Consider the following 144,179-nt stretch of genomic DNA (forward strand, 5'->3'; position numbering starts at 1 on the left):
ATTTTGATCTATTTTGTAATGAGTGTAATTAGAATTGGAAAACATACAAAATGCAATGATATATAAAGGTTAATTTTGAAAGCCATGAGGCGGGCAGGAAGTAAGTTGATAGGCTCTAAAGACCCAGGGAGGTGAAGTGGATAATGATTATGTGAATATATATTATTAAATGGAAAATAAATAAAAATTGGCCTGCAACAAGTTGGTTGCACCTCAACTCAAAATATGGCAGGCATCATGTCCTGTATTTCCCTCTTTCCCGAGGCCTTTTTCTTCCAGAGCAGTGGCGAAGAAAGTAGGGCATCTGCTGGTGATGGCAACATAAATAAAATATAGATGGGGGGTATCAGGTAATCAGCCCCCCTGCATAATCAATCATATGACAGGGCACACACACCATTTCAATTACCGTGCCCATCAATGGGGGGGGGGGGGGTGCAGTCGCATCAAATATTTTTTTTGGGGGGAGCGAAGACCCCTCACCCCTTAGGAGTCGCCTCCTCCGCCACCAGCCGCAGGACCATCTGGCCTCCCGCCGGCTTCGCGGGACACCTGGCGGCCCCTCCTGTTGCTGCTGCTGCTGTTGTCATGGCTCCTTCCCAGCAAGCAGCGCCCGCTCCGGCGGCGCCGAGATAGTTGCCTGGCCGGGAGCGGCTAGGAGAGCCGGGGCCGGGGGAGGAGTGCCGGGCCGGATTCACGGGCCGGGCGCGCGTTTCTCCGAGGGCGCAAAAGGAGCCGAAGGGGACCTCGCCCGGCAGAGAGAAAGCGGGTCTCTCTTGGCACCAGCCCCTCCCCGGAGACGGACAAAAGACGCGCCCCCTCCCCGAGACGCCCTCGGCTGAACTTCGGGAGGGCGAGGGTCACCCTCGGCCCAGCCGGGCTCGGGCCAGGCGGAGGGGCAGCTCATCAGGCCGGAGCGGCGGCGCAAGCTCCTCGCGCGACCCGCACTCGACCACCGGCGCTGCTGCTGTTGCAACAACTGTAAGGCGCTGCGCAAGCCCCTCCTTGGATCTCGCTCTTTCCTGTCTTTTGGGAAGCCCCCCCCCCCCCGGGAGCATCCCGGTTGGGTCGGCGGCGTTGAGGGGGGCGTTGCTGGCTTGGGGGGGTGGGGTGCGCGCCAGCCTCTCTCGCCCAGCCTCGTTTTTCCAGGGGGGTGGAGAGAAGGGGGTCGCGCGCGCCGCTGCGCCCGCGGAGGGCTCGGCCAGGCCTGGCCTGCGTGGGGCGGGGGGAGACCGGCTGGCGGAGCGAAGGCCGCCTGTTGCTTCTTGGGCAGGAGCTGCTCGGGCTGGCCCAGGTCCAGCAGCGGGACCTGCCGGGAGGGGGGAGGGGGAGGGGCGGGTCTCGGTCCGGGTCTTCACTCGGCGGCTGGACGAGCAGGAGGGATGCGGCGGGCCGGTTCTGCTTCAGCGTCTGCCGCGGGTAGGAGGAGGAGGAGGGATGGGGAGGCCCACCAAAGCGCGCCTTCCCCGGCCTGGCCTGCTGGGCTCCGTCTCCCCCCTCCCTTTCCTCTGGCGAGGGGTTTCCTGCGGTCACCCTCCCTGCTCGCCTTCCCAGGCAGCTCTGGTTCCTACTCTCTGGTCTCTCTCTCCGCCCCCCCCCCCCCCCGCTGCTCTGAAACACTCGGGGTTGGTCGTGCTGCGCAGTTAGATGCAACATCTTTGCTTTTTTTGGAGGGGGGGCGGACCGGGGAGCAAGCATCCTCTCCCCTCCCGTTAGGCGAACCGAGGAGCTACAAATGGAAAAAAACTTGCATTGTTGAGAAGGGGTTTTTTTTAGGGGGGTGGAGATGTGCTCCGTTTGCATGCGCGGTGGAGCGGGCTGGGGGGCGAAGGATGCCAAGGAAGCATCATCATCCCTAGTTGAAGGAGGTCTGGCTCGCTTCGCTTTTTCGCCCTCCTCCGTGGAAACAGCTGAAGAGGACGAAAGGGAGGCGAGAACTCCGCCTTCACCTGGGCTGGGCGTTGTTTAACAAGGCTGAGGTTCAGTTACAGATGGGTAGCCGTGTTGGTCTGCCATAGTCAAAACAAAAAAAATTCCTTGCAGTAGCACCTTAAAGACCAACTAAGTTAGTTCTTGGTATGAGCTTTCGTGTGCATGCACACTTCTTCAGATACACTCCTTGCAGTAGCACCTTAAAGACCAACTAAGTTAGTTCTTGGTATGAGCTTTCGTGTGCATGCACACTTCTTCAGATTCAGTGTATCTGAAGAAGTGTGCATGCACACGAAAGCTCATACCAAGGCTGAGGTTGTGTTGGAAGTACGGCGGAAAGATGAATATCGCCCGCTCTTTCGGGGCACGTTAATAGGTAGAGCTAGGTTTCTAACCTGTTGTAATAGCTGGGAGCACAGAGATAAGGAGTTGATAATTGCTTCAGATACAATTAGCGTGCAATAGAAGAGTTTATTGGTGTGCAGGCAGGAGTAAAGTGAGCAAAACCGTACAGACATCCTGCACGTGCTAATAAATCCACTCCTTTTATCTCGCAGTGAAAATGCCCGATAATCAGCTGATGATCAACGAGGGGGAATTAATAGCAACCCCTCTGTATTAAGGAATAACTGATGTGTCAAATGGTCCTGATCAAAACCAGTGTATGAGCATAGTCCTCACTGCTTATAATATTTGTATCATGATGTGCCCATTCTGCTGGAAATATGATTCGGCAACGCTTTCCCAGAGCAAGAAGGGGCCAGTCTATGCAAAACACTATTTCTGTGTTTTCAAAATAAATGCATGTCTGTAGTAAGCCCCAAAGCTCCAGTTCAGAGTTTAAGTGCACTTCAGTCCACTTAGCTCTCCCTTGCATTGCAACTATTGAGTTTTAGTGGTGCACTATCTATTTTAAATCATTAGCTTCCCTGAAAATCCCAACCACTGTAATCTCTGTGGTATTGTGTGGAGATTACCAGACTGCAGTGTCAGACACTTCGTAGGCTTACTTATATAAATTGACGTATTTGGCTATCTCTACAAGTGTCGATTCAGAATTATTTACAGTATTGCATACAATGGGTGAATTCTGTCCTCAACTAATTGTGCAGATCTGTATGTGTTTTTCTGTAATACACTTAGAATGAAGCTTCAAATGGTATGTGCTTTTTGTTTCTGATTGTGGCGGTTCTTAATTTAGTTTTTCTAAAGGCTTTTATGGACTAGTGAATAACTATAGTACAGTATAAACACTGCATGGCAGTACAGAGACTTTCTCTCTAGTGTTTTTACATATAGGAGGACAAGTGTCTTGGGTTCTGTGTATCATGACCCTGTCTGCAAAGATGTCTTGTATTTACTTGATAATATAGCACCTATTTTAAAGAAAGGCCCACATGACATTTTGGAGAACCGTGCTTGATTATTTATGGCAGTCTCCTCTCCAGTAAGCAGTTCAGTGCACTCCCTGAAATGAATGCCAGCATATTAATGGATCTTAGTGTGGTCTAGTAAGTTTTCTTTGCTTTGCCAATGACAAAACTACACTCTAAACCTAAGGAGGAAAGGTGGTAGGCAGCCTTTTCAATATGCAAGTTAGGCTGTTGTAGTTGACTTGAAGTCATTTTGTATCCCGCTGTTTATCCTGCTTTGCTACAGTGACATGTTTTGTTACATTGCACAGCACAGATGGCGGGCATTACAACCCATTGCAATTGACTTGTTGGGCCAGCAAACAGGTTTGAGCACAGAGTTGTAAGAAGCCCAGATTAAGGACAGATAATGGGTGTGTTCACATGTTACATTCAACACATGTACAATCTCTGTACCTGGATACACAAGCAGTTTAGGGGGTACATTTGTACAGTATTCACATGCAGAGTTCAGTGACTGTACAGTATATGTACTCTGGTGCAGAATTGTTGTACTCTTGTAGTTATTCACAGATCATACCCAACGGACGTAGTCTCCAGTTTATACTGCCAAGAAAAGAAAATTGCTTCAGTGACTTGATTTAAATACATTAAGTGAAACCATTCCCTTTTATTGGCAACAAGGCATGGCATGCGGAGACTGTTATACCTCCCAAAGCTGTTTCCTACCAATATTAATTAATTACATTTATATCCCACTTTTCCTCCAAGGACCGCAAGGTGGGGCATACAATTCTCGCCCTCCTCATTTTATTTTCATAACAACCCTGTGAAGGAGAAATGGCTGAAAGACTGTAAGTGACCCAAGGTAACCCTTTGGGATTCAAACTGGTCTCCCAGATCCTAGTCCAACACTCTTTTAAGTATTAGACTACACTGACTGCCTTTACATTAAGTAGAAAAAGTTGTGGCAGAAAGGGGAACATAGTTTTGTTATTTCCATTTTTTCCCTGCAGTATCTTCTATACTGTATATAACTAAAACACAAGCTTTTGAAATGAAAACACCAACTCCTGTAAGGACCATAATTATAGATATTAATATATTGCAGATAAAAAGTTATATCTGTTATTCCCAAGAATATTCATGGTTTTCTTTGATGTAGGCCTTTTACAGCATAATCCTATGCATGTTTACATTCCTTACAGTTCAATGGGGTGTACAGTAAGCCCACAACTTATACACATTCACTTTGTGCGTATTCAGGTTTAAGCGCTTGTCAATTAATAATAACAATAACAACAACAATAATAAGCAGATGGAAAGTAATTCCACCCTACATTGACCTCATTGTGTTTTGATTGAATGGGATTTTGGCTTTGGGTACAATCCCCAGATTGTAACCCTTTTGTTGTGTAATGGTTAGTGTGTTGGACTAGGACCTGGGAGACCAGGGTTTGAATTCCCACTCAGCCATGAAACTCACCAGGTGACCTTGGGCCAGTCACCATCTCCTAGTCTATCCTACCTCAAAGGGTTGTTTTGAGTGGGACTGTGAGATATATTGTCCAAAACCAGTTTGAAATCCATGTCGTGACATCAGTTTCACAATTTTAGACCTGGCAATGGATCACAAATCATATGCTTTTGTTTGTGTGCGCACTATGCAAAAAATCACAACGTGGGGAAAACTGTAAAGTCAGCTCATGCTTCTACATAGTTCCATCCTTATTTCAGACATTGTGATATATCACTATATGACGATGCTATATCACGATGCTTAGCTGGTAATATATTGTGATGTTGGAAACCAGGTATCGCCCAGCTGTAGCTGTGAGGAAGAAATGCGGAGGGGGAGAACCAATGCACCACCTTGAAACCCTTCTCAGATAAAGGTGCTCTATAAATGCAATAAATAAATTAAAATAAATTGTGGGTTTACAGTAAAGGTAAAGGTACCCCTGCCCATACGGGCCAGTCTTGACAGACTCTAGGGTTGTGCGCTCATCTCACTCTATAGGCCGGGAGCCAGCACTGTCCGCAGACACTTCCGGGTCACGTGGCCAGCGTGATGAAGCTGCTCTGGCGAGCCAGAGCCGCACACGGAAACACCATTTACCTTCCCGCTAGTAAGCAGTCCCTATTTATCTACTTGCACCCGGGGGTGCTTTCGAACTGCTAGGTTGGCAGGTGCTGGGACCGAGCAACGGGAGCGCACCCTGCTGCGGGGATTCAAACCGCCGACCATGCGATTGGCAAGTCCTAGGCGCTGAGGTTTTACCCACGGCGCCACCCGCGTCCCAGGGTTTACAGTATCCCTACACAGTACCCCTACACAAATATGCATAACATCAGCCCTAAATGTACCGAATGAAAATATTTTGAGGAAGAGGCAGCATCATGGTGGCCTAACATCCTAAAAATACTGGAAGCAGCCTTTTGACCTACATAGAGCCTTTTGACCTATATAGAGCCAGTGTGCTGTAGTGGTTAAGAACGGTGGACTCGTAATCTGGTGAACCAGGTTCGCTTCCCCGCCCCTCCACATGCAGCTGCTGGGTGACCTTGGGCTAGTCATACTTCTTTGAAGTCTCTCAGCCTCACTCACCTCACAGAGGGTTAGTTGTGGGGGAGGAAGGGAAAGGAGATTGTGAGCTGCTTTGAGACTCCTTAGCGTAGTGATAAAGTAGGATATCAAATCCAAACTCCTCCTCCTCTTCTTCTTCTTCTTCTTCTTCTTCTTCTTCAGGCATAGTTAATGCTATGCATGCATTCATCCACTAAAACAGATTTTTATCACTGCCTGTGGATCAAATCTTGCCCTGAGGCTCTCATAAGACCAAAACGTGAAAGATTCCTGGAAGTTGAAAGCAGCAGCAGAGCAAGCGGCCAGCTGCATAATTAGCAGGACAATTAATATCCCGTTAAAAAAATACCTGGTGCTTCAAAGAAAACACTCTGGCCGGCCAGGCAAACTGTTTTGGGGGCAGGGGTGCCAACTTGAATAAAATATTATTATGGGGGGAGGGGGCGCAGGTAAGCCCCAGCTCGCATAACCAATCCCAGGACAGGGCGCGCACACACACACAGCATCTGAATGGTTTTGCCCATTAACTTTTTGGGGGGAATGGGTCTGTCCTCCTCAAATATTTTATTGGGGGGGGGGAGAAGGTAATCTGGCCCCTAGATGATTGGGGAGGGGGTTCCATAGTTGAGGCTACCCACCTAATAGCGAAACGGGGCGCGGGGGGGGGGGGGAGAGAATGAAGAAACTTCTTAACACGTGTTGGAGAGGAGAGCCGGGCCGAATCCGACCCTCGCTTTCTCCCTCCCTCCCGCCGCCCGTTCGCTTCGTTCCTCCCAGAGCAGCCGCGGGGAAAATAGGGCAACTGCCGTAACAGGATTCAGGGTCCGGGGAGCCGGCGCGCGTTTCTCCGAGGGCGCAAAAGGAGCCGAAGGGGACCTCGCCCGGCAGAGAGAAAGCGGGTCTCTCTTGGCACCAGCCCCTCCCCGGAGACGGACAAAAGACGCGCCCCCTCCCCGCGACGCCCTCGGCTGAACTTCGGGAGGGCGAGGGTCACCCTCGGCCCAGCCGGGCTCGGGCCAGCTCATCAGGCCGGAGCGGCGGCGCAAGCTCCTCGCGCGACCCGCACTCGACCACCGGCGCTGCTGCTGTTGCAACAACTGTAAGGCGCTGCGCAAACTCCTCCTTGGATCTCGCTCTTTCCTGTCTTCTTGGGAACCTCCCCCCCCCCCCAAGGGAGCATCCCGGTTGGGTCGGCGGCGTTGAGGGGGGCGTTGCTGGCTTGGGGGTGGGGGTGGGGTGCGCGCCAGCCTCTCCCGTCCAGCCTCGTTTTTCCAGGGGGGTGGAGAGAAGGGGGTCGCGCGCCCCGCTGCGCCCGCGGAGGGCTCGGCCAGGCCTGGCCTGCGTGGGGCGGGGGGAGACCGGCTGGCGGAGCGAAGGCCGCCTGTTGCTTCTTGGGCAGGAGCTGCTCGGGCTGGCCCAGGTCCAGCAGCGGGACCTGCCGGGAGGGGGGAGGGGGAGGGGCGGGTCTCGGTCCGGGTCTTCACTCGGCGGCTGGACGAGCAGGAGGGATGCGGCGGGCCGGTTCTGCTTCAGCGTCTGCCGCGGGTAGGAGGAGGAGGAGGGATGGGGAGGCCCACCAAAGCGCGCCTTCCCCGGCCTGGCCTGCTGGGCTCCATCTCCCCACTCCCTTTCCTCTGGCGAGGAGTTTCCTGCGGTCACGCTCCCTGCTCGCCTTCCCTTCCTTCCCGCCGCTCTCCCAGCTTCCTTTACCGTCCAGAAACACTCGGTATCAATGCGACGCCTTTGCTCTTTTTTGGGGGGGGGGAGTGGGGGGGCACCGGGGAGCAGCGAGCATCCTCTCTTCTCCCCTTAGGCGAACCCAGGGAGTTCAAATGGAAAGGAACTTGCTTTGCTAAGAGGAGAAGATGCGGGGAGGGGGGAAAAGAGAGATGCGCTCCGTTTGCATGCGCAGTGGAGCGGGCAGGGAGCGAGGATGCCAAGGAGCCTCATCCTGAGCCGGAAAGAGCCAGACTTGTCGCTTTCACATTTTTGCCCTTCTCTGTGAAAGCAGCCGGAGAGAACTAAAGTAAGGTTACCAGACGTCCCCGTTTCCCGGGGACAGTCCCCGGATTTACAAATCAGTCGCCATACAGCATCCATTGAAGTTGAAAAGTGTCCCCGGATTCATTGAAAAAAAAATCTGGTAACCTTAAACTAAAGCGAGCCGAGAACTCCGCCTTTGCTCTTGTTGGGAGCGGAACAATGAGGGTTAGTTGTGGTCGCGGCTACACACTCAGGATCATTACCCTTGGCTAGGCATTGCTTAACAAGGCTTATTCCCACCCCCCTTGTGTTTAAAATGACTGGTTTAAAAAAAGTAGAGAAATGCACAATCCTCACACTTTTGGTGTGCTTGAATGGATAGGGTTTTAGTCTGCTGGGAGCACACAGTTAAGGACTTGATCATTACTCCACATTGAATTAGCCTGGAGCAGAAGAGTATTGGCTTTGTGTATATGCAGGAGCGAAGTAAGCAACTGGATATAGGTGTTATCCTGCACACCCAGCCGCTTTTACATCTCATGCTGAAAAGGCCCAAACATCAGTCGCTGCTCAACATATTAATTGTGCGGGAATTGATATAATCCCCTGTGTTAAAAGTACAACTAATGTGTAAAATGGTCCCGATCAAAGTCGGTGTATGAACATAGTAACCACTGCCCTTAATATTTGTGTGGCGTGTGCCTATTCTGCTGGACACATGTTGCAGCAACGCTTGCCCAAAGCAAGGGGGGGGGGGTCATTAGTAGTGTATGGAAAACACCATTTCAGTATTTTTGATGCAGTAAGCAAAGCCCCAGTTCAGAGCTGAAGTGCACTTCAGTTTACTTAACTCTCTTTCACATCGTGACTGTTAAGTTAAAGTGATGCACTATCTATCTTAATCATTAGCTCTTTCTTTCTTTCTTTCTTTCTTTCTTTCTTTCTTTCTTTCTTGCCAACTATCTCTGTGCTACTCTCTGGAGACCATGTGGCTATCTTTAAAGTGTGGATCTAGAATAATTCACAAGAGTGCAAATAAGGAGTGAATTCTTTCTTCAAGTAATCATGCAGATCTGTAGGTGTTTTGTGCAATACAATTAGAATCAAACTTCAAATGGTAGATGCTTTTTCTTTTTGTTTGTGGTGGTTCTTAATTTAGTTTTTCCAAAGGCTTTTATGGACTAGTGAATAACTATAGTACAGTATAAATACTGCATGGCAGTACCGAGACTTTCTCGCCAGCGTTTTTACAGATAGGAGGACAAGAGGCTTGAGTTCTGTATAGCATGACCCTGTCTGCAAAGATGTCTTGTATTTACTTGATAATATAGCACCCATTTTAAAGAAAGGCTCGCATGACATTTTGGAGAACTGTGCTTGATTATTTATGGCAGTCTCCTCTCCAGTAAGCAGTTCAGTGCACTCACTGAAATGAATGTCAGCATATTAATGGATCTTAGTGTGGTCTAGTAAGTTTTCTTTTCTTTGCCGATGGCAAAACTACACTCTAAACCTAAGGAGGAAAAGTGGTAGGCAGCCTTTTTGATAAACAAGTTAGGCTGTTGTAGTTGACTTGAAGTCATTTTGTATCTGGTTGTTTATTTTGCTTTGCTACAGTGACATGTTTTGTCACATTGCACAGATGGTGGGCGTTACAACCTATTTGCAATGACTTGTTGGGCCAGCAAACAGGTCTGAGAACTGAGTTGTAAGAAGTCCAGATTAAGGACAAATAGTGGTATGCCCTGTACAGGGACAAGCTCCATGCACTTAGAAGTTAAACAGGCACATGCGTGCAGATGGACCTGCCTTCAGTATTGTATTGAACAAAAATTTGTAGTAGCATGTTAGCTTTCTGCATGAGCTCCTGCATGAGCAAAGATCAGGATGATGTTATTTGTCCATAATACCAAGCCCCAATCCTAAACAGAATAAGCATGATTAACGCTTGAGCTCTGCAGTGTCTTTGCAAGCCAAAGGGGCAGTTTCGTGTGGCAAAATGATTGTGTGAATTGGCTCCCCTTCTAAGTCAGGTGCTTTTTACTATGGTAGTAGATAGTGAGGGAAAGTTCTGGGTTTTAGCATAATTGGCATGCAAACTGCTTTGAAAATTCCAGCAAACTTAGAATATGGCTGTGCTTTCATTTTAGTTATGATGCTGGAAAATGTGGGTTTGAATTGGGTTTTGTTGGGAAGAAAGGAAGGCTAAAATTAAGGAGGCCTAGTTTTAGTGAAATGTTTAGGACTTTTCCCTTGGTGTGTTTGATGAAATCATGAACTGAAGAAACCATTCTGTGTCAAAACAAAAACTTATGTTTTGTTAGATTGCTGTTGTTACCTGCGCTCTTTATAATTAACAGAGAAATAGACATTTACATTTATGAATGCCACTGAATTTGATGAATGCGTGCCCTAAACCTTCTATTGACATGCTTTCCCATAAAGAATTGATATACATTCTCCTTGTCTTGGGTTAAAATAGAAATCTGCATTAGGAGAGCCAAGGTCAATATCAGCTTTAGGAAAGTAGAAAAGCGCAGCTCTGAATGCTGGTATAGATAGCTTTTATCTCTTGTCTCCTCCCTATATATTTTTTGACATCTATAAGCATGAGAGCACTGAACCTTTTCTATGACAATTTAGTCTGAATGTTTAGTAGGTTAGTATCTTCTAATGCCCAGATTATACTTTAATCTTTAGATTTAGGTTTGACCAGGCCCAGTTTGCAGTAATAAAATTCAAATTCAAACACTTATGGCTTTCTAACAAGAGTATTCATGAGAATTCTAACATGGTATTCATGAAATCAATTGGATTATGTAAATCAGCTGCTTAAATATTTTTAATGTGAATTCTTTTGATGTTTCATTATTGCTTTCTGATCCTAGAGCTTCTAGCAACAGTGTGCTGTGTGGTTATTAGTTTGTATAAGAAAAATAACTTCACTTATTTTGAATTTATTTATTTATCTGAAATTTATATATGCGGCTTTCTTTTCTACCGTCAGAGGTGAATGGAGATGTTGACTGGTTAAATCATGATCAATATTTAAAGAAATGGTTTCTTTGAACAGTAGCAAAGACAGACTTACATTTATTACAGAACCCCACATTAACTGTTAGGAAACAAAGCTAGCACAAACAATTATTAATAACTGTAATGAATTTCTGCAAAAAAGAGTGTATGTCAGTGCTGTTATGTGATCAGCTTTATTTGCCAGGTAGTTAGAAGCAACAGGATACTTCACTTGCAAATTTTACTTCGGTGGCGGATTTTGTTTTATATTAAGCCAGATAAATAAATAAACAAACAAACAAACAGAGCAATAAAAAAGCAAAGGAGACAAGTTGGTTTTGTAATGCCATTATGTTTCTACATGGTATGCAGGAGTTTATTGGTGTGTATACCTAGACTTCACAAGGACTCGGGAGCAAGACTGCTCACTCCTTTGCTGTTTGATGATACCATTATGGACATGTTTTGCTTCATGGAATTTTTGCCAGATATTTTCAAATGCCCTGAATTATCAGTAGGTTGGATTGGATGATATGTGTTATTGAATCTTATTCAGATGCATGATTTGAAGTGAGTGTGTCACGCCCCCCTAAAACAGTTCTGACATTATGGGATAGACACTTGTGGGCATCATTTTTAAACAGAGCATATGGGTGAAAAATCCAGTGCTCTCACAAGCCAGTTCATGTGGTTGATGTCCCAGATACCAGAAAAAGGGCACCAAACAAAATATGAGACAGACTATACAAAATATGAGAATATTAAATGTCAGTGGTTATTTAATGAATAAATCCCAATGGATTTTTCTCTTACTAATCAAGGGAATCTATGTAGACACTTGTTTTGTTTTGTTTAGCTTTGCCTACTAAATAACTTTACAAGGCTTTTACCCTTTTCCTATGCCTTTTATATTTGATTGGGGAAATGGTCAATTTTTGCCCTCCAGAAATTTCACATCTTAAATAGCATTTTCCTGGTTTTGATAGATTTATAGTAATTGTATGAACTCTTTTATGTCATAGTTTAATTGTGTCTTTGTGGATATATGTTTAAGCAGATTTCCCCAGATGCAGATCAGTTAAATGCATTGATAAATATATTCTTTATATAAATACTGCACTTGTCACATTCCTGGTGTACTTTTTCCAAGTGCATATAAAAGTAGGAATAAATTGGGTGTATAATTTGAGTTTACAATAAAAACAAATTCCTATAACAATTAGAATGTTCTACAAGTATTGATAAAATAAGAAATAAAATAATAGTGATCATGTGTTTTATCTTTTATTTGTACTTTTGTCAGGCTTTTATTAATTAGCATTAACAGTTTTTAAAACCTTTTATAGTTCCTATCTTGTTTTAGCATCACCACCACTCTGTAAAACAATTCATACTCCCCTCCCCCACTTTTTAGGCAGTTGGGTTTCCAATATAGTGACTTGATTGAGGCAATTCATTTATCCATTAACTGTGATAAACTTTGGCTTATCACTGCATTTACTCTTGCATTGGTTTAACCTGTCCCAGCTTTGATAAGACCAGTGACCAAGTTGCATTGCTTGTTTAGAAACAAGATAGTGGGCTCAAAAATGCTAGTTATGAGCAGGATCTTGTGTGTGTTTAAAGAACATGTCATCACAAAAAATAGTGCCCCACGGTTGTGCGAGGAACAATCAGTTACAGTATTGAACAGGTAAAGTAGCAACCATATTTCATGGTTATTATATTATGCATCACAGTTTGAGAATAGATCATATTCTTGCATGTGCCTTAACTTTGGAGTTAAAATAGTCATCGTTTGATTAATTTCACCTGATGCAGCAAGGGGACCTATATGTCTAAACAAGTTTCCTTTTGAGTATCATCAGCTGAAGCCACAGATGGGAATGCTCATCTGAGCGTGGGTGGAGCATAACTAAAGCATGCTTTAAATAGTATGCACATCTTAATGTGTCTCCACATCCTGATGCAAATACTCATGCACAGAAAGGTTTCGAAAATGTGAGTCGAGCTGCGTGGGAGTGAGAATGAAAAAAGGAGGCTGTGAAAAACTTCTGAGATTTCAGTTGTGTTTAGAGTAGGGTTGTCATATCTTGAAGAGCAAAAAAAAGAGGACAGCCTGAACCATTGCCAGCCTGAGCTGGGGAAATAGGTACACAGGACTGCGGCGCCTGAGACCAAGTCTGAGCTTCTCTGTGTCTGCACCAAAAACCCCATAAATAAACAAACAAACAAACCCCCAAATCCTGAATATTTCCTTTGAAATGTAAAACATCACCTAGGATTGACCTGTTGCCCCCCCCCCCCCCCAAAAAAGAGGACAAGTCCAGGATTTCTTGGACATAAACCCTAGTTTAGAGAAACATCTGGTTTAACAGTACTGTCCTCGAGAATATGTATGGGTTTCAGCATAAAGGTTGGGGGAAGTGAGGGTGCTCTTTCTGGTCCCAAACTTACCTTGTGTCTCTGTTGGTGATGCAACAACATCCATGCGTTGGGGTTCTGTTCTGCTTATGGAGATCAAAATTCAGTATTGCATGGGCAGCCTCCATCTCCACATTGGGCCGGAAGCCTGCTGATCACACAGGGTTCCCATTCAAGGCAGAGAGCGTCGCACCTCGGCCACGGTGAGGTATGCCTGACCTGGCCTGACCTGGTAGCAGAGAGTAGGGGGAGAGTGAGCGGCAAAGCTGTCACCTGCTCTTCTTGGCCATGGCATGCCCCCATGTGCCCACCCCTGGCAGTGTGGGCATACACTCCGCTGCTGTGCATATGCATAGGGGTGGGGGTGGGGCTAGTGGCCTCAGGCCCAGCTCCACTCCCTCCTTCATGAAATGGTTAATCATGTTGATCAAAGACTTGAATGGGGCTTGATGGTGCCAACCCAAATATATTTACATGAAAGCATTTTACGCTACAAAAGAGTGATTGGCAAGGCAGACAAAATGTTTGTGTTGCTTTTTGGGCATCTCCCTGAAGGAAAGGCACGTTGATTCGCTTTCATATATAGTATGAATTCATTTGAACTCACGGTGAAGTGTTACTCACAGTGGGTTTAATTTATTTACAGTGGGTTGGGTCCAGAAATGTGTGAGCAGAGGTCTGTTCACAGAACGTTCCCCTGAATGGAAGGAAGAGGTGATTTGGGTCCATTTCCCCCCTCCCTGTGCAGTTTTGTTCATTCTCTGAAGTTCTGTTCTGGATCACCTGTGTGCTTTCTAGAACAGTTCTACCTTTGAACTTTAGATGTGCACAGTCATTCGTCTGTCTCCGGCTATTTAGCTCACCATCACTTATCTCTGTAGCTGAAGGGCTAGAGGCTTCCTCTAAAACAAAACAACAAAAGGTAGCAGAAACTTGTTGGATGACCAGATACAGTGGTGCCTCGCAAGACGAATGCCTCGCAAGACGAAAAACTCGCTAGACGAAAGGGTTTTTTGTTTTTTGAGCTGCATCGCAAGACGGAAACATCTTGCAAGTTTGTTTCCTTTTTCTTAACACTGTTAATACAGTTGTGACTTGACTTCGAGGAGCAACTCATAGAATGCGGTGTGGTAGCCTTTTTTGAGGTTTTTAAAGACTTTGGTGATTTTTGAAGCTTTTCCAAAACTTTCCCGACACCGTGCTTCGCAAGACGAAAAAAATCACAAGACGACAAAACTCGCGGAACAAATTAATTTCGTCTTGCGAGGCACCACTGTACCAAGTTTTGTGTTTGCATGGTGTGATCACAGATGCTAAATATACACACACTTCCCTAATATTGTGTAGCTCCGTCTAGAAAAGTCCTAGGGATGTATAAGTAGGACACCTCACTTCATATCTAATTTCACCCTCTCATTTGATAATGGGGGCTCAGGTAAGGAAGTATGACTGTATGTATAAGGCAATGTGCATCTCAGTGTGAATGCCTGAATGGTTCATTCCTCTTTGTGTGGGCGCTCAGCTTACAAATCTGTTCCTTTTGCCATTCGCTGGCCTCTGTAAAATTGATAACGTGGCACTCGCACACAAAAAGCTTCCTCTCTTCTATCCCAATGGGAGGTTGCTTCCCTGCGAAGTCCAGCCTACCTAATGAACACGTGGGGCCTGGTTGTCAGTGTTAATTCCAGCAAGGCTTGAGAAATGCCATTGCCTGCAGTAAGGGCTGCAAGGCAAAGCCTGTTACTGCACCTTCTATCTTTGGCATCGCATGTTTGCTAATCTGATGCTGTAAGCCTTATAGTTCCCCCGAGGTATTTATCGAAAATGGATTTGTGAAATATTAAGAGGACCGGTTTAATGAAGCACGGTGAAACTTCTGGTTGGAAATTATGCGTTCAAGCACAAAAAAGAATTCTCACAGCTATTGGAGAGGAATTGCAGGATACATGCTTTTTAACGAAATGCCGAAGTTTCAGTAAAATAGCATGGGATGGTGTGTTGTAGGTAACAGAATTGCAAAATCCAGGGACTTGCCCTGCCTTAATTAGTGATGGTCTTTTCTTTATATTATGTGTGTGTTGCACTTTCTGTTTGTCTTTGCAGCTGTGTATAATTTCCCTTGAATTATTTCTTTTGGTGAAAAACGAGCAAAAAAAAAAAAAAAAGGTGCCCAGTGGTTATGGGGAGCATAGAAAAGCATCCACATTGCTTCTACAACTACATATTTCTGCAGCACCCCACTTTCTCTGCCCCTCTTTTCCTCCATATCTTCATGAGAGTTTGCATAGTGGGTTTTAGAACCTGCATTTTGAATACCGCAGCATGATGTTTGTTATCATTTAAATAAAAAGAAGCAATTGTTGTATGCCTGTGCTAGTAAATTGCTTAGGACAGGGTGCCAGTTCAATCTCTTACAACACAACATCACTGTGGTGTTGCAGTGACATGACAACTGTGCAAACATTTGAGATGAGGTATCTAATTAGCTTGTTGTTCACTTTTTGGACTACAACTAATACAGAAATAAGAAGTGATTGATTGAGATTCTGCTAGAGCAGTCAGTCGGGGCGGGGGTATGGTTCTGACATAGTAGTATTAAATTCCTGTTTTTACAGCTTAGTGTGTTTAAAATCTTTCTCCCTCCCACAGTTCTCTTGTAAGAAGACCTTGAGCTGCTGACTGCTGTTTGGTGAAGTATAAATTAAGCCACTGGAGGCCATGTTTGAAACAATAGGTAAGACATGATACCAAAACACATTTAGATACTTAACAAACCCTTTTCATTCTCTTTTTAAAGAGCTATGGTGAACTGTGTTTCCTCGTGTTTATCCAAATTCAGGAGAAATACATGCTGCGTTCATTGGTAAACAGTTCACTGAGATGAAGTCCTGGTGGAGATTAATGTCTAAGACTGCTGGCAAGAAATGCTTATAGATCTATATGAAGATGTATTATGCCAAGTGAGGTCATTGGTCAATCCTGCACAGTACTCTTGACTAGGAGCAGCTCTCTAAGGTCTTAGGCAGAGCTATTTACCAGCCCCGTTAGCAGTGTTAGAAACAAATGGCTCCTTAAACCAAGATTACATTTGCCAAAATGGAATGTCTAGTTGCCATTTTGGGGCAAGCCGGCTCCAGTGTCTCATTTTTCAAATGATAGACTGACTGCGATTGATTCTCAGTTAAACATCTGGCTAGCTCAGATGACTACCTTGAACTAGGTTAAGAACTTTGACAACCTAAAGCATGGCAGTGGGGTGGGGTAAGTGAAGTGAAGATGCACCTCTAGATGGTGTAAATGCCAGGTTACATTCTGGCGCCCTGGCATCTTCATTGGGTCGCAAGTGAGTGATAGCCAGGTGCAAAATGCACCTGGTGCTTGGCTTATTTCAAACACTGCCTGTTAGCTGATAATTTTTAGCTAGAGATTGAACCTGGAGCCATCTGCATGTAGAGCATATTCAGCTATAGCCTCTTGCAGATGGGTGTTGGTGTCCAAAGAAGAGGTGAAGTTGATCTCATTAGTTAAGCCAACACCTGAAGCAGATAGTAGAACAATGAAGCAAGGTGAGCAGGCCCTGGATGGGGAAGACAGATGTGGCTCAATCGGGGACAGAAGGCCAAAGGGCAAGACAAAATAAACAGGGGCCTTCAAAGGCATTTCGTATGGAACAAAGCCATGTCTCAAGTAGTATGGTTGGAAGGACATTCCCATACAGTGGTGCCTCGCAAGACGAAAATAATCCGTTCCGCGAGTCTCTTCGTCTAGCGGTTTTTTCATCTTGTAAAGCAACCCTATTAGTGGCTTAGCGCTATTAGCGGTTTAGCGGTTTAGCGGCTATTAAAGGCTTAGCGACTTAGCGGCTAAAAGGCTATTAGCGGCTTAGCGGCTTAGAAAAAGGGGGGGAAAGCAAAAAAAAATCGCAAGACTCGCAAGACATTTTCATCTTGCGAAGCAAGCCCATAGGGAAAATCGTCTTGCGAAGCAACTCAAAAATGGAAAACCCTTTCGTCTAGCGGGTTTTTCGTCTTGTGAGGCATTCGTCTTGCGGGGCACCACTGTATATGGATAGAGGAGAATGATTGGACCATGTTATTGGTGCATCCATCAATCAGCGATTGGGCCATATGATTACTATTGTCTGGAAAGGAGGACTATACATTCCTGAGCTTCAAAACAATGGTGCACCCATCATTTTGTGTTAGCTCCCTGATAAAAATCCATTCAGGAAATCAGAATCCATTTGGGCCATGGGTTAACTGTAGAAAGCTAAAATGCAGTCAGTTAAAAGTATAATTAAATGCATATTCTGCTGGCGTTGTGCTGTGACAGGGCAGTTGGATGCAATTTCTACTAAACCGGACGTTTTAAAAAAGTGTGTGGAGACATCCACATTTCCATCTTGTTTTAAGAGTTGATAAAGTAGCATGTAAGCATCTATGCCTAACAGTATATACGCACATTAAGGGTACCAAGTAATAGGGAATATTCTTTCAGATACTCACCGGGCCCTCCAGGCAGTGGAACGCCTGCAAGCTAAATTACGGGAACGAGGTGATACAGCAAATGAAGAGAAACTGAGTTTACTGAAATCAGTGCTGCAAAGTCCTTTGTTCAATCAAATCCTAAACCTTCAGGCTTCTCTTCCACAATCAAGAGATCAGGTAGGATGGTAACATCTCCAGGGGAAAGAGGAAATGCCAATACGACTTTGTCAAATCCTTTTATCTGATAACACTCTGATCAGCTTGCAAAATAGACGGCCAAACAGTAAAAATGTCCAAAAATTTCCTTGTAACTTAGCAAGTTTGGCATTCTTAATGTATGCAGTTTTCTCACTGAATACTGATTATAGGTAATAACCTGTAAACTTTAGGAATACTATTACTACTGAAATTAGGATAACTGGTATCACACACTATTTCCCCCAAGGTGTTTTGTGAAGAACGGTGCCATTTAACCTCTGTCATACTAGCCTGAGAGTAGTGGGGATTCATTCTTTGACCTTATTTTTAGCTGTTGGAAATAAAAGAGAAATTTTATATTTGTGCTGACATTGTGAGATGAATATATATATTTATTTCACAAAATTTGGATACCGCAAAGCCCTCAAAGTGGTTTGCATAAAAGATAAAACAATAAAATTATTATTGCTAAAAACGTTACAACCGTTGGCTAACTTGTGCAACACAGAAGAATGCTGGTGTTAAGCCCTGCCTTGAGTTATGTGACGCATGCCTGTGGAAACATACCATTTGTAATGAAGGCCCGACTCCAGCCATTATCAGGAATGTGATAAGAATGGAATGCAGTTGTCATAAGGAATATGAATTGCTAACAGTGCAGAACTATACATGCCCGCTCAGAAGTAAATCCCATTGAGTTCAAGGGGCCTGATCCTTAGTTAGGTGAGTGTAGACTTGTAGTCTAACATTCCTGGTTTTCACTCAAATGAGTGGAACACAAATGTGTGAGGTGCTGGTCATAGTTTAAATATAGAGGCAATTGTCACACATCTGTTTTATTTAGTTAAATCTGGTGCATTGAAGCGAGTATAACAACAACAACAACAGCAACATTATTCTTTGTACACCACTCATATGACTGGGTTATGACAAATTTATTATAACATTAGTATTACTGCTACATATCTCAGCCATTAGCCACCTTTTGAAGAAATGAAAACATAAAAATCTTCTATTTTCCTTTTGCTAGAAGCAACAACGTCTTTGCTCATCCACGTATAATATGGCTTATTACGTTCTGAGCCCCCTGTTATCATTATTACAGTGCCTTTACTCTTCTGCGCTATGTATTTTTTTAAAAATACGTGCATTTTTGGGCATAGTTGGGAAAGAATTCCTTTGATGAGATACGGAGCTTCCTTGTCTGCGTGCTAAAGGGCTGGAAGAACCAAAGCTTAAGGAGTTTTTAGTTATTTGTTTAGAACATTTCACTTAAGCGTGGATGTTTTATAACTGGCGCTCAGATGCCTGTTGATAGGTTGCCTTGTAAGCCTTTTCATTAAAATAAACAAGATTTGTTGCTTATGTTGAGGATTTTAAAATGCAAAGTAAGCAAGATAAGTAGGAAGAAAATCCCAACAGCTAGGGACTAAACCAGACTGAATCAATTCTCTCTTTCAGAGAGAGAAACTGGTACTTTGCCTTCAGCACTCATTTGCATGTCAGCACGCTAAAAGCAAGCGCATATTTTCCCTCTGAGCATTCCCACTCTGTCCGTTTTTCTAAGTCTGATGCCATAGCAAAAGCCCGGTGTTTGAAGATAAGGGAGCAACGACAAAACTAAAAGAAATAAAAATAAATTCTGCTCTTGTGATATAACAAACTTCTTAAGTCTTCATTTGGCTTTTGTTTATAATTTGGAATATTTAAATATTCAAATAAAAACAACCACAACCACCACTCAGTGCTGGCAATCCAGCCTTCGCTCCAACAGTGCTTGCTTCCCCTCCTCCACTGGAAAAGCTCAAAGCTGTGCTAATGAGAAAAATCCCTTTCCTTGGCTGGGTGACATTCTTCAAATTTTTTTCATACAAGTTTGAAGATAGATTTTGCAGGGTGGAAAATTACTGACTGCAGTGTAAGGGGTCTAGCCTGTCTTCACGTGCACCCCTTTAAAGTCCTGTTTCTACTTCCTTAGTAGATTCCTTCTTTCTTTCTTTCTTTCTTTCTTTCTTTCTTTCTTTCTTTCTTTCTTTCTTTCTTTCATGGCTTCAACCGGAGTTGCATTGAGATGCAACTATGCTTGCTTTCCTTCCTTTGATTTGTAGCCTGTGCACAGCCCCAGCTGGAAAAAAAAAGTGCTGGAGCTTATCTTGTAGTCCACTGGGAAAAAATGTGTGAAGAAAAACAGCAGAACCGGTCAACTGCTTCTGTTGCAGGCAGTTCTGACGTTACTCTGAGGCTGTGGTATTATGCACGCTTACTTACATGGGTCTAAGTCCCATTGAACGCAGGACTGATTTCTGAGTAGACCTGCACAGGATTGTTCTGTAAATTGCAGAACTACTTAATTACCCTGAACACCAAACCATCCAGCGTGGATCACACCAAATCCTTTTGCCATTGTCTTTCTACCCAGCGACAGATTGCTCTTGGTTCAGTGCTTCCTACTTTTAAGAACCATGTCTGTACCAACGTTCCTTCAATTAAGAAACTGAGCTCTCAGAGAAAGATATCACAAGTCAGAAGTCCTCTGTTAAAATCATGGCACTGTGCTAAGCACCTTCTCCGCCTTGGGGAAATTATAAACAGTCAGTGTAGAACGTGCTGGACACAAGACTCAGCTGCAAATACCATGTTTTAAGTGCGTTTTGCATGCATTATACAAATGTGACACTAGATGGCATAGTCTTATACATGGGGGCGTGTTATCCATGGAAAAATATGGTACTCCTTAGAGGCATAACCTTTCATGGAAGCCACTGTTGCCATCAGCTTTTTTAAGTTGGAAAAGAAGAAATATAAACGAGGTTCTGAGACCAGTTCAAATTTCCAAGAGTTTTGTGCAACTTCCATTGCTATTTTATCAGGTAGTCCAATTGCATAGTTTTCTTTATACATATAAGGCAATAAATTCAACCATGGTCATAGTATCCCTGTTTTCAGCAGTGGACAGCGCAGTGGGGCTGCACCGCTTACCCGAGCTCCCCTCAGCTGAGTTGCGTCTGCATACTGGGAGGGAGAGGGGAGCGCGAGGAGGCAGTAAGTTTTGTGCAGTGCAAATGCGCCAGCAGGAGCACCAGATTGGCTCTCCTGGTGTGCTTGCAGCATGCCAGCTTCATCACTGCTTCACCTCTTGCCCTCTCCAACTCAATATGCAGCAGCAACCTGGCACAAAGGAGCTCAGGTTAAGTGGCGCTGTGTGTTAGTGCCCATTTTAAGCACAGAAAGCAACCCCATCTTTATGTGTTCCTGTAAGCATTGACACCCTAGCTCCACCTTACTAACAAAACTTGTGCTCCTGTAGGTTGCAGATGAAGTGCTTTACCAAAGTATGTATATTGAACAAAGAACAAGCAGGAATCTCCTAAATTTTATTGCCCTTGCTCTCCTCTTCGCTCCTTTCAGTGCGAGTTAAGGCAAAAGTTTTTGAAATAAGTGCTCACTCTCATTTTGTTGCCTAAAATGCTGACATTCCATAAATGCAACTGAAGTAGATTTTTTTTTAATTGGGTAACATTTCAAACAAAATACAGAAAGTAGCATTTGATTGCAATGAAAGTTACCCAAATGTACATTTTATCATATATTGTGGCCTCGAAGGGTGGTGGGTTTTGTTTTTTTGTTTCCTTCCAAATTATGCCAATATTGCAGATGTTATATACAGTAAAAGGAAAGGCAATTGTGGCAAATTAGCTTAAGGCAATTTATAGAACAAAGCTATGCTCCTTTCATACAGTACATACATAATCACTTTGCTATAAAGCTACCTCATCATGGAGTTAACGGTGGCTTTTTTTATTGTGAAGCAGAACAGTTTATATGCAATGAAAAATATGACTTACAACTACAAAAGGCATTATTGTTGTGTGGCAGTGATCACTGAGCTACTTTAGAATATGTCACATCTGAACTGAATCACATGCAGATACACACACTCTGAGAGTCCTATTGTTTCCTGTGGAAATACTTAATCTGGATGAGCACACACCTGCGTTTCTCTCCCCACCCCACCCCCACCCCAATTAATTTTATTAAACTTCCAGAAATTCCACCTACAATTCCAATACATATTAAAAATATATTCTTTTACATTATTGACTTTCCATCCCATTTTCTGATATGTTTTTCTTATCCCCCTCTTGCTGCATCCTGTTTTCCCTCTTTTCTTTTTTTTAAAACAAAAATAGTAATACAACAGTCTCTAATTCTTTCTGTTACTCATAATTCAAATCCTGCTCATGGGTTCTTCAAATTAGAATATTGGTTCAAATAATCTGGAAAGGGCTTCCATTCTTCCAAAAACAAAAACAAAGAATCATCAATTGATTCTCTTATTTTAGCTGTTAGCTTTGTTGATTTGACATAGTCCATAACTTTGCTTATCCATTCTTCTTGAGGAGGAACTTCTTCCTTTTTCCATTTTTGAGTGTAAAGGATGCTAGTTGCTTTAATTACATACATAAACAACTTAGCAAGCTTTTTTGGAATTTCTGTCCCTAGGATGTAAGGTTTTTTGGGCTTACTTTAAACATCTTCTTTTTTTTTAATGTCACCATATATCATTTCCCATAATGCCCTGCCAACCTACCAGTTCAAAAACGAGTAGATAAATAGGTACTGCTGTGGCGGGAAGGTAAACAGCGTTTCTGTGCGCTCTGGCACTCGTCACGGTGTCCCGTTGCACCAGAAGTGGTTTAGTCATGCTGGCCACATAACCCGGAAAGCTGTCTGGGGACAAACACCGGCTCCCTCGGCCTGAAGCGAGATGAGCGCCGCATCCCATAGTCGCCTTTGACTGGACTTAACCGTCCAGGGGTCCTTTACCTTTACTTTACTTTCTAGGTAAAAAGGTACAGGTATAGGGACCCCTGACCATTAGGTCCAGTCACAGATGACTCTGGGGTTGTGGTGCTCATCTCACTTTATTGGCCGAGGGAGCTGGTGTACAGCTACCAGGTCATGTGGCCAGCATGACTAAGCTGCTTCTGGCGAACCAGAGCAGTGCACGGAAACACTGTTTACCTTCCCACTGGAGCGGTACCTATTTATCTATTTGCACTTTGACGTGCTTTCAAACTGCTAGGTTGGCAGGAGCAGGGACCAAGCAACGGGAGCTCACCCTGTTGCGGGGATTCGAACCGCCGCCCTTCTGATCTGCAAGCCTTAGGCTCTGTGGTTTAACCTGTGTCCCTTCTAGGTATTCACACGTAAGCTGTAGCTGTGTGGTTCTGGTGCCCCTGACTCCAAGTGCATGTGAATAGGGCCAGGAATAATCCGTTTGAGAGTAGGGAATGCCACCTTTTCCTTGACAGAAGGCCCTTTGCCCTGAACTGGTGAATTTAACAGGCAGAAATTAATCAGACCATCTTTCCCATCACTGTATCCCTGTGCAGAGAAAAATGGCATGTGTTCCGTTCCTGCTCATTTCTAAAGCTGTTGGGGATTTCTTGAGGGAAAGGCGCTAATCCTAGCTGGAGCCAGAATAGTACAGTAGGTCAAGATTCAGATACTTATGTGACTGTGACGCTCATGTGCTAGCTTTGGGCAAGTTGCTGTGTCTCAGCTCTCACAGGGTGGTTGTGGAAGAGGCCAGACATGTAGGACGCACTGAATGTTGGAAAGTGTTACAGAAACAATTGGTGTATTCACTGAACAGGTATTTATACAAGAGTGTCATTCTGCATGACTTGAAGCTGTCATACCACTTAAATTGTTTACTATTGGCCAATTGGATTCACAGTGGCTAAAATATTTTTTTCCCCCATACACCTGAGTTACTCTCTCGTTTTTGTGTTTGGTTTGGTTTTACCCACCCCCTCTGCTGCGCTGTAATGCAGTAACCAGAAGCCACTTTGTCTGACATAGTCTTTTCACATTAAGCTAATCCCCTTTGAACATGCAACTCAATTTCTTTAATTAGCTTTAAGAATAAAGATCATTAGAGTGGAGTGCCACTATCAATTACCATGGACGAGTTAGTAGTCAATAAAACATCAGAATTCTACCATAGTCTATACTAAAGCGTTATTAAAACAACAACAAGAAGTCTTAGAATCTTGAATTAGATGAATTAAGGTTATGTTTTCATTCTTCTCTTCTGCAGCTGATCTAAAGGCATACTAGGAAGCTGTGCTCCACTTTTTCTAGGGTGGATTTGATTTAAATCAAATTGATTTAAATCACGATTTAAAGGCATTCCTGCTGGTATAATCTTAATATTTACAACCAGATGAAGGTTTCATTTTTGGAATAATAATTTTTCAGAATAGTTTTTACAGTTATATCAAAAATTACTGATTTGGTTATACTGTTAGAAATACATACACAGATAATTATGAAATTATTGTGAGGTTTACTAAGTTATCTGTTTATATTTGGACAACTTTTCTGCTGTACTTTATTGGAAGGAGAAAAATAACCATTTCCTTAATAACAATTTAAACAATTTGACTCAAACAATAACATTATAGTATATGTATCCAAGTTTGTTAACTGATGTGGTTAAACTTTTTTAAAAAAACTTAGACTGAGTTTCAGCACACATGAAAAACTTAAAACAAATCCTTATTTCCTGATGGCCTTTGGACTATAATGTAACTTAAATAGAAAACTATCTTTAGAAAGATTTTTTCCCTCCAAAAGCATTTTGTTTTAAAAATCCAATTTAAATTAAAAAGATTGATTTAAATTAAAACAAAATCCAATTTAAATTAAAACAGTCCATTTTTTAATATATATATTTTAAAAATCATTGATTCACTTTGACTTTTTCCCATTCTACCTTTGGAAGGGTAGTAAGAGAGAAATATTTTCTTTCTAAAGCAGTTTCATTGCATTAGCAGAAGCATGCTATGTTGTTCCCTAAGAGAGGGGAGAAGTAATAGTTTGATGAGCTTCCAAGAGCCGTGATTTGTTAAAAGCATTGAAGCCTATCCCCATTTTATATTCCAAGAAAGATGGCCCTTGTTTTCCTTATGAGAACATTAAGCCATATTTTCCAGCATTCTGTCTTTTGACAGTGGATGCACCCAAAATAGCCCTTAGGCTGCTATAGAATGATCTATCCAAATGTTTCGTTTGTTATGTCTAAGATCTTCTCCTGGTGCTATATTCCCCAAAGTTTAGAAATAATCCTACGGACCACTGCTTCTTTCAGCTGGTTTCTGCTGGCTATAGCATTTGTAATGTGTTGTGCTAGATGCTGTGTGATTTCTAATTGTAATTTTATTGCTTCTTTTATTTCTTATGTTCCATAGAATTCAAATGGTAATAAAGGAAAGTGTAATATAAGGAATAAAAGAAGCAATGAAAATATATTTGAAAATCAATATGAATATTAATTGCAGACGCACTACGGTTTGGGACCCCAGACATACCTAACACAAGTACATAAATATATAACATTCTGTTCATATATCAGAAATAATTGGAAAAAGCTATTATAGTTATCTGTAGCCATACCATATCTGTTTTTTATACCTTCAATCTACAGAAGTAATTTACTTCTAAAATTTCCACTTTTTTGTTTTCTTTGATGCAGTTGGACCATTTCTGCTATTCTTTTATCATAAGTGGTTGCTTGTTGTTGCATATTTGAGCTACTGACAGATTGACAACAGTTAATAAATTCCACACCAGTTATTTGGGGTTTAATGTGACCATCTAGATAGCCCAATCAAATTGTCCAAGGATTTAATGGTATAACCTAAAGGGTCATTAGTGTGATTAATCTGATTACTTTCCCCCAATATTTCTTTATTAATGAGTGAGACCACCAGATAGGCTTCAAATCTGCATTTGAGGATCCACACCTTCAGTCTTTGTCCAACACCCAGTGTATATTTTTCTCAGTCTATGTGGTAAAGCAATTGGTAATGTTCACTTGCGTTTTCTAGTCTTTGGTTATAAATTTTATGCCATTCCAGTTCAGGTTTCTCTGTCCACCACTTCCTTATATTTCTTCTCAAACTATTGCCAAAAACCCCTTTATTGTTTTCCTTCTAAAAATCTTATCGTCTACATGCCATTTTCTGTGCCCTCATGTCCCCCCACCAAGATAACTTATTAACTGCCACTAAGAAAGCCAATGTGTGGTTATACTAAATTTCAATTACAGTTTACTCTTAAGCCACCAGTGTGTAGAACATTTATCATACAGTGTTCCATTGATTTCTTTCATGACTTCTGTAGTGTTTTAACTCTGTTTTGAACATGTGCCGTATCATTAAGGGCGTGATAAACCTCCAACGTTGGTTTATGTGGGGGCTTTTTCTATTTTGTTTTGTGTGTTTTGCCCAGTTACTGTTTCTTCTTGTGTTCTTCACAACTAAAATCCAGTAATGTTGCATAATTTTTTAGGTACATGTTGCACCTTCTATCTCCTCATCTGGCGAGCTCCTACAGCTTTCTCATCATGCTGCTATTGTGGAAACTTCACTCCCGAATGAATCCTATCTGTTGGCTCAGCAGAATGGCAGTCTTTCTAGTGGGCTAGAAGCAGCTGCCCGATCTCCTCAGATTATTGTGAAGTCGGCTAGTGATGACTTTGAACTACTGATCAGAAATATGGCACAGGTAGGACTTCATAACTTGAATTAACTGTCTGGCACTGTGGCCTTCTGCTAGGGCAGACATGTCAAACCAGTTGACTGCAATCTACAGGCAGATCCCTGGATGATCGTGGTCGATTGCGGTCCATCGTGTATTCCTAAGAGGGATCCAACTGTAGTGGGCAATGAATGTATCCACCCCTTGGGCAGTCATTAGGTGCCCGCTGCTGGCGATTTGGGAGATGAAAGTTGGTTTTGTCGCCGTGTGCGTTTCAAAGCTGTGGATTGTTTGGTGTGCGAGTTATGGCACCCCCCTTAAAAATAACTGCACAACCCTGTGCATTAGTCCCCCAAAATAGCTCTACAGCTCATGGTACTCTCCCCTAAAAAACTCATCAACCCTGTGCAATCGTCCCCCCGAAAAGCTCAACAACTCTGGGGCACTCCCTAAAAAAAACTAAACAACTCTGGGCAATCCATCCCTTCCTTCCTTCCTTCCTTCCTTCCTTCCACCCACTCACCCACCTAGCCACCCCACGCATGCTCCTCCTCTCTCTAACGACAGTGGGTAGATCACTGCCAGTTTTCCTATACTGGGAGCAGATTGCAGTCTCTTGGGAGTTGGATGTGCCTGTGCTAGGGGATTAGGAACATGCCACAAGTTTTCTCCATTTTTATGAGCTTTGCCTCTTAAATGTTAGCACTAACTGTAGTTACCCCAACGCAAGTTCCTAACCCACTTTTGCATGGTTGCAAACTGTGATTTGGCACTAAATTTGGTTAGTGGACATGCTGGTGGATATGTAAAGGTAACCGTACTTAGTCCCAAAACTTGAAAGAGAAGGGTGAAGAGATGCTTCATTGTGGGATGCCCAGACTGCCTAACCACAGTGATCAGAACAGGACCTGTTCGTTATGCCTCTATTGGATTTATTTGTTGCCTGCCTGGTTTGTTTATTTGTAATTTGTTTCTTTAAACATGCACAAACTTTGAAACCACATTGCTTCTGAATTTGTTTCAAAATGGTGCTGGTTTTCTTACAGGGACGCCTTGTTGAAACCATAGAACTCGTGAAGCCTCTAAGCGGTGGTCTAGGCTTCAGTGTAGTTGGCCTGAAGAGCGAATATAGAGGTGAACTGGGCATATTTGTGCAGGAGATTCAAGATGGAAGTGTGGCTCAAAGGTGAGATTGCCAGGAACCACTTTCTTAGTCAGATTTTAGAGATGGGAAGAAATCTGTAAGAGAAGTGCCACTTTTAGTCATGAGCAATAGTATAACAGCTACAAAGGGTTATATTGCTCACGACTGATAGCTCATTGGAAGTTATAAAGATTGTAATATTCATGCCATTCATGTACAGTTTGAATTTCAGATCTTTCTTTCCCAAATTGTTTATCTATTTTTTAATTATTGTGTTCATTTATACATGTTGCAATTTTCCTTTGTTGTGTGGCAAAAGATAAGGACTGCCCAGAAAGTATCCCACCCTTTTAAATATTCTTTTGGGAGCCGCCTAGAGTGGCTGGGGAATGAATGAATGAATAAATAAATAAATAAATAAATATTCCTAAGTTCTTATGACCTCTGTTTCCTCTTCTCACACTCTGTCCTACTGCAACCAGTATACTGTTTGCCTGATATATTGCTAACTCCTTCCCCTGCCTAGTTTTTCTTTTCTTAACATGGTGAATCTGATGGTTTCTATAATTTATTTGATTCTTGATATTTCTTTGTTTCATTCTTGTTCTGTATTGATGTGTGTATTATGCAGGTTGTTTTGTACTGCTGTGGGAGCTTTTGGTATGAAGGGCAGCATTTAATTTTTTAAAAAAAATAATTTAAAATTCTATTGATTTCAGCAGAAGAGAATTAAACATGAGTTTCATTCTCCTGTTGGAAGCAATGACACTTGAAAGGACTTAGTTTGTGACCAGTATGTTTTGGGCACATAGGTTTTAAGACTGTTTAATAAATTTATTGATCCTAAAAAGAAACGTGGATTAGGCTCACAGCTTAATTTTATTCAGCTTACTTTGACTCAAGTCTGAAGATTATGTGGTTTCCTGAAAATAAATTCTCCACCAGCAAATGAATGAATCCCTTTCGTGATTAAGTTAAGAGCAGAAAGATGTCCCTTCCAATGTAGTTTCCTTCTTCGGTTTTAAAGAAGGAAAACTAGTCTCCTCCCCACCTCCCTCTTACACACCTGATGGCAGTGTTTGGTAAGTAAACTGTATGGATTGATGAATATTCAGCACTTGTACCGTGAATGAAGTAGAGCACATGCTCTGTTAAGCAGCAGGCTCAAAGTCAAGAACGAAGTTCCCAGGCTATAGCTGGAAGAGCTGGAAGCAACCCACTTGTAATATGCTTAGTCTCGGATGCGGGTGCAGGGAGAAGGAACTAGCTGTGGGGTGAAGCCAGGAGACAGTGGCAGTGGGATTAGCTTCAAAGAAAGCTGATCACCAGGGTGCCAAAATAGTTGCTCACAGCAAAACTGTAGGGAAAGATTTTTTCTATTAAAAAAAAAAAGTTTGGGTGGGGAAACAGAAAAACAGGATTAAAAGAAACTATTTTGGAAAAACTGACAAACTAATATTTGGTGGCGCTTAATTTTGATCATTTCTTTTACCCTTCGCTTGCCTACGATAGAGATGGAAGGCTGCAGGAAGCCGATCAAATCCTCGCTATTAACAGGCAACCCCTTGACCAGACCATCACACACCAACAGGCTATCGGGATCCTACAGAAAGCAAAGGATTGTGTCCAGCTGGTTGTGGCCAGGGGCGCCTTGCCTCAGCTTATCAGCCCTGTGATTTCTCGGTCCCCATCAGCTGCTAGTACAATCTCAGCCCACTCCAATCCAGTGAGTACATTGTATGAGCATTGAAAACAAGCATGCCTTCCTTTTTCTTAGCTTAGGTTGCAGTTTAAATGCTGTTTTCCGTAGTCTTGTAGACTATTCACCCCTTGCCTCAAGGTCAAGATAGTCATGCATAGTCTTCTCCCAGAACATTAAGAAGGCGGTTGAGTCAAACTGCGTCTCCAAGGGAAGTTTTCCCACGCTGTCAATTTGTCTCCTAGTGCTCAGGCAATAATGTTCCTTCAGTAGGAAGGTCAGAGGTGCAGAATTTGTGGCTCTTCACATGCTGCTCCCACCTGGCTTTGAGTTCCCTTTAAGTTCCAGATTATTTGCGGTAGGGTAGACTTGGTGAATCCACAGATGGAAAGAAGCCCATGCCTTCAGGCTCCAAGGATGATGACCAAGTGCCAGTCAAGGTATCAGACCCATTTGGATTGTGGGCAAGACTCCAGAGCATTCTACCCTTCTGGGAAGCATCTACATTGAATTACAGCAGCAGCAAAGAATTCACATCAGTACTGCCCTCTAGACCAATTCCACCCATCACTGACATAACACTCCCTAAAGTACAGCGAATCATGCAAGAAGCCATCAGTCACCTAATAGTGATAGAGGCTATTAAACCTATTTCTCCAGAAGAAAGGTGCTTAGGCATTGACTTAATCTTTTTCATCTCCCTCCTCTCCCCTTGCATAATATTCTGGAGATTCTTCCAACCCTCCAGAACAGATTTTTTTGGGGTGGGGGGTGCTCAGGGGGTATGCGGGGAAAGAGAGTCTCTTTTTTTGCTAGCAGGAATCATTGTGGTGGCTTCTGCTGGTGCAGTAATTTAGTTGAATACTACCCCTAGTTGCAAAAATTCTGTCCTGAATTTCTTATAATTGACAAGTACGTTGAGAAGATCTTGCAATCCAATATTGCCCACCAGTTGTCTCCTTTCTTCAGGTGCTTCATTGTCCCAGACATCCTTGGTTCTTGGCAATCCTGTAGTTAGCACAGTTGTCCTGCCGTTTTCTCCCAGCCAGGATGGACCTTCTCTTTCAGGGCTCTGTCACACACCTAGATGCATCTAACAGAAACCTAACAGTACCATGGCTGCAGTCTGCCACTTGGAAGTTGAACCTCAGTCCTTCTTAGCTGCTAACAAGCCCCTTCTATATGCTGGTGTAGTGCATCATTGGAACATCCCTCTACATCAGCCAGTGCTATGGTCCACCTCTTCCAGCTCACCCATCTGGGTGAGCCACGCAGAGGATGTTAGGGTAGCTGACATTTCCCCTCTTGGATGCCCTTTCCCGACAAACAAATGGGCAGTGAGGAATTGTGGCAGCTGTATTCAATCGCTGGCCAACCTGTGCCTTCTCCCCCACGCTAATTTTCAGAGGCATACCGAATATATCTGAATACACATTGAGCTTCTACCAGCTTTACCATGGAGCTTCATTGGATTATGAGGTAGAAAGACATCTCATCACCCATGGCATGCATAATTTTATATCTTTCTGTTACAGTATATTGACTGCTTCAGAGCAGTGGGTCACAATTCCTTTTTCTATGCCTACATAGAAAAGAACATGCGTTCTCAGCTACAAGCTTTAATTTTGATTCCTGGTCCCATTTTGAACTAATTCATTGAGATGGTAAACACTGTTGATTTGCCATTGAATATGCTCAGAATGAACAACACTGCATAGTGATTACTCATAGGCAGATTTCTAGAGTGAGGATGCAGCCAATATTTAGCATGTTTGCATTTCTGTGCTCTGTTACACTAGAAACAAGACAAATGCTTGTCCTCGTTGTTGTTGTTGAAATTAACTTTCAATATTGATATTTGCAGGTTCACTGGCAGCATGTGGAGACCATTGAGCTGGTGAATGATGGATCGGGTCTGGGATTTGGGATAGTGGGTGGAAAATCAACTGGAGTGATAGTGAAAACCATCCTTCCAGGAGGAATAGCTGATCAGGTACACAAACTATGTTCTTGTTTATAGCACAGAACGATATAGAATTACAGTTTATAAGTATTTTATCTACCATCGTACCTTGGTTTTTAACCGCTTAGTTCTCGGGACGTTTTGGCTCCCAAACACCGCAAACCCGGAAGTGAGCGTTCCGGTTTGTGAACTATTTTTTGGAAGCTTTGGTTGCCAGTGGCGTAGCGTGGGTTGTCAGTACCCGGGGCAAGGCAAGTAATTTGCGCCCACTAACCCGTGGATTTGCGCCCCCTAACCCGTGGATTTGCGCCCCCTAACCTGTGGATTTGCCCTAACCCCAGATGTTGCGCCCGGTGTGGCCGGCCCCCCCTGCACCCCCCACGCTACGCCACTGTTGGTTGCTGAACGTTTTGGAAGTCGAACGGACTTCCGAAATGGATTGCGTTTGGCTTCTGAGGTACGACTGTAATTGGTACCCGTATTTTATTTTCTTGAAGTAAAATGAGGGGGTTAACATTTTTGTGTGGGAAAACTGCTTCATTAATTAAGAACTGCCCCACTCCAAAAAACAGCAACAATATAAGCACATATCAAAAGGGAAGAAGGAAGCGGTTGGAGCTGTGCTCGGTGCCACCGCCATCCAAGAACTGCTGCCATCCAGCTGGCGCAGATTCTGTTGCAAAATTATGACCCCCTCAGCTGAAGTTGCCGCCAGAGGTGGAGAGAGAAAAGGGATGGTCAACTCTAGCCTCAGCTTCTCTCTCTCTCCTTTCCGCTTCACCCCGCTGGCTGGCAAGCTCTCTGGAGGTTTCCTCCTATTCTTCTTCCAGCTGGGCTGCCATCTACCAGAAACCATGAGAAGGGAGAGTGCTTCTACAGCTGCCTCCTCCATGGCCAATCATGAAGGTTTGTTTGCCAGAAGCATCGTAAAACCACGGGATAAGAAGCTGGCTTGCTTAAACAAATCCTAGCTGATATTGGCCACAGATTATAGTTTAGACAACATGCTAAACTGTGGTTTGTTGTTGTTGTTGTTGTTGTTTACGCTAAATCCCACTTCGTTTCTTTTCACTAAAACCCTACCAAGCAGTGCTAGCTGCAAAAGATGCCCCCAATTTTCACTACTCTCTTCTCATTGCAATCCCCCCCCCCCCCCAAAAAAGCTGCTCTTAAGAGTTGGAAGAACCCCTGGAACAGTATGGGATGTGGCACAGAGAGTTGCAAAAGGCTGTATATTGCAATAGTGTATTATGCTTACTTTTTGAAATATAAACACTAGACATCTTGGCATCACTTTTACCTGTGTTTATTAATTTACTGCTGCAACAATAGATTATACATTAGAGTATAAACAAGTTTTTTGAATTCCCCTATATCATTATTGTTGCAATACTAGTACTGTTAATGCTGTATTGTTTTTAATACTCGATTGGGAGCTGCCCAGAGTGGCTGGGGAAACTCAGCCAGATGGGCAGGGTAGAAATAATAAATTATTATTATTATAATTATTATGGTAATTTCTTGTTGGGGTGCATGTGTGTGGTCTCTCTCTCTCTCTATATATATATTGCCAGTAAAGTAATTGGTTTTTTTCCTCATCTAGCATGGTAGCCTGTGCAGTGGAGATCACATATTGAAAATTGGTGATACAGAGCTGGCTGGAATGAGCAGCGAGCAGGTGGCACAAGTCTTGAGGCAGTGTGGAAACAGAGTGAAGTTGGTTATAGCCAGAGGCCCACTCGAGGAGCCCACACCACCAGCAGTTCCTCCAGGAACACCAGTACAAACCTTTATGATGGATAACCAGGTAATGATTTGACAAGGTCAATTTAAGAAGCTGCACTGGCAATAGAGACTTCAATGGTGGTTCATTATTTAGAGTTAATGGCTCACTATTTTCTTAATCCAAAGGCATATAAATAGAGTGTGCTTATCACCATACTTAAAAATAAATCAATCAATCCCTCACGGTAGTCAGTAGTGCATCTGTGCACTGGGAACTCTGAGGAGCCAGACATAAAAACATGCAAATAATTTCTAACCCACTAACCTCAATGTGCCACTTGAACGATGCTTCAACAACAGCTGAGCAATCAGTGTTTTGTAACACCTCCCACTTACTCTGTGGCAGCCCTTTCAGTCCAGCTGGATTATTAAAACACTTTCTCCCAATATGCCTCTCTTCCTCCTGCCTCCCACACCCACCTCATCACCCCCAGCAACCATCAGCCTTTTCCTTTCTGTGCCAGCCGGCACACAGCTGCAGCTCTTCACCTAGGTCAGCTGCTACAACTTCAGCTGCTGCTAGCCGTGTGCCAGCTAGCCAGCTGCCACCTTCATTGCACGCTGTATGCCCTTCTCTGTTTTGCTGTTCTGGCTCTCTTTCTTTGCTCTCTGAAAGGCTCCCTCAATTCCCCCGCCCTGAAACCCTCTGCGTTCTCCCTGACTCACAAACGAGTCCTTCGCTTAATGTTCCGAAGGGATGCCAAGCAAGATTGCGGTTAGTAACGTGAGAAATGGGAGAGGCAATCTGAGGCATTGGGTGTGCGAAAACAAAGAAATACCATGCAGCAAAACAACGCATGTATTTTTCTGAATCTTAAGAAAGAAAAAAATCTACAGTAACATGTAGAGAGACTCAGCACCCTGTACAGATAATCTGACAGCTGTCGAACTTGATGCATCAGTTGAGCTGATTTTATTCAGCAGAATGAGGTGCTACTCGGTCGAACTGTGACTGCCACAATTGTATACTGAAATAAATAAAGGAAATACAGAGGGGATCAAGCTAAAACCTTTCTGCCTGGGGGCATGGCTTGTTCCAGTGACCTCACAGTTTTTCATTGCACTTTCTCCCCCTGCAGTTTTCAGGAAGAATTCCTGAAAGATTATTTGAACCATTGCTTCTCATCATATGTGTAAGGTTGGGAAACAGTCTTTTAGTTTATAAAGAAGCCTTTCTTTCCCTTAATAGTTAGTTGAATTTATACTAATTTTTAGGGACAAAGAGTAGGCAGCACGGTAGCTTTGCCTATCGGCTCTCCCTGAAATCATCACAAAAAAGCTGCTATTAATTGTTACATGCCCCAGTTCCCAAGTTGTTTTTACTTTGCCAAGTAGAATTTGCATTTGATTAGTTTTACTCAGTGACCTTCCCCTCTCCCTGCCCCCAGAATCCTTTGTGCTCCCCTTTCTCTAGCATACATAGTATGTTACCTGTAAGTCATCTGTATAATACACTGTTAAATCATGGCTCATCATTTAGTTATCATTATTAGTAAAGGAGGATTTTTTTAGCAGATCCATTGTGCCACACTGGGTGTAAACAACTGGAGTTCTGCTTGTGCAACAGGACCTCCCTGTTCTCTATCTACAGCACCCCGCCCCACCAAATCTGTTTTGAAGGTCTCTGGACATTATTGGGTTCAACCCATATATTATAGGCGAACCTTAGCTCTATTTCCTGTTGACTTTCATAGTATCAGGAATTATGGCTATTGTTATGCCTACTGGCATGGTTGTTCGAGAGCAAACAGGCGAGATCCCCACTGGTATTTTCAAAAAGCTTTATCGGTGCGAAAACATATATAGTGCAGAACGTCTCACTTCCATGTCTTGCTCAGTCACTAGCAGAATCTGAGAGTGGGCGGTCCTTAAACTTTCCCCAGCAGAGTAGTCTCTTAACCCCCATCTGATGCCTCCCCTCTCTGCATGTAAACCTACTGCACAGAGAGGGCGTGGGTAAAGGGGGACCTGTCTCACCCCCACTTTGGTCATGCACGGTGTCTTGGCTCTCTCTTGCATCCTCTGAGCCCTGCATCTCTTCCCCACTAGAGGTGGGGCTTCCCTCCTCTGCGGAGGAAGTGCTGCTTCTCACAATCTTTGGAGGCTCCCTGTAACCCAGCTGCCCTTCCACCTCTCGCCTCTGAGCTGATGGCAGTTCCCTGACAGCTATTATTATTGTTGTTGTTGGCATATTTTGCACTCAGGTGTCTAAAAGTGAATTACACAATGGAAATAAAAATGACAGTGATGTTAAAATCAGATACGAAAGCAGCAGTAAGCAAAAACTGAAACACTTCTACTCACCACTTTCACTTAAAGATACTCTGTTGAATATTTGTTTGTCTACAGTATTTTCGGTAAAACAATTTGGTCATATTCTAACTTGTATTCTAATCTCTACCAGCACAAGGAGTTCCTCTTCTCCTCAAATCTGCTCCAGAGGGATATGGGAACCCCTGCAACAGATTTTAGGGGGCACATGGGGGGTGAAAGAGAGGGTTGGCAGTCCTGCTGCATTCTTGTTATTTTTTTTGGACTGACGGGACCCGAGCTTAGCGCTACATTGAATACAACCCTTTTGTCTTTAAGTGTTAGCTCCTGAATTGAAAGTTTCAGGACCAACTTGTCATTTTATTTGCCTGTCACATATCCTCTTGTTATTTCAATTTTAATGTTTGTGTGTGTATCTTTTATTTTGAAACATTTCAGTAATAATAATATTTACCCTGACCTTTAGTTTACTTCTCTTGCATGATAGTAATATCTCTGGAAGTGAATCTTGAAGGACCTCGAAACTGCAAAACACTTCATGGAGCCCCAAACAGCAAAACATTTTGTTTATTTATTTTCATTATCTTACTTATTTGCAAACATTTCTTCACGGACAACATTTTAACAAATGTAAGGGAGGTGAACAGCATAAAATCAACAATAAAACAACATCAATAAAACAAGTGCAGAATACATCATAAATCTGTAAATCAGAATAGTACATCAGTATAGCTGGATTGGGCTGTATAAATAGGTACTTTGAAGACAGGTAAAACTAACATTTTCAGCAGCTATTTTGGAGGGTTGCCATCTGTACAACTATCATTCCAGTTCCATGATATCTATTTGCAATTTTGGCACCTGAATTGGTTTGGAAAATATGTACCAAAATTTTTGTCCCTGAGAACTGTCCTCATGGGACATTCTTTCATTTGTTTTTTGTTTTGTTTTTTCTAAGAGAGATGAAGAGACACAAGTTGAAAATGATGCTAATGGAAATATGTTTGATGTGGAACTCACAAAAAACATCCAAGGATTAGGAATAACTATTGCTGGTTACATTGGAGACAAAACCTCAGGTAATATTAAGAGCAGATCTGTGGAGGGCTATAGCTTGGTGGCAGACGCCATGATTTGCACACAAGAGGTCTTAGAGTTCAATCCCTGGTATCTCCAGGTATGGGTGGAAAGGACTTCTCACTCAAACCCTGGAGAGCTACTGACAATCATTATGGACAGGGCTCAGGCTATTTTAACCAATTTTCAGGCTCCTTAACGGTGGGCCAAGCGGGACTGCAAAAGCACCATCTTCAGGTACCACTAAAATACAAGTAGCTGAAGGGGAAGGTAGCCAGACCATTACAAGCATCCAAGGTGACCAGGGACCTCCCCGCTGCTGGAGAGGGTTAGACACACTAAAGAGCAGCTTGCTTAACCGCTCTCTAAAGCACCTCCCACTCTCCTTTAAATAGCTCACCTGGGATACCAGCTGCTTCCTTGCTTACTTGCCTGACAGTCTGTTGTTGCTCTGCAGTTGCATGACTGCCTGTTGGTGGCCGTGTGAACTGAAGCACGATGACAGCCTTACAATTTTATGTATATAGGAGGCTGTGCATGTTCAAAGAAGCTGCCGTTTAACTAGGGCTGCCTCCTTGTATGCATCTACGCATTAAAATGTAAGTTTCTATCTTGTAATGCGTGGTACAACCCTTAGGGGAAAACGTCTTCAATGAGACTTTGGACTTACATCATAGTACTAAGGTTAAGTGCTTCAGTGTTTTTTGGTATGATAGAGAACAGCGAAATGTCTCTGTGCTGTGTCTGGGATTTTGGACTGGTGCAGCAAGAGCTGAAAAGTAGTTTTAATTGCATGAGGTTTTTTCCTTTTCAATCACAGAACCTTCTGGTATTTTTGTAAAGAGTATCACAAAAGGCAGTGCAGTTGAACACGATGGTAGAATCCACGTTGGAGACCAAATTATAGCAGTAAGTAATCATAGAGGAGTGATTTTATTGGATACTTGCTTTTATTACCCTCACTTTTATGATCCCCGTTCCACCCTGTGGTACAGTTGACCAAATACTGTTGATTAATTTAGAACCTTACATACCTTTTGACTAACAGAAAATACACCTTATGCTAAACATTGAATAGCCAGCCATAGGATTGGGCCATCTCCTTGGTGTGGAGACATGTGTCCAGCAGAAGGCTGATTAGATTCAGTGTTTGAAGCTGCTATGAATAGATTGCATAAAAGAAACTGGAATGTGTAATTCACACGGGCCTGTTTGTAATAGCTCCATCATCAAATCCAGGTGTCTGTTCCAAACACAGGTTTTTGCATGCCTGCTTTCATTGATCTGCACTTGGAAACATGGTTATTAATGCAATCACATTAGCTGTACCCATACAGAGAGAAAACACAATTGCTCTGTTCTTCCAGTTTTTTTTGTATCAATCATTTGGTCATCCCAGTTGTCACTGATGACACAAATATATGAAAGTGCTGTAGTTGGTTATCATGTGAACACTTATAACACCAGACTGTTAGTCAGCAGTAGTAACCAAGAAGGAAAGTGACTATTTGGTTATGATATTACAAAGCTACATAAACCCAGTCCTTTTCTTTCACAGTGGCTTTGTATAAATCTAAACACTGAAAGCTAAATGAATCTGAATGTGGTTTTCTGGGATGCTCATATTCGGAGACAACAAAGCAATAGTAGATAAAAGTGGCTGGAGACCAAAATAAGAAATGACATTTTGCAAGTGGCTAAGATGAGATTTGGCTCATTTTGAATTACACACTTCTTGCACGTTTATCTTCTTTATAGTGGCCTGCTGGAAATTAAAACACATTTAATCATTCAGGTGGATGGAACAAATCTTCAGGGTTTTACCAACCAGCAAGCAGTGGAGGTTCTGCGGCATACTGGCCAAACAGTTGGACTCACGTTGGTCAGAAGAGGCCTTAAGCAGGGAAATCACATTCAACCCCATGAGGACTTCAGTAGTGCTGTTGAAAAGGATTTAATTTTCCAAACGATGGATGTTGGCACAGGCAAAGGTAATTAAGAATGGCTTTGCTTCAAATGAGTTGGATTTTATTTCTCTTTCTGCAGCTTATAAAACTGGGGAAAATGGGTTAAATTTGCCCCTAGAGTCTGCATTTCATTTTTTTTAAAAAAAAATCATATAGGGCTTTCTCTCATGTAAGGGATTTGTGTTCTCATCCATAGCTTTTATAAAGCTTTCCTCCTGGAACTTCAGAGCTAAATAAAGTGTCAGCAGGAAGCTCCCTGTTTAAGAGAGTCAGCAAAGATATGGATAGAGCAATGGGATATTGGAGATTATTCTTAGCGTTGAAGGAGAATATAGTGGTGTTTTTGTTATGTTAGATGGATGGATAGCACCACTGTCTGTGATCTTGGAAAGTTGCCATCAGTCAAAATAGACTAAATGGATTGATTGGCCAGCAATATAGGGAACTTGATAAGTTAAAACACTTTCTCCACTACTTCACAAGTAAAACAACTGTACTGTACATGTGACAAACATCTGAGCTGGTGATGCAGTGCATTAGAATTCCACCAGAGGGCTGCAGCCTCTTTCTGATTGGCTACTAAGACAGCCAGCTAGAGGGGGGTGGAGCCAGCACTTTGGGAGGGCAGATAAAAGGAGCAATTTCGGAGAGAGTACTAGGATAGGGAGATGGTTTAAGAGAGAGCAGGAGGAAGAGAGAAAGGAGAGACTTGAGAGTTGCTTCTGGTCTGTGTTAGGGCTGGGCGATATCTGGTTTTTGACATCATGATATCTCACCAGTTAAACGTTGTGATATGCCAATATATCATGATGTCTGAAAGAAGGATGGAGCTATGTAGAGGCACTGATTGGCTTCATGGTTTTTCCCACATTGTGGTTTTTGCATAAAACACACACCATGATCTCCAATATATTGCCAGGTCAAAAATTATGAAACCTATATCATGATATGAACCGGTTTTGGACAATGTATTGATATATCACCCAGCCCTAGTCAGCATGTCAGATCCATTTTGAGGAGAATATTTACAGCTATAGAAAGGAGTCTCTCAGTTTAGATAGAAAGACAGTGTTTAGTGTCTTTGGAGAGTATTCAGACAAGAGTTAACTGGAGGGATGAGTTTGAACAAGGAGAATTAGAAGCTGTGATATACTTTGGTCTTGTGTCAGTCAGGAGGGGAGAGATATTCAATAAATATTTAAGAAGGGTGTGGTGATCCCTTGGGTCTGTTATACTGCTAGAAGTATCTCAGGAGTACGATTGATAGAAGGTTGGGAATCTGACAGAAAGTACCACCTTGCTTAAGAACCAAAGTATTAAGCTGTAACACCCATGGTACAACCAAGTTAAGAAACTGAAGTGAAATAGCTGGAAATAAGCCAAGCATTTACCAACTAGTCTAGAAACCTGTAACATCTAACTGAAAACAAGCAACTGAAGTTTAAAAGAAGCTGTGTGTTTGCTACCTTGTTAGAAGCCTGTAACATCCACTGGTTTTAGTATACTGGTAATTATTAAACAGTTGACTGTTTCCTGAAATAACTTTATTGCTTCACAAATAATTTATTTTACCAACTTTGTTGCTGTTTGTTCAACTTCTGCCTGAGTCTTCAAGTATTGAAGTTTTACCTCTCACAAAAAATATAAGTAAACCTGTTGTGGTTATATAGGGTCTATGAAGCTCAATATGCTTCATCTTAGAAGGCTTAAAAATGCAGCAATGTGACATTGACAAGGTGTTGCATGGAAATATTTTGTTGGATTCTAATCAGACTCTCTGAGGCATTAAGACATCAGCCTTTCCATGTCTTTAAAATCCTCTGGAGAAGCCTGTAGAGGAACACTGCTTCTGCGAAGGAGAATACTTTTTTGTGTGGTGGTGCCCAGACTCTGGAGATCTTCCTATTTTAGACTGTAGATTTTTGTAATTGTGTTAATTATTGTGTTTGTAGATTTTCAGGTTTTTATTTTGTTATAATTATTGGTTTTTAATTGTATTTCCATGGTTTGTGTTTACCCACACTTCTGTAAATTGCCCTGCAATCTTTTGGTGAAGGGTGCTTAAGAAATATCTGAAAACAAATAAGTAGCTTTAATTTTGATAATATCACCGTAAAGTAAAAATTTCTTGTAGCATTTCTGCAGTATGTTACATATCCCCAGGTTCAGACAAATTAAGAAGACATATTCACCATAAAACTGGGGCGAGAGAGATAAACTTACGGGTCATTTTTTCTACATTAAGAATAAACCATTATTGATGGATAATGCAACTGCAAGATTTATAATTTTCAGTGAAACTAATAAAAATATTAAGAATGAAATCTTATACATGTCTTACAGATGTTTACTTAGAAGCAAGGCCTGTTTAGTTCAGAGATACTTACTTCCTAGTTAGTGGGCATGGAATTGCTGCCCAGTGCACATATTAATGTGAGAAATTGGCCTTCAGAGGACTTATTTGAGTTATGCTTACCAGCAGCCTTTTAAATATGCTGATTGGGACTTGGACCTCTGTCTTTCAAAGCACGATCAAGCCAGTTGCAGGAAGGATTCTTCCCATTATAGAATAAATAATGCACAGGCAAAACCTTTCCCACCTGTAACCTCCACTTCCTCCCCTCTCTTTGGATGACATAGACAGAATATACAACAAGAAGAGTATTTGCCAACTTTATGTATCCACAGTATTTAACAGCAGTCTAGTGGTTAAAGAAACGGTGGAAGAACAGATTTATTGTTTCCAGTGATTTGGTAAACGTTTATAGGTAGAGTGATTATTAGAAACCTCGGAGTTCTGTCTTCTTTCCCCTTTATCTGAAACAAAGGAATAAGGGGGGGGGGGGAGGCCAGTAGTATGAATTATTTTGATAGCATACATTTTTTTCTTTATGACAGAAAGATTTAATGTTTAGATTATTATGGGGAGTTGTTCTTCATGTATAAAGCTCTACAGTGATAATGCAGTACATGTTTTTTTTTTTTTTAAAAAAAGCTACTTTCATTATTATACACCCCTACAAACACAATTTCTTGTTTGAAAAACACACCCTTTATTTGGTCCAGGAGGGAGCTCTTACATGAAGCTGGATAACAAAAAATGAAAGCAGGAGAACGTATTAATTGCACATCACAGAACAAGGGGGTGCACAGAAGCTGCTCAGAATATTCTTCTTCTTTTCCAGAAAGCTGTGAAGGAGAGCAGGAGCCTCCATCATTGTCATGCAGTACCAGTGTGATTCACACTGGAGAAGACGTTGGTCCAGAACAATCAGGTCCGAATTGAGAATTTATAATATAATCCCCCCACCCATTGGAAACACATTGGCATGCATATCTCAGCTTTTGCCTTAATTGTGTGTGTGTGTGTGTGTGTGTGTGTGTGTGTGTGTGTGTGTTTGCATCCTCTGCCTTAAAAATCTGTGAAAACCTCACTGGAAAGAACAGACAAAGTCTGGAGCTGTTTCTAGAATTTACCTTTATAACGTTGGTTTTTTAACTGAAATAAGCACCATACATAATATCCTTCAGAGGTTACGTTTCCATAGAACTTTTATTCACAGAAGCAAGTTACCAAAACATTAATATGGTTCTGTGCTTTATCCTAACTTCTTCAATGTAATCTCCGCTTTTTCAATTTTGCTCTTTGGGAACTTTCTAACTTCCTATCTGTGATGGCCTAATCTCTATGTTTAACATTGCTTTGCACAATAATAGCAAAAGCTGTTTTTATTTGCATTTTTTTTTCATTTCTGTATTTTCTAATAGTATTTGAGTTGAGTGGCTTCAGACACAGCCTTTCATGTTCTATCTAAATATTTGTCTTGTAACACATGTTCTTTCTTGTCAGTGCTACATGACTAACGGTCTTTTAGAAAGTTTCACTAAAACATCCGTTCTGAGTCTCACAATTGGTTTTATATATATATAAATGCTTTTTAAAGGCACCCTTGCTTTAGACTAGCAACAGCTTTCTACACTTTCGACTCTTAAGTCATTTCGAATGATGTAGCTTTTAAAACATGCAATCTGGAGAGTACACACAGACACAGACACAGACACAGACACACACACACAATCTGGTGGCAAAATGCCCACTGATTTTTAATAGAGCCATTTTGTATCCCATGAAGTATTCACACATCTGTGGGTGGTCGTGGTAGAGCATGTCTTTGCTTTAACATAGGTATGCACTATTTCTGATGTGGAAACTTGAATGTATAGCAGCCCACCAAGGGCTCTGCAGATCTTTGGGTTTTACTATCTGCTTTGGATTGCAGAAATGGTTGTGGGTGTTGCCATACATTTGGTTTCCTGCTATACACTAGATACCTGGTAAACCATATTTTGGCGTGATAGGTTATAAGTTGTGCTGGTTTGATTTACATTATTAAATGATCACATTTGTGGAGATCATTTCATATTCATGTCATAGTTAAATATTGCAATGTTTGCACTTTTTCGTGGCACTGGCTGTGTACTGCACATTCTCCTGTATTTCTTCAGCCTTGATGTAAACTCTTTCGAGTCATTCAGGTTTACTTTCCTGACACATTTCTTTTAGCATTTCCTCACTTCCCTTATCATCTTTCCGAAGAAACCTTCATGTTGTATATAGTATTATGAATTCGTGAGCAGGATTTGAACTATGAGCAACAGATGGAATGAAAGATTATCAAATTATTGTTATGATATAAGAGAGAGAAGATAGGATGCGGCAAGGAGGAGAAATAAAAATCACCATGGGAAATGGGATGGGAAGTCAAAAAAATAAAAATAAAAATCTATTACGTATTGGAACGTGTATGTTAAATTCCTGGAACTCTAATAAAATATATTTTTGAAAAGAGAGAAAGAAACTTTCATGTTGTAGTACTACACTACAGCAGCATATTTCTTTTTTTTTTCCATGGACTAAATCTATTAGAAGTGCACATATGTTTATGAACTTGCATTCTTCCACTGCCCTCTAGGGACCATAATTCAATAGTAGCCTCTGAAACTTTTGAGTGCTAAAATCTCAACTCATTTGTGCATATCGAGAGAATGTTGGCTGTCTCTCTGCAAGCGTTTTATATTAGGACATTTCTGTTGTAAGCAGAAGGTTATTTATTTGCCTATAATCACTCAACGCCAAGCCAATTTTAAGTATATTAATATCACCAAAGAAGTTTGTGAAATTGTATAACTATAACTTGTGTGCCAGCTATTGAATCTGGAACCGGTATTGCTTTGGATCTTGTAAAACTCTTCACTTAACAGTGTCTAGCAACATACCTGCTGTTATAGCATAAATGCTAAGTGGTAGTTGCATTTTAAAAAGAAAAACCAGGACCTTTTATTATGTGGTTTTGAAAAAGAGTTTTTTTAAAAAACAACCCCTCGCTATATCAATGTTTTGTGCTGTATTTTTTAAAGATCCCGCTTCTTATTTTGAACTGATAGAGAACATTATGGCCAGTGCTTTTTTCTGGGGGGGATGCAGGGGTACGCATACCCCTAAACATTTTGTGAATCTAAGTTTGTAAAGTAAGTAAAGTATTTTTTAAAATATTATACCCCACCCTCCCCGGCCAAGACCAGGCTCAGGGTGGCTAACATCACATACATTAAAACACAATCAAACAATTAATTAAAATACAGCTTAAAAATGGAATCAGGATAAAATTAAATGTTTGCCCACGAATTACAACTATAGGGGCCGGGAACTTCAAGTATTTATCATTTGGCCTCATTGAGGGGCAGTATTTCAATATGAGTAGGAAAAAGAGAGTACCCCTAAACGTTTTTTTAAGAAAGGAAAAAAGCACTGATTACAGCCAGAAAAATCTCTTTATCCTTTGGTTCTTAAAGTACAGGATTGTAATACGATGGCGAATGTGGAAAAATGGAGTATTTTAGACAACAGTTCTGCCACATGAATACAGAAGCTGCATGCAATTTCTGCGTTCACAGAGAGGAGAAAGTGCACTAGAGGGTAGCCAGAGAGAAACCTAATTATTCAGAAAGCTAGACGAGCACAATTAGCATTCTTTGGAAGAGAGGAGATGAAAGAAGATCCTTGCAGTAATACAACTCTCATCTGAATAGCCAGGATAAGTGCTTAAAAGACTGATCCTCGAGGTGATGCAATTCCAAACTGAATAGCTAGGGTAAGTGCTAAAAAGGTACTTAGTTTAGTGTCCAATCTATAAACAAAGTGATACAAAAGTGCTCCCACAATAAACTGTTCGCCTTGTGACTTGCTAAGAGTTGCTACAGATGCAGTAAAGCGACGGCAACAGCAACAAAAGTTTCAGAGAGCTTTCGTACAAGCTACTTTGATTTGAGGGGGAAAAAATACATTGCGGGAGTTACATTGAAGTTTCAATTTCAATTTCAAATTTTCATTTATTTTTCTACATTAACAGGTTGTGTGCATTAATGGCATTTTCTCTCCCCCCCCTTTTAAATAAACTGGCAGATAGATATGGACAACACGTTTTGTCACAGTTCATTTACTGTATATAAAAAAAATAAGGCTAAGAATAACACACAGGATTTTTCTTCTTCTATAGTTAACCACCAAACTGCATCTTTTAGGTTTTCAGCGAACTTCCACCGATGAAGAAATATCATTGCAGCACAAATGGCAGTCATTTTTGGGAGCACATTATGAGGTGGTGGTAGGTAAACTTTTGCTTGTTGTTTAAAGTGTGTGTGTTCCGGAAGTCTGTTCTTAAACCAAAACATTCTTAAACCAAGGCGTGGTTTCCCATAGTGGCGAGGGACTCAATTTACAAATGGAACACACTCAACAGGAAGCGGAACATGTTCTTATTCCAAGGCAAAGTTCACAAACCAAAACACCTGGTTTGCAGCGTTCTTAATCCAAGTTGTTCATCAACTAAGCTGTTCTTAAACCAAGCTACCACTGTATTTCCATACCACTGTATTGCAAGGATGGTATGTGTACATGAAGTAGCTCTTATCTGCTCTGGAAGTAAGGGGAAAGGCCGGAGATGAAACCCAGTTATTTTTAGTTTACTAATTATTGTTATTTACATTATAGAATTAATCGACAAAATTATGAATTATATATAAGTGAACTAAGAAACTCGGTAAAATATGAGTGATTTGCCATTTCATTTTGAAATTCAGGACAACACTTTTTTTGCGATCTGTTGAGCTGCTTTTTGCAGTGCGTCCAATCCTCATATAATTACAACTGACAACAGAGCATCATCCCAACTTTCTGGGCAGCATTTGCTTCTTGATGTTATTACACACAGTGGGCGGTGCTATAGAAAAATACTGTACCCATATCGCTGCTTTTGGGGGATGAAAAGATTTTGGCTTGTTAGTCAATCCACCCCATTACGTCATATGGTGCTCATCATAACACAGCCTTCAAAGTAAAACCTTGCTCTTTAAACTTCTTTGCATGTAGTTATTATTTCAAATGAAGGGCTTTTCAAAGGACCACCTTTTCTCATGTGGTTCTCCTCACCCACTGGATCACTCTGGCATCACAGATATGGTTCACAAGGATGCAGAACAAAGCCATTTATGTTATAGCACTCCCCTCTCACAAAATCCAATTGTCTGATGGTTAAAATGGTGTTGTTTCCTGTTTTTGGACTGGTCTGATTTCCGCCCTCTCCCACGATTCTCATAACATTGGTTGTTGATTCTCCGTTTTTTATTATGTGTTTGTCTCATGCTTAACTAGTCAGTTAAGCTATTTGTTTTGCTGTTCATTTATGGCTGGTTGATGAGCAGGGAATGGTGCTCTGTACCATCCAAAGGAGCGATACAGTTGCCTGAGCACACATGGCACTCTGGGGTGGCAGCGGTATTTTAAATATAATTCAGGGTCACAGTCAGAGCTACAGTTCTCAATCACTGACTAGCACAGCTGCTCCTCCACCTGGGATTTAGGAAGCCAGAGGGGATTATATTGCCAGGTGTGCATCCGGTCCATGCTTGACTGCTCCCAGAGGGTGACAGCAGCATGTACCGAATCTGGAATCCAGGGCTTTTTACGTTGCGCGGAAACACTTCCGTTTTAGAGCACTGTATTTTGCTACCCATTGTCCCTGTGGCACCCATGGAAGCTGACTTCTTGCGTAACGGGAGGTGCGATTCCTTTGATTGTGGCATTTGTTTCATTTATTTGTGGCTTTCTCCGGCCGCCTTTCATCTCTGGGGCAGCTGTAGCTCCCCAGCATCTGTTCCCCTTTGCAAAGGAGAATGGGACGTTACGGCTGGCTGCCCCCTTTCAGCTTACATTGCGATTCCATCTTGTCTTGATGTGAGAAATCAATGGGCATGGATGATGTTTGAAAGAAGTGAGCTTGTAGCTTAGAAAGTAGAGCATCTGTGGCAGAATGTTAGGGTTGCTGCTTTTAAATCTACTGTCCCTTTTGTCTGTGGGTCCGAGTGCAATTTTGAGAACAACTAATCCTTCAGTGTTCTGAAGAGCCATTGTGTTCCTTCTTTCTAGGTAGCTCACGTGAACAAGTTTAGTGAAAGCAGTGGACTGGGGATCAGCTTAGAAGCTACAGTGGGACATCATTTCATCCGATCTGTTTTGCCAGAAGGGCCAGTTGGACGATGCGGCAAGCTGTTCAGTGGAGATGAATTACTAGAAGTATGAAATAATTTCTGCTTTACTTCCCATCCTTCCTTAAAGGCGGTTCTGCTGAGGATTTCCAGTATTCGTAGATACTAGCATACTTTACCATATGAAATTCCTGCATGAAAATTGTACGGATAAATCCTGCATTGGCTAATTGTATGCATCAATTTGTAATGGTGCACAATACACTGTAATTTTTGTGTGTGGTGTAAACCCACTTCATATGAATGGAAGTTGTGCAGATCTGCACTCTTGAGCAAGCCCTGCCTCATTCAGCAGCATTTTGAGGATGAAAAGTTCCCAAAGGATTGTTGATAATAGTAAAAACGGATGTGGCTTTCAGAAACCCTTTCGAGCTGACATTTGAATTTGTGTTACCTGCTTCCTGTATTGTGCCTGCAATTCTTGCAGGGCATTGCGTTTTGTGTCATTTTGGTGCACTGTGCATCTTACAAATTTCATTTTTAAAAATATATATTTCTGTATAATATTTTGTCTTCTGTCGGCAGGTAAATGGAATATCTTTGCTTGGAGAAAACCACAAGGATGTAGTAAATATTTTAAAAGACCTGCCCATCAAAGTAACAATGGTGTGTTGCCGTGCAGCTCCACCTATTAGTCAGTTGTTAATGGATGAATCTCAGATGATGGAACAGGTAAATCAAAGCAAAGGTGTGGGTCTTGTATGTGTAGGATGCTGTGAAGAAAGTGTGTGATCACTTGACTCTACGCAAGGCTGTTTCAGCCTCTCTTACCCCTGTGGCAAATGGAGACAACCAGAAAATCTTTACAGACACTCTTTCTCTCTCTCCCTCTTCCCATTATACCTTGCTCATTCTGAAATAAAGAGCTTTATTTCAGGCATTGCCAATGTTTCTGGGCCTCTGGGCACACTTGGGATATTGAGGAAGTGCCACTAGAGCCAGTCACAAAATGGTTGCTGTGGGGTATGTGGCATAAAACAAAATGGCTGCCGTATTGAAAAAGAGCAGGAAAAAGGGACAGGACACAAAATGATGTGAGCATTCCCTCCCTGCCCCAATCCTCCCCCCCCAAAAAAAATAATATCAGTGGGGGGAAAAGGCACATCAGTCACTACCACATTCACTCGCAGAGAAAAGCCCTTTGTTCTTCTCTATTCTGAACAGAAGGAAAGGTGGATGTCCAAATCTGGCATCTAAAGACATGTTAGCATGTTTAAGGGGGCATAGAATTAGTGTAAACAAATCAAATAGGAAGAGCAAAGGATGTATTGTGCATTGCAGATTTTTGAGAGGACATTTGCAGAAACTTTTTGTGGGTGCCATAGGAGGTATTGGTGGGTGCACACAGGCACCAGTTTGGCAACTCTCGCTTAACTATATAGCAGGACCTTAGCAATCTTTCTTCTTGGCTGCGTGAATGTGGGATCTTGTTGTAAGGACATACAACAATAGGCCTTGCATGCAAGTTAGTTGCAGGCTTGTCACTTCCTTGCAAGCACATACATTCACTTGAATGAACAACGGAACAGTTTTATCCCACTACAGTGGTACCTCGGGTTACATACGCTTCAGGTTACATATGCTTCAGGTTATAGACTCCGCTAACCCAGAAATAGTGCTTCAGGTTAAGAACTTTGCTTCAGTTTTTATAAGTAAAGTTTAGGATATACTAATTTAATATGTTGAATAGAAAATTAGGTGTTAGTTAGCTGTAATGCTAGGAGACAAGGATTTGCTGGACAAATAATTTGGACTAGAGAACAAGAAGGGGAGGTACGAGGAAGTCAGGGAAATATGTTATTGAAAATAAGTTGTGAAATTTATGTGTTTTTAATATTTTTTCTTTTTAGGTTTTTTTGTTTGTATAAAATGGAAAACTTCAATAAATATCTTATAAAAAAAAGAACTTTGCTTCAGGATGAGAACAGAAATCGTGCTCTGGCGGCGCAGCGGCAGCGGGAGGCCCCATTAGCTAAAGTGGTGCTTCAGGTTAAGAACAGTTTCAGGTTAAGAACGGACCTCTGGAACGAATTAAGTACTTAACCCGAGGTAGCACTCGAGAGGCTCAATTTGTGTGAGCTGTCTGTTTTACTGATAAAACACCATAGTTGAGACTTGAAAAATTTCGCTTCTCCGACTTCAACAAAATATTCATTTCTTATCAGATAACACCAATGGCAGTTAATAAGATGAGGCAGGACAATCCAGAGGGAGGGGAAGCCCACATCTGCAGCAATGGGTGGCTGTTGGAAGCAGCTGAGTCAGGAGCAAGGCACACAACACCATGCGAAGCATTTGGGGCACTCCCTCCCCAGGCTGCCTTCAACAGATGCCCTTTTGGCTTGCCTTTCTGTGGTGGGGAGTCCCACTCGCCATTTACTTCTTAACACTTTCCATTCTGTCTTTCATCACCATTCAGAGGAGAGATAGTTGGTATATGAACGCAGACCTGATGTAGAAGGGAAATTAAATCAGAAAAGTTTGGATGAATGAAATATACAATATGTATATAGTATATATATGGTACAGCCGGTCCGATCCAGTGACTGGAATGTTAGATAATATTTCCACCTACAAAGCCTGGTTTAAATCCCTACTTTAGATTCTCAAAGTGGCTTTGGCCATATTAGTACGGTTACTTAGAGGACAAGTAAAAAATGTCTCCTCCCACAAAGCCATAAAATCGTTTTAGTTCTTTATCCTGGGCGGGGGTGGGGGTGGGGTTTGGGGACAAGATGTTGGCATTCAAGAAATGCAAGCCCAAAGTCCTTTAGATACACAGAAAAAGTTGCATAGTTGTTTTTTACAATGAAGCAATTAGCTCGTAGGGTTTTTGTGAAGGGAGCAGGCTAGAGGTAGCTTACCATTTTGTCAAGCAGAAGTTCTGTGTAAACAACTCATTATTAAGAATATAGGAAGGTTTGTTAGAGCTGCAAAGCAGTGTGGACACAAATACCAGTGGTACCTCGGGTTAAGAACTTAATTCGTTCCGGAGGTCCGAACTTAACCTGAAACTGTTCTTAACCTGAAGCACCACTTTAGCTAATGGGGCCTCCTGCTGCTGCCGGGCCGCCGGAGCACGATTTCTGTTCTCATCCTGAAGCAAAGTTCTTAACCTGAGGCACTATTTCTGGGTTAGCGGAGTCTGTAACCTGAAGCGTATTAGAAGCAAGATTAAAATGCAGGGACTAATCCCTATGTGGCTTAGAGTGGCTTCAGATGTTTTGAATGTGGAGAGAATAGAGTAGCGGTTCTCAACCTGTGGGTCCCCAGATGTTGTTGGACTACAACTCCCATCATCCCTGAGCTCTGGCCTTGCTAGCTAGGGGTGATGGGAGTTGTAGTCCAACAACATCTGAGGACCCAAGGTTGAGAAAGGCTGGAATAGAGAGTTCAAATGGCTTCCCTGTTCTTTGTATGTTTGTACCATGTGAAGTGGATCTTGAACTTGTCTCTCAGCTTGTCTCTGCCATCTAAGCTTCTGTATTTGACCACTTTGGATGTTATAAAGATGCATGGGGAATAAGAAAAGCAAATCAGTCATGCTTGCCATTCTCCCATCTCTCTATGTCCAGAGTTCCTTTTAGTCTCTTGTTATATGTGCACCTGAGGGACGCGGGTGGCGCTGTGGGTAAAAGCCTCAGCACCTAGGGCTTGCCGATCAAAGGGTCAGCGGTTCGAATCCCCGCGGCAGGGTGCGCTCCCGTCGTTCGGTCCCAGCACCTGCCAACCTAGCAGTTTGAAAGCACCTCCAGGTGCAAGTAGATAAATAGGGACCGCTTACTGGCGGGAAGGTAAACGGCGTTCCGTGTGCTGCGCTGGCTCGCCAGATGCAGCTTGTCATGCTGGCCACGTGACCCGGAAGTGTCTGCGGACAGCGCTGGCTCCCGGCCTATAGAGTGAGATGAGCGCACAACCCTAGAGTCTGTCAAGACTGGCCCGTACGGGCAGGGGTACCTTTACCTTTACTATATGTGTATCTACTTGGAATCGAGCTTCAATAAAAATTGTAGGATTTCCAGTTTTATTTATGGAAGTGAATCTCTTTCATTTTGCAGTCCGTTATTGATCTTGGTGGACTCCTTGGCTCTTCAGAGACAGAGGATGCCAACTTGGACATGGATAATATGGGCCAGAGTGCAGATGAGGTTCAAGGATCTTCTTTGGCAATGTGGGAGACAAACATACAGCAAATTGAGCTAGAGAAAGGGAGCATGGGACTTGGATTTAGCATATTAGATTACCAGGTAATGTCCAAACTACTTATTTTGCAGAATGGGAGTACTTACTGAGGGGAATTCTGCCCCTTTAAGCAATGTAATGTCAATTACCAGGCCTTTTCAAACTCTGCTGTCAAATGTGCTACATTAAGTAAACAAATTTGTCAAACTAATTCTATGGAGCACCATTCATTTTGTGGGACTTCAGTCTAATTCTATGGCACAGTGATCTCTGCAGCAGGTCAACTTGCATAAAGTCTTTTGCTGTGATTCAGGAAGAATCTACACATTGCATAACAATAAAAGCAGTTAACATTTATTAAGATGATTATGCAAAATTGTTGGCGTGAGTCTCCACAAATTAGAAACACTGGTTTGATTTTCAACTCTGATGTGGTCGTTCCTCTGGTACAGACATGTACCTTAGCATTTATGTCTGATTCTGTTTCTTTTAGAAATATTATTATTTTTATCAGTGGCTGGACATTTTATACCAATTATATCAATTTTTCTCCTTTCAGCTGAATGTGCATATGCCCAGCCATTGATAAAAATAACAAGACCTACAAAGTCTTGCACAAGACCTACAAAGCTGGAGAGGAGTGTGAAACAGATATGCTTGCTAACAGTGAAATTGCTTTGCCTAATGCTGCAGAACTTGATTAGTAAAAGTCTGAAAATGTAAACATTCATAAAAGAATTGGACTGTGCCACATTAGTGGGGAATTGCTTTCACATTAAAACTCTTGTACTTGGAATGCTATTCCACTAGGGAGGCATTTAAGTCGGGTTTCTACCCTAGTGTTCTAGCTTTCCACGTGCTAGGACTTTCCGAATTGCGGGAAGGATTTGAATCTGCAGTCCCCACTGCATTCCGAAGGGGCAGAATCCTGTTTTATTAAAGAAGTTCAATAATCTCCTGTGCTAGAATCACAAGCTGTTATATCGCACAGTGTGATCTCCCAGTGTTACGTAGCCTGATTTCATGTTGGGCCTGGATAAAATATTCAGATTGAATATATACAAGAAAGTGATCTCTACAAATGTAGGAATTAAATATTGGGTCCTGGAGGGTGTGAGCTCTCCTCTTCAGTGCCCCAGTAGACTGGCAGTTTTTGGTGTGGCACAACTCTCGTAAGATGTTTAAATAGTGAAACTTTCTATTCCTCGTGAGGTAAATGGAGCTTGGGGGGAGGGATATCCAACTAATCAATGACCTAAAATCCATTAATCTCAGTGGGTCTTCTTTGAGTGTAACTATCATTGGATAGCTCCCATTGGCTTGGATTCCTGGACTATTAAAGAAGCCAGTGTAACATTTTTGTCTAGATTGATAAAGAAGATTTGGCGTTATTTTATTCATAATATGCTTCTTTTATTTTCATTAAGGAATAAAGCGCTTCCTGAAATGTGTATTCCCCAGTGCTTTTACATAAACATGTTAGGGATCAAAGAATACTATCTTTCCCCCTTGGTTCTTCTGACATAATTTGAGTCGGCATAAACAAATATGCTTAATTATAGGGAAGCACATAGCCATTAAAAGTCTTTCAGCTGATCACTGCCTGAAACTCTCAGGTTTTAGTTTTAGATTTTTACATCAAGATATTCCATATGCCCATGCCTAACACAAAAGAGGAGAATATAGCAGTGTGGGCACTATTTATATTATTTGATGGAGCCTCTTATTTGCTGTAGCACAAAGCACTGTCGAAATAATCTAGTACAGGCATAGGCAAACTCGGCCCTCCAGATGTTTTGGGACTACAACTCCCATGATCCCTAGCTAACGGGACCAGTGGTCAGGGATGATGGGAATTGTAGTCCCAAAACATCTGGAGGGCCGAGTTTGCTTATGCCTGATCTAATGCCTGCTTGCAGCTGCTATGTAAATGCAGACATCTCTCATGAAAGTGGGGGTTCACCATTCACTGGGTTGGGGCTGGGTCATCTGCACCTTGAAAAGAAATATAAAAACTTGCACGGGCTCCTGATTTATTGAGAATATGTTTCCCCCACTTTCCTCTTCTTTAAAAAGGACCCTGTGGATCCTGCGAATACGGTGATTGTGATCCGCTCTCTAGTCTCTGGGGGGGTGGCCGAACAAGATGGCCGGCTTCTCCCCGGAGACAGACTTATGTACGTGAATGACATCAACTTGGAAAATGGCAGCCTGGAGGAAGCTGTGCAAGCGCTGAAAGGAGCGCCGATGGGAGCGGTTAGGATAGGAGTCGCAAAGCCGTTGCCTGTAAGGAACTTAAATCTTACACATTTTGTTTGGGGTTTCCTATTTTGCCAAGAAACCATACAGGTTGCCTGTTCGCAAATGCATGTGTTTTGTTTATTGACCCAGCAGCTGACGACACTCACTGTGGATGTGTGAACTAATCTCGTTTTGTTTTAAAGTGATGTAAAAAAAAAAAAAAAGTTCTGTCTGTGGAGTTTCATCCGTAAAGGTCATTTCACACATGTGTAAGTGATGTGGCTTTGGCTGCCGTCAAGTGATAAGCATACACCTGTGAACCTGCTCACAGTGTGTCTGATTGCAAAAATAAATAAATAAAACTATAGCAATCTGAAGTGTATCTGAAGAAGCGTGCATGAACACGAAAGCTTATACCAGAACAAACTTAGTTGGTCTATAACTGCTACTGGATTTTTTTATTTTCATTTCAATAGCAATCTGTACTTCAGATTCACCAGGGCTTCATATTCATCATTTACTTCAGATTCATCATTTACCATATTTTTTGCTCTATAAGACTCACTTTTTCCCTCCTAAAAGGTAAGGGGAAATGTGTGTGCGTCTTATGGAGCGAATGCAGGCTGCGCAGCTATCCCAGAAGCCAGAACAGCAAGAGGGACTGCTGCTTTCACTGCACAGCGATCCCTCTTGCTGTTCTGGCTTCTGAGATTCAGAATATTTTTTTTCTTGTTTCCCTCCTCCAAAAACTAGGTGCGTCTTGTGGTCTGGTGCATCTTATAGAGCAAAAAATATGGTACTTCAGATTCATCATTTACTCAATAGCATCTTGTTTTGACCCTAGTCATGGAGTTTGATTTGGGAATAGCATACATTGGGCATAGTAATGGGAAGAGGAGCGGCCATCCTGGTTTTACAGAAAATTCAAAAAGGAATTTGTTTAAAGCTGGTTTTCTTCCTAACCTCAAACACAGCGTTCTTGACTTCAGTGCTCTTAAGTTCAATGGAGCTTATTGATGAACATTTGTGTTTAGATTCTGAGAATAAGTGGGACTGAAGTCTGTGGGACAAAATAGGTTTAAATCCAATCTGTTAGGCTCAGCCACATTGGTAATCAAGCTCTTTTGGTAAATACAGCAAAGTAAATATAAATCATCAGGGCTGAGAAAACATTCCAAATTCCCAGGTGCCGGGACTGGAGTATTAGATACTACCTCTGTGCACAGCTAAAATATTATTTCAAACTCATGGGCATTTCATTCTTCAGTGCTTTTCCTAGCCTTGTAAACCATTACACCTGCTCAGGGCTATAAGAATAACCTGCAGTACTCTCTCTCTCGGAGGCTCCCATTCATTCCCCTTTCTAAAAATTCCTTCACGCTGCATGTCGTGAACATTAGCCACTATCCATCTCAAGAGCTTCATTCTCTCTGCAGCTTTCACCAGAAGAGGGCTATGTTTCTGCTAAGGAAGATTCCTTTTTCTACACTGCCCAGTCCTTTGAGGAGGAAGGGCCAGCTGATTCAGCCCTCTTCCATGCTGAGCTGGCTCTGGTTAGTGGCCACTTCCTTTCCATGATAATGTGTTAAAACCCTTTTGATCTTATGTTTTCATACCAAACAAAATTTTGTCTACCGTCAATGGAGAAACAGCCTTGACATTGTAACGTAAAGATGTATTTTAAAATGCTTGTTTAACTTCTTCTTTTTTAAGGGCTTAAGAAGGTTGTTTTATTGGGTCGAGATGCTGATATCCAAATACACACACACACACACACAAACAAAAAACCCACAGACGCACACGCACAGTTATGAGAAAAAGAAAGTACACCCTCTTTGGTTTTACATATCAGGACATAATAACAATAATCTGTTCCTTAGCAGGTCATAGAATTAGGTAAATACAACCTCAGGCAAACAGCAACACATGACCTATTATACCGTGTCATGATTTATTTAACAAAAACAAACAAAAAAAGCAAAATGGAGAAGCCACATGTGGAAAAACTAAACACGAGACAGTAACTTGGATTGGATTTTAAAAATAAATTCCATGTTTGCACATTATCCTGTTTTGAGAATCGTACATTGATGCAGGAAAAGGAAATTAAAGCTGCTGTCCTATGCTCTTCTGTAGGAGTAGTTAGTAGACTCACAGGTATTTGTTTCTGCGTAGAAACACAAGATTGGGCGGTCAACCACTTCTACAAAACAAGTGGTATTGACAAGAATGAGTTAAGGGGAGGTGTATACCGCATTACAAAGCGAGGTTTTTGCTGCTGTTTTTCAGGTCATGCTATATCGTTGCCACACAGTTTATTTAGAAGCTTGATGGATTCTTAGTTGGCTGTAACTTCCATTGTTCAAGCAAACTAATCACTTTTAAGTTTCAGTAGGAAGTTTTAATGCATGCACTTGTGATATCACATAAGTGCAGGATTTGTAACATCCTGGATATATTTTTATTGGGCATTAAAAGATTAGTGAAAAGTGTGCTAGCTTTGAAGATGGACAATGTGTGTGTATATATATAGATAGATAGATAGATATAGATATGTATAGATATAGATATAGATATATAGATATATATCCTATTATTTCAAATAAAAATGAGATATTTGGTAGGCAACTTTTGTATCATGAAGGTAATTAAATTTTTTAAAATGGACCTTTTTAGACAAACTTAAGCAGTGCACCACATTCTTAAATTCAACAATGGGACAGCATATGAGATTTTTTCCCCCAGAGGTAGAAAATTATAGGAAATCATTCCCCCCGCCCCAGCATCAAACATCATCTGTTTATCACTTGATGTACTTGCAAATTCAGATCTAAATAATATTCTCAGATAACACTGGTGTATCATTGAATTTGAGGATATGGAGACATAGGTGAAAATGGAAATGGGCTCATTGTGTGTCCAAAAGATTTTGTATGTTGGAAATCAAAAAGAAAACTAAAACAAGGCATGGTAGCTAAGAAGTATTCATCCACAGATGCAAATGTTTGGGGCTTATGTGATACGAATGCAGCAGATAGCCAGACTGATTAAATTGCCTTTGCTGTTAGGTGGATTCAAGTGAGGCAGATCTAGTGGAGGAATCCACCTTCGAATCGCACTATTCCCCAGACAATGATGGTACATTCCAGTCTTCAGTTTCAGCTCTGCATGGCAGCGCCTGTGCCGATGACCTGAAGTATAACCTCTCACTACCCTCTTCAACTCCCAAGGTAAAAAGAGAAATATGTATCATTTTATTGATTGTGGTGAAGCCCCACTGAATGTGAAGATGTTTGCGTTTGGCTTCTGTATTGGATGTAGCAATGACTAATGTTGCCCCGGTTGGTTCCATCTGCTCGTAGGTTTGTTATTAGATTAAAGAGCAATTTCATTTAGGTAGTGTTGACTGAACACCTTTCAGACTTTCGGAGACCAAATGCATTTTGTGCTATATGAGGAGGACAACATCGATTTGAGGTGCTCTTGTTTCGCTTCTTAAAAAAAGAAGAATGGTTTCAATGAATTTTAATAATACTGTGGGATATTTTCAAAAAGGTTAACGTAGAGTAACGAATTATTGCTCAAAAAATAACATTTCCACCATATAAGACACTGATCATTTTCTCCGTATCTTTAATTGTAGTCAGTTAGTTACTATATCCCTTTAGTAAATGTGATGTCGCAGTTAGGCTAAAATTAAATCAACAGCAAAATAGCATCAACATGTTGACATTCAATTTAACCATAAAGAACAAGATATTTTAAAAATGTTTGGTTCCGTACCCAATCCTGTTCTTTAGCATGATGGCATCTTTTACATTTTCTTCCCCGTGTTAAGATTTTCCCCTCTTCCATTTCTTGGCAACCTGTTAATTTTTTTCGCCTAAGCTTGAATAATTTCCTGTGTTTTTTTAAATACTCATGGTAGTTCTGGCATCATCATTGCCGGTGATGTCGATCCATTTTCTTGGTTGGTTTGCAGTGTATATTCCTGAAAAAAGGAGTTGCTCATCTTTCACACCTGAGGTTCACCAGCTGGCTGTATCCCTTCTGGAATGTATTTCAGTCTTACTGGCCATGGGGCCGACAGCCGGAGTTTATCTCATAATGGAATTTCCTAATCCACAACAGAATGTACCTTTGCTGTGCCAATGAGACAGATTGCATTGTTTAACTTGGTAATTGTTACTTAAAGGGATTAGACAGAGAGCATGCTGGGAAATGTACGTTCTGCAACACATCTGGTCTTACAGAAGACATCACATTGGTGTTCCCAAAGACTCTCTTTCTGTCTCTGTATCTTCTTTTACATCTACCAGATGCAATCCTATATATGTCTTCTCAGAAGTAAGTCCTGTTGAGTTCAACGGGGCTTACTCCCAGGTAAGTCCTTATAAGACTGCAACCCGAGAGTAAAATGCTAACATTAAAGCTTGGTAGCAATTCATGTTTCACTTTGCCCAGATAAAAATAGCCACACAGAAAGCAATTCAATATACCATTTCAACTGAGCCAGCGACCTCTCTTCATACAGGGAGAGGTAATAATAATAATAATAATAATAATAATAATAATAATAATAATAATATATTATTTATACCCCTCCCATCTGGCTGAGTTTCCCCAGCCACATTGGGTGGCTTCCAACAAAATATTAAAATACCCTTCTAGAAGCAGAGGGACATGTTAAGTAGGGAATATCCACCTAAAAAAACACCATTTTCATCCTTAGAAGAGCACAGGAAGCCCACACATGCAGACCTTGAAATCATAGATCTAAAGTTTGGAATACAGGCAGTTGCAACTCCAAATGACAGACGCATTGGAGTTTCAGTACAGTCATTATTTTGAAGAGGGGGGGGGGAGTTTATCTCAAATTTTACATGTTTTGGAGCCTTTCTTCATACTTGCTGAATGAAGCTTTTTGGGTAATTTATCTTAGATACAGTAGTTTGAGAGGAACATTAAAGCACTGATGGGTTAAGAAACGAGCGCGACATTAACTCCCTTATTGATAGACGTGCATTCAAATAAGGCTTCATTAGGAGCGGAGTCGTAGGGTTGTATCAAGAGCAGCCCCAGTGAAATTACTCTTTTGCAGTGGCAGATCAGGTCCATTTCTTGGTGGGGCCGGGTTGCGGTCCGGCCACCTAGCCACTCCTCTCAGTGTCAGGGCAGTACAGCATCCCGCATCATGCTAGGGGAGACCCCGGCTACATCAGGTTGCCAGGTGGCCAATCAGGTTGGGGGGGCGTGGCCAGGGACGATTTAAGCCTCGGCGTGACTGTGGCTTCCTCTTCTGTTTCCTTTCCCCTCTCCTCCCCCCCCCCGTCTTCTCTGGAGGGTCCTCCAACTCCAGCTGATTTTGAGGATGTGTGGAGGGCTGCAGGCGAGGAGGGAAAGCTCTGTCCTGCTTGCACAGGTCTGTTGCGCTAGTGGAGGTGGAAGAGTGGATATTGCCCCAGATTTTTAGCTGTATACATGTTCAGGGTCAGAACAGTAGGTGCTGTTCAGGAATGCTGATGCCGCCTGAAATGTCTCATGCTCCTTATGAGTTTGTCAGTGCAGTTTGGTATCGTGTCTACTTGAAAATGTGCTGCCCTGAGCTTACTCCCAGGAAACTGGATAGTAAGGTTGTATCCTTAGGGTGGTATTCAGCTAGGTTTACTCAGAGTTGATGCATTGAAATTAATGACCACGGCAAAGTTAGGTCTATGAATTTCAGTAGGTCTATTTGGAGTAAAATCTGGTCGAATACCCTTGGGTGCTCTTGCCTGGAAGCAAGCCCCACTGAATACAGTGAGATATACTTCTGAGTAAACATGTGTCGGTTTTGCTCTGATGGGCTGTAATTCTATGCACACTAACTTGGGAGTAGTTCTCATGGAACTGTGTGAACTTAACTTCTGAGTAGATGAGCAGAGATTTTAGTTCTATCTTGGTAATTGGAAAAGCATTTGTTGTTGTTGTTTAGTCGATTAGTCATGTCCAACTCTTCGTGACCCCATGGACCAGAGCATGCCAGGCAATCCTGTCTTCTACTGCCTCCTGCAGTTTGGTCAAACTCATGTTGGTAGCTTCGAGAACACCTGTCCTCTGTCGTCCCCTTCTCCTTGTGCCCTCAATCTTTCCCAACATCAGGGTCTTTTCCAGGGAGTCTTCTCTTCTCAAACAATAACATACCAAGCTGTTATTCAAAAAGAAAACCTCTAAAAGTCAAATAAACTTTTAAAATCTTTTTTTTTTTAATAATAGGCTGTTTGCAAAGAAAGTTCAAATGCCTCAGTTGGTTACCATTTACCGGACCAAAACCTGTACACCATGGATCTAATGCAAAGGGGAGCAGAGAGCAGATCTTCTGCTGATGTATGTGTGGAACAGTCTGCTGGGAGCACAAGAAAAGATCCAGTAACACATTCTCCTAAGAAACAAGCTGAACATGAAAGCACAGGAACTTGGACAGCTGAAGCCTCAAACAATGCAAATTTATCTTCTAGATTGAACCCTGATGCTACTGGGAAGGTAAGTGTTTCATTGCGTATATTTGTGCAGTAATGCCAGTATTTCCAGGGATCACGAAACGGAACTGATAGCCTTCTGGATATTACTGTGCTTATGAACTCCCTTAATAACTCTGCCAGCCTTGATAAAGGTGAAGGTAAAGGTACCCCTGACCATTAGGTCCAGTCATGACCGACTCTGGGGTTGCGGCACTTATCTCGCTTTATTGGCCAAGGGAGCCAGCATACAGCTTCCGGGCCTTGTGGCCAGCATGACAAAGCCACTTCTGGCGAACCAGAGCAGCGCACGGAAACGCCGTTTACCTTCCCGCCGGAGTAGTACCTATTTATCTACTTGCACCTTGATGTGCTTTTGAACTGCTAGGTTGGCAGGAGCAGGGACCGAGCAACGGGAGCTCACCCTGTCATGGGGATTCGAACCGCCGACCTTCTGATCGGCAAGTCCTAGGCTCTATGGTTTAACCCACAGCGCCACACGTGTCCCTTATCCAGCCTCGAAACCCTGGTTGAATTGTGGAATAACAGGCTCCCCTTGCAACATGGTATATCTCCCAGGTGTCCTTCTGGCAGGGCAGGTTCCTCTTGTTCAGGGCGCACCAAAGACAACTGAAGTGGCTGGCTTTGTTGTAAAGATGGCAATTTTGGTGATCAATTTATGGCCTAGGCCTGTTTCAAAGGGTTGTGCTACTACTGTCAGCGTAGCATCCGTTCTGTAAAACTGTTCCGAGCGATAGTAAGTAAGGGCTAAGTTTGCAGAGAGCTCCAAAGTGAAAGGGTGCAGGGATACAAAGGGTTTTTCTCTCTCTCGTTCTTCTAGGTCAGGCTGATTTGCAGCACAAGCACGCAGCAGGAGCTTGTTCTTGGACAGAGCAGGAAGACTTTGGCATAAAATCAGGCTTCTACTCCTGCCTGCCTCTCCAGCACTCTGCTGCTGCTTGCACTGAAGAAGATAGTTTGCTTTATTTTCTTGTTTTGCTGCCAAGGAACTTGCATAAATGCTGATGTTTTAGCAGCAAACCATCACGTTACTTCTTTTTTATCCTTTTAGCGCAGTCATATTAATTTGAAGGGAAACAAGAGTTCTGTAAGCAAATTAGGAATTACACATTTTCTTATTACGTGAATGCCTAGCAGATTGGAAACCATCTGTAATTGGCAAATCACACGGAATCCAATAATGCTCTCCAGTTACTTGTCTCTATAAACTGACACTGTTTTTCTTCTTATCAGGATCACGTACTCTTGATGGAAAATAACAGCTTAACGCATGCTGGGAGGTATTCTGCAACCCTAAATACAAACAAAAACAAGTTTGAGAAGACGATTACTATTGCAAAGGGCAATTCAAGTTTAGGTAGTGTATCTGAATCACCTTTTCTGCCGTTGTTGTAATTTCTGCCTACTTGCCCCCCAAATAGAACTGTGTAATGGTATGAAAAACAACAACAGACAAACCCATTGAGAGTGTGGCTGCCGTGTAGGCAATCTGTATCTTTTCAGGTCATGCTGCTGTCTCCAAGAATATGTTTTTCTCAGGAGAGTAGGAAGATATTTCAACACAGGTGTTTTGTTTTGTTTTGTTTTGTTTTGCTAATTGGGTGGAATTCTTTCTATTGTTTTGCTCACGATATGGCATGAGATTTAATGTGAGTCAATAATATCAAACCGACCTATGTAATTCTAGTAATTAGTGGTTAGATGGGAAACATATGGCCCTTAAGGTATTTTTGGCTTTTAGCTCCCATCATCCCTAGTTGTGAGAAATTATGGGAAACGTGGTCCAACAAGACCTTTCCAAAGCGTTTGACATTGGGCTATTGGAATGAGTTAATAGAATTTATTGCTTGCATCTTTTAGCGAATACTTCAGCTAAGAGTTGTTGCAACCATGGCACTGAGTAAAGCCTCACAAGACTGTCTAATCTTCTTCAGAGGATGAACAAACAACTGCACATTGAGACTGCAGTCCTATATATACTGTTACTTGGAAGCAAATCCCGTTTATTTAAAATATTTATATCCTGCCCTTCATTACAAGATTTCCCTGTGGGGAACAATAAAACTCATTCTAAAACCACAAAGCCATTAAACAGATGCAAGAGTGGGTCAGATTGCAATTAGCATCAGTTATAAAACTATAGAGCAACATCTATAAAAATCTCAAGCTGAGCACTTAACAGTTTCCAAATGCTTGAGTAAATAACTATGTCTTGATCTGATGCCGAACTAAGAGGTGATGGGTATTCCACAACTGGGGCACAACCCCAGTGAAGCTTCTCAAGCCCTTGCATAGTGTATAACTCCTGGAAGCTGGACCACTTAAATCAAAGGGACTTCATTCTAAATAGGATTACACTGTAAAAATAGCCATTCCTCAATATTTCAGTGTGATGTTCAGAATGGAGTTTGTGCTAGACAGCTGTCAAGAAACAGAAGTCATGGTCATGCTCGCAGCTTTGTACAAATGTAAATACAGTGGTACCTCGCAAGACGAATGCCTCGTAAGACGAAAAACTTGCTAGACGAAAGGGTTTTTCGTTTTTTGAGTTGCTTCGCAAAACGAATTTCCCTATGGGCTTGCTTCCCAAGACGAAATGTCTTGCGAGTTTGTTTCCTTTTTCTTAAAACCGTTAATACTGTACCAAGTTTGAAGCGGGAACTGGGCTGGCAGGGAGCGAGGGAGCGACCTACCTTTTCCAGTTTCAGCCTTGGGGAAGGAGAGCGTCTCGCTCCGCGAATGAACGCAAGGCAAGAAAAGAGCGGGAGCAAATCTCTTTCAAGCACGATCGCGAGCACGACAATTAGTCGTGAGTTCTGAGCAGAGTAACCCGATACGAGAGAGAGAGAGACTCCGGAGACAGAGCGTGTGCATAAAAGCGCACGAAAGAAAGACTGCAGAAGGAGCCAAAGAACAAATAATGGACTTGGGCGCAACAGAAGCGGGATCTAGCAGAACGACGCAGAGGGATCCTCTTCTGGAGAGGGCACAGAGGAGGCAGATGGGCTGGGATCCAGCGTATCTGGCTGGGTCTCTGCGCTGCCTCTGCTTCTCTCCCCCCCCCCCCACGTGGCTGCTCCATTTTGCCCTAACTGCGCGAAGGCAGGAGGAGGGGGACCAAGGAGGAGGAGGCATCCACTGCACTTGGGCCGCTGCGAATGCGCCTTTGCGGGGGTGGGAAGAAGCCGGGAGCAGCTGCCGAGACTGTGGGGAGCCCGGCGGTGTGGCGCAAGGTAACGGGGGGAGCAAGGGAGAGTCCGCGCCGGGCGCTTCGTGTGTCCACCCTCGGTTCCTGGGCTCAAACTTCCTTTGGCACCTGTGGAGAGAGAGGGTGAGGAGCGGGCTGGGGCTTTGATGTGGGACGCAGTTTGGCGGAGCGAAGACGCGGCAAGGCTTGGCGACAGAGGAAGGGGGGCTGTTTTTGTGGGGAGGTGGGAGGGGGTGTCTTTGCCTCTTCCCGGCAACAGATCCTCCAGGCTGGGGAAACTCCTCCTGCTGGGGAGCGACCCGCTTTGTGCTTTGCCCGCTATCCCATTATAAAAGGAGTACTGTAATAATGTTCATAATACAGTACCAGGGTGCATCCGTGCTTCGCAAGACAAAAAATCCACAAGACGAAGAAACTCACAGAACGAATTAATTTCATCTTGCGAGGCACCACTGTATCAGCATCTTGCCCATAATGATTCTGTAAAAACTGCCTTATCATAATATTAGCAAATTTCACATGTGGTTTTATTTTTTATTCTGAGTGGGTGGGTGAGTGGGGAGGTTGTAGGTGGTGGTTTGCTTCTATGGGTGCATATGTGCTATCAGCAAAAACACCTATGTATACGGTTTAAGTTGACTGTTCTTTGGGGTCTTCTCATAGGCTGGAATTTGCTACCGTATTACATGTAATATTGGCTGCAAATTTATCTCCTTTATTTTCTTCTACTTCTTCTTTAAGGGATGACCGTAAGTTCCAATAAAGATGGCTCTGGAATGATAGTCCGCAGCATTATCCATGGGGGCTCCATAAGTCGCGATGGGCGCATTGGTGTTGGGGACTGCATTCTGTCTGTCAATGAGGAACCTACCACTAATTTAACCAACGCACAGGCACGAGCTATGCTGCGGAGACATTCCCTCGTTGGACCAGATATAAAGTATGTAGAGTCAATTGGTGCAAGAACAATGTCTGGTCTATTTATTTATTTATTTATTTATTTATTTATTATCTTTAAAAATAATCTCGAAGGACATCATATTCCACACTTACCTTGAAGTTATGCTCCGAATTCAGGATTTAAATGGCTAGAACAGGCATCCCCAAACTCGGCCCTCCAGATGTTTTTGGGACTACAATTCCCATCATCCCTGACCACTGGTCCTGTTAGCTAGGGATGATGGGAGTTGTAGTCCCAAAAACATCTGGAGGGCTGAGTTTGGGGGTGCCTGGGCTAGAATAACTCGAAATTGCCAGTGTGAGTCCAGGAAGAAAATGCAAGATTGTGATTCCCAGCACGGCCTGCTCTGACCCGAGTTTACAGCTTTTAATGAGCATCCTTAAGATGTAAGTCTGATTTAAATCTGCCAGTCCTCCCTGGAGTACATTTCTTCCTTTACTCCCACTCTGGGATCCCTTCAGATTCAACTTGTTAGGTGGGTTTGACATAAACATTTTATGTTCTCTTGCTGATTAGTGACAGCATCAGATTGCCTTCCTTACATGGGCAAGAAGGGCTTGCTGGTTTTCCTTCACCCTCACAAGGCAACAAGTGTCCCAGCGCCCCCCCCCCCTTTTTTGCACAAGCAGATTCATCCAGCTTCTAGCAGATGCAAGCATGTTCCCATGGGACCCAAGTTATGCAATGTCTTTCTGAGTAGAGAGAGCTGTGCCCCGTTATATTGTCCTGTGTGACTTCATGCTTGGTGCAAAAAGAGCCACTCAGCTCCTTGCTCTTTGATGGGGAGAAAACTTGGATTGCACACCTCCTGCGACTGAAGACCTTTGCTCAGGAAGATAAACTAGGGAAAATGTTTTTATAAGGGAAGTTTACTCTCTGTTTCTTTTCTTTGAGAAAAATCTCAGTAGTGAAAAAGTGGCTAATTACAGAAACTATGACACATGGCATTAAGACAGAAGAATAATGTTTTAAAGTATAACTCTCAGTACATCTTTGACAAATATCAGGAAAGCGGTTTATCTTGTACCTACATTTGTATTTCACACATGTAGACTTAGAGGCAGGGTAGCTTGTTACTTGAAAGAGGCACAAAAATCTAAAGCCTAGAAATAAAATACAGTTAATTTAAATAGTTTGCCGCCTGCTTACTCTTTGAATACAACAGCAACAGGTGCATTATCTTTACTGCATATTAGGTGTTCAGAGACAAGATGCTTTCAGGTAACCCAGGTCATTTACAACAAACTGGTGTAACCTATAACTTCCTGAATCTATTACAGTGGTACCTCGGGTTAAGTCCTTAACTTGTTCCGGAGGTCCGTTCTTAACCTGAAACTGTTCTTAACCTGAAGCACCACTTTAGCTAATGGGGCCTCCTGCTGCCGCTGCGCCACCGGAGCACAATTTCTGTTCTCATCCTGAAGCAAAGTTCTTAACCTGAAGCACTATTTCTGGGTTAGCAGAGTCTGTAACCTGAAGCATATTTAACCTGAAGCGTATGTAACCCGAGGTACCACTGTAGTGGTATCATTGTCATTTGCTTAAATTGCATGTATGTAGTAAAAGGTAAATGACCCCTGGATGGTTAAGTCCAGTCAATGGCAGAAGGTAAATGCATGTTGTAGGCCGTTTATGAATAGAAAAAAAATCCTCTTTACACACTGAGGTGAGCACAACTCACTTCCTAATAAGAGTCCTTAGCTTTCTATCCTATCCAAAAGTTCAGTTCCTCTGGGCATGCCTGTCTTATCTATCTATCTATCTATCTATCTATCTATCTATCTATCTATCTATCTATCTATCTATCTATCTATCATCTATCTATCATCTATCTATCTATCTATCTATCGTCTATCTATCTATCTATTGTCTATCTATCTATCTATCTATCTATCTATCTATCTATCTATCTATCTATATCTATCCAAACATGTACATTTTTTTCTAAGCAGACAAGCAGATGTGTGGCCTCGCTTCTCCCTCCACCTTACAATAATTTCTGTAATAATATCTAGGGCTTTGCTTTTTAGCAGCAGTCGTAACAGCTGCTTGTAACATCTGCCAGATAATTACCGAGCTGATTCAGAATTCACCTGCCTTCACCGAACGTGTGGAGATGAATCTCTGATCAAGGAAATAAAAGATTGATTGCGGTTCCATTTTTCATGCTTGTTAATAATCACCGCTATACACTCCCAATAAAGAGCAGATGCTTTCTTTTGGGAGGTGTGGATAGAATGGAGGTGGAAAGGGGAGAAGAGGAGAGAGAATAGGAGTGCACACTTTTAATGGCACGTGTGCGCATCTTGCATTCAGCACAAGTCACTGACATTTGTTAACACCATTGTAAAAAGATGCTGCGTCGTATGCTTCACATTCTAGATCTTCTCCAACACCTGCTGATGATCAGGCCCCCTTTTATGTGTGAGTATCGGTGATTTAAAAGCTCATTATAGCTTTGTGTTGCAACTTGTCTGTTAAACCATTCATGCTTTCATAACACCCAAAGTAGCTGGGATATATCCAGATATAGGTACAGCATTATGTACGCAGACTTACATGGCTGCCTTCATCCAATTAGTCTGTTACTAGAATTGACAAGTTGATTCATTACCCAATTACATTACAGTATACTGGCATTTTTGGAGGTATTTAATAAAGATAACTTTTTTTGTCTTCTTAAATAGCACAGTAAAATAAGATATCGGGGGAGGGGGCATTCGTCTTCAAAGGGGAGACGTCCGTTTATGAGAGGGAGTTTGATTGTTCACAGTTTTCCTTTACTAGATAAGTCAGCCTGCCAAGGGACAAGTATTAACCAGTGGCACGGGGCAGAGTATTTTTCTGGACTAAAACAGAAGACACGTTTCATCCTATGCTTAAAAAGTTAAACATGCATATATTTACTCACATAGTTTCGGGGGGGGGAGTATTTAAGTGTAATTTATTCTCTTTTCAACCGCTGGATAGCTGCATTAGTACAGACAACCCCCGTTTTTGGTGTGACAGATTTGTGTGTGATTGCACACATATGCACAGGGCAGAACCTGGAAGTGACACGGAAATGTCAAAAAAGATGTCACTCAAGGTGCGAAATGGGTGCAGTGTTGGAACGGGGTATTTGAATTGCACACGGTTTCACACAAGCGTGCAATGACCCGGAACGCAACCTTTGTGCAAATTGGGGTTTGCCTGTACTGCTTTTAGTTTCAGCCCCCTACGTTCCACTTTGCCCAGTCAGGACTCAGGTATAGGATTTTGCTTTCCGAAAAACAATGATGTCACAGTCATCTGTGACACAGCTTCATCTGGGATTCCCAGGGCATCCTTGTTCCTCCCCTTGTGATGATGTATTGGCAGGGAAATACAGAATCATTGCTCAGAGTCTTTCCTATTCTGATAGGCATAGAGAGCGGTTTGATACATGCAATATGCAGCGTAATTCAGTTCATGTGCATTCAGAAGTTAAGGCCCTTTGAATTCAGTAGGGCTTACTCCTAGCTAATTGTGTATATAGGATTACAGTCGTAATGGCTTGGTTTTGCAAAGCACACTTCAGCAATTGTTATAGTACAGGACTGTGCTCCTTCTCACTGCATTTATGCATTCAATCTGATTATATATTGTGGTTTTTCAGCGTTGCTATACAACTGTGTATCGCAGCACTAGTAAAGATACCTGAACACTCTTTCCCAAGGTGCTAGTTACTGATACAATCATGGATGTACTGATATCTGGATTAATCTCACTGTCATATTTTCTGTGACACTAATGTTTTACTCTCTCCACTGTGTAACCAAAAGACTCTAGTTGCCAAGCCTGTTGACTGTATTGTAAATTGTCCTGAATGTGATCACAGATTTCTTTATTTGGTATACTTTCTATCATAGTATGTACAGAAGGCTTTTTTGTGTGGCTATAGAATCAAGCATGCAGTTGATTCCTTTTAGTATTGCATGCTGCCTCACGTTTACACCCCTGTCCTCTGACTTCATTTAGCGCAGGATATGATTCATTTATTTTTGCTTACTTTCTGAGTGCCGAACTGATGTGTAGTCAGTTTAGTCCTTTCCAGCTTCAGTTTTTCAGCCTTTCCTGCCAATTATGGAATCTAAAGTGGATGGGCTTGTGAGCCATCTCTCCTTTTACCATATCCTTCTTCCGAAATTGTCTTTCAACCAAAAAGAATGCTGTAAAACTACCCAATTCTACTCTCATTTTCCATCTAATCTAAAGATTTGAAGTTGTGACATCTGCTGGAATTTTTTTGCTGAATGAATGAATGAAGTTTCCCCTGCTCTGGAGGGAAATGTTCTTATCTCTCTATATAGTGCTAGATTTTTTATTTATTTATCCATGTGATTTATTTATCAGTGCGATACCATTTTCATCTCTAACGTTACCATAGCTTTATTCACTTTCCCCTTTAGTTACAATCATGTGTTTTGTTGCATTTAACAGTTTAAAAGAATCATGTTACCTCCATAATACCTCCATCTCTCGAGACTTTATGACCACTACTACTTATTTCTCTCTAAAATGAGCACTTTAAAGGGAAAACCTTCAAAACAACAAGGCCGCATTTTAGCCAGAATTGATGTCTGCAAACGGCAGGGGTAATTTCATCGCAGTCAAGTTGATATGGTTGATATATTGATTGGCAGTGGGGAACAGTAATGAGGCATAAGGAATTTTTGGGTTTTTTTTAAAAAAAAATATCAATTTTCCATATTTATGATTGCCTTTGTGAAGCACCCAAGTTAATGTACAAGGAATAAAGCAAAAACAAGCCAATAGTGAATATTCCAAACATTAAAATGACAAAAAACCTCAGCAGCATTAGCCACTTTCATCCTTCCTGTTGTGTGTGCAGAACCTTCTTGGAGAGACTGCTCTACAATTGTGGTGCCATTGCTAGGACTATCCTGCTTTGAGTCGCAAACCACCTAATCTCAGAGGAAGGAAAATGCTACCGAGGGGAAAGATATATCAGTTGATATGAAAGGGGATGTGTGTAGCTAGTGGCAGTTTTGCACTAGTAGAAACTGCTTCCAATCATGCAAGGCAACACAATTTTCAAACTCCTACCACTGCACACACAAAGATGTGCTAAAGCCCTCTGTGCCTCATTCCCTGCTTTTCCAGAGGACCTTCCAACCTTCAGGAGCAGTTTCTTTTTAGCAAACTGGGGTGGGCTGCAGAATTAGTGAGTCCTTTGAGAGGAAGTGCTTTTCTCCAACACAAAACTATTATTGGTGGCAACCCAGAGAGAAGCAGCTGCTGAAAGTAAACACTGGATCCACGTCTTTCTGTCACCACACCTCTGAATATTAGCTGTCATGCTTTTAGCATTTTCACCAGTTTTAGAGCCCAGCATGTATCATTCTTTGTTATTTCTAGGTCATCCAATAAGAAGAACGGTTCTGAGTCATGGCCTAGATCTTGGTATCATGCTCTTGTTTTGAATTGTTGCACACCCCATTAATTCAAAGAGAGACTTTTGGTTCAAGAACCAAGTAGTGCGGCTGGAGAAGGCCTTAAAATCTTGACTGCTTGTTACTGAGCTATTCCTCAGACACCTGCAGCATTTTAGGTTTTATTTTTATGTTTCATATTGCAGCATTACCTATGTGCCAGCAGAGCAGTTTGAAGAGTACCAGGCCAGCTTAGGGCAGCAGCTAGAAGGAAGAATGCCACTAGATGTTTTTCCTTCGCATGTTGTCAGGTAATCTACTACACCATATTGCTATAATCCTCTCCTTTACCTCTGTTTACACATACATATGCTAATAGCATGAAAATTCTACCTCCATGCTTGCTGAAGCAAAACACTTTTACTAAAAAAACGATAGGCAAATGTCTGGCGTCTGTTTACTCTAGACGATAATTTGGTGGTTGTGGTTTTTTTAAAGCACAGACAAAGAAATACTCAGGCTAGCCAATGATTTGCTTCAGAAAAGTTGTTGACCATTGTGCAAAGATTTTGGCTTGTACTAAACCAGAGTTACTGGTGTGGGATTCATGGGGAACTGTTCTTGATATAAGCCAGGATTGCCACAGCGAAGGCAGAGCATGATGGGAGGAGGGACTAGCCCCAACACTCATTTACAGCATAATAAATCATGGTTTGTTAAAGCTATGGTTTTCCCAGTAGTGATGTATGGAAGTGAGCGCTGGACCATAAAGAAGGCTGATTGCTGAAGAATTGATGCTTTTGAATTATGGTGCTGGAGGAGACTCTTGAGAGTCCCATGGACTGCAAGAAGATCAAACCTATCCATTCTGAAGGAAATCAGCCCTGAGTGCTCACTAGAAGGACAGATCCTGAAGCTGAGGCACCAATGCTTTGGCCACCTCATGAGAAGAGAAGACTCCCTGGGAAAGATTGAGTGCACAAGGAGAAGGGGACAGCAGAGGACGAGATGGTTGGACAGTTTTCTCGAAGCTACCAGCATGAGTTTGACCAAACTGCGGGAGGCAGCGGAAGACAGGAGTGCCTGGCGTGCTCTGGTCCATGGGGTCACAAAGAGACGGACACGACTAAATGACTAAACAACAACAAAAATCATGGTCCCCCCCCCCCGAAGAGAAAAGAACAGTTAATTGACTAGTCGTCACTCTGCCTTCCTTTCTCCTGGCCCCCCATTCTTAACCTCCGCCAGTGACTTTTCCTACAACTGAGAATAGGATTATTCCAGAGGAATTGTGAAATTACAAGAAGGATATATGATATTTAGCAATATGTTCACAGATTGGATTTGGATTGGCATAAACTATGAATGGATACCAGTTTTGAATGAAATTGTCAATGTGACTTTGTGAACCGTCTTGTCCAACTGGTATTGCCTTCAAATGGAAGGCTGTTGTGTGTCACAGAGTGCTATTCTGGAATACTAGGGATGTGAGGATGGGGAGGAATCCATATGTAGATATAAAATACTACCTGCACTTCTTGGATCTCGATTGATATACAAAATATAGAATCACTCCCATTTTCTATACATTTCTTAACCTTCTTCCTATTCTTGTGCCCTTGTTATTATCTTTGTTGTATTTTTATTTTCTCAGTGTGCTTGCAAGGTTGTATTTTTTTTTTATTCCCCCAAAAGCCCCAAGAGTTCAAAAAACAATGTAACTGGAAATTGGATCCATTTCTAGTTTGTTTGACTGGGGAAAGTGCTTTAGATTGTTTGATTTTTAAAAAAATATGGAGCAAGGCTATAATCCTGGATTGTATTCAGTTAAGTTATATTCTGAGTAGACCCATTGAAATGGATGGACTCGAGTTAGTCACACCCATTAATTTCAATGGGTCTACGCTGAGTAGAATTAACTTTGGTTACGACCCTCAGTCTTCAATACTTCAGCACGATGAGAGATGCTATTTGTAGGTTACTAAAGCATGCTGTACATGCCCTTGTTTATTACCAGAGAAATTCCAGAACTACCAGAACGGGAAGAAGGTGAAGGAGAAGAAAGTGAACTTCAGAATGCAGGCTACAGTAACTGGAACCAACCAAGGAGGTATGTGTGTTTCTGCTACTCAGATAACCCTCTTAGCAGTTTATTTTGGTTCAATGTCCAGTTTCTCACATTTTATTGATTTGGGGGCACAGCCAGAATGCCTGGATAACTGGAAATCAAGATAAAATGAAATCTTAGTTAATTCATAAGGCATGTTTACCAAATCTTCACCGTGATCAACTCTTGCCCGGAAACCTGTGTCCTCCCTGGAAGGGAGGACGTGTGGATTCAGATTTGGCCTCCACAGTCACTTACGGACTCTTTGTTAAGACCGTGTTCATGGAAGAAAATCTTACTTGGCTGCAAGTGATCGCCAAACAAAGAAGACGTGGACATGGAATTTGGATAATTTGGATAGTTTCATTTCTTGTGCAGTTTATTGATTCGTAGTCAGGAGAACTGGGAGTGCTTCAAACCATGGTTGGGAATTCTAGTTGGTGCCAACTGTAATAATGACGTATGAATGGCCGTCATATTTAGGATTGTTTCCAACACACCACTTGTGCAGTGGGACACCCCTCCCATTCCTTTCATCTCCTCATTCACCACCAGAATCTGCTGCAGAGTGTCCTCTAACCTTCTGAAGCAGATTTTGAAGGTGCTCCAGGGACTTGAAGGAAGAGGACAGGAGCGGAAAGGTTTCATTGCACAAGCAGAAGTCTGTTGTGTAAGTGGAATGGCATTGCTGGATGCAGCCCTCGGCTTTGGAATCAAAAGGGCTTCCTACGAATCGAAAGGAGCAAAGAAGAAATCCTCAGACCAGGTGGGAGGAGATCTGGAGCTGCAGAGGTGTGCCTGATCATCATCACAGGCAGGCAGGCAGAATTACATCTGTACCTGACCTCTTGAATCCCTAGATTGGTCTTTGACAGTTCTCCACAGAGCTCTTAACTTGTGTAATATTAGCAGTGCCGGATTTACATATACACTAAACAAGCTATAGCTTAGGACCCCACTCTCTTGGCCCCCCCAAAAAATAAATAAAGGAAAAAACACCTGGATGTACATTTCCGATATATAAGATAAAAAACAAATAAAATAAAACCTACATACAGCAACAGTGTTTTGTGTTGTTTATGGACCTATTAGGTCCATAAATTACCATACAGCATATACTCAACACACAAAAAAAACAGGAACAATTTGTTGTTGACAAAGGACAGCTGGACATATAAAGGGCCCCATTACCTTCAGTAGCTTAGGGCCTCATCAAACCTAAATCCGGCCCTGTTACCACCTGCCATCACTGACACCATAGGAGGAAGAGGAGGCAGCAATCAGGTACCCGTTTGTCACCCCTGGGAGTAACCACTGTGTGAGCACAATTCTATATCATGCTGTCAATGCTTTTCTTTGTGTGCTTCCTCCACGTGAAGTCCAGAGGGTAGCAGCATGAGAGTGGGCCTTCTCTGTAGTGGCTCCCCGTATGTGGAATGCTCTCCCCAAGGAGGTTCGCCTGGTGCCTTCAGTATATATTTTTAGGCGCCAGGCAAAAATGTTCCTCTTCAACCAGGCCTCCATCGTTCTACCCGGACACTGAGGTACAGCGCCGAGGGCCTTCTGGCAGTTCCCTCATTGCGGGAAGCCAAGTTACAGGGAACCAGTCAGATGGCCTTCTCGGTAGTGGCACCCGCCCTGTGGAACGCCCTCCCACCAGATGTCAAAGAGAAAAAAAACTACCAAACTTTTAGAAGACATCTGAAGGCAGCCCTGTTTAGGGAAGCTTTTAATGTTTAATAGGTTATTGTATTTTAGTGTTTTATTGGAAGCCGCCCAGAGTGGCTGGGGAAACCCAGCCAGATGGGTGGGGTATAAATAATAAATTCTTCTTCTTCTTCTTCTTCTTCTTCTTCTTCTTCTTCTTCTTCTTCTTCTTCTTCTTCTTCGTCGTCTTCTTCAGCTGTTTTATTGTTTTGGTTTAATTATTTACTGTGTTTTATCTTGCATTTTATTCTGTGAACCACCCTGGGATCTTTTAATGAAGGCTGATACATAAAAAAATAAAGAAAGAAAGAAAGAAAGAAAGAAAGAAAGAAAGAAAGAAAGAAAAAGAAACTGTCAGTGGAAGTTGTTGTTGTTGTTACTTAAATCTTAGAAAGGTTGCTCGAGACATGCCTATTTAATTTCAGCCCTGTTGTTGAAAGAACCAAAAGCCCAGCTCTCTCCTTGATGAATGCATTGTGAAGCGCTTGAATGAACAGTTTCTGAATTTGCCCATATTTGTTTTCCTGTTTAATGAAAGATTCTCCCCTTAGCTCAAAATGGCACAATCCTAAATAGCAACCGAAAGTGACAAAAAGTCTCTTCAGCCCTAAATTCAAGCACACTGAGATGCAATTTATAAAAGTCGCAGACTTGTAATGTAGATGCACTGCATTTCTTAACGTATTTATAATTATAGGGTTGAACTCTGGAGAGAACCCAGCAAGTCACTGGGAATCAGCATTGTCGGTGGACGAGGAATGGGAAGCCGACTGAGCAGCGGCGAAGTCATGAGAGGAATCTTCATCAAACACATTCTTGAAGACAGCCCTGCTGGCAAAAACGGAACCTTGAAAACAGGAGATAGAATAGTGGAGGTAGTAGATCGCCCTCCACTTTTCCACAGTTAAAGACCCCAACCTCCTTACACACATTTAATGGGATTGCTGGTTGTTCTAAGAAGATTGACTTCCAGAAGTAGAATGCATGTTGTAAACAGCTTCTGGCATGACTGAACTAGATCTGTAGGGCTCAATTGGTAGAGCATGAGACTCTTAATCTCAGGTCATGAGTCTGAGTCTCCACGTCGAGCAAAAGATTCATGCATTGCAAGGCGTTGAGCTAGATGGCTCTGGTGATCGCTTCTCTATGATTCTATGAAATGATTTCTATTACTACTGCACATTTGAATTAAGTATTTCGTTCTGGTACCCGTGGTTTGTGTCCTGCAAGCACCATGGTTTCCACCTCTGGAAGTTTACAAACTCTAATGGTTGCCCATCTCTCTGTGCTTTATAGTGGATGGTTTAATTCTCAGTAGTCTCATAAGAACTAAGGTGGTAAAGAGAGCTCTTCCCATGAGACTTCTAATGTTAAAATTGCAACTAACCACTAGCATGCTGTACCTTGGCTTCCAGCTTCAATAGTGACCGAAACCCCGAATTAACTTACTAACACTAATATTATAACCTCATTTTCTTCGGATGCCAAAACAGCCTTTGGATTCTTGTCTTAGACATCTGCACAACTGGAAGCCTCCTTTCAGGAAGTTCTAAGCCTTAGCCTTCCTTCGAAAGACTTCATTTTGCAGCTCTTGAGGGAGTTTAAATGGCAGTGTCTCACCTTTTCTCTTCCTTCCCCCTCCCGTTAAAATGAAGGTTGTACTTTATACACATGTTAATTGAGCCTTGCAGCAATTCAGTGAAGCATGTAAACACAATCTTGCTTTGGAAATACGATTTTTAATTTTTTATTTGCAGAAGCGTTTTAGAAATTCTGTTCACTGCTTTCAAATTATGACCCATCCTGAGACTTCTCTCTCTTTTAAAAAAGAAATAAGTACACATGTAAATTGACATACACAGTTGGTTTGTCTGCTGTGGACTGATAATACATTGAATTTGAGGCTGGATCTATACACATTTAAAAAAAACGCGTTGCAGAAAAACGCGTTATAAAAGCTGTTCATGTAAAACCCCACTAGCGATAGATCACAGCTCTACAATGCCATCTGGTGTCACATGTTTATAATGCAGTTATGATGATATAGTTGATGAGTGTATCTGAGTCCTGAGTTTTCTCAATGATTCACATACATTTATCTCAATATCCTTGAAGCAGCCCTGTAAGGTAGGTCAGAATTATTGCCCTCATATTGCGAAAGACTGTACTCAGGCTTGGATAAAGCACTTTGCTTAAGGTTAAAGCTCATGACTGGAACAAGATTTCAACTACGGGCTCCTCATTTGCAGCTCGGTCTCCTTAACACTGCACTATCATAAAGGCCTGAAGTCAGAAAAGACTGCCCCTAGTTTTTTGCTTGTTTGCTTGTTATGACAAAGAGAAGTCAAATACATTTTCTAGAAGTTGTTGCGTTATTATTTTTCTAGCTGCGTGTACCATTGTGTTAAGCTTAGGCCTTACGATTTCAGGTGGATGGAATTAACCTCAGAGATGCAAGCCACGAACAAGCTGTGGAAGCCATACGAAGAGCAGGCAATCCAGTAGTCTTTATGGTACAAAGCATTATAAACAGACCAAGGGTAAGCATATGAACTGTGAAAGAAAGATTTGCAGAACCAAAATATGCAGGGAGAAATTAAATATCCAAGGCTGTGTTATTTTGGGGAGGACATTTCCACAAAGCTAAGGGCAGGATTCATAGTGGCTGCAATTAGCACACACATGCACACACACATGCAAACTAAACAAAAAACCAATCCTTGAAAACCTACTTTAGAATGGATTTGTAAGACAGTGCAGGTTTCTGGATCAAAGTGAGTGGCAACCAAAAATATATATGTACATTTCGTTAGGCGTCCATCGTGGAAAAGTTCTAAGACAGGGTTTCCCAAACTTGGATCTGCAGCTGTTTTTTGGCTACAACTTCTACCACCCCTAGCTAGCAGGACCAGTGGTTGAGGATGATGGGGATTGTAGTTCAGAAGCAGCTGGAGGCCCAAGTTTGGGCAATGCTGTTCTAACAGCTCTTCCACACCAAGCAGTTGTTGAGATTATGAGACTGCTCATTCAGTGCAGCTGAGACCCTCCTGCCCCACAGCACCTGTGTATATCCCATCTTGACTACATGCTCGTCAAACATGGCAGCTGGAGACAGCTGTGGGCTGTGCATGGCCTGCACAATCTGCATGGGGCAGAATAGTTGCAAACGCCCATTGCACCCAAATGCCCCTTTTCGTTTCAACGCTTGTAAAGCATTAAGAGGAGGGATGGAAACTTCCTGTGCAGATGCACCGTTCAAGTATGCAGAGGGACCTGTTTCGTTTTGCTTCACTACACACTTTCAGTAACTTGTGCTGCATGGGCGAGACAAACACCTGCAAAATAGTTTTAATATAGTAGCTTGCATTGTTTGTAACGACACTTCCTCCTTGTAGATTCGCTGTAAGCTGCATGTCTTGATTTACAAGCTGTTTCACAAACTTTTTGTTTCCCAGCCAGAATCTCTCTATAGCTCTGTATCGTCCTCTGCTCCCAGCGGGCAGAAACCTAATAATCCATTTTACCACCAGTCGTCGCAGGTAAAGTCGCATGGAGTAGCTTTGCAGAATATTGGTGATTGTGTGCAAGACGCTATTTGAGGCTTGTGAATTTGCTGTGGCATGGAGAAAAGCAGCGCTTCTAGTTTGTGCTCTTCATTTGAAAACCACTGCTGTGTTTTTAGAGCAAGATTCTATAAGGGGATTTCCAGTCTTTGGTCACAGACAGTCATCCACAGAACCAACCAGGTCCTAGAATGAGAGTTACTTTTTAATACAGCTTTGTTAAGAGAAAGATTTATCCAGCAATTTAACACGTTCCACCAGTGCATGTTGTGGGTGGGAAATGGCTAAGTGTTACCTAGGGGATATGAATGGCTACTGTGGCCAGTTATATATTTTGTTTTGAAACAACTCTTAACTTGCTTGTTTAATAAGTTAAGTATTCCGTTGTGCATTTCCCCCCGTAACTTATTTGCAAAGGATGGGACAAGCCTTTTCAGATTCTCCTTACCACTATGTTTTTTATAAATATTTAAAGCATGTACCGTACTTTTCTGTGTATAAGACTAGCGGTTTTTTTACTTTAAAATTATGTGAAAAACTGTGGGTCTTCTTATACATGGATAGTGAAGAGTGGGGATTTTTTAAATTGGAGTCCCTAAAAATAGGGGGCGTCTTATACATGGGGGCGTGTTATACATGGAAAAATATGGTAATTTATTGTCTGTTGGTGTAATATTTTTGCCTTGTTAATTGTAACAACAGTGGCAACAGTTGTACATTCTGATCCTGTCCATTTTTATTTGAAAGGGTAAAAGCCTCAGCGCCTAGGGCTTGCCGATCGAAAGGTCGGCGGTTCGAATCCCCGCGGCGGGGTGCGCTCCCGCTGCTCGGTCCCAGCGCCTGCCAACCTAGCAGTTCGAAAGCACGTAGATAAATAGATAAGCAAGTAGATAAATAGGGACCGCTTACCAGCGGGAAGGTAAACGGCGTTCCGTGTGCTGCGCTGGCTCGCCAGATGCAGCTTTGTCACGCTGGCCACGTGACCCGGAAGTGTCTGCGGACAACGCTGGCTCCCGGCCTCTAGAGTGAGATGAGCGCACAACCCTAGAGTCTGTCAAGACTGGCCCGTACGGGCAGGGGTACCTTTACCTTTACCTTAAGTCCCATTGAGTTGAGTGGAATTTACCGTACTTCCAAATAAGCAGGCATAGGATTTGGTAGGAGATTGGGAGTGCCCCATGGGCTTTGGAGCTTTCATTATCTGTTACCCTTGTGTTGTGCAATCCTTCTTCATCACATCTTCCGTGGAGATCCCCCCCTTGGGTTCAGTGTCTGAGCTAACGATGACATAGGGCCAGGGTGGATTTGATTTAAAACAGATTGATTTAAATCCCGATTTAAATCACTAGTCAGTAAGACTTGATTTAAATCATTATTATTATTATTATTATTATTATTATTATTATTATTACACAAAGACTCATTCTCACTTGTATAATCTTAATATTTACAACCAGATGAAGGTTTCATTTTTGGAATAATAAATTTTCAGAGCAGTTTTACAGTTATGTATATCAAAAATTACTGATTTGGTTATACTATTAGAAATACGTAGACAGATAACTATGAAATTATTGTGAGGTTTGATAAGTTAACTGTTTATATTGGGACAACTTCTCTGCTGTACTTTATTGGAAGGAGAAAAACAATCATTTCCTTCATAACAACTTAAACAATTTATTTAACTAAAACAATAACATTATAGCATATGTATCCATGTTCGTTAACTGATGTGATTAAACTTTTCTAAAAACAAAAAAGAAAAACTTAGACTGAGTTTTAGCACGCATGAAAAACTTAAAACAAATCCTTATTTCCTGATGAATAGCCTTTAGACTATGATGTAACTTAAACAGAAAACTATATTTAGAAAGGTTTTTCCTTCAAATGCATTTTATTTTAAAAATCTGAATTAAATAAAAAAAATCTGTGTGTATATATATATATATATATATATATATATATATATAGTCATTGATTTTTTATTCATCCTGCATAGGACAACATCTGTAGCGGTGCTAATCATGGTTATGTAAGACCACAGCTTCCAACCTACTTCCAACTATGGCTAAAAACTGTGGTTTGGCGGTAACCATGAGGTCCTCCTCCTAATCCCTTATCCATCAGGCAGTTTTGTGCCAGGCATATGTATATATTGTTTTCAAGCTACCTATGCTATATCACAACTAGTGCTGTGGTTGCGCTAAGAGGCAAACCCCTCCACTGCACTAATATAAATTATGGATGTGTGCACCTGCTTTTCTAATTTGGACTTGCAATGATAATGAAGGGATATTTGGAACAATCTTGGTGGAGTCCTGTTCCTTTTCGAGGTGCTTAAAACTATGGAGAGGTCTCGTGCATAAAGGGTGGTACAAACATGCATGCAGGTGCAACACTCAACATCCTTATTTATAAGTGATTCTCAGCTGGAATGTGCGAATTGCCATTGAAACACATTGTGTCTGAAATGCTTTGCAATCACTCTGTGGTATTTGATCCATGACCACCATTTTCACACATGGATTTGATCAGGGGTCAGCAAACTTTTTGGGGGAGGGCGCCAGTTCACCGTCCCCCAGACCTAGTGGCTGCGGACTGCGGAGGGGGCTTCTCTCTCTCCCCTCTCCCCCAGCCCCTCCCCTCCCCCTGCCTACCTCTGCTGCTGCTCTGCCTGTGGTTGGGAGCTGGCGGCGGTGGTGACCGTGCCTCTCCTTTTCGGGCCAGCTTTCCTGGGTGCCAGGCACAAGGCCAGCAGGCGCACCAAGCTCCAGCCCATGGGGAGAGGCCGGCAGGCGGGTGGCGAGGCTTCTTATCAAAGCCCAGTCCCCTTCCTCCACAGGGTGTGGAGAAGCCAGGAAGAGGGATGGAGGGAGGAGGGAGGAGATGCCACCATGGTGAGGGAGGGAGGGGGAAAACCACACAAAAAAACGGCGCCCCCCAAAATTGAAAAAATGGCGATCGTGCCCATCCAAGTGGTGGTTGCAGAACCATTTGCGGGCCGGATCCAGAGGGCAATTGGGCCAGATCCGGCCCGCAGGATATTTAGTTTGCTGACCCCTGGATTTGATGTTGGCCAATGGATGGTCATGTTTGTGTGGAAGTGCCCTAATGTATTTGCCTTTTGGTTAGCAAGCCCCTTTCTGTTTTTCTCGTAGAACCTCCCTATGCCTTACCTGCAGTACAACCCTTTCAGTAAGCCTCCTGCCTTCAGCAGCACTAACCCTTTTGTTGAGCCTCTACAGTTCAACACTAACAAGGTTGGATGATGCATGGATGTTTGCGATGGACTCAGTGAAAATTTATGTGTTCCTCTCTTTCTCTGCTCCTTCTCCTCTCCCTCACTTGATATTTTTTGAACAAACATAAATAAGCCAGTGTCTTACTGGAGGAAAAGCATTCTCCTTATCAGAGATAGGTCACCATACTCACCCAGAAAGCTTTAATTTGACTGCAGAACCAGCTGGTCCATAATCATAGTAAGACAGAGAGGCAGCCTGTTGCTTGGGGAAAGACCAGAGGCTGCAACTGTGTCATTCTTTGTTTTTAACAGATAAACTGCTCACTAAAGCTACGAATCTTCATTGTAAAATAGTACATGAATCGGTGTGGGTTAGGATTTTAAAACACACACACACGTATACACTGATGAGGCAAAATTGATTGGCAGTATGACCGCATTCCCAAATCTTTTTGAGAATATTAACAGAAATAGTTTGGCTCTTCTCCTCCCCCACCCTCTACCCTGCCCCCAGTGAATTAGGAATATTAAGGAATGGGGTGGAGAATACAGAACACAAATAGCTAAGGTTGCAGTTCTGTAATCGCTTGCCTGGGAGCTAGCTGTACTGATATCAGTGGGACATAGTCATGTGTCAGAGTGGAAATGTAAATGAATTGTGTCTAGAGGCATTCTTGTATCACTGGGTGCATTGCCGCTGCCATTGCCTGGTCACAGGAGAATTCTGTGATCAATCCTGACAAAGTCACTAGCAGCTCCTCACTGCTGTCTGCAAGGGAATTCAGGCTACAGATCTAACTAACATTGATGCCTCAGCTGGTAGAGAATGAGACTCTTAATCTCAGGGTTGTGGGTTCAAGTCCCATGCTGGGCAAAATATTCCTTTTCCTGTCTTGCAGGGAGTTGGACTAGATGATCATTGTGGTCCCTTCCAACTCTACAATTCTACAATTCTATCTTAGGTTCCCATCCCAGATACTTTATGCTATCTGTTATTTGTTGCCATGAAAATGGGGGGGGGGGGTGTCGTGAAGCTTAGTGGTGGAATATGTGCTTTAGATGCAAGAAGTTCCTCTGCCTAGTCTCTGGCTTCTTAGGCTGAGCTGAGGAAAACAACAACAACAACAAAAACTCTTCTGAAATCCTGGGCAGCTGCTGATAGTCAGTGTACTGAGCTAGACCCCAGTGGTTTCACTCACTATAAGGCACTTTCCTGTGTCCCCAAGGTGCCACATAACTGCTTAAATGCAAACGTTCTGTCTCTACTTGGTGATATAGGTAAGGGCTATAGAAGTAAACTTACTTTTCTTTTAATAAGCTAACAGCTTAGGTCAGGGGTCAGCAAACTTTTACAGCAGGGGGCTGGTCCACTGTCCCTCAGACCTTGTGGGGTGCTGGACTATATTTTTTGGGGGGGAAATGAACAAATTCCTATGTCCCACAAATAACCCAGAGATGCATTTTAAATAAAAGGACACATTCTACTCATGTAAAAACACGCTGATTCCTGGACTGTCTGTGGGCCGGATTTAGAAGGTGATTGAGCCGGATCTGGCCCCCAGGCCCTAGTTTGCCTACCCATGGCTTAGGTTCTCAAAACAAACAAAAGGCAAGGGGTTCTCTGCTGTTCTCTCCAGTACTGCTGTTCTGTGAGTAGAAGCCACTTTTGCTCACAGAACAGGACTTAAACTTCCTTTCCTCTCCTCCCTCCTGCAGCCCCTGAGCTACCTTCAAAAGCTAGTTGGGGGCCCTTGAGCAGATTTTGGAGGGGCTGCTATGGTATTCCACTTCATGCACATCTGCATGCAAAAGTAAATTGATGCACAAATGTTTGTTCTCAGGTTGCAGAATTGTCTTTGTCAATTTCCTCCCAAGAAGGATTTTTTTTGCTCCAAGGCCTGTGCAAATACATATTGGATAGGGCCTATGACTGGTAATGATAAGCCGTGTAAGGCCCTTTAAGAAATGTTGAGTCATTCTGACGTGATAAAAAAAATAAAGTTTATATAAAACCCATTCCCTATGTAAGAATACTTGTACAGTAGCATTCCTCCAAGGATACTGTAATAAACAGCCTGCTGTTTTCTGTTACCATAGGATATGCAGAATCCAATTAGATTTACCACCAGTTGCTCCCCATGTAACCCCTTTGCTCCTACACCATTTAAGGTTTGTTTTAATTCACGGTTACTATCCTAATTTGTAGTTAACTATCGTAGTCAGTGTATGTACTGCACTCCTTGTGTGCTGTCTGTCCTCAACCCCCCATTTTGCCCCCTTGATCATTTCAAAAGACCACGTGCTTCTTCCAAGTGTACCTGCTTCTTTCAGAGTGATGCTGCTCTCTCTGTACTTGCTGTCGCCCAAATTCTTTGCCTAAAACCCACAGGATACTACGGTGAAGGATTCGGGAACTGCCACATTTGTATTTATTTCTGCATCTTTTATAGTAGTGATGGGCGGCCTGTGGTTCTCCAGAAGTTGTCAGGCTACAATTCCCATCAGCCCCCAGGCAGCTTGGTTGACCGTCAGGTATCATTGCTGGAATTCCAGCAATACCTGGAGAGCCAACTCTTCATAATTAAGGTCACCATTGTTCTTATTAAGAGCTCACTGTTCAGATCCCCGAAGCCAATCATTTAGCTCCAATTCACTCATATAGGGTTTCTTCCTATGTTACCTTAGTGAGCCCATTTGCCACAGTTAGGCCCCATACCTCCGCATACAAGAGGGCCAAGTTGTTGTTGTTGTTGTTGTTGTTGTGTGTGTAAATTGTTGATGATATGTAGCTTACAGCTAGGAAGCCAAATAACTCTTCTAGGTGATCAATAGCTTCTTTGAAAAGACTATACAATGTCCAGACTCTTTACAGTCGTACCTTGGTTCTGGAACACCTTGCGACTTGAACATTTTGGCTCCCGAACGCCGCAAACCCGGAAGTGAGTGTTCCGGTTTGTGAACATTTTTTGGAAGCCAAACATCTGATGCAGCTTCCATGGCTTCCGATTGAGTACAGGAAGCTCCTGCAGCCAATCGGAAGTCGTGCCTTGGATTTCGGTTGTGTTCGGAAACATTCAGCCGCACAAAATCTGAAATTTGTGCATATAGTTATTATATATGCACACGCTAAGTATTGAAATAAAGTTAAATGCGCGCACACACACACGGTTGTTTCCAGAGTGTCCCTTTGGCGAATGGAAGCTCCCAAAGGAGAGGGGAGGAGACAATGCCCACAATATCTCATGCAGGTTCCCAAACCAACTTCTGCTGTGTTCTGGAGAGGTCCTCCAACTCTGTGGCTTGTTTCAAGAGGGCTTCAGGGACACAGGCATGTACAGGCATGTAGGCATGTACAGTGAGCAGAGTTCTATACATGGGAACTTTGGATCCAAACTAGTATTGCTAAAGCCTCGTGTGAGTTTCTCTTCCCCCCTCCCCACCTTTTGAACAAAGGCACTTTTCTATATGAATCCTCAAAACAGCACATCTTTCCACTTTTCTTTGGGAATCAGTAAAATTATCTCCCTTCCTTCCTTATATGATACTGTTTTCGGTTTTGGAAATACATTTTCACGTCTATGTACCTAAGTCCTTGGTATGTAGGCCACCCAGCACATAAACCTTCACTGAATTTGGCTTTTAGTAACTGTCCTGCTTGCTTAAAGTGCATTTGAACCTTCATTTACCATGCTGGTTTCCCCCCCCCCCCCATCATCTGTAATTGCCTTTCCGTTCTATTATTGCACAGTATTTTAACTTCAAAGGCCCAGCCCTTTCTTTGTCATCACTTCATGCATTTTCTTTGCCCAGTGCCAGTCTGCACATTCCCAGCCACTGTATTTTTCTTACTCTCCACAGGCATCTAGCCAGTCAGATTCAGAGCCAGAAAAGACTTCATCTTGTAACCTGCTTCTGCCACCTCCTTCAATGTCTCCAGGAATGAGCAGTGAAATTTTGCAGCGTTCCTGCAACCAATACCTGGAAGAGCTGGATAAGGAAGATGAGTTTGGATACAGCTGGAGTAAGTTTGCTTCTTGAGAGAACCTTTCACAATTGTTTACATCTTCATATACTATGTGATGGTCATCTTCCTTTTTTTCTTATCTTGCTTGAATAACTTGTGGAAACAACATTATTTTTTGATATGTACATTTTGCTGTATGAATTCAGATTCTGTCTTTTGCATAATGGACAAACGTATTAAGCTCTCTTCTCTGGTTGTCTTTTCCTTTATTGTCCAAGTGAGATAATTGCTGCTATTAGAAAACATCTTAAAACCACAAATATGTGTGGGAGTTGTGTGTGTGTGTTTGTGTGAGTGTGTACACACACACACACACACACACACACACACAGGCAGACTGTATAGAGCAGTAAGGGAGAGATTTTCTACTCTTCCATTCTGATAAAATGAAGTGCCTTGAGGCATTTTCTTCTAGTTAGAGAATTTTATTGGAAAAGAACCATAGATTCCTATTTGAATTGTTTCAGTCTGCCTGAGATTATGGGTTTATGACAACGACTGCTGAATTTCCAAAGTTTGTGTTCTTTTTAAGTTTTCGGAGATAAATTCTTCCCTTGCCACCCAATTTCTTTCTTCTTATGACTAGGAAAGATCAGTCAGCGGTATGGGCATCTGTCTGGAGATCTGCACATGATAGAGTTGGAGAAAGGGAAGACTGGCTTAGGACTCAGCCTAGCTGGGAACAAAGACCGGTCCAAGATGAGCGTTTTTGTAGTGGGAATTGATCCAAACGGAGCAGCTGGAAAAGATGGCAGACTGCAGATTGCAGACGAGTTACTGGAAGTAAGTGTCTAGTAATTATACTTAAAATGAAACATGCTGACTCTAAGGACGGGGGGTGGGGTGGGGACATTCGATTATTGGTGCAAAATGCAGCCTTTAATTAACAGCACATTCTTTTAATCAGTATTGCCTTTCTTTACAATCATACTGGCTTCCCGTTATAAATTTTATGTTTGCGGTCAGGATTGTTTTCCAACTGTACTAGTACTGAAGAAATAAATAGATGCTGTGAAACAGGAGAAGTAAGTACCTTTGCTATGGTTTTGAGAGAAAGAAAGCCATGATTTAATGAAACAGCAAGACTTGCGTTCCTGTTCCACTTAATTGGGAGTAAGCCTCTTTGAGCTCAATGGGATTTATATATAGGGTTGCACTGCTAATATGTTGTCATTCATTCTGAAGCTTTTCCCTTAGGTTTTTAGTTACGTCTGGTTGCCTGACGTCTCACCCCATTTCTGCTTTCATGGTCTCCAAAGTTATGCCAGGACTAATGTCACAGAAGTAGCCAACATCATCTCAGATTTCATAGTCTCAGATGAAGGAAGATACACAATTGATTTTCTCATTCATTGGACTACTCTTTGGGTTGATAGAAGAAAATGCAAGCTTTTGAAGTATTCAGTACTCAGCACTAGGTCCTATAGGACAGTGTTCCCCAACCTTGGGCCTCCAGCTGTTTTTGGACTACAATTCCCATCATCCTTGACCACTGGTCTTGCTAGTGAGGGATGATGGGAGTTGTAGTCCAAAACAGCTGGAGGCCCAAGGTTGGGGAACACTGCTATAGGAGGTTTAGTGCTGGATCTTAGAATATAACAGGATTAGAATAGAAAAAGAGGTGGACTAAGATATAGTACATTTAATCTAGAGTTTATCCAGCCCACCATTTTGTTTCCTTCAGTGGCCAGTCTGATTACTCTTGTAGCTCACAAACGGGGTATCAACATGGAGGCTACCCCCTGTACAATTTGTCTGCCACCAGTCCTGTATATTCAGAGGTATAGTGAGCACGAGACTTTATTTAGCTACCTTGGCTAATGCCGATAGAGCTAGCCTCCACAATTCTGTTTAACCCTTATTTAAAAACTAGGTAGGCCAATGGTTATCACACGTATTGTAGTAAACAAATACTGCAGGTTAACTATGTAGGTGTGTGTGTGTGTTTATTTAGGAAATATAATTTTTTTAAAAGGAAAAGATTTATACATACCTCTTTCTGCCCCATAAATTGGGAGACACACCCCAGCCAGATAGCTCATGACAGTAGTTGAAAAGCACAATAAAAAAGTAACATCTAAAATAAAGTGAATAGAGTGTTCAGGAGCCAGCAGTGTCATTCAGTTTGTACAACAAAACCACAGTGAAATGGTACTATTTTAACGATATATATTTTAACTATATATCAAAATGGCGGGGGAGTGGGGCACAGTCCATGGGCAACAACTGAAAAGGCCTCATCCTGTGTATCCAACAGCTATTGTTTGGACAGAAGTGATACATGGAGCAGCAGCACTCCAAAACACATCAGTGGATAGTCAGGATTTTTCAGAAGACATTCTTTTAAATATCACAGTACCAAACCATTTAAGGGCTCTCAGGGTAATCATCGCCAATGCTTAGAATTGGGCTCAGAAATGGTCTAGGAGCTTGAACAAATTTGGGGTCACATATTCTAAACAATGGGAACTAGTCAGTATAGACAGGCAGGAGCATGTCATAACCAACTGAAGCTTCCAAATATTCTTCAAAGGTAGCCCCATGTAGAGTATGTTGCACTAAACTTCAGTGTGACCAAGGCATGTGTGAACAAGGTCACATCTCCCTTTTCCAGGAACAGGTGTGATTGGTGCACCTGTAAAAGCTGTGCAAAAGTGTTTCTGGCCTCATATTGAGGATTTATATACCGTGTCCACGTGTCTTTATTCCCCAAGCGGGGATCGGGACCTTGAATCACAAGCACACTGTTTAGACACAGTATGCAATAGCAGAACAATCCCATGTATGTTTAATCAGAAGCAAATCTTACTCTGTTCAATGAGGACTTCAGTGCACTCCAGGAACTGCATAAAATACCTTTTATTTTCATTTCCATGCTCGTTTACAAAATGACCTAGTTGGAGTGGGCTGATTTACCTTTACTTGCTTGTATAAACCTGCTGTCTTCATGCCCTCCCCCCCCCCCCCATTTGACAAACAGTGAGTCACGAGGTGATCAATCACTAGTGGAAATTGATAACGATGTTCCCAAAGTCAGCCAGCCCACTGCAACCAAATGAAGGACGATTTCAGCCAGTTGAGAGCCAAATACAAACCAGCAGCTGTTTTATATACTAAAAAAGGAGATAACAATTGTAGTATAGAGATACAGGATTAGTGCATTGCAACCATAATGGTTGAATAGCAGTTTTAATAACAATAGTGACAAAGAAATCAAGTTTGCTTTTGTCTGTGGAACAAAGCTGGTATTCATGATTAAAGTAAGTATCCATCCCATTCTGATTTATCTAGATAAATGGACAAGTTCTCTATGGAAAGACTCATCAGAATGCATCTTCAATAATAAAATGTGCACCTTCTAAAGTAAAAATCATATTTATCAGGTAAGCAACCTCTAATGTTTGTATCTATTTTTAACATTTTGTAATATCTAAATGCATATTCAACAATATCTTTCCCCATATAATTCAACTTTTGAAGCATTGCTAAAAGCTTCCCTGAATGATATATATGCTTTTCAGGATTTACCACTATTGTGGTTATGTCCTTCAAAAAGCAAAAAGCAAATGCTTTAGCTGTCGAAAGTATTGTAGAGTTCGTTTTGAAAACTTTCTGCTCCATATATTATAGAAACAAAGATGCTGTCCAACAGATGGCCGTTTGTCCTGGGAAATCAACAGAGACTTCACCTTCCTCTTCTGGGCTACTTCAGTATGAAGAGGTACAATTTGTATTTCATATTTATTTTCATGTGATAGAATTAATAGTGGTAGGTATGGGGGAAAGGGGGTGCTCTTCAGTATGTTGTAAATAGCTTCTAAACAAGAGGAATCAAGGTAGACTTGAGCAAGACTTGTTTTAACAGAGGTAAAGGTAAAGGTAAAGGTACCCCTGCCCATACGGGCCAGTCTTGCCAGACTCTAGGGTTGTGCGCTCATCTCACTCTATAGGCCAGGAGCCAGCGCTGTCCGCAGACACTTCCGGGTCACGTGGCCAGCGTGACAAAGCTGCATCTGGCGAGCCAGCGCAGCACACGGAACACCGTTTACCTTCCCGCTGGTAAGCGGTCCCTATTTATCTACTTGCACCCGAAGGTGCTTTCGAACTGCTAGGTTGGCAGGCGCTGGGACCGAACGACGGGAGCGCACCCTGCCGTGGGGATTCGAACCGCCGACCTTTCGATCGGCAAGTCCTAGGCGCTGAAGCTTTAACCAACAGCGCCACCCACGTCCCAACATTAACAGAGGTACTTTAATATAAATCTGAAATTGGGGGCGGGGAGGGAAGTTTGCGTTAAACAAAATGTTGTAGCACAGAGCACTGCTGCTTCCAGAATATCCTGCACCATTGTCCCTCTCACCCTGGCTTTTCATTTTTGTCCCTAGTAGCCAATAGCCTAGTAGCTTGTTGAACAATGAGCATGCCCAGTGGCTTCTTCCCCCCTCCCCCAAATACCTTATCTCCTATGTGGAAAGTGACATTTTGGCTCCATAAGGTCTGGCACACAGAGAAATGAGATTGCCATTAGCACAGGCGACCCCCACTTTGCGTGGGGGTTGCGTTCCGGGTCATTGTGTGCAATGACGAAGCACACATAAACCCGTTCTGGCCTGCCCCTTTTCCCTGCCATGTCCAGCTTGCCGCAATGCACGTGCGCATGAAGGGATGCGGGTGGCGCTGTGGTCTAAACCACTGAGCCTCTTGGGCTTGCTGGTCAGAAGGTTGGCAGTTCAAATCCCCGCAACAGAGTGAGCTCCTGTTGCTCTGTCCCAGCTCCTGCCAACCTAGCAGTTCAAAAGCACGCCAGTGGCAATAGATAAATAGGTACCACTGCAGCGGGAAGGTAAACTGTGATTCCATGTGCTTTGGTTTCCATCATGGTGTTCCGTTGTGCCAGAAGCAGTTTAGTCGTGCTAGCCACATGATCTGGAAAGCTGTCTGTGGACAAACGCTGGCTCCCTTGGCCTGAAAGCGAGATGAGCTTCGCAACCCCATAGTCGCCTTTGACTGGACTTAACAGTCCAGGGGTCCTTTACCTTACCTTTACCTTTTTTTACGTGTGCATGGTCACATGTCAATTGGACGTGCGTAAATTTGTCGTTGCCGGGATGTCATTAGTGCATTGGTTTTGTGACCTCTATAATGAGCATGGCGTGTTATGTTTTTCTGTATTGATATATTTTGATACAATATTTTCTTTCTTTCAGGGTGAAGTGAATGATCCAAGCTCTATTTTTCCTATAGATTTGAGTTTATATAAGAATATTAAAAATGTGGAATTGCCTAAAGTGAGTAGATGCTGATGCAAATGGCCACAAACAGATTTCAGTCTGTAATTTCTTTAGTCTGAAGGGGAAGGGACCATTTCCTACTATGAATGAACAAATTTCTCTAATGGTCTCAGTTTTCAATCTTACAATCAACACTCAGTTTCACTCTCAAAATCCACGTGTTTTCCCATTTTATATTGGATCACATGGGGTTATCTATGTGGTCATTATGCTGTTGCAATAGTCTTAGACTTCCCAAAATCCAGCAATGTGTTTGGCTTCATTCAAAACATAACTAAACCATGAAAATGAGTTGTAGCAGGCCTCGGGCTCACACTTTCATCAGTCCTCTGGTGTGGAGGAATTTGGAAGTTTTTTTACTTTAATTTTAGATTAACCACATATTAACCACATATTGCTGTATTGTCTAGATTTCGACAAGCTGTGGGAAATCGTAACTAGGATTTGTTAAAACAACCTAGCTTCAGCCCCTTGTTTCAACTAACTATAATTAAGATTAACCACAGTTTAGCGTGTGGAACTCTGTGCTCAAGGCTAGTTCTTGTAATACTAAACAGTCTCTTTTTGTTTTGTACAAATGGAGCTTTTCTCTATATCTGTTCTTATCTGCAGCGAATATATTTTTAACTGAATTGCTTTATGAAGTGCATACTCTTATGCTAAACATGGATTTACCTAGGAACATTATTATTTGTGTGTGTGTGTGTGTGTGTGTGTGTGTGTGTGAGAGAGAGAGAGAGAGAGAGAGAGAGAGAGAGAGAGAGAGTATGTTGTGAACTGCCCTGAGACCTGCGGGTATAGGGTGGTATACAAATGTCTGTGTATATGTTTCAAAAAGGAACAAATAATCAAACAAATTACAAGCATACAACCCCCCCCCCTATTTATTCAAGAGCCAATATTCAAGAGCAACAAATGTCTAAACCATATAGATGCACATGGTCTCTCTGAATATGTTCCATAATTCTGTCCTTTCTGCATTAATCTCCACTTTAATGCCACCACCAGTCATTCTCTCTGTTTCACTTTTTTAATGTGCATTTTCTGAAATAAGTATTTCATATGCACCTTGCAACATTTAAACTGCCAGGGACGGTGCCACAAGTTTCAGAGGAGTGAACTCGTTTTGATCAATGCGTTCGAGTGGTGCAGATTGTTTGGGCCATCTTTTAAAGAAATTAACAAAGATAGCACTCCTCAAGCATTCATACTTAAGACAGCTTTGATTGACATTATTCTATAACTCTGGGTGTCCCTTTGTATTTCTTAGGATCAAGGAGGCATAGGTATTGCCATTGGTGAAGAAGACACATTTAACGGTGTGGTTATTCAGAGCTTAACAGAGCATGGTGCAGCAGGAAAGGTAAGGCTGTTAAATTGTGACCCATTCAGAGAAGAAGATAACAAGTGTATAGATGGGGAAACCTTCTCCCCCCCCACCCCACATCCTATCCCAGTGTTGCTATTTTTATTTCAGGATGGCCGAATTAAAGTTGGAGATCAGATTCTGGCAGTGGACGATGAAGTTGTTGTGGGGTATCCTATAGAAAAGGTACTTGAGCAATTCCTTACAGCATGCGACTTACTGACTCCTGTTCTATGCAACCGTTGAAGGGCATAAAGATACAGATACCAGGATTCTGTTTAGGCATTTAGTCAGGTGCTACGGGACCAGGGATGCTCTGTCTGTTTCAGGAGGGTTGCTAAATCTTTTCTCTTCCTTCTCATTCCTTCCTGTTGCACTTCTGAACGTGAGATACCATTTATGTTGGCTTTTTTGGGAAGTTGAAGTGGCTCGTGGGGCATATTATTTAGCTGTGAGGATATTTAAATGTTTTTAATCCTGTTTTGTTGTTTGCTGCCCTGGGGTCCTTTCTTGCGATCACCTCTTTGGAGGGAAAGGGCAGAGCAGGGATTCCAGCTCCCTTTTTAAAGCAGCTGAATTTATTATTTCATTATTATTTATTAAATTTCTACACTGCCTTTCACCTGAGGACCACAGGGGATTTTAAAAAATAAAAATACCCTCAAGTCATGTGTTGAAAGAAGCGGCATCTACCATGACTTGAATAAAATATGGGGGGCAGCAGCCCACATAATCAATTACAAGATGTGGCACACACCCCATTTGAATGGCAATGCCTATTGACTTTGGGGCCCCCTGGCCCCCTCAAATTTTTTGGGGGGGAGCCAACAGGACCTCAGTCCCCAGGAGTTGACTGCTATGCATGCTCTTGGAAATCTGTTACAATATGCCTGCTACACTCTAGAATGAAAAAAAATCATGTATCTATATTGGCTTGTTACATGAAAGTTTGCTCTTTTTTACTGTTCAAGTTTATCAGTTTGCTGAAGACATCAAAGCCCACTGTGAAACTCACAATCAATTCAGCTGAAGAGGAGAGTCAGACAGCTGCTCAGTCACAAACACCGATTTACAGTGCTACTTCGGGTGAGAGAACTAATACCCAACAATCAAACGTTGTTCCACCTTCTGAATCACCAGAACCAGAGTCAGTTAAAAGTAAGAATCTTCTAGTTACCCCAAGTCTTGGAAAAGAATTCAGTGACAAATGCTTACAATGGCTGCATTCATTCGTAGAACTAAACCATGGTCTGTTTTAGCCATGGTTTTGTTCACCAAACCATGAGACAATGCGCAGACAAGACTAGAAACCACAGCTTATTTATTTCTCCAAAGCTTGGTTTGTTTTCAAGCTGCTGTTTCCTTGGGCCTCTTTCCCTTAATGAGTGTCTAGGGTGGGATGGCCAGACAAAGGATCCTTAAGCAAAGCTATTACATTTAGATAAAATAACAAACCTTTGTTAAAACAAGCCATGGTTCATAAGCCCAGCAACAAGGCTTTCTGCATGGAGGCTTGCCAGACACATCTTTATTTTTATGCAGCAGGCAAAAACTTGCCTTTTTACCCAGGCTTTGGGGCCTTAATATGAATTATTCTAAGTACTCCGTTAGTGTGGCAGATACTGTAAGACCTGTCTTTTGTCTGTATAAATGCGTTTTTTTAATTGGCTTTGTTGTAATTGATTTTAATTTTTATATATTCCTGTAAGTCGCTTTGTGACATTATTATTATTAGGGAACCTGCATACCTGTGATTTTGCCTAGCAAGCCAAAGGCACTTAAAAATTATTAGTTTTCTTCCAAGTAGGGAAGTTTACTTATCATCAGCTGGATGTAACTCTGTGATTTTAGTGCCCTTCACTTCACCAATCTATGGCACGAGTCCAAGCTGGTTGAATGAGCAGGCCTGACTAGATCACTGCAGAAATCCAATTTAAGTAGTCTATTAAGGAATAGGAAAATAAGAGAAAATCATAGTTTGCATTTTTAAAAACAAAACAAAAGCAAACACTAGCTGATCCTTGGCCAAAACAGTTGAATAAAGCAATTAAAGACCCTACAAACAAAATATGATGTACCCTCAGCCAAAGTGGGAGTGGCAGACATCCCACATGGAAAAAGTTGAAAACAACATCTAAAACCATCCAATTTTATAGTTTTTTCAACATTGATACATCCAGCCAAATGTGTGTGTGAGCAGAGACAGTTCCTCTCAGATACATTGTAAACATAACTTTGTATTTCTGAGAGATTTCAGTCTTTGCAGGAGAGAAAGAAGCATGCAAGAATTCAGGTGGCATCTCTGTTTCTTGGGCTAGAGCTCATCACAGGTTTTCTTATCTGCATTGAGGCGAACCATATATGTGGGTATTTGTTGGGGGCGGTAGAATGGACAACAAAAGCCTTCTTCACCTTAATGCATAAAAGGATAAAGTCCATAGTAGACAAGGATTTTTAAGGAGGAGAGCAGCTATAGCTATAACTAGTTAATTTTCTTTTTCTAGACACAAGCAGGTCCTCAACTCCAGCCACACTGATATCTGACCCAGCTACATGCCCAATCATCCCGGGTTGTGAAACGACAATTGATATCTCCAAGGGACGCACCGGTCTTGGCTTGAGCATAGTAGGAGGAGCCGATACTTTACTGGTTTGTAACGAATGTCTTTCATAACCCCAAGCTAACGTTCCTAAGAAGGAAAATGCTTCTTTGTTTGACATACCATATTTTAGACTAGGGTTTTGTCTATAAAAATCATATTAAAAATTGGGGCTCGTCTTCTACACAGATAGTGAAAAGGGGGACATGGGATTGGTTGGTGCCGAGAGCCGGAGATCGTTAGTGTGTTATTGGAAGTCTGGTGGTTGAGTGAATTTTGGCAATCTCTCCCCCCCCCCAAAGCTCTACAAGTATGGGTAATCCTCTCCAAAACAGTTCAACAACTCTGGGAAATCTCCCCCTCTCCCATTTTCTTAATTTGGAGTCCCCCAAAATAGGGGGCGTCTTATAAAAGGGGGCGTTATACAGTATATAATGCAACTCAAATAAATGGATGGAAACAATTGATCTCTAAGTTGGGGAATAAAATTTATGTCCAGAATTGCACTAGGCAGGGGTGTCCCCCCCCATTCTGTTTGTTTGTTTGATTGTGTGTGTGTGTGTTTAGCATCCATATAAGTGTTACAAAGTTTCTAAACGTATTTGTTGCCACTTGCCACATAAAATACATTTTAAATAATGGGTTTAATCCTTATTATGTTTTATAAGCATTTTAACGTTTTTTCTGAAGTGTGAAATGTTGCTGTTCTAATCTGTAGTGCTCCCAAAGAAGGGTGCTTTGAAATGTATTATGTAAATGCAATCTTTATATCCATGCACCGTTGAAATTTCACTCACTCTCTCTCTCACACAAACATTGGTGCTTTCCCTCTTTTTGTTTTTCTTGACCACACACTTTCATCAGGACAGCAAATGAAAACTTCTTTAAATACATTTTTTACTTTTGTACCAGAATTTATTCTAGGCACCACTATTCATCTGTATTACTTTGTGTGTGTGTGTGCATTTTCAATTTTACAAATACTAACAAAAAAGACCCCCCCCAAAAAAAAGACAGAATACAAACAATGTATCCCTTTGGACTCTCCCCCCTTTTGTAGTTCCTTTTGTTATTGTTTTCCTTCTGCAACTTCTCATTAATTCCAATTATTATAAAACCTTAATCAGTCCATAATTCAATTTTTTTACCACAAGATTTCTGTCAAACCTCCTAAAGTGTGTAGTTCTTTACAATAATTTTTCAGATACATTACATACTTTCTCCCATTCCTTAGTAAAATTTGATTCATCTGTATTCCTTTGAGATCTCCACAAAACCCCCTTTTATTCTTTTCTTAGGCTCAAAATAGTTGAACTGAATGATGAACGAAAAGGTCTAGCAAGTTTTATATTTTGTTTTTTAAATCCACAGGGTGCGATTATTATCCATGAGGTGTATGAAGAAGGAGCAGCGTCCAAAGATGGAAGGCTCTGGGCTGGTGATCAGATCTTGGAGGTATAACATTGCGCAACATACAAGCCATCCTTACATTGCATACTTCTGAAAGTGGGAGGGGGGGCAAGGAGAAAGGCAGGAGTGGACTAGAGGGGGGGCTATATGCTTCTGACATCTGCCATACAATTAAATCCCAGGTGAACGGGATCGACCTGAGGAACGCAACGCACGACGAGGCCATAAACGTTCTCAGACAGACGCCTCAGAAAGTCCGCCTCACTGTCTACAGGGACGAAGCTCAGTATAAGGAAGAAGACATGTATGATGTGCTCAGTATAGAGCTACAGAAGAAGCCAGGCAAAGGCCTTGGATTAAGTATTGTCGGGAAGAGGTGGGTACATGAGGAGAGCTTCTGGAAGTCTGTTTGGTCTTTGTGTGCAGTGCCGGATTTACGTATAAGTTAAACAAGCTATAGCTTAGGGCCCCACTCTCTTGGGGGCCCCCCAAAAAAATTAAAGGGGAAAAAACCTGGATTTCCAAATATAAGATAAAAAACAAATAAAGTAAAATCTACATACAGCAAAAGTGCTTTGTGTTGTGTAGGATCCTATTTGTTATGTGCAAAGGGTGTTAGATACCTATTAGGTCCATAAATTACCATATAGCATATATTCAACAACAAACAGCGACAATTTGTTGTTGACAAAGGACAGCTACCTTCAGTAGCTTAGGGTCTCATCAAACCAAAATCTGGCCCTGTTTGTGTGCAAGATAATGCAGAGACAACATTGCTGAGAGAAGGTGAAATAAGAATCGCCTCCCTTAACGCTGAGGGAGGGAATTCTTACTTCACGTTCTCTCACTAATGTTGTTAGTGAGTGCAGCTTTGACCTGGGAGATATAGTCTTTCTTTCTTTCTTTCTTTCTTTCTTTCTTTCTTTCTTTCTTTCTTTCTTTCTTTCTTTTTGGAAATGTGAAATACCTTTATTTATTTTTGGGGAAATGCATTATATTAAGGTTTATAGAGAAAAATACAAAGCTTAATATCTCTCCCCCCTTGCTTTTTTCAAACAAACCAAGATCTAGATACAAATAAAACACAAAGGGGTGGGGTGGGGGAAATAGAGAAAGAAAAATAAATAAATAGAAAGAGTAGAAAACAGGTTAAAAGAGAAAGGTAGAAAAATAAGATTCAGAAAATAAAGAACTTCTAATTCTTCATCTGACCACTATATAAATGCAATATTCACTTTGTCTAATCCAATATAACACCCAACGGAGATATAGTTTCAACGCACCCCTCACCTCTTGCTTAGCCATGCTGCAAGTCAGATTCACTTCCTCATCTGTACAACTAAAATAAGAGCTTTCTACCCTTACTGCTTAGGGGTGAGGAAATGTCCCCTTTGGGACTGCATCTGCTATTAAGTCTCTAAGCTTCCTTGTTTGACTAGATAGCAAACTATCATGGGAATTGGGGTTGCTTGTGTGTAACCTCCGCCTGCTCCAAACTGCTTGATGCGGTTGCCTTTTCCCCAGCTGAGCAGCCCCCCTTGGGCACGACTGCTTCAGTCACTGGCAGAATCCGTCAGTGGGCGTTTCCTAAACTTCCTCCAGTATAAAAAATCCTTAACGGACAGCCTTCTTCTAGCCTCTCTGCGCGGCAGCCTTCTGCGCAGAGTGGGCATGCCTATCGGTGGTCCTCCACTCTCCTCACTGACCTCACTGGAAGAGTCTCGGAGCCTCCCCTCCGAAAGGCTCTCAATCCCTTCCTTCTTCCTTGTGTCACCTTGCCTTTCTTCCCCAGCGGAAGTCCTCTCTAGCCCTGTGCTGGTTCCCTCTCCGGCATCATTGGGGAGCCTAGCCTCTCCACTCTGCTCCAATGTCAGTTTCCTGACACAAACTTGCTCAGAAAAGGGCAAGACAAAGAAGATCCTTTTCTTCAGCAACCCCCAAGAATGAAGAAGCTATTGATAGATGCATTACTCCTAAGTCTCTTAACACAAATGTAACCACCGGAACATAACATTTTTACATGCACCAATCAGGTGACCTGGAAAGAAGACAAACAGCTGCCTTGGCAAAGCACTTGTAGACAGCCTCGCACTCCCTGGCTCATACACACACACATAATTTTATTTGCCCTTCCTCTATTCAAACCATCGGTTCAAACCATCCTCAATAATCCCACTGCAAAAACCTCCAAACAACACCCTGGCCCTAGAGTCTGTTAAGCAGCTTCAGCTTTTGTAGCTGGAGTCAGTCAGAGCCACATCCTCCTGCCCAGGTTGGAAAAGGCCTCCAAGGCAGGGAGCAGGTCTTCCAGGACTCAGAGCCAAGATGGTTCTTGTTTGAGCCACCAGTTCCAACAATAAGGACTTCAAAGCACAGCATCACCTGATGTCATTGTGACATCAGATGATTGACAGGTAAACAAACCTTTCTACCTGTCAGACTTGGCCTGCCAGGGAACCTCACCAGTCCCCTCTGCTGACATACACAAACTAAATTCTTACTAAATTCAGCATGTTGTCATTCTTAGTTTCCACACTTTATGACTGCAGAAATAAATTCATATTTGGCGTAAGGAGCAATTGTGTCTATGGCATTGTTACCTTGGTCTCCCTTATTCACCAGGACACCATATTCTGCTGTAAGATCTGCATATGAGAATCCATCCTGTTAGGTTGTATGTGTATATGAGAAAGTGCTGAAATCTCATGTTACCCACCAAAATACTTGTTTGATCATTGCTTTTAAAAGCTCGTTCTTAACCAGGTAACTATGTAATGAATACATTCATAAGTTCATAGTAAACCACCTTGGAAATGTCTTCTTGAAGTGCAATATATAATGTTTTAAATAAAGAAACAGAACAAAATATGCTTCCATTATTTTGTTTGCAGGAATGACACTGGAGTGTTTGTGTCAGACATTGTCAAAGGAGGCATAGCAGATCTGGATGGGAGACTGATGCAGGGAGACCAGATATTAATGGTGAACGGGGAAGATGTTCGAAATGCCAACCAGGAAGCAGTGGCCGCTTTGTTAAAGGTAATGGCAGAACGATAGAGAAAAACATAACTGCATAAATGGATACTGGGTCCTCTCTTTTTCCAAAATGAGAATCGCAAATGGGAATAGTGCTGTTGCACTCCCATCTGGCTTGCAGACTTCCCATAGGTATCTGATAGGCCTCTTGCCTGATGTAACAGGGATTTCCTTGTAATTCTAGGGACAAGTCTTGTGCGGGGGGGGGGGGTTGGTGAGCAGAGGTTGCCACTGTGCACAAGGGCCTTCTGGCAGTGGAGTCATGGCTACTTCCTGGGAGAGAGGGTGATGGGAAGGTTGGCACTACAACAGCACATTGGTAGGAGGTTATTGACCTCCCCACCACCATTCCTTTAAGTGTGAGTGACTCTGCTGCTGGGAGACCACCCCTACTGATCGTTACCGGTCTCTTCTGGTATTTTCTTAAGGGATGCTAAGGTTGGCATTTTTTAACGTTCCATATTTGTAAAGCAAATGAAAGGCCTAAGTTAAGCAGTTCCTTTTAGGTACGTGTTCGCACCCACCCCGCTTTCATTTTTGTGTTCAGCACGTACAGAACTGACAGACCGGGGATTAAAAGATATTCACTTGTTCCGGGGGATTAAAATATGCTGCTACTTCTGATTTAGCACTGCAGTGCACGGCCAGCAGTGGAAACAAAAGCTACTGTTTCTAAATGAAGTTCCTTTATCATTCCTACTTGTCAAAGTCAGGATTATACGTTGTGCTTTGAAGCAACTTGCAAGCATCATGTTGCTGTGGCTTTTTCGTAGATGGGGATAAAAAGGGGGGGGAGAAGCATTAGCGCTGTGTTATGTGATACTCTGGGCAGAAAAGAAATGCTAGCTAGATGTTAGAAGGGCTAGGTTTAGCCACTTAACGTTGGGGTCACTGAAGACATCAGTAGTGGATGTCCTTGCTGAGGGTTAAAGTAGGGGCCAATGCAAACTTCTGTTGGACTTGGAATGTACAGAAGCAAAGCCTGGAATGGCTGAAGGTGGTTTTGCTTGGTTTTCCAAAACAGGTTTCGGGTCGCATTCCTTATTTGGTGAATACTTCTTCATTCTCTGTGTATTTTGGAATTGATTCTTCTCACATGCCATTCAATGTTGCAGTTAGAGAAGAGCTTCTCCCACTTAAAGCACTCAAAGTATAATTTTGTTACCTTGTCCAAACAGCAATTTGTTGAGAGCCAGTGTGGTGTAGTGGTTAAGAGCGGTAGTCTGCTAATCTGGGGAACCGGGTTCGCGTCTCCGCTCCTCCACTTGCAGCTGCTGGGTGACCTTGGGCCAGTCATACTTCCTTGAAGTCTCTCAGCCCCACTCACCTCACAGAGTGTTTGTTGTGGGGGAGGAAGGGAAAGGAGAATGTTAGCCGCTTTGAGACTCCCTAAAGGGAGTGAAAGGCGGGATATCAAATCCAAACTCTTCTTCTTCTTCTTCTTAATGGGCATAGCTGGCTGTGAAATACAGCTGATGTACCATCATTATTATGCCATTGCTTCTGTAGGGACCTCCCTCTATGTCCTTGTTGAACCAACTGGCAGGCATGGGCAATGTGCAATCTACATGCTCCTTTGTGATTTTAGACAAGGTTCATGCAATTTCTCAGCACGGGTGTAATCACACAATGGACAACACTTATAGAAGGTTTAGCTAAGACTTGTGTGAAATGGCCCTTGATCTTCCTTTAACTAAGATATGCCTTTACATCATTATACTCTGGGTTAAGGAATCTGTGTCTTACAAATAATGCCTGCTCTCTAGTGCTCATTAGGTACAGTCAGACTAGAAGTTGGAAGAATAAAGGCAGGCCCATTCCATTCGGAGAGGAGAACGTCTCAGAGCAGCCAGGTTTGTAATTGCTTGCATTGGCTTCATTTGGAACCATCACAAGCATTGTTAAAATTATATAAGCAAATAAAAGGGAATTGATTTCGCAGTGGCAGTGATTTTTCTGTAGAGGCTGATCAGAGATGAATAAACTCCAAGCCAAGTACATAAAAGGCAGTTTTATGTACCCATAGCCATATTGGGTTTATTCTAGCTTTTTTTTTAAAACAGCTTAGATCCTCAAAGCTGCTGTGTAGCACAGCCCTGTTCCCAATGCTGTGTAAGGCAAGGCACATCTACAAATGTACTGAAAACTAAGTTGGGATTTAACTGTATGATTTTTGCTGTCACAACTAAACATTTGGGGTATGATCTAGTCCCCCCCTCCCCTCCTTTCTGTCTCCTCCCATGTACTATGTTGTGCCTGAAGGGATGTTCTGGTGCTAACCCCTCTTCTCACTGTTAGCGGCTGTACTGCATCTGTAGGAGGGCTGTGCCTGCCTGATTGGTTGCTCTGCACAGGGAACAGAATTGACCGTTGTCTTTCTCTTTGAGTAACTTGGCTACATCTCCATTCAAGATAGCTGCTGAGAAGTCTGATTTAGTGGGGAAAGAGAGTACAATATCTCACATATCTGGAGGGTTCTTTCCCTCCAGAAAAGTGCTTCCTTCTACCGGTACACAGTATTTTTACGCCAAACAAGATACTCTGCCAAGCTCTTGCTCTGACTGCTCTAATATGCTGCAAACAATTAAGTTTGCCATTCATACTTGTACTTTCGCTCCCATGGGGGGGGGGGACCATGTCCTTGAGCACAACTGGCAGACATGGTCCAAGTAAAATATTACTTACGAAATATGAGACAGTAGTTATACTTGGGTGATAAAATATCAGCTTAGTGATCCAAGTTATGAACAAGCTACATGCAGCCACTTTGCTCCTTCCTCTGCAAGAAAACCAGGAAACCGGTTAACTATAGTTTCCTGTTGCATCCTAACTAGGAAACTGTGGTTAATGGCTTCCAAAGAAATGAGGATATTAAACAAACTTCAAACCTTGGCTTCATATCCTGGCTTGTTATGAAGAGAGGAGTGACCTGGCTGAGTGTGGTTGCACGAAGCTTGTTGGTATTTTGGATTATTAAGCTGGACATCTGAACATGCCATTGTTGATGTAGAAAGAAAACTGGACTTAAGGGATTCTAGTAATTCTCAGTGGTGTAACTCTTTAAGGTCAGCGAGGGAAGCGGCAGCCTGTCATCATTCAGTTTCCCAGGTTCGGGATCCAACCCACCAGAAAGTTATGAAAGTACTCTGAAGAAGAATTCCTGTAAGTTTCAGCTGCTGCTGTTCAAATTATGTAACTAATATCTTCTCACTTATTTCTGTGCTGTTAGATACATGCTGCTCTCCCAGCAATCACATAGCATTTTGTACTTTTATGCTCACGTGCATTGGTCATGTTCTAAAATTTAAAAAATATTGGGAGTTGATTCCTGAGTGTACAGGCAACTCTCCATTTCCACAGGGGTTGTGTTCTGGGTCAAAGCCTGTTATGCCCCCATTTCTTACCCTCATTTCTCCCTCTTCCGGGTCCAAAAGGACCTGTGTGTCGGCAGTCACACATCAACTGTATGCTTCTAAAATGGTCATCAGCTGTGTGCAGGAAATGTCGAGCTATGACTTGCCATTAGATCCCTTAATGGTGCTTGTGTCTGTGAAATCCAGTAGTTCCAATGGAAGAATAAGGAATTATAACTCACCTTTTAATAACAGTAGGAATTTCCATTAGAAGGCAGAACTTGAAAAATAAAGATAATCCATTTATATCAGATTATTTCCTAAGAATGTGGGATAATTTATATATAAGATAAAATTAACAAACTTGGCTAGTCAGAGAAGGTAGACAAAAAGAAAACTGATTGATTGAGAAATGGGGCATCTTCATACTGTATTGGAATTTGAAAGTACGGGATTCTATAAAGTGGTACCTCAGGTTAAGTGTTAAATTCGTTCCGGAGGGCCGTTCTTAACCTGAAACTGTTCTTAACCTGAAGCACGACTTTAGCTAATGCCGCCCGCGCCGCCGGAGCACGATTTCTGTTCTCATCCTGAAGCAAAGTTCTTAACCCGAGGTACTAATTCTAGGTTAGCGGAGTCTGTAACCTGAAGTGTCTGTAACCTGAAGCATATTAACCCGGGGTACCATTCTATATCCATATGCATTACTGTGGGTAATTTAGTAATCCTCAGTGTTGTTTCGGTGGTATGTTTTTTCTTCTATTTATTTTGCCTCTGTACAATTCAGATAACAGTTGATATTTCATTATTGTATGAAAATATAACAAATTATCTTATCAATTGAAAGTATACATATAAAAAGATTTTGTGCACTGGGGATGAAAGCGATATTCATGACAGAACCTCAGTGACTTCAGAAATAAACAAAACAAAACTCTGTTCTCGTTTATTGGCCATTGATTAAAATTTTCCTCTAGGAATGAAATGTTTAAGCCAGGGACGATGGGCAGATTTTGATCTACTTTGTTTTTGACTAGAACTACCAGATATACCAACCAGAGACTGTGGTTAATTTTTTTTTGGGGGGGGGCCAAGAGAGTGGGCCCTAAGCTATAGCTTGTTTAGCTTATATGTAAATTCAGCACTGAGAAGATCCCAATCTTTCTTATGCCCACCCTAATTGAAACAATCAAGAACCAGCTTTTCTTGTGGCAGTGTTCAACAGTATGGGAGTACTGCCACCTCTTTTTCTGTTGCCAGGGGCAGCCATTTTTTTGCTGCCACCCACAACACTTTTATCAAGATACAAGTAGCAGCACTTCATTTATTTATTTTTACCAAAAAAGCACCGGTTATTTCAAGCAAGTTCCCCATTGCCTCTGATGTGGCACATAACCCTGACTTTCCAGCAGCAACGTAATGACCAAACAAATGTCATGAAGGAAAGATGGAGATGTGCTTAAGGAAAGATTTATCATTTTTTGTGTGCTTTTAAGTAAACAAGCAAACCTAGAGACTAGCGCCACCAGGTTCCTTAAACTGCTTTGAAAACAATGTAACCTTTTACAGTGATAAAAATAAATTGTTCTGGAGTGCATGGAAAATAATGTTTCAAAGTGGAAAAAACCAAAGATAACAGTGCTGTTTCCCTTTTTAACAGTAGCATCTGAAATACAAGGATTAAGAACAGTCGAAATAAAAAAGGTAAGTAGAACCTAGAAGCTGGTATAAAATTAAGGAGAATTGATTACTAACTTGAATAGATGCAGGATTGCATCATGCATCAATTTGGATATTCTGCTTAATGGAAGATTTTGACTGCATTATATTTTATTAGGGTTTTTTTTTTAATCAATAGACCTCTCACACATATTTTGAAGTTACATAACACAAACTCCCATTATTTATCCAAGGAAAGAAAGTTAGGTTTGGAGATTTGAAAATTGCTTCTCTGCCTGATTTTTGGGTGAACCTATCAGTAGTCTTATTTACTTGGGAATTGCAGAATCTGAATCTTCAGAATGTTTTGTATCTCTTCCTTTTACAAACATACCGTCATTTGCATTACGAATTTATATTGTGCTTTTGGTTGGAAACCAGAGAGCTGCTGCTGGCATTCTGAAAAGCTGAGGTATGCCCAGTGGGCAGGTTAGTTTTGTTGCTTTCCTACTTTAAAAGAATCCCATATTACAAACTGCCTTTGTAAGCACCTTCTGTTCCAGAAACAATTTGCCACATGGCATGGAGATTGACGTGTTGTGGAAGAAGCACAAGCCCAAATCTCCCTTGATCATGCGCAGCTATTTACAAAGCTGTTCCTTATCCTTGTCTTGGTCAGGAATCTTCAGATCATTTCAAAACACAAACACTGAGCTCCAGAACAGGAATAGAATAAAGTAGGTGCAAGAGCTGGGTTCAAATTCTACTTCTTGCGATGAACTTTTAAATAAAGGTTTTAAACTGCAGAAAACAGCAAGAGGAATAAAACTGGACAAGCGATGCTCTCCAGTGTGGAAACTTTAACTGACAAGAATCCTTGCTTTGCAATGCAGTTGCTATGAAACATGCAGGAAGACTCAGCTGCTCAGATAATGTGGCCCCACGCCATCTGGGCCTTGAGATGCTGACATTAAAATCCTTGAGCTGAACACAATGGCTAATAAAGCATCAAGTCGAGCTTCTACAGAAGATGTGGGATACAGTTGCAGCAGCGAAAATTCCTCACAGAAAACAAGCCTATTAGACTGTGCAAAGTTGCAGCCTTTAAATACTTAATGCTAAAGGCAGCATTAAACAAAGTGCAAGATTCACAGATTGCCATGCTATTCCCCCTCAGCAGGCTCAGAGATTGGACGTTGTACGCGCAGAGAAGCACTAGAGGGAGCTTGGCTTTCTTTATATAGCTGTTTCATTTTTACTTCCACATTTTAAAAAACCGACTGGTATTGCAGATAACGGTGTACTGATAAATGTGGGTATATTTGTTTATACAGTGGTACTTCTGGTTGAGAACTTAATTTGTTCCGGAGGTCCGTTCTTAACCTGAAACTGTTCTTAACCTGAGGTACTACTTTAGCTAATACGGCCTCCCGCTGCTGCCGCCACCCCGCCGGGATACGATTTCTGTTCTCATTCTGAGGTAAAGTTCTTAACCCGAGGTACTATTTCTGGGTTAGCAGAGTCTGTAACCTGAAGCATCTGTAACCTGAGGTACCACTGTACAGTAGACTAGGGTTCATTGGATTGGTTACAAAGAATTTGGGCAGTAGGAATAGAACAAAGGTAACAATGAAATGCTAACTTGGCTGAATCAAGCCAATTCAAAGTGTTGGTGTATACCTTCTGTATACCTTCAAAGCGTCTCCACCCCCATCGTTCGGCCCAGACACTGAGGTCCAGCTCCGAGGGCCTTTTGGTGGTTCCCCCACTGCGTTAAGTGGACTTACAGGGAATCAGAGAGAGGGCCTTCTCAATAGTGGCACCCACCCTGTGGGTCACCCTCCTGTCAGATGTCAAGGAAATAAACAACTATCTGACTTTCAGAAGACATCTGAAGGCAGCACTGTATAGGGGAGTTTTTAATCTGTTATCAAGATAACCAGGTGACAGCAAAAACTGCAAAAAAAAAAAAAAAAAAGGACGGACAATTAAGATATGTTATTTGATTAACTTTCTAACATTGCTCAGGTTTTTTTTAATCAAAAGTAAGCCTGTTGCTTCACGTGTCTTGACTGTGGCTAAAGGATTATATATCAGTTCTGTCATTTGTATTGATGTAAATGTCTAGAATGTATTTTGTATAGCTAAGCATTTAGCTTTATCCTCAGTTTATTGTGTTTTATTTTATTGCTATGGCTAGTGGCTGATGCAAATAAAGTTTCTATGTCTTATGTCAAGCTGTTTGAAGCAGCCCAGAGTAGTTGGGGCAACCCAGTCAGATGGAAATAATAATAATAATAATAATAATAATAATAATAATAATAATGTGGAAGTTTAGATGGGAAGCCTTTGGCCATAGATGGGGATGAAGGGAGTTGTAGTCTAACAGTGATTCTCAGCTCTGATTTTAGAACTTGCACAAAATGATTTGAGTGTTGAATAATAGCAGCTTTTCTTTTGTTGTTGTTGATTTTGTGTGTTACAGGGCCCTTCAGATTCCTTGGGAGTTAGCATTGCTGGTGGCGTCGGAAGCCCTCTTGGAGACGTTCCGATTTTTATAGCCATGATGCATCCTAATGGAGTTGCAGCTCAAACTCAGAAATTGAGGGTAAGAAAAGAGTAAAGCAAAACGGGCCAGTCTTGCCAGACTCTAGGGTTGTGCGCCCATCTCACTCAAGAGGCCGGAGGCCAGCGCTGTCCGGAGACACTTCCGGGTCACGTGGCCAGCGTGACATCGCTGCTCTGGCGAGCCAGAGCCACACACGGAAACGCCGTTTACCTTCCCGCTTGTAAGCGGTCCCTATTTATCTACTTGCACCCAGGGGTGCTTTCGAACTGCTAGGTTGGCAGGCGCTGGGACCGAACGACGGGAGCGCACCCCGCTGCAGGGATTCGAACCGCCGACCTTTCGATCGGCAAGCCCTAGGCGCTGAGGCTTTTACCCACAGCGCCACCTGCGTCACCTGGTACTTATAATTCCTAGTAAAAAAGCTTCTGGTTTTTTAACAAAGGTTATTTTAAACATTCCCCCCCCCCCCCCGTTTCATTATATATCATTTCCCATTACATTACTATTCCACCCCATGTTATACCCTTCATGAGTGACCTGTTTAAGACCATCTTCCTTGCCTGCTTATAATTCTGGAGGCAGGAGCAAGTTCTCACATTTATTTTGCTATTATTCCTGCAATCAGCAAAGGCTGAAAAGCCCTTGAAATATACACTTGTCCCTTGCCATCTTCAAAACCCTCACAATACAATGAAGCTTCCAGCACCTTCACAAAGGGAAGAAGGGAATCACTACCGAGAATTTTTCCATCTGTCTTTGCAATGGACAGGAGAAGCTGAGCACAAAATAAGCCACCATCTGAGCAATACCTTATTTTTAATGGTACAGACATAAAGTGCTTTCCCGAGCTGCAGTTCTGTAGCAAGCACTTGGCAATGCAGAATGTGTATCTGTCGTGATCTGTCCTACATACTTAGAGAAGCAGTTTCAAACTTGCCTTGGAATGGGAAGGGGGTTGTTAAAAGTCCTCCTTGCCCAGTGTCTTTCAAGAGGCCAACTTGATATCATTGACGTTTGACTTCTCTTCCCACACCCTTCCCTCTTTTATATTCCAGGTAGGGGATAGGATCGTTAGCATCTGTGGAACACCAACCGAAGGAATGACTCATTCTCAGGCTGTCAGCCTGTTAAAAAATGCTTCTGGCACTATTGAAATACAGGTAAAAAAAACAACAGACACAAAAATAAAGATTGCCCGCAAAGCTACTCAGAACATTTCTTCAAACTTTGTTTTCAAGGACAGAAATTATAGCCTTCGAGGGTCTGAGGAGAATTTAGCTTCCAGTGGCTGTAATTTAATATATTTTGTCCATGGAATGGTTTATCCATTTTGATGAACGGCTAGTAGCCACAATGTTTCATTGTTGTTGTTTTTCACACGGTTTGTAATCAACGTGTTTCCTGAAACAGCTTTGGGCTGCAATTATAGGCAATGGTATGCATAGGGGAGAACTGGGAGCATAACTGAAGGTGTTTAGCACCTGATCGCATGGATGAACAGGCAAGCGATTCCCCGTTAAAGGGAATAGCTTTTTACCCAGTCCACTGTGCGAACTTCTGTTTGCCCAGTCCACTGTGTGGCTGGTAGCAGGAGGGGGAAAGAAATCTAAACAGCTTTCAAAGCACAAATACTACTTTCTGAACCATGGGAGCCCAGGTAGTTTCATTATGTCACACATGCAAGCCATAATTGGATCTTCACGGGCATTCAAGATATCAGATGGTCCAAAAGCCATGGGTACACTTGGAAACTTGTCAGTTCTTTCCAAATTCAGGCCTGTTTGCTTTAGGACATTTCCACATAAAGCACAGGACATTAAGGGTCTCGGTGTGCATAGGTGTGAACCTGCTGTGGTTAGATGTGCAACCTCTAAGCATCAGGCTCAGTGGAGATGCATTATTCCTCTTTGCAGCCACAGAAGCTGCGCACAGCCCTAATAAGTTTGTGGCAGTTGCAAAGTTGCCTCCCAGCACTATTCTAGAAAAGTGTTTCAAACTTTAAAAAAACACCTGATCGGTAAAAAAAATAGGGAGAGGGCACTGAAGAAATGTTAAACTTGCAAAGCACTTGAATAAATTTAACCTGTCTGAAGCAGGAAATGAAAATCATGTTGGTAAGAGAAAAAGCCAAGCTTGTTCCGAAGGAAAACACACAAACACAAACTGACCCTCATGTTTTTAGGTAGTGTATCTGTGAGCCTTAACAGAGCAATTGCTCTCAGAGTTCTGAGTGGAACCACAGGTGCAAATCTGTCTCTGAAACAAGCATGTATGAATTAAAGAAAACAATAATTGGAAACATTTGGCGAAGTGTGTGTGGCTTCAAACACTACAGTTCTCGGGGTGCATTTGGTAGAAAAACAATGGAGGACACAGAAACATTCAGTTGATGTTGCCCCATCAGTTTTAGTCCATTTCCTGCTACAAAATCTTGCGCATTCTCACAAGAGCAACCCTGTCTGTATCCAAAGCAAGGCACCATTTGTCTGTCTTGGGAACCAGAAACAGTAATGCTGCTATTGTGTTTGTAAATCACCTAGGAAGTGCTTCATATTTCCACCTGCATCTTAACTGTGTCCTTGCAAGCACATACAAAAGCCTCAGATCCTGATCAACACCTGAAGTGGAGACTTGCACGCTTCTTCCAGTGACGTATACAAGCTCCTTGGGCTTCTCCCTCTGAGGAACATGCACAGGTCAATCCTTTGGATTTTGCAGGGAGGAGAAGCAAGTGAGAAAATAACAAGTGCAACTCTCCCACCGATTCTGACATCCTCCACTCTCTTGCCTGCCCATAACAACTGTGGGGCTTCTCTGCGTGCCGTTTTCATGTGATAATCTGTGTACTCGTTTCATTTATATTTAAACTGAACCTGTAGGTTGTAGCTGGTGGAGATGTCAGTGTCATAACCAGCCAGCAGCAAGATCCACCAACATCTAGCCTTTCGTTTGCCGGCCTAACAACAAACAGCATCTTTCAAGATGATTTGGGGTGAGTGGATATGCTGAAACTGGTATCTTAATGGGGGGTGGGGATGGTCCCATCCATTGGCATATGTTCCCATGACCAACCAGTCACCTCTTCATGTGACCTTTGGAGCAAAAAGATCTGCCCATCCCTGATTCAGAGTGGCTGTTGCTGGACTTCACCTTTCCGCCTCTTGCCTTACAGACCTCCACAGTATAAAACCATCACTCTGGATCGGGGACCCGATGGCTTGGGTTTCAGTATTGTAGGCGGGTATGGAAGTCCTCATGGAGATCTGCCCATTTATGTTAAGACTGTGTTTGCAAAGGTATGCGCCAAGATCAAATTTTTGTTTTAATTAAGTTGTTACTGAAGATTTTATTGCGTTGCCAAACAAGGAGAAGTACATATAGCGTCTCCACTTTCAATTCTTATAGGTTTTTTCACAGCTCGTTCCCATTTGGTATGAGTGTCATAGGCCTCTTGCGGTTGGGAGGAAAGAAAGGGGGAAGAAAGAGAGAAGGAGGGAGATAGGGGGGTTGTCATTTCGTTCTATTGCATAGTGTTAGTCCAGGGCAGGCATGTCCAACCGGCCGATCATGATCTACTGGTCGATCACGTGATCCTGGTTGATCATGACGTGCCCCGCCCTCATTGCTATTTCCCCTTGCTGCCACCGGTGCTTTTGTGAATGCCTTGAGTGTGTGAAGGAGTGAGAGCTGCGGACTGTAGGGTGAGTGATTTTATGCAACTCACTCCCCCTAAAAAAAGCTATGGGCTCAACAACTATGGGCAATGACAGTGGGTAGACCACCCCCTGTTTTATTATGCTGGGAGTAGATCGCAGTCTCTATAGAGTTGGATGTGCCTGGTGTAGGGATAGGTCATTGTCTTTTTGTGTTGTGTATGTGATAAAGGGGAACCACACCTGGGTGAAGGTGTCCTCCTTTGCTTGTCCCCGTGCTAGTTTAAATTTATGGCTCCCACTACTCAGAATTAACATTTCAAATACAGAAATACAGTTTGTATTTCAATTTATATCTTTTCTAATTTACTCGTGGGGCAAAAACAATCACCCCAATGTGTGTGTGTGTGTTTAATTGCTGTATAAAATTGCTGCTGGTGCTGCAGTAAGCTGCAAGCACAATCCAGTACTTGGCTGCTTTTTCATTTCAGGGTGCCGCAGCAGAAGATGGGCGCCTGAAGAGAGGGGATCAGATCATTGCCGTCAATGGGCAGAGCTTGGAAGGCATCACACACGAAGAAGCGGTGGCTATTCTGAAAAGGACGAAGGGAACAGTGACCCTGACTGTTCTCTCTTGAACCCTCTTCCCTGAAAATTCGGGTCAGCACAGTTACTCTGTCCACATTCCACACAGCAAAGAGAATGGAAATGCTTATATCGTTCTCTTGCTCACTGCAGCTGCCAGATTGTTTGACATCATAGGTGGAAAACACAACAACAACAAATGATCTTATTTTTATATGCAGTAGAAATAGTTTCTTGCTGTCAAGGTACAGAGGTTGGTTTCTGTAGCATAGGACAGTGGCAGGAGAACTTGAGAACAGTACTAATAGAATCAAAAGGGGGAGGGAGGAAATCAATGAAAGGAGAAAAATATAAAGTAATTATGAGACACTTGATGTGTGAAGGTGGGCAGGGAGGGCATGTTCTGAAATTCCGAAAATGTGTGATCTTTGGCTTTGGCAACGTTAAATTTCCAAACATCAACTAGCCAGTCATGACCTCTGACAACAAAGGAACCTCTCAAGGCTGTGTGTCAGTCAGTCTGATTTAAGTTTACCACTGTTCTTTAGCTGTGTGTCCATCTGTGAAACTTAGACAAGTTCCTTTCTGCAATATTATTGCTAGGGAGCTACACTTTTAAAAGGGTCATATTAGAAGCTTGCTGGATATTCATGAGAATCATAAGACTGGATTGGACTGCCTGGCCTTTTTTTTAATGGTAGCAAAACGTCAATCACTGAATAGGATATGTGTGTGCTAGCAATGCCTGTCTGTTGCAAAGGTCGCTGAGATACAGTGCAACTCCTCTCCCTTCCCTGTGGAATCCCTGGCAGTGATAGGAATGCTGCCCAGGATCAGAGGTATAGACTTCGGGGAGTTGCAGCTTTATCCCCTTTCAGTGGTGTAGCTGTTTGTTCTGTCCCACAGAACTAAATGTGGCTCTCAATATTTAATGCCACTCCCCAGATTTCATTTCTTAAGTCTTGGAGTGTAATAAACCTCCATAAGAACTCTCCATATAAAACACATGTCCTAACAGTCATCATCGAAATTACTAATCCTAAATTAATTTTAAAATTAAAGCATTCAGTATATGGTTGCAGAGAGAGAGAGAGAGAGAAATGGGAAAGTTGACTGTATTGCTGTTAGCAGAGGTGTCTCTAGGGGTATGGCAAATGGTATGATCGTACTGTGCACTGAGCTTTTGGGGTGCCAGAGCCTGCATGCCAGTATTACTCCAATGGAACGTGGGTAGCGGTAAGGGGGGGAATGCCGTATTTGGGCGATGCACAGGGTGCCACTGAAATTTGAGATGCTAAGCTCCGCCACTGCTGTTAAAAGACAAATATAAAGGAAACGATTTGGAAGCACCTAGTTGTGTCACTGTGGCACCTGACTTAGAATATTTGGCAAGGCTAACTAAGAAAGTATGTAGAGCAGCATGTCAAATAGATGTTTGAGGCAGGCACAGTTAACAAGACTCTAAGCAGAGTTCCAGAACTCCAGAAATAATCAAGGAATGAGACGTTGATTTTTTACAAGAATGTTTTCCATCTCAAGAGATTTCATCAAAGCAGTTAGTTAGCTTCCATGTAAACCTGTCTATCAGAATGGTTGTAGTCTTTACTCCAAATGCATAATGTCTTTGCACATGTGCCTGGGAGCCTCTTAGGGTGCAAGAAACACCAGGGCAACACAGTTTCTGCAGGAAACAAGGGGCTGCCCTTGCTACTAGTTCTCTGTAGGAGCCATGGTGACACCTGTTCATAATGATTGGAATTTGGGCTTAAGAAGGATGTTCCTGCAGCTGAGATGAACTAGCAGACCTGGAGCTTTCCATGCCTCTGAAGCATGTGAATTTGATTCACTTGCCTAGGCTCTAAGGCACAGGTAAGAAACCTGTGTCCCTACTACTTACATCTCTGACCTGGGGCTGATGGAAGTTGGAGTCCAACAACAACTGGAGGGCCGTCATGGAGGTCTTCCCCCAGCCCCAAGGTAATGCCTTATATTAAGTCAGACTCTTGGCACATCCAATTATATACTGCCAATGCTGACTGTGGCTCTCCTGGGCCTCAGTCCAGGATCCATTTAACTGAAGACTCCAGCGTCTAAACCTTTAAACTTTCTTTGGACAAGGCATCTGCACTGCCACTGATCTCCTCCAACAGTGAGCCATAATGGAGTCATATACCCAGCCGCCACCTTCTTGTTGGCATCTGCTTTCTCTTTATAATACCCAGTGGTCTTAATGACATGGGCTAATGTGTGGCAGCAAGTCAGGCTGGAGGAGGCTTCTGGGGAGGGGTTGTATTAGTTGGTCCCTGCAGTCCCTGCCAGCCCTATGATCTCATTCTTACACTGTCAAGAGTTTGTCTTATGAACCTGTGGAATCTGCAATACAGGGAACACTTGCAAAATGCAGCGTTGGTTTGAGAATGCTGTTGCTCCCACCAGCAGAAGTAGAAAAATCCAGGGGTCGCATCCAGTTTGAGTTTTTAGAGGATTAGATTGGCTAAAGTCTGCCCATGCCTGCTGTTTTTATATTGTGTATACATGACCATACTGCAGATATCTGGTACACCCTGTACTTGAAAGATGAATACTGTTCTTAATCGCTGCTCCGCTTGAGAGTTTATTTATGCAGAAAGTAGTACTTCATAAGAGGTTGTACTAACTTTTCTATGAACAAATGTCCCGTAATGTCCCAAATCCCTGCCACTGTCCATGATGCTTGATCATAATTTAGTTCTTTGAGCATTGTGAACAAAACCGGCCCAAATAGCCCACAGTTTTGGGGAGTGAAAGTGTGAGAAATGCTCAAAGAGTAGCACTAGGATGTTGAAGGTAAACAAGGAAGACTCACGCATTAGTCTACAAACAGGAGCTGCTGTTTGTTGGATGGAGGATTTATCAGGAAGGTTTATGAATCAGGTAATAAGTAAGTAAACATCTGCTAGCACAGTCCTAAACGTGTTATTACTCAGAAGCCAAACCTTAAGTTTAAGCCTGAATTAAGTCCCATTAAACACAGTGGGGCTTAACTTCTGAGTAGATATGTAGGATTACTCTCTCATGACTTTATGCTTGTAGCCTGCAAAACATTTCCTACTCCTCTGACAACACCTACTCCAAGTCCTCTTCTGTAGCTCTCCAATTTCCTTCACCCAGTATCTTTGTCCGTGCTATACACTCATCCAAGCGGGGAAGGTCCACATTTTGTGAACATCTTTTTCCTCCTGTGATAGATGCTGCCCCTTCAGAGATTTTAGTTGTGTAGACTTCTTTGTTTGTGAGGGGGAGACACTGCAGAGGGGAAAACACACACCAAGCATTCAGTTCACTCCAGGCAGTGTTTACACTGCAAGCCTTTTCACAGTCTACAGCAGGGGTCAGCAAACTTTTCCAGGAGGGGGCTGGTCCACTGTCCCTGAGACCTTGTGGGGGGCTGGACTATATTTTGAGAAATAAATAAAAATAAATGAACAAATTCCTATGCCCCACAAATAACACAAAAATGCATTTTAAATAAGAGGACACATTCTACTCATGTAAAAACACGCTGATTTCCAGATCGTCTGCAGGCCGGATTTAGATGGCAATCTGGCTCCCGGGCCTTAGTTTGCCTACCCATGGTCTACAGCAGGGGTGGCCAACTCCCAAGAGACTGCAATCTACTTTCATGATTAAAATCTGCCAGTGATCTACTCCCGTTTTTTAAGGGGTTCAGCTCAAAGTTGTTGAGCTTTCTTTGGGAGGAAGGCCCTGTTTTGTGGGGGGTTAGGTCAAAGTTGTTTTGGAGGGGTTAAGGTGCAAACTTTCTTGGGGAGGAGAGTTCCTTTTTTGGGGGGGGGGAAACCAGGGGAAGTAGAGGTTAAGTCACTCACATTGCTATGGATGAAAACAGTCGCAAAGATGGAGTTTCATCTTCCTTTCCTGAGTTCAAACAACAACGCAGGGTGGCACGAGGGGGTGGGGCAGGAGTCAGATTTACCAACGCAGAAAGGGAGCCAGAAATCGACCGTGATCTAACAAAACATCACGAGGATCTACCAGTAGATCACGTTCGACCTGTTGGACATCCCTGGTCTACAGCTTTGTTGTTACACCTTTCCTGAAAGTGGCATTTTTTCATTCCTAATAACAATGCAATCATGATGCAGATAATCTGATTTGGCTCTGTAATGTTACTGAGAGGCAAGGAAGCTGCTTCAGAGTGAGTGAAATTCCTATTCCGGAAGTACTGCTCATTCTGAATTAGATTTGTCAGCCCCTATCAACTGGCTGTGTGTTGATGTTATTGTTGCTACAAAGGAAGGCTAGTTTTAAAGCAAAATTTTGCACCGCAACTGCAGTTAGTTGGGGCAATGAATAGCACTGAACTAGCATTTTTAAAAAATAGCTTTTAGAAGTCTTTCAGGAAACATTTTGCTCACCTTCGCAAAACACTCTCTTCACACTGGAAATGTTCATCAAAGAACGTTTGGTTCTGCACTACACTTTAATAAAACTTTGCAACTTTTACAGCTGAGTTAGGTAAAGCTTAATGTGTGCAACAGAAATTTTCAAATGGTAAGAAATAGGTTCTCTTCCTGAAGCAGCATGTTGTGTTTGCTGTTGTAGCAACGTCAAATCACTTGGTGGGGGGGAAAAAAGGGAAAAGGAAGATGTTCATACATCTTAAGAGCACAGGTGTTTCTTCTGTTTTCTACTATTTCAAGAAAATGCCAGAAGGCTGTTGATATTGAATTGTTGCTACTTTATGACACAGACAGTTTAAAAAACAAACCTGAATTAGAATATTTAGGAATACATTCACTTTTTCTCAGAATAAGAGAAAAATAAGATTAGGGAATTTTCCTCAGACATTCTTAGCCGGTAGCTCAGCGCAGCTTAATTAAAAAGAAGTCCTTTGGTATCATTAAATACTTTCAGATACTACATGGACGTAGAGTGAGAGAGACTCTTCGTAAAGTACTATAACTGGAAACAATCAGTGTTGAATCATTGTCTTGTATGTACTAACAGCTTAGAGTGTGATATACCTACCTTACCGTATGTGAAACCACTTGAAATATTCTCTATATTTGTAACAGATGTAGTGTACAGATATTTTATTATGGCGTTCATGTTTAAATGCAGATTTAGTTTAATAAATGTGAAGCTATCTATGGTGAACAAGTGAGATTTCAGGTGTCTTGGTTATTCCTGTAAGGATAAGGTGGGCAACAGAATGGCGAGCAGGTGCAAACATTCATTCCACAAACACCTGAGGGGATACCTTTGTCCCCACGCTTATTTAATAAATGCAATATACAGATGTCACAAAGAATACATTCTCGTGTTACAGCCCCCATACTGAAGGCAATTGAGTAGAGGTAGACAGATTTATAGAGGACAAGGCTAATACTCCCGTTGCTCAGTCCCTGCTCCTGCCAACCAAGCAGTTCGAAAGCACATCAAGTGCAAGTAGATAAATAGGTACCACTCTGGTGGGAAGGTAAACGGCATTTCTGTGTGCTGCTCTGGTTCGCCAGAAGCGGCTTAGTCATGCTGGCCACATGACCCGGAAGCTGTACGCCGGCTCCCTCGGCCAATAAAGCGAGATGAGCGCCACAACCCCAGAGTCGTCCGCGACTGGACCTAATGGTCAGGTGTCCCTTTACCTTTACCTTACATCTTGTGGCAGTCAGTTCCATAGTTTCACTATGTGTGATGAAGGACTTTCTTTTGTCCTGAATCTTCCAGAAGTCAGCTTTATGGGATGGCCCTGGGTTATAGTATTATGAGGGAGGGAGAAAAACGCCTCTTACTCCATGACACACATAATCTTACACATCTCTGTGATATCCCTGCATTCCATTGTTGTTGTTGTTGTTGTTGTTGTTGTTGTTTTTACATGCTTAGGATTCTTAAGACTCTAGCACATTCAGTATTTCCCATGGCCAAATTCCTCGACACATTTGCTAGTGGGGGGAAAAGCACTAGACTACTGTTGGACTAGACTACTGTTTTCCAGCATCCGCAGCCCTCAAGAAGGTTGCAGGCTGCTCAGCTCAATTAACATTTGCCTTCCCATCTGCATTTCACATGGCATCACCTGCTGTCAGCAGCAAACATTTCAAATCACTGGCAGTATGGAATTATTATCCAACCAACTGAGAATGTATTGAATAGAGGTGGTAGCAGGAGCAAGCTGTTCAGCCTGAGGAACTGATGAATAGCCCATGTTGGGAGATTAACCTGCTGTTTTTTAAGTGAGTTTTCAACCGCAAGCAACAGCAAGCAAGGAAGTCATGCTTGCCTTCAATCAATGAGATTTAAATGTTTGTGTTTTGTGATTTTTACAAAAAACACACACTAGAGAGCAGTAGAGAACCAAGCTTTGCTTCCTTAATCCAGTTACCTGGTTAAAAAACAGTAGCAATCCTAAAACTTCTTCCTTGCTTTGGCGTTGACCCAGAAACACAGAAGAGCAGAAAACAGTTGTCCCATAAGCATTAATTACTCACGTACTCGGGAGTTTCATCAGTGGGTGACTTTGTATTGTGATGTGTGCCTACGTTTTGAACTTTATTTCAAAATGAAAATTCCACACTCCCAATACATCAGAAAACAAGAGGTCATTTTGCTATCTCTTGGTTTTCAAAAGAGAAATGCAGCTCTGATGCTGATCTAACAATACACTCTACAGAAGCTGGTAAAATAGTTGGAGTTCAGGTTTCCAGGGTTCATGAAGTTTGCCTCAAAGATGGGGGTAAGCTTTCTATGCCCCAAATTGTTCTCTGGTTTGGAGTAAAGTCCAGTTGAGGAAGGCATCCCAGCTTTCACCTGTCTCCAAAACATGCTCTTTACCTACCTTCTGATTACCAGAACATCCTTCCACTTAAAACGACTTTCCTGGCCTCGGCAGGAACGAAAGCAGCATATGGGGAGAGAAAATGCCATGGCACCTGGCATGCCATTCTGCAGGAGCCCTTGGGAGAACTGCATTCCTCATGGGTCACCAAGCTTTCCATACTAGACACCACATCAGGACACTTAAAGGAGAGGAGAAAGGAAAACATCTCTCTCTTTTCTTCTCCCCACATGCTACTGCTGTAAGCCTTCAATGGGAAAGGTCTTTAGGGGGGATCAAGGAGCCAATGCGAATGGTGTTTAGGAGTACAGAAGGTTTCTGAATTGGCTCAGAAATGTTATTTCCCATGCAGTGTGAGCTGGGGCAAGCTTGCCTTCTGCTTGCGAGTGGATTGTGGCCTTGTTCTTTTCAGGTGCAAATGGCCAATGGTGCTAATTTTGGGGGCCACCTTACCGGGGGGGTGGGGGGTGGAATACTATTGGTTTGGAAAAGGTTCAGAAAAGGACAACCATAATGCTCAGGAGGACTGTGAAGCAAAAAAAAAAGTATTGGATATATCGGTGTACAAATTTTGAAATTATTTTTATCCTGTTTTTAATGGTTTGTGCGGCTAAGAAGTTTATTGTGCTATAACTGCAACACAAACCAATAAATTGATTTTAGAAAGCGGCAAGATTAGATGCAGACACTTGAAGCATGTTTTAAAAATCAAGAATCATTGTGCTCTGCTCCGCTCCCTCTTTCTTACTGCCCAGGGCAGCCCTTCCATCTGCCTGCCCCTAAGAGCTGCCATATAACACAAGGCTGGGCCTTGGTGATGGCAGCCTCTCCTGCTCCTCACCTGCTCTCCAGCAGCCATTATGAGCTGCCCAAGGGAGGAGCCAGCAGCAGCATAGAGAGGCAACGGGATGCTCCCTGCCGCTGCTGCTCAGAACAAGCGCCAGCTCATCCTTCACCCTGAGCTCAGCAGCAGCAGCACTGGTGGAGGAAATAGGGACTGTCAGGGACTGGGCAGAGGAGGAGGAGGAGTAGTGGAGACTGCCTCCCCATCCTGACCCTTCCAGGGAGGAGGAAGAGGAAGACAGTATAGATTTACAACAGGGGTTTGAGGGAGGTCACAGCTCAGAGGTAGATGACTGGGAAAGTTGGGAAATAATGGGACAGGAGGAGCAGGCAGAGCTGGACCAGTGGCTGGCTGACATGTCATTAGAAAGCATTCCAGACCCTCCATCTCCCAGAACCCGGCAAGCCTTAAAAGTAGGAGAGCAAAGAGCTCAAAGACAGGGAGCACTTAGCATCACCCCTAGAGGAGGTGATGGTGATGACGAATGAGGAAGTGAGGCGGGAGCGGGGAGAGATTCACTCGGGACAATGCCATTATCCAAGAGGCTGGGTTCTATAGCCTCTCTCAGGAAATTTGAAATAAAAATGGACTGTAAGAAACTTTACCTTGTCTTTATACTTTACTGGGCAACCAGCCGGGAGCCGCTGACAGCACTCTGACAGGGATGTTCTGGGATCAAATCAGAAGCTGGGATGGCTTTGTAAATTCTGTGACTGTCCCTGGAAAATTGGGATATTTGGACGGTATGGCATTCTCTCCGTGGCAAGAGAAGGAGAGGATTATTTAAGGTGGTTCCAGCCACTCCTAGGCCTGGTTTTTGTGTAACACTAAACCAAAATTTGGCATTATGAGAACAAGTCCCTCCAAGCTCAAGCAAAGCCTCAGGCTTCTTTTCTGCTCCACCTGCATGGTCAGAAGGAGGAATAAGTCATGATTCAGCTTCACTTCAAACCATGGGTTACAAAGCTGGCTTGTTTAACAAACCAGCATTTAATTTAAACCACAGTTCTTGATTGGTATATAATGACAAGCCAGGAAACAAGCAGGCAGTGCTCCAGCCTGAGGCTTCGCTTGGGCTCAGAGTGCTTGCGTTATGTGCAAACCGTCCCATTTGTATTGTAAGCATTTGCATTAGAGAAGTCTTCAACTATCTTCTGGCCTGGAACACCTTTTTTAAAAAATGGATCAACAGCTTTTAATTGACGAAGCAGAAGGATTAATTGGCTACGCTTTCCCACCCTAGTCTCTGCAAACGTCTAAAAGAGAATGCCAGAACAGCAAGCAGATCTCGCTGACTTGCAAATGGCGGCGGAAGTATCTTAATTTAATAACTTTCTCCAGTGATGCAGATCCCACATCCTTGGTGTGTTGTGGGAACAGTGTGTATATACAGGATTAAAGGGACTGATTGGAACTAAGAATTTGTCGTCTATTTTTCCTTGGCTCAAAGGGAGTTAATGATTTATCTTCTATTCGTTTCCTAGTTCCTACCTCTATAGCTTGCAGGGGAAAACTTTCTTGGGTGATAAGAATCAGTTAAAGCTATGCTAAGTCAACAACCCCTGATCACGCATGAATAACCAATAGTCAGCTATTCACAGCAAACTTGTGGTGTGCATTGGAATCAGAGTCCAAGTTCAAACAAGATTAAGGCATAGGCTTTGCAAAAGAATCACTTTCAGGCTGAATTCTTGGTCACAGAAGCCCTTAGTCTCTAAAAAAAATTACAAATCCAGAGGGCCTGCCCCCCTCAGCCTACATACTGGATACTTCTGGCACACACATTTTCTAAATTTGTCTAATAAATTAAAGCTTCCTTCTGCGAAAATCCACACCCAATAATACTAGGTGATGGGGAGGGAACAGTTCCATCAACATTAATGTGAGGCAACTTTCCCCTAAGTCCAGAATATATGAATGTTGTTAAAAGGTAATTGTGATATAGTTTAATATTGACTAACACCGGAGAGGATGGCGGGTGCTGTGAAATGACTAATTAAAGCAGAAAGTGGACTTCCAGACTGCTGCGGCTTTGGTAATTTGTTCAGCAGGAATGACATGCTAGGAGAATGGGGTCATTTCCTCTGCTCATCCTTCTACATGGGGGTATGGAACCTTTTTCAAGACTGCATTCCTTTCTGGGCAACCTTTCAGGAACCACAAGAGCACATCATATTACCTATCCACCAGAAAGAAGTAACTCAAAGTCCACTGTGTATTTCCTATAAATGGCAAAAAAGGGGGATGTGAGTGCCTGAGAGGGCATAAAATACCAGGGCCTTCTCTTCAAATAAATCCTAAGCTATGAGCATGTTCTTGACCTTCCAAGTGTCCCCTATTTTCCAGGGACAGTCCCGGGTTTACAGAAGCTGTCCTGGTTTCTGATTTGATCCTGGAATGTCCTGCTTTTCCTTAGGACGTCCCTATTTTCATTGGAGAAATGCTGGAGGGTATGGAGTTATGCGACCTGTGAGCCAAGGAGATAAGTAACTATCCAACTTTTAGAAGACATCTGAAGATGGTCCTGTATAGGAAAGGTTTTTTATGTTTAATGGTTTATTATGCTCTTATATATATTGGAAACCACCCATAGTGGCTGGGGCAACCCAGTCAGATGGGTAGGGTATAATAATAATAATAATAATAATAATAATAATAATAATAATAATAATAATAGAATAGGATGTCCCTCTTTTCATCAAAGAAATGTTGGTGTCATGAGGTGCAATTGTTGTCAAGTGCAGCCAATAAAACATGTTGTGCAAAATGCAGTACAGTAAAAACGAACAAAAGAAAAGAAAAAAGCTCACAGAATAATGAATCCCCACTCCAACTGCTCCAAACATGATTTCATTCTCCAGCAAAGCAGAGAGCTGGGTGGCACAGTTCCCTCCAGAGGCAGATGCCCATGCCAACAAGGCTGTTTCGTAAGAGAGAGACCCTGGAAACGACCAGATCCTTATCAGATTCTGCCCCAAAGGCTCCACTCACTGAGTAGTAAAACAGGTCTGTTAAAGGTTCGTTTGGAGTTACATTAGAGATTGTTCTCAGAGGGAAAGAGCTGAACCTCTCACACCCATTAATTCTCATTGAGAGGGCTTCCGTACTGCTCCATGGTTCTTCACAGTTCAGAAACCGTTTAAGAGGAGATCTGAGGCATAGCCTGGTACATTAGCTTTCAAAATATATCCTTTCATCATCCCCGCATCCATTCCCCAGATAAAGCAGTGCCACCAGTTTTATTTGGTTTAATAATAATAATAATAATAATAATAATAATAATAATAATAATATTTTATTTATATCCCACCCTCCCCAGCCAAAGCCGGGCTCAGAGCGGCTAACAACAGTAAAAATAGTACAGTTTACATAAAATCACAGTCACTTAATTGAAATACATTCTAAAATCAGTTCAGAATCAAATGAATGGCAACCATTGGGCTAGATTTTTATGAAGATTACAGGAGAGAGGGGGTCAGACTGTGCCTTGGCCAAAGGCCTGGTGGAACAGCTCTGTCTTGCAGGCCCTGCAGAAAGATCCAGAGATACTCCCATCAAAAGTGAAAAACCTACTGGCTGTAATCAGAAGTAGGAGAATGGAGCATAGCGTCTGAAGAGTTCCTCAAGAGAAAATGCCAGGTGCAGCTCTTTTCAATGACTACCCACTGAATGACTCTCTTTTACACCAGTTGTGGGGAACCTCATCCAAATGTGGCCCTCCATAGCTCTCTATCTGTCCTTTGGTGACGCCTCCTCCTCAGCCCTGCGTTCCCTGGCTGGAATGCGTTCTTGAACTCTCATAATAAGAAGATGAGAATCATCCTGCTCTAACAGTGCTTAGTCAGATATTCACATGAAGCCCCATAGCAGGACCTGAGCATAACAACACTCCCCACTCCCCAAGTTTCCAGCAGCTGGTATTCAGAAGCACACTGTGAAGTTGAAAGGTATCCTGAGGGTCACCGAGTGCAACCTCTGGTCCCTAAGCAGTTTGACTGGGGACTGAATAAGTCAACAGTTTCCATGTTTCCCTTCTAAAGGAATACATTCATATTCTGGTCACCTCAAGAGCAATTATACTAGCCTTTCCCAGCTTGATGTCCCCTAGACCTTTGAACTGTAACTCCTTTCAAGCCCAGGCAGCATGGCCAATGGTCAAGGATTATGGGAGTTGAAGTCCAAAACATCCGGAAGGTACCATGTTGAAAAAGACTGGATTTTACCAATTGCTGCCCTCCTCTCGGACATCTTTGCTTGCTTAGCAGCCAATACACCTTGCATTAAAGAACGACAGTCTCTGCCTTTTCTCCAAGAGCCATATTACAGAAATGTAGAGTTGGAAGGGATTTCAAGGGTCATCTAGTCTGACCCCCTGCAATGTAGGAATCTCAACTAAAGTATCCAGGACAGATGGCCATCCAACCTCTGCTTAAAGACCTCCAATGATTATCTCTCTTTCTGGACATCATGACGGCTAGGAACTTGGCTCTGTTTTAATGAAGGATGGGATGCTCAGGAGGCCTCTTAATGCATGCTCTATGCCTGTACATAATTCTCACTTAGTCTTGGCCATGCAAGCGATCACCCCTGACACACTGATGAATGATGACATTGGGGAAGGACATCAGCTCAATGGCAGAGCTGTCAGTTTGTATTTCTTAGTACAGAAAGTATTGATCTGATGTGTAGAGATCTTTCCTATTCTAATTAATTCAAGAGGGCTCTGGAAGCTTCTCTGTGTGAAAGAAACAAGCAGAAGATTCATGATATTTGGGTTATTCCTTCAGAGAAGCTGAGTACAGCTGGTTCCGCTGTCTCTTCTTCAAGGTCATGCGGACTGTAATAAGAGGCCAGAAGAAGCCTGGGTTTCACTTTCTCTTTCTTTCTTTCTTTCTTTCTTTCTTTCTTTCTTTCTTTCTTTCTTTCTTTCTTTCCTTCCTTCCTTCCTTCCTTCCTTCCTTCCTTCCTTCCTTCCTTCCTTCCTTCCTTCCTTCTGGTGTGGTGTTCTGTACCATATATAGTGTTAAGGCTTAGACTTATTGTAAGTTTAAATTAAGTCTGCTGCAACTGGACTTCTTATGGACAGGGCCAATCCTGAATGTATTGGATTTGTGACCATGATGATCATTTGCCTTCAGCAGCAGTCAAGCTCTGCTGAATGAAATACAATTGCCTCTGGTCTATTTTTGTGGGGGAATCCTGCAATGTGCTTAAGTTTTTACTCTGCTAACTATACCTCAGAGTTCTGCTGTGGATCAATATTTAGCAGAATTCCATGACAAGAACATCCGCCTTGCATGCAGCAGGTTCCAGGGTCAATCCACAGCAACTCCAGAAAGGATTTGGGCCGTCCCCTGCCTGAAATCCCAAAGAGTTCCAGCCAATCAGTGAAGACTTTGCTAGATAGACCAATGGTCTGACTTGGTATGTGGTAGCTTCCTATATTTCTCTATTCAATGACCACATAAGCATATAAGTCCTAAAGTCTAAGCCTATGGAATCATCAAGGGTGGAGGGTCAGTCTAAATCTCTCACACACTACTTCCAAAGTCCAGTAAGCCCTCCCAGAAGTCTTTCCCCTGCCTAACAGATTCTAGAAACTGTTCCCAGAATCCAAGGATTCCTGACCGCCCCTGCCCCAAGTTCATGCAGCATACTTAATACAGTTCCTTAGCTCCATGGAGTTAAATATCTAAACACATGTTTAATTTCACTAGTTTAACAGATGCAAAAATGCAGATGCTTGAACTGGCAATTTGTCTCAACTATTTTGTACCCAGAGGCATGATTTCACATTGTGCACTTGGAGAAAAGCCCATGAAGGAAGCCAGTACAATGTAGTGGTTAGGGCTCTGAATTGTGGCTTGGGAGAACCTGGGTTCGAATCCCCAGTCAGCCATGAAAATCACAGGGTAGCCTTACATACATGTAAAAAATAAAAAAAATAAAATTGGGCATGCTGCCTTTCCACAGTTCTAAGCATGCTTGAAGTAGCTTAGAATGTGAATATATATATATAACTGCAACTTGACCAAAGTAGTCTCAAACAATAAATCAAACATTAAAAGAATACACAACCAAACTGAGCAATTTCCACACAAATCACAAGAAGATCTGAGATAAAGATAAAAAAAGACAGCAGTAATGAACTCCCCCTCAGTAAAACAGGAACCCACCTTGAGGTCTGCCCAATTCACAGAGTCGGTGCCTCAAGGCTGGAGCAGGGAGCGAGCTGTGCAAAATTCCCCTGGGTCAGTCAAGGAAGGACTAACAGTAGGTAGGCACCCATTCTGGGGTCCTAAACTGAGGTAACACACTAAAAAAAATGTAATTTAATGTGTGATTTATTTTTCATGTGCCACAGATTTATAGGAACCCCCACTGTTCATTAATAATTACTGCTCTTTTACCCTTTATAGATCCTAATGTTTATTCAATAAAATGGTTGCCCATTTTTGAACAAATCCCAACTGCTGTTGTCTGGCTCATCATACAGGTAGGTCTGGGCGCAAAGACCCTTTGAGTGAGCAGAGTCTTCCCCTGTCTATCTCTGAATCCATTCCTGAGACGCCACAACAACTCCAACACTGACCACGCTAATGACATACCCTCCAACATTTCTCCAATTAAAATGGGTGTGTGTGTCTCCTATTCCATACCCTCCAACATTTTTCTGATTAAAATAGGGGCATCCTAAGGAAAAGCGGGTCATTCCAGGATCAAATCAGAATCTGGGACGGCTTCTATAAATCTGGGACTGTCCCTGGAAACTAGGAACACTTGGAGGGTCTGTAATGGCCACCTAATTATAGGTTAAACATTATGAAATGGAGAGGTGCAGCTTTAGATAGCACCAGGCTCAGGACAAAATTCTATCTGTGGTTTCCCCCTGAGAGCTGCTGGCTCAGGAGCTGGCTGAACCTTTGCAATCCAAAAAGTTCAAGTTTTCATTTAATCTCTTTGTGCAGGAATCTTCTGCTCGGTTCACCTTTGGGATACACCCGAAATAGAAAGTCACTCTTTAATCAAGGGGCTGCAGTCAGAAAAAAGGGCAGGACCAGCTGCTGCTGCTGCAAGGCATCTCTGGCCACATTCAGGATTTCCGTGGGTGCCAGCTTCAAAGTAAAAGTGACTCAGCAGGGTTGACCCACTTTGCCGTCTGAAGAACCTAAGAAAGGAAAGGGGGAGGCGAGGAAACATCGTATGCAACTTCTCAAAGAGAGCTTTCTGTCCTCTCTGTGTGAACTTCAGGCATCATCAACCATATTGCATGATGCTGGAAGGAAAACACTTGACTTGGACCTGAAAGTTGCATGAAAAGGCAAATTTTGAAAATGAGTGTTGCTAGTGCTATTTTTTCTAGAAAAAGAGGTGCTCATGGAACTCCCTTCTTCTCTTACAGTGGAAATGGCGCCCACTGAGTTCCGGTGAGCTCTGGCTGCAAAAAAAAAGAGCCCTGAGTGTGGCATTTTCTCAACTACTCGGGCTACAAGATTGGCCATATCTAGTAGAATTAACCCTTCTCTCTCAGTGTGGTTAGAGTCTCACACTAAGACCTGGGAGACCAGGGTTCAAATCCCCCCTCAGTCATGAAGCTCACTCGGTCTAGTTATTGTTTCTCAGTCTAGCCCACCTTGCAGTGTGGTTGTGAGGGAAAATGGGGGGGGGGGAGGATTAAACAAACAAACAAACAAACAAACAAACAAACAAACAAACAAACAAACAAACCATAAATAGCATTCCCCTTTTTGTGGCCTCTCCTTTGTTCCTCTCTCTGCTTCTCTTCTGTTTTGCAACTCTGGCCTGGCCTATACATGCAGCAGCAAAAAAGAGGTGGGTGATGGTAGAATCTCAAAGTCTTAAAATGGCCGGTTGCACCTCACATAGCGTGTGACGGAATGCCATTTCCAAAGGCTCTCCTTTGTAAAAACAGCAGCTCATTGCATGTAAAGAAAGCAGTGCATCAGGGACAGAGGTTCTGTTGCAGCCTGCTCCCTGTTGCGCCAGCTTTTGACTGAAAGGTGCTTTTATATTCAGAAAAGCATTTAGAAAACCCCTCACCCCAACACAAACCTGAAGTCTGGAGGGGTACCAATGCCTTCTATCACGGCAGGAATCTGTTGCATGGTTAAATCGGGGTGGATGTAGATCCGGGGGGGGGGGGACTCCCAGTGTAAATAAATCAGAAATTAGATTGTTACAACAAAAGAATCACCCATCTGCCAATCACCCATTCCCACCACCCTTCTGAGTAATACCCCTCCCCACCTTCTCACTATATAGAAGGATCTGGCAACTTCTGTTTCAGTGTATCTGAAGAAGTGTGCATGCACACGAAAGCTCATACCAAGAACTAACTTAGTTGGTCTTTAAGGTGCTACTGGAAGGAATTTTTTTTTGTTTTGACAACAAAAGAAAAAAATCTCTATGGAAAACCATGCTATAATATTTCCTGCTCTCTGGCGCCACCTGTTGTTGCATGTGTATAGTGCATTCAAATCACTGTTTCCTTACTAATGTAGCTGAGTCCCAGGTCTCTGTTGCTGTTGCAGCACTCTTTCAGCACTTCTGAATTTACTGGGAAAGTTTGCTAGGATTCATGAATGTCAAACTCATCTCCTCATCCTGTGTGTTGATACATTGAATCCCTTTCCAGAATGCTATAATTAACTCTTTAGCAAGCAAGCCACACCACTGGCATTAAGGCAAACAGTCTATAGCTGCTTTAACGTTGTGTGATTACCTTAAATAATATTATAAGTTCAAAGTGGATTAGTCAAAGCATCAATTTACCCAACGGCAAAATTGACGGCATAACAACCCTCATCTCTGCCCCTGCCCAGAGAACTTCAAGTGCTCATGTTATAAATAACTCCTGAAACTTAGTATTATGAGCAATAGCACAGCAGGCAGTGATAAACTGAGCCCCAGATCAACACACACACAAAACTAAACCCCGAGACCCAATCTGCACTATACATTTAAAGCAGTATCATACCACTTGGAAACAGCTATAGTTTCTCCCAAAGAATTCTGGGAATTGCAGTTTGTGAAGGGTGCTGAGAATTGTTAGGAGGCCAATATTTTCCCCACGGACCTATGTTTTCCAGAGTTTCCTGGAAAGAGGGGTTGGTTGTTAAACCAGTCTTGTAGGTCTGTGAGGGGGATATGGGGTCTTGTAACTACTCTCAGCACTCTTAACAAACTACATTTCCCATGATTCTTTGGGGGAAACCCTGTCAGTTTAAAGTGGTATGATATTGCCTTAAATGGATAGTGTAAATGGGGCCTGGGAGGAGGAACCCCTTCATCAAAAGATCTCAGGGTGGTTCACAATATAAAAATACCAAATAAAAGCACAAATAACTAGTTAAAACAGAAACAACAATAATTAAATAGCAAGTAGCAGGATTTGCACAAAACCTACGCTTAAATCATGGTCCATATTTGGTTCTTATGAAAGACATTTCACCTTTCTTTGCATTCTGCTAAGGGAAACCCCTGCCATGCATGGACTTTCTAAACAGCACAGTTTGATCTAATTTCATCTAGGCATGTTGTTTTGCTTCCTGCTTTAGCCACTTTCACCTCAGGAGTCAGTTCAGATGTATTTAGATCAGAATGACAGATACGAAAGAGGCGCTCCAGCCAATTAATATCCAGTCAGGGAGTGCTCCTCACAAGGTTCTCTTCTTTCATAACAGATGTCAACAGCAGCTTTTCCCTCATATACAGTTGGAGAATTCCCAGGCCACATCCCCACCATACATTTCAAGCATATGGCTTCCCCTAAAGAATCACGAGAAGTGCAGTTTATGCCTCACACAGCTAGTGCTCTCAGCACCCTTAACAGACTACCGTTTCCAGAATTAACCCATGCTCTTTCAATGTACTTGACACATCTGGTGTGGCTGTGACCAGCCTATGTGAGTTCATGTTCAGGCTAGATCATGAGGCACGCTGACTATTTATTTGTTAATGCCACTTGGTTGCTTTCTGTTGGATAATGTGAACACTTCAGATTTGCATTATTCAGCTGTCACTTGGAAATCACTCTTACTCAGATTCACTTTGTGCATTCATAAAAAAAAAATGCAATCTGTTTCCTCCTCCTCCTCCTCCTCCTCCTTCCAAATTTCTGGCTGTCATACTTTCTTCCCTCCCTCCAGCTGCCATTCTTTGCATCATATATTTACAGCCACGAACTCCACAACTGTATGGCTATTTTTGTACGTGGTCATTGTCTCACTACTATGCTCTGAATTTAGCGTTCCAAAAGGGGACACGGCAGATGCTGCAGACATTTCTATGACAGTGTTGGGCAATAAGGAAGTACTTTCTTCCATTTGATTCATTCCCAGTTTGGGATAGTTCAAAGTCATGCAAAATAATTATATTTTTGTGACATTCATCCTGGCGTATATTAGTTGGCATCTGCTCTTCTAATTGCTGGCAGGTGTCAGGCCCCTGAGCAGTTTGACTGGGGACTGAATAAGTCAACAGTTTCCATGAAATAGCTCCATGTTTCCTTTCTGTAGGAATCCATCCATATTTTGGTCACCTCAAGAGAAATTACACTAGCCTTTCCCAGCTTGATGTTCTCTAGATGTTTGGGACTACAACTCCTTTCAAGCCCAAGCAGCATGACCAATGGTCAAGGATTATGGGTGTTGAAGTCCAAAACAACTGGAAGGTACCATGTTGAAGAAGGCTGCATTATAATAATTGATGCCCTCCTCTCAGACATCTTTGTTTGCTTAGCAGTCAATACACCCTGTGTTAAAGAAGGAAAATCTCTGCCTTTTCTCCAAGAGCCAAAGAATCACAGAATTGTAGAGTTGGAAGGGACCCTGAGAGTCATCTAGTCCAATTCCCTGGAATGCAGGAATCTCAGCTAAAACATCCAGGACGGATGGCCATCCAACCACTGCTTAAAAATCCTCAAGGAAGGAGAGTCCACAAGCTCTCAAGGGAGACTGTTCCACTGTCAAACAACCCTTACTGTCAGAACGTTCTTCCTGATGTTTATTTGGAAATTCATTTCTTGTAACATGAATCCATTGGTTCAAGTCCTAACCTCAGAGCAGGAGAAAAAGAAGCAAGTTCCATCTTCCATGTGACAGCTTTTGAGACATTTGAAGATGGCTATTATACCTCTTCTCAGTCTCCTCTTTTCCAGGCTAAACATACCCAGCTCCTTTAATGATTCCTCATAAAGTTTGGTTTCCAGACCCTTGATCCTCTTGGTTGCCCTCCTCTGCACACATTCCAGCTTGTCTATATCCTTCTTAAATTGTGCTGCCCAGAACTAGACACAGTATTCCAGTTGTGGTCTGTCCAAGACAGAACAGAATGGTACGAATACTTCCTTTGATCTGGACACCATCCCTGGAAGTCTTGAGACATGAATGAAGGCAATCATCTAGAGCTGAGCAACAACCAGCCTAATTATTAATTGAAAGCACAACTTGAACAACTGTGGAGAACTTGGGGAATTACTAACGTCTAGACCAATGTTTGGCGGAAAAAAAGACAAATAAAATAAAAACCTGCTCATTGTGCAAAAAATCCACCCGTCTTTCACCCAACCTTCCCGTAATCTGGTGACTTTCAGATGTTTTGGTCTCCCAACTTTCAGCAGCCCCAACCAGTGTGGCCAATAATCAGAGATGATGGGGGTTCTCTCATCCAACACATTTGGAGGGCATTAGGTTGGGAAGGCTGCTCTGTTTATTTTATTTGGAAGGATTTATGAGCTGCTTAATAAAAAAAATACCTAAGTCAGCCTTGGCTAATCTGGTTGCTCCATATGTTTTGGATGAGAACTTCCCATCAGCCTTAGCTAGCACAGCTGCTAATGTGAATTGTAGCCCAACACATCAGGAGACCATCTGGTTCCTGAAGGATGCCCTAAGGGTTGAACATGAAAACGATGCAAATCAGTTATCCATAGTATAGTGGTGTCCTTTAAATGCATGGTGTGCATACGGCCTATGTCTTCCTAAGACAGATGTTGTTTTGCAGGTGTCTGAAACAGTACAACAAGGGGGCCATCACCCCGAAATTTCCCTCACAAATGTGGAGTGAACATCTGATGCTTCTTATAACAGGGGCTCTAGTCCACATTTCCTGACACATTATTACAATTTGTGGGCATTTTGATAGCAAAAGGTAAACTTGGCAGGTCTCTGGAAGTTAATGACGGGGTTACACTTCCTCTGAAGGAGCAGGTTCATAGCTTGGGGGGTACTCCTGGATCCTTTGCTGTCGCTCGAGGCTCAGGTAGCCTCAGTGGCCCAAAGGCCCGGCTATGCCCCTATCTGGACAGGGATAGCCTAACTACTGTTGTCTATGCTCTGGTAACCTCAATGTTAGGTTACTGCAGTGTGTTATATGTAGGGCTGCCTCTGAAGACGGTTGGGAAACTTCAGCTAGTGGAGAATTCAGCGGCCAAGTTGCTCAACGGAGCAAGATGGTTTGAGCATATTACACCAATCCTGGTCCGACTGCACTGGCTACCAATTAGTTTCCTGGCCCAATTCAAAGTGCTGGTTTTGACCTATAAAGCCTTAAATGGCTCAGGACTGCAATACCTCAAGGTCCGCCAGACCCTGAGATCATCTTCTGAGCCCCTTCTTCGTGTACCTCCTCCTCAAGAGGTCCAGAGGGTGGCAACATGAGAACCGGCCTTCTCTGCAGTGGTTCCCCATCTGTGAAATGCTCTCCCCAGGGAAGCTTGCCTAGCGCCTTCATATACACCTTTAAGCGCCAGGCGAAAGCATTCCTTTTTAACCAGGCCTTTGGTTGATTTGATTGGCATCCTATGCCTTTTTAAAATGTGGGGTTTTTTTGGGGGGGGGGGTTGTTATTGGGTTGTTATTTTTATTTTGATTATATATTTTGTAGTTTTATATTTTGATTTTGCTCTGTGAACCGCCCTGAGACCTCTGGATATAGGGTGGTATATGAATTTAATAATAATAATAATAATAATAATAATAATAATAATAATAATAATAATGATGATGTAGCCATAAGCTCCCAGTACAGCAAGCACAATGTGCCGCGCCCTGGCCAGTGTAGAAGGTTTTGGATTTTTTGGAACAGGATAATTAAGTTATATAAAATGGTTCATCGGAGCATTCGAATGAATTTCAGAAAGAAGACACTCTCCTTGGAATAGCATCAAAATATTTCCTCAAAGGAAGAAATATTTGTTTCTGGAACAAGTAGTAGTAGAAGCAATTTTAAAATGAGATAAGGCTAAGTACTTGATATTTCTCTCTGGGGGAAAAAAAAAGCTTTGCCATTGGCAGAAAAGCATGCCTGGGCTGAAAATATGTTTTCCATTTCTGATTTCTCTGGGCCTAACTAATGCACCACACAGAAGGAAAGGTATTTATCTATCCCAACCATTTTCACTCCTGTGCTACATTTTGAACTGGAAAGACACCCTGGAAATTCACACAGCTCAAGTTACAGCACTGGTGTTTACTCAGTGCACAAACCTAATGAGGTCTGAAGCTCAACATCAAAAAAAACAACGAAGATCATGGCCACTGAGCCCATCACCTCCTGGCAAATAGAAGGAGAAGAAATGGAGGCAGTGAGAGATTTTACTTTCTTGGGCTCCATGATCACTGCAGATGGTGACAGCAGTCATGAAATTAAAAGACGCCTTCTGCTTGGGAGAAAGGCGATGGCAAACCTAGACAACATCTTAAAAAGCAGAGACATCACCTTGCCAACAAAGGTCCGTATAGTAAAAGCCATGGTTTTTCCAGTAGTGATGTATGGAAGTGAGAGCTGGACCATAAAGAAGGCTGATCGCCGAAGAATTGATGCTTTTGAACTGTGGTGCTGGAGGAGACTCTTGAGAGTCCCATGGACTGCAAGAAGATCAAACGTATCCATTCTTAAGGAAATCAGCCCTGAGTGCTCACTGGAAGGACAGATCGTGAAGCTGAGACTCCAATACTTTGGCCACCTCATGAGAAGAGAAGACTACCTGGAAAAGACCCTGATGTTGGGAAAGATTGAGGGCACAAGAAGAAGGGGACGACAAAGGACAAGATGGTTAGACAGCGTTCTCGAAGCTACCAACATGAGTCTGACCAAACTGCGGGAGGCAGTGGAAGATAGGAATGCCTGGCGTGCTCTGGTCCATGTGGTCACGAAGAGTCGGACATGACTAAACGACTAAACAACAACAACAATGAGGTCTACTCAGAAGGAAATCCTATTGAATTCCACAAGATTACTCCCAGGAAAGTGGGATTAGGATTGCAGCTCTAGTGGCTGAAAAAACTCAGTAAGCGTGTTCAATTCTGTGCTACATATTTGCTGTGTTTTCTACACTCACATTTTTCAGTTCTCCAGTAACCGGCTGCTAGATGTAAGTATCAGATTGAGCATCAACCACCCCAGGCATCCTGCCATCACATATTTGACCTTTGGGGTTTCAAAGAATACAGGGCCGGCCCTAGCATTAGGCTGCCTAACATTAGGCTAACAATTATGACTTTACTATTACTGTAGTTTTAGCCACAGGGAGACATCTCTGTGGGATTTTCTCCCTCAAGTGCCAAAATACCTCGGCTAGACTTTGGGTACTGTGTACTTTTGGTTGTATGTGTGTGAACAACACACACTGTTCTACCTCAGGCAGCAAAATGTCTTGAGCTGGGTCTATGTATGGTTCAGAAACAGGGAAACCTACTCCGATTAACCTTACATCCCTGTCAGGCAGCTGGCTCTTAGCAGGAATTTAGGAAACATGAAGCAGGACTGGGATATCATTTCCTACCTCCCAAGGATTCTAGAAAAGGAAGAGTGTCACTGGACGTTTTGCAGAGACTGCACTATACAGTCAAAGCTTCCTCATGCCACTTTAAATAGTCCCATCTCCTCACAAACAGTGGCATAGCGTGTATGGGGGAGGGGGACACAGGTGCAGTTAACCTGGGAGCAAAATTGTTAGGGGAGCAAAACACCTGGTGCTGCCTCAATACACCTGCACACTTCTGTCACAGCTCAGTTGAAAACGGCTTCTCCATTGAAACCAGGAAGTGACCTCTCCAGACAATGGAACAACTCTTCTTTTCTTACCTCTGTGGCTGTGATCTCCAAGGTGATGCAGATGCTGTTAAGCAGTTGAATGCTCATGTCTACTCTTTCCATTTCTCTCCCTCCCTCCCATGACACTCCATGCGGCCCTGGGCACGGGCAACCTATGCTACACCACTGCCTCCCCCCAAGAATCCTGGGAAGTGCAGTTTGTTAAGGGTGTTGAGAGTTGCTGGGAGACGCCACAGAGCTGCAGTTTCCAGAGTTCCCTTGCTGCTAAGGACTCTGAGAATGGCACTGCAGTGTAAGAGCAACGTTAGACTTTGGGATGGAATAACCAGGAAAACTAGCACAATAAACTTCACATCCGAATGCAGCCTGAGTGTGGACTATATGTGCATCTAGATCAACCCTGGGTGGAAATTCATACCCCCAACTAAAGAATCAGGCTATGCTCATGTACTTCCGAGCTATTATATCAGGGCGATGCCCTGTGTGTATTGCCATGAGATGATAGACGAGAATGCAGATTGTAAAAGGAAGTAACTGAAGGCATAATTGCAAAGAGGTTCTGAGGAATATCACTGCAGAGTTTGTTCTTTGAACTCGTTTCCATGAGTATTATTTGCAATTCATTTAATTGGTACAAAAATAATAGGGTGCCTGTGCTCATCACAATGACATTTGGCAAGCTTTCCCCAGCCTCACATCCTCCTTTCAGTCAGAAGCTAGCTCTGTTCTAGTCTTAACAAGATCTGATATAGAAATCTAGAGCAATAAAAAGAGGAAGCCCCGGAGCACTGTTTTGCTGACTCCACCCTTGCGGTGACTTTGGTGAAAGACAGATAAGAGGTTTCTGTCAGATAATAGCTTGAACTTGCATTTGCCGAGTGTGCTACAGTTCAACCAGTGCACCGGGCCATGGAGCCAAACTACAGGTGATGAGAAACACATTACTTGGTGTTGTGTAACTTGAATTTTAAGCTGGCTCTAGCAGTATCATAGGGAGCCCTGCCAGAATCTCCATGCCATGCCTGGGAGACAGATTGAAACCTTTGCTCCATGAAGCTGGTCTTTGGTGGCATCTTGGTTGCTTCCCTCACAGGTCAAAGAGCAGCTGGAGGGAATTTTCCTCAGGACCATAGAGCCGGAACACCTTCTCCTGAAACAAGCCACAGTCCAGACTTACGGCTGCTATTTTTTCTGTTGTTTCGTTGTCCTCCTCCTCCTCCTCCTCCTCCTCCTCCTCCTCCTCCTCCTCCTCCTCCTCCTTCTCCTCCTCTTGCTTTACCACCCCTCACTCTAAGGTCCCAGGGTGGATTACAACAATTAAAACATGGTCTATGGCCTTTTGAACTGTGTGTGTATGGAAGGGAGTGTCATTGCAATGTTTATTATGCTATGTATTTTTGTGTTTTTATACTGCAAACTGTCCTGTGATCCTCAGATGAAGGGCAGTATATAAATTTAATAAACAACAGCAACAACAGTTTAACACAACTTCTAGCAATCATAGAAATAAGGTGGGTCCTAGCCCTATACATCTCACTTGTCAAAAACTGGGATACCTACAGACAGGGCTTTTTCTTAGCCTGAACTCACTGGAAACTCAGCACCTCTCAGTTGGGCACCATTGTCATTCTAAGAGAACAAAGGAGGTTTTCCAGTGAGTTCTGGCACCTCTTTTTCTAGAGGAATAGCACTGGATACAGAGATGTGTCTTTAGCATTTGCTGAGAACTGTATAATGAAGGTGCCAGGTCTACCTCTGTCGGGAGGGAATTTCACAGTATAGGGGCTACCACAGAAAATGCCCTCTCCTGGGCCACCTCTTCAAGCTTCTAAGGGTAGTGGAACAATATTGAAATGACAGCAACCCACTTTTGGTAAGTTCTCTGGAAAAGCACTATACAAATATACCCTTTTGTCAGGACTTGGGGCTTTCACCAGAATTTAGGGCTCCTTGCCAGTTTCCTCCAGCTCATCTCCAGCCTTTTGAGGAGCCAGGCTTTAAATTCCCTTCCCTTCATCTAGAATATTAATAGATTTCATCTGTTCCCTCCCTTCCAGCTAATTAGCTGTGCCTGGGCCTCCCACCTTCCCCCGAGGTAGAGAAACATTCCCACCTGCCCACAAGACGGATGCAAAGTTCACAGATACAAAATTCTGCCTCTTAGAAGGAAGTATCCTCTTTACCCTGGTCCCACAAATAGAAACTCTGCTGGATAATGTAGAGTAAAACACCTTAGTGAACAGAACTGATAGGTACAAAAGAAGCTGCTTTCTGCTGAGTCAGACTTATTGGTTCATTTAGCTCAGTATGTCTGCACTGACTGGTAGTGGGTCTCCAGGATTTCATGCCCAACTCTACCTGGAAATGCCAAGAGGTGAACTTGGAACCTTTTGTAAACAAGACAGATGCTGTGACATTAAACTATGGCCCTTCCCCAGCTCTGTAATTGCGCCTGCAGAATATTCAGGCACTAATGTGAATATTCATATTCACAGTAAAACAGACTATCTGATCTATCAGATACAGATCATATAGCACCAGTCCTAAAAGATCTACACTGGCTCCCAGTATGTTTCTGAACACAATTCAAAGTGTTGCTGCTGACATTAAAGGTCCTAGATGGCTTTGACCCAGTACAGTGATAGCTGAAGCGAGTGTCTCCACCCCCATTGGCCAGCCCAGACACTGAGGTCCAGCTTCGAGGGCCATCTGGCAGTTCTCTCACTGCAAGAACTGAGGTTACAGGGAGCCAGGCAAGGAGGCCTTCTCCACCCACCCTGTGGAACACCTTCCCATCAGATCTCAAGGAGATGAGTAACAAATAACCTTTAGAAGACATCTGAAGGCAGCCCGCCATAGGGAGGTTTTAAATGTTTGATGCTTTGCTGTGTTCACTGCTTTAATCTGCTGGAAGCCCAAAAGTGGCAGCATTGTGAAGCAAGACAGTTATTGATAGGCTTCATATGATGTCCTCCTCACGGTCTCCAAGACGGATGATGCATGATGAATTTCCTGAAATATCTTCTTCCAGGACGCGATCATTGCAAACTGATTGAAGAAAGACAGGATCAATACATCTCCCACTAACCTTTATAGATCAAGCTGTTGTTTAGGACACAAGAGCAGCTTTATGTTCTTGTGGTTCAGTAGTAGTCAACCTTTTCAGACTAGGAAGCCATTTTTAGCCCAAACATGCATTCGGGGACCCATTTCTCACTTGTTACCTTCTGATTGCAGGATTGTAGTGTTGATGCCATGGCCAGCTATAGATCATACCTCAAGTAGTGAAAGTACAATAAAAAGATTCCACTAGAAGTCTGAATTTTCCATGAGGAACTTAAAATATGCTCTACAATCAATCTAGATGGATTCTGGAAGATGCAGTCTGTGAAGTAAAATTAAGCTTTCCATCTAGTGAACCAATTTAGACTGCAGTACTACACCTTGGTGTAAGCCCCATTGAACTCAGTGGGACTTACTTCTGAATAGCCACAATAGTTAATAATAATAATAATAATAATAATAATAATAATAATAATAATAATATTATTATTATTATTATTATTATTATTATTATTATTATTATTTGTACCCTATGGATCTAACTGTGTTGCCCCAGCCACTATGGGCAGCTTCCATCATATACAAAAACAAAATAAAACATTAAACATTAAAAACATTTTTTTAAAACCTCTTGATTAGGGAAGTATAGGATTACACTGCAAATAAATGACTTTATTGAACTGAGGCTTTGCTATGATACCATATGTAACAAAGACAAAGAATTGCAGGTAAATAAAACAGTCTTTACATTCCCACATAATTCTCTCTCTCCCCCCCCCCCCCCAATTCTGGCCAGGGTGTTTACTAGGCTCCTCGCCATCTTGTGTAAGCAGAGCCGACTGCTCTCAAACTTGGCAGCCATGTCCTAAAATAGATGTATTTCCTCATTCTGTCATATTCCTTTCCCCTGATTTATGGACAAACACTAAGCAGTTACGCTGCTGGATCCAATCTATTTCTGAGTGAGCAAGTGCAGACTACCTAATAAGGCCACATCATTTTCTGTTGCTAATGTGGTTTCAGTTATGGTCTCCTTTGGCAGAAGATGCTGCTCACAGGCTGCTGAATGTTTTCCTGCTATCCCCCTGCCCCTCCCCACCAACTGCCTTTTTGTAGTGACTCTGGCATCAGAGTATTTGGCTGTGTTTTCCGCCGTAATCCTATTGCAACGACAAGGTTGTTAATAGAATCAAAGAGTTGGAAGAGACCCCCAAGGACCATCTAGTCTGATTCCCCTGCAACACATGAATCTCAACGAAAGCATCCATGACAGATGGCCACCCAACCTCCGCTTAAATATCTCCAAGGAGGGAGATTCCACAACCTCCTGAGGGAGTCTGTCCCACCGTCAATCAACTCTTACTGTCAGAAAGTTCTTCATGATGTTTAGTCGTAATCTCCTTTCTTGTAACTTGAAGCCATTGGTTCCAGTCCTCCCCTCCAGAGCAGGAGAAAACAAGCTTGTTCCCTCTTCCATGTGTCAGCCTTTGAGATATTTGAAGATGGCTATCATATCTCCTCTGAGAGCCAGTGTGGTGTAGTGGTTAAGAGTGGTAGACTTGTAATCTGGTGAACTGGGTTCACATCTCCGCTTCTCCACATGCAGCTGTTGGGCTAGTCACACTTCTCTGAAGTCTCTCAGCCCCAGTCACCTCACAGAGTGTTTGTTGTGGGGGAGGAAGGGAAAGGAGAATGTTAGCTTCTTTGAGACTCCTTAGGGTAGTGATAACGCGGGATATCAAATCCAAACTCCTCCTCCTTCTCTTCTTCTTCTTCTTCTTCTTCTTCTTCTTCTTCTTCTTCTTCTTCTTCTTCTTCTTCTTCTTCTTCTCAGTGCCCTCTTTTCCAGGCTAAACCGTTCCTCATAAAGCTTGATTTCCACATCTTTGATCATCTTGGTTGCCCTCATCTGCACACATTCCAGCCTGTTGATAACTTTCTTAAATTGTGGGGTCCACCCGGGTCCCTTCCAGCTCTACAGTTCTATGATTCTATGCTACAAAAACAACCACAATAAATATATTTAGCTACTCATTTAGGCAACCTATTTTTCTATCTAAGAGTAAACAAAAGACTAGATGATAGTTAAGCTATTCACTTGAGAACCAGTCCACTAATACCACCCAGGAGTCAATGCAACTCAGTGTGATATAAAATTGGCATTTAGACTCAGTGCCACAGGCGCACTGAGATACCTGGTCACCATGTTACTCAATCTTGATTTTCCATCCAAAAAAATGTGAGTAATAATGATCATCATCATAGCGTTATTGCTGAAGCTAAATGAATCTGGAACTGATGCTAAAGTCCCCCTTTTCTTAGAAATAGGTTAATGTTCTTTAGTAAAAAACAATCTGCCAGGCCTTCGTATTCCTAGCTTGTCTATGCCACCAAGATTTCATCTAGTGCATATAATGTAATGCATTTTTTAAAAAAACAAAAACATGGTATTATGTTTTATTTGTGTGTGCTTGTAAAGTGCCCTGGAATCTCTTCCAAAGGGTAGTATAGTAATTGTCCTTACATAAGAATAACCAGCTTCCCCCACCAGGATTTATTTGCTTTCCTCTCCAATGCATTGCTTCCCTAAAAGGGATTATTGGTTTCTGCAATGCCCCACTGCAGCCTCTATGCTTCATACAGTATTTCTGCACAGGCTTTGTATTGCAAATAGCTGAGGGGATATTGCAAACAATAGGCCTGCCAATAGCATTTCTGTGCTCAAAATAGACAGACGTACACAAGGCCCGGGACTTGCAGTGCAATATGACAAACAGATTATATAAACACTTCCAATAGAGGTATTAGTCAAACTGTCTCCGGGTTACATAACATCTTTCAGTGTATTCGGAACAGTCTGTGTTCAGCTTGAAGGCTGAACAATAAACCACAGGCAAGGAATCTACTCACTCAACTGACATTTTCCCTTTTGTACTTTCTTGGGTGCAATTTCTATGTCAAGGATTTCTCACAACTATTATGCTGGGAATTGCTGCTCTCTGCATTCTTTCCCTCTAGGTGGCTTTGCCTGACACACCCAGGCGACCAGCTTACCACACTGGAAAGTTTCCTTATTAAGAACGCAAGAACATAAGAAAGAGCCTGCTGGATCAGGCCAATGGCCCAGCTGGCCCAGCATCCAGTTTTGCACAGTGCCCAACCTGTGAGAAACCCTTGAGCAGGACCTGAGCACAAGTCACTCTCCCTCCCTTTTGTGCTTTCAGTGGCATAGCGTGGGTTGCCAGTGCCTGGGGCTCAGATTGTCCTCTCAGCTACTGACTTGTTCTGAACCAGGGCCGGCCCCACCTATGAAGCAAGTTGAGGAAACTGCATCAGGAAGCAGAATCCACGGGGCAGCAGATCCGGCCTTCACTGAATGCATGGCCTACTGCTGTTGCAGTGTCAAGAACAGTTCCTTGGAGGCAGGATCTGCCCCCTCCTTGGCAGCCTCTCTAGTGTCGCCTTGGGGAATAGGAGGCGCTGCTGCTTGCCTCCCACCCTTGTTTCAATGTCGATCTTCTGTCATACACTTTCTTTCCTGGTTGAGGCATGGGAGCACCATTTTGTGGTTTGCCTCAGTGCCAAAATGTCTTGGGTCAGCCTTGTTCTGTGCTATAAGATGAAGAGATTTATTCTAAATATCTGTCCGTGCTTTCTTACAGCGTTGCATCCCTATTTCCTATTATTTTGTTAAGAGACATAGGTGGTTTAGTCTAACTTTGTTGTTGTTTAGTTGTTTAGTCGTGTCCGACTCTTTGTGACCCCATGGACCAGAGCACGCCAGGCACTCCTGTCTTCCACTGCCTCCCGCAGTTTGGTCAAACTCATGCTGGTAGCTTCGAGAACACTGTCCAACCATCTCATCCTCTGCCATCCCCTTCTCCTTCTGCCCTCCATCTTTCCCAACATCAGGGTCTTTTCCAGGGAGTCTTCTCTTCTCATGAGGTGGCCAAAGTATTGGAGCCTCAGCTTCAGGATCTGTCCTTCCAGTGAGCACTCAGGGCTGATTTCCCTAAGAATGGATAGGTTTGATCTTCTTGCAGTCCATGGGACTCTCAGGAGTCTCCTCCAGCACCATAATTCAAAAGCATCAATTCTTCAGCGATCAGCCTTCTTTAGGGTCCAGCTCTCACTTCCATACATCACTACTGGGAAAACCATAGCTTTAGTCTAATTTTAGTCGTACTTAAAATGATGTGTGAAGATCCAATGAAAGTCATGGGGTTTCCTCTCAAGTTGGATTTGATTTTGTTCCTTTTGGTGTTTCTGCTTTGAACCAAGGTCCTCATTCCATTTTGAAGCATTGGGGGTGACTTTGCGGATGATTTAAAAAATGAAAACAATTATTTAACATGCTTCTGCCTTACAGTGGAACCTTGGTTTGCATCCGCTTTGGATTACAACCATTTTGGATTACAACCACGTCAAAACCAAAAGTGTGTGTCCCTTTTTGGGGATTACAACCCAAGCGCGCCTTGGGTTACAACCTGTTTTGCTTTACAACCGGACCTCTGGAACGGATTATGGTTGTAAACCAAGGTACCACTGTATTTCCCTCCAAACCAGCTCTTTCATTTTGCCTTGCAAAATCAAGGGCTAAACTTCCATGCAACATTGTCACAGGAAATCTATATTATTATTATTTATATAAAAAGTTACATTTATATTTAGAACAATACTCACAATTGCAAAAGCAACAAACCTTATTGTCTTATACAGTGGTGCCTCGGGTTAAATACTTAATTTGTTCCAGAGGTCTGTTCTTAACCTGAAACTGTTCTTAACCTGAAGCATCACTTTAGCTAATGGGGCCTCCCGCTGCCACCATGCCACCGAAGCATGATTTCTGTTCTCATCCTGAAGCAAAGTTCTTAATCCGAGGTAATATTTCTGGGTTAGCATAGTCTGTAACCTGAAGCGTATGTAACCTGAAGCGTATGTAACCCGAGGTACCACTGTAGAGGGAATGGAAAAGACTCTCACACAAAAAAACCTGACAAGCCTAAATTGGCTGGAATGTCTACATTCCTGACAGTCAGCAAAATGCATGGAGAAAATTAATAATGAGAGCTCTATATTCATATTTGTATTGGAGAGAGTGTGTGAGAGCACAGGGGGGGGGGGGGGAAGCCAAGTATTGTATGATGTACTGTCTCATGTAGAAGCAATGAAATAAGAGAGTCCAGTGTACACATTTTTGAAATGCATGTATGCAACACTCATTATGCATATGTTGCAAAATGCATAACTCACAGCAGTCATGAGGAAAACCCAGCTCTGAATTAAATGATGAACAGTATAAGTTGCCAGTCACCTGACAGCTTTCTTTAAGGGAACAGATGATAATTCTGGTATGCATTTAGATGGGTCTTAATTTATCCTCTTGCTAGGTGTGTATGAGATTAAGAAAAAGCATTGCGTGATCCAAAAATGCCAACTGTAATATTGAAGAAAAATGAGTCATTTCCTCTTGATCCTTCCACTAATAGAGCTCATGAGTTAAGACAATAGAATCCAGAAGGGGCAAAGAAAAATGGAGTTTTGTTTTGCTGCTGCACCTCAACAGACTCACCAAAGCCCAAATATTTCAGCTTTATTTTTTAGGGTGCAAGAACTAGAAATATGTGTGGCACTGAATAAAATTACGTAAGGGAAAGCACTTTGGCAAACAAAAGAATGCGTCAGAACCCTTTTATACATCATGTTGCAAATCCAAGTTTTACTTTTTATTTTATTGTTTCTCTATATTACTTATATTCTGTCTATCTTCTATCTTAAAAGCCCCAGATGGCATACACAGAGTCCCCAAGCAGTAAGACACTGTCCAAACCGAGACCTGCCTGGCTTCACCAAGGTGGCAGCCTCATGAGCCTGTAGACCATGTCCTGAAATACACCGTAATTAGATACACATACTTCCAGTGGATCATGATTGAAGGTTTATTATGGGGCAGGTTTTGTAAAAGACAAACAAAAAACCTATACAATGACATATTGTAAATACCAATTCTGCACATAATGAAAGGGCTTGCCCTGACTGTAACTCAAGCCAGCTGAACTTCTTGCTACCTTGGTAACTCATCTCTTTCAGAGATGGATCATAATCTTCCAGCTCATATTCTGGGACACAGGAAGGCATTAAGTCCTTATAAACACCCTCTCATGTAGAACTAATATACTAGAATAAGCTCCCGACAGCTTTGAATCTAGCCCTTTCCGATAGGCAATGCATGCCTTTAAATTCATGTATATTTAAATATAGTGAATTCAGGCTGCTTACCTGATTCTTCGGGTGCTCATTTGTGCAGTCACACAATTGGGTCATTTGCCTTCACAATGGGGTCTGTGAAGCATCTTCACGACACGATGAAAACGTAGACAGCATCTTAAAAAGCAGAGACATCACCTTGCCGACAAAGGTCTGTATAGTTAAAGCTATGGTTTTCCCAGTAGTGATGCATGGAAGTGAGAGCTGGACCATAAAGAAGGCCGATCGTCAAAGAATTGATGCTTTGGAATTATGGTGCTGGAGGAGACTCTTGAGAGTCCCATGGACTGCAAGAAGATCAAACCTATCCATTCTGAAGGAAATCAGCCCTGAGTGCTCACTGGAAGGACAGATCCTGAAGCTGAGGCTCCAATACTTTGGCCACCTCATGAGAAGAGAAGACTCCCAGGAAAAGACCGTGATGTTGGGAAAGATGGAGGGCACAAGGAAAAGGGGATGGCAGAGAACGAGATGGATGGACAGTGTTCTTGAAGCTACCAATACCAGTTTGACCAAACTTTGGGAGGCAGTGGAAGACAGCAGTGTCTGGCGTGCTCTGGTCCATGGGGTCACGAAGAGTCAGACACGACTAAACAACAACAAGCAAAAGGATGGAGGACCTTTGACCCTACAGATGTTGTTGGACTCCAACCCTCACTTGCCCCAGCCAGCATGCTTTACATGGGGGGAAAACACCACAATCTTTAAAAAAAACAATTAAACAGTAATAGAATCAGAACTATACATATATATGTCTGTGATCTATTAAAAGCATACAATTACAACAAAAACAGCACGGCACCACGCCTTATTAAAAGCAGCCAGTTCCCCAAAGCCTGCTGGGACAAGGAGATCCTCACCTGCTGTCAGAAGGACAGCAAGGAGGGAGTTAGGCAGGGAGTTCCCAAGTTGCCTGGGAGCAGCCACCACCAAGAAGGCCCTCTCCTGGTCCCCCCAAGCATGTCTGTGAGGGTGGCAGGACCAAGAGAAGGGCCAGCCCTGAAGAGCTCAGAGCCCAGGCAGGTTCTTATGAGGGAATACAGTCTTTCCAGTAGCCTGGACCTAAGCAGTGTTGGACTTTACAGGTGAGAAGCTGCACTTTGAATCGTGCCTTGAAACAGACCAGCTTCCAGTGGAGCAAAGCAGGATTGCCGAAATATGGGAAATAACTGAACCAAGTTAAACTGAATAGCTCATTCTGGGAAATAATATATTATGAGATGAAAAAGAAAATGTTTAAAATAAGCGGATGTTATTAGCCCATAAATAGGAAGAAGATAAAGCCCCTACCAGAGAAGAATGGCAAATGAAGTTGGTGGATTATGCCAAAATGGCTGAAATGACCGGAAGAGTCAGAAATCAGAAAGACCAAAATTTTAATAAGGAATGGGGGAAATTTATAACCTATCTTAAAAACCATTGTAAACAGTTAAAATCGTTAGTAGGATTGGAATATCACTTGTGGTTTAAGGTTGAATTCTGGACATAATGGAAGAGGTAAAAGATTTTGGATTACCATAAAAGATGTGGGAGAAAGGGATTAATAATAGGACCCACAAAGGGGGGGAGAGAACTCCAAAAGATTCCTTCGAATCTTGTTTTTATGTTGTATGTTTGATATGTGACTGTAAAATTTTAATCTGAAAAACCAAATAAATAAATTTATAACAAATAAAAAAATAAACTCAATAGCTCAGAAAATTATGAGGTTTACTTTCCTTGGTTAGGGCCATGGTCTGCCGAAGGTCACTCTTGCAAATATGAACCTACCAGGGAAGGGATGATTGGAATCTAGCAATGTGTTTATACAGCAAGATAGTCATTTATTTTTAATTTGGAATATGAGTAACTGAATCTGGTCTTTCTTTTTTCTTTTTTGTATTTTATTTATAAGGACGTAAGAAGGGCCCTGATGGGTGAGGGCAAAGTCATGTGTAGCTCAGCTTCCTGTTTCTCACACTGGTCTATGATGTCTATGATGGGAAACCCCCAAGCAGAATATGAGGACATGAGACCCCTTCTGCTGCTGTTCCCCAGTGACTGGTATCCAGAGGCATAGTAGTGCTGGTGTGTGTGTGTGTGTGTGTGTGTGTGTGTGTGTGTGTGTGTGTGTGTGAACTCTTTAAAAATATTTCCAGTGAACGAAAAAAACTGCAAAGAATGTGTGTGCTTTGCAGTTGCTCTGGAAAAAAATGTTGCTGGTGGTTCTGACCTTCTTCTAGCATAGCCGGAATAATCCTTTACATTAGAGCAGGAATGAAGAAACCCCACATTTTTGACTGGAAACAGATGTCTTCACATCTTGGCAGCCATTTGCGAATCCAAAGGGGTGTGTGTGTTTC

The 144,179-nt window shown here is 42.4% G+C and overlaps 1 protein-coding gene and 2 long non-coding RNA genes across 29 annotated transcripts; 2 read left to right on the forward strand and 1 right to left on the reverse strand.

Annotated features, from left to right (window-relative positions):
• Positions 1-1,261: 1,261 nt before the first annotated feature.
• Positions 1,262-4,967, forward strand: LOC144325965 (uncharacterized). The gene is made up of 2 exons (XR_013391137.1): positions 1,262-1,979; positions 2,248-4,967. It is a non-coding gene; the product is annotated as an uncharacterized LOC144325965 (long non-coding RNA).
• On the reverse strand, positions 2,384-6,710 carry LOC114587805 (uncharacterized). The gene is made up of 2 exons (XR_003704334.2): positions 5,914-6,710; positions 2,384-3,911 (listed from the first exon to the last, which is right to left on the reverse strand). It is a non-coding gene; the product is annotated as an uncharacterized LOC114587805 (long non-coding RNA).
• A 168-nt stretch (positions 6,711-6,878) lies between these two features.
• MPDZ (multiple PDZ domain crumbs cell polarity complex component) lies at positions 6,879-114,369 on the forward strand. Of its 27 annotated transcripts, none has more exons than XM_077921278.1 (50): positions 6,879-6,991; positions 15,964-16,048; positions 17,812-17,978; positions 26,361-26,576; positions 27,596-27,735; positions 29,206-29,419; positions 31,257-31,385; positions 32,959-33,162; positions 36,370-36,490; positions 37,309-37,397; positions 38,284-38,479; positions 41,641-41,730; positions 45,038-45,120; positions 46,941-47,087; positions 47,585-47,731; positions 51,118-51,306; positions 53,318-53,527; positions 54,919-55,035; positions 56,551-56,712; positions 59,738-60,004; positions 61,234-61,357; positions 63,950-64,148; positions 66,552-66,593; positions 69,790-69,894; positions 71,601-71,693; positions 74,095-74,272; positions 75,827-75,937; positions 76,853-76,936; positions 80,119-80,220; positions 82,299-82,370; positions 84,060-84,222; positions 84,812-85,008; positions 87,517-87,608; positions 87,856-87,946; positions 89,433-89,513; positions 90,787-90,879; positions 90,994-91,068; positions 91,854-92,040; positions 93,387-93,532; positions 94,854-94,937; positions 95,075-95,268; positions 97,784-97,931; positions 99,695-99,781; positions 100,994-101,090; positions 102,945-102,985; positions 105,426-105,548; positions 106,565-106,669; positions 108,389-108,501; positions 108,682-108,805; positions 109,654-114,369. In XM_077921278.1, exons 2-50 carry the CDS (start codon positions 16,033-16,035, stop codon positions 109,798-109,800), a joined length of 6,402 nt encoding a protein of 2,133 aa, XP_077777404.1. In that variant the 5' UTR covers positions 6,879-6,991; positions 15,964-16,032; the 3' UTR covers positions 109,801-114,369. The 27 variants fall into 27 exon arrangements, with proteins under 27 accessions (XP_077777404.1, XP_077777407.1, XP_077777410.1 ...); XM_077921281.1 differs by having other exon boundaries at positions 91,854-91,968; positions 102,942-102,985; XM_028712819.2 differs by having other exon boundaries at positions 6,880-6,991; positions 102,942-102,985.
• The last annotated feature ends 29,810 nt before the right edge of the window (positions 114,370-144,179 follow it).

The sequence above is a fragment of the Podarcis muralis genome, chromosome 17 (genome assembly GCF_964188315.1).
Source record: "Podarcis muralis chromosome 17, rPodMur119.hap1.1, whole genome shotgun sequence".
Lineage (NCBI taxonomy): Eukaryota > Metazoa > Chordata > Lepidosauria > Squamata > Lacertidae > Podarcis > Podarcis muralis.

Excerpts from the sequence above, each read along its gene's own strand:
- MPDZ (XM_028712819.2), top strand. Across the intron at positions 38,480-41,640 it reads GGATGTTGGCACAGGCAAAG|AAAGCTGTGAAGGAGAGCAG; the intron begins GTAATTAAGAAT and ends CTTCTTTTCCAG. Across the intron at positions 89,514-90,786 it reads AAAATGTGGAATTGCCTAAA|GATCAAGGAGGCATAGGTAT; the intron begins GTGAGTAGATGC and ends TGTATTTCTTAG.